Source organism: Sus scrofa, chromosome 8, assembly GCF_054392235.1.
Source record: "Sus scrofa isolate SSC_HxYL_T2T_F1_AM1 chromosome 8, Sscrofa_HxYL_maternal_Yorkshire_Landrace_v2.0, whole genome shotgun sequence".
NCBI lineage: Eukaryota > Metazoa > Chordata > Mammalia > Artiodactyla > Suidae > Sus > Sus scrofa.
The window spans coordinates 31,130,916-31,254,480 of NC_139390.1; the positions used below are offsets into that span (position 1 = coordinate 31,130,916).

Below are 123,565 nucleotides of genomic sequence, written 5' to 3' on the forward strand. Positions count from 1 at the left end.
AGCTGTAGCCACTGGCCTATGCCAGAGCCACAGCAACGAGGGATCTGAGCCACGTCTGTGACCTACACCACAGCTCACGGCAACGCCAGATCCTTAACCCACTGAGCAAGGCCAGGGATTGAACCCACAACTTCATGGTTCCTAGTCGGATTTGTTAACCACTGCACCACGACGGTAACACCAGAAAACCTACTTTGATAATTGAACTCTTTTTGTATGCCATGATCAGAAAACAACTCAACTAGCTTAGACCAAAAAGGGAGAGATTGATTATAAGAATACGGGAATGTTTTTACAAAGCTGGAGATATCATACTTCCTGATTTCAAACTATACAACGGAGTTCCCGTCGTGGCGCAGTGGTTAACGAATCCGACTAGGAACCACGAGGTTGCGGGTTCGATCCCTGCCCTTGCTCAGTGGGTTAACGATCCGGCGTTGCCGTGAGCTGTGGTGTAGGTTGCAGACGCGGCTCGGATCCCGCGTTGCTGTGGCTCTGGCGTAGGCCGGCCACTACAGCTCCGATTGGACCCCTAGCCTGGGAACCTCCATATGCCGCGGGAGCGGCCCAAGAAATAGCAACAATAACAACAACAACAACAACAACAACAAAAAGACAAAAGACAAAAAAAAACCAAAAAAAAACTATACAACGAAGCTACAGTAATCAAAAACAGTGTATCGACACTAAAATGGACACACAAATCAATGCAACAGAATAGACAAACCAGAAGTGAGCTCATACTTACTTAGATGGTCAGTTAATTTATGACAAAGGAGGCCAGAATATACAGTGGGGAAAAGACAATCTTTTCAATAAATGGTGTTGGGAAAATTGGATAGCTACGTGCAAAAGAATTAAACTGGACTGCTTTCTCACACCACATTAAAAAATCAACTCTAGGAAGTTCCTGTGTGACACAACAGGTTAATGATCTGTTGTTGCTGTAGCTGTGGTGCTGTTGCAACTGCAGCTCAGTTTTGATTCCTGGGCCAGGAACTTCCACATGCTGCAAGTGTGGCCCACCCGCCCCTCCACCCTCCCCAAAAACTCAAAATGGATTAAAAGGTGATATAGTAATGCCATTTTTTTTTCTTGGTCATGTGGAAGTTCCTGGGCCAGGGATCAAACCTGAACCACAGCAGTGACAATGCTGGATCCTTAACCCAACACACCACAAAGGAACCCCAAGAGTGAAATGTAAGACCTGAAACTATAAAACTCCCAGAAGAAAACATACATAGGCAATATGCTCTTTGACATCTGTCTTGGCGAGATTTTCTTTTTGGATCTGTCTCCCCAGTCAAGGGAAACATAAGCAAGAATAAACAAATGGAACTACATCAAACTAAAAAGGGAGTTCCCGTGGTGGCGCAGTGGTTAACGAATCCGACTAGGAACCATGAGGTTGCGGGTTCGATCCCTGCGCTTGCTCAGTGGGTTGACGATCCGGCGTTGCCGTGGGCTGTGGTGTAGGTCGCAGATGCGGCTCGGATCGTGCGTTGCTGTGGTTCTGACGTAGGCTGGTGGCTATGGCTCCGATTGGACCCCTAGCCTGGGAACCTCCATATGCCGCGAAAGTGGCCCATGAAATGGCAAAAAGACAAAAAAAAAATAAATAAAAAAATAAATAAATAAATTTGGGAGTTCCCGTCATGGCTCAGTGGTTAACGAATCTGACTAAGAACCATGAGGTTGCAGGTTCCATCCCTGGCCTTGCTCAGTGGGTTAAGGGTCCGGGTTGCCGTGAGCTGTGGTGTAGGTTGCAGACACAGCTCAGATCCCGCGAGGCTGTGGCTGTGGTGTAGGCCAGTGGCTACAGCTCCGATTCGACCCCTAGCCTGGGAACCTCCACATGCCATGGGTGCAGCCCTGGTAAAAGACAAAAAAAAAAAAACAACAACAAAAAAAAAAAACTAAAAAGGTTTTGCACAGTGAAGGGAACTATCAACAAAATGAAAAGGCCACCTACTGAATAAGAGATAATATTTGCAAACAATGTAACTGATAAGGGATTAATATCCAAAAAATACAAAGAACTCATACAAACAATATCAAAAAACAAAACAAAACAAACCAACCTGAATAGACATTTTTTTCAAAGAAGACATTCGGATGGCCAACAGGCACATGAAAAGATGTTTAATACAACTAATCATCAGGGAAATGCAATTCAAAACCATAATGCGTTATCACTTCACACCTGTCAGAATGGCTATTATCAAAAAGAGCAAATAGGAGTTCCTGTCGTGATGCAAGGGAAACGAATCCGACTAGGAACCATGAGGTGGCGGGTTTGATCCCAGGACTTGCTCAGTGGGTTAGGGGTCTGGGGTTGCTGTAGCTGTGGTTTAGGACAGCAGCTGTAGCTCCAATTAGACCCCTAGCCTGGGATGCTCCATATGCCGAGAGTGCAGCCCTCAAAAGACAAAAAACAAAACAAAACAAAACAAAAAAGAACAAATAACAAGTGTTGGCAAGAATGTGAAGGAAAGGGTTGGTGGGAATATAAATTGGTACAGCCACTATGGAAAACAGTATTGAGGTTCCTCAAAAAATTAAAAATAGAACTATTATATGATTCAGCGATTCCACTTCTCGGTATTTTTCCAAAAAAAAAAAAAATACTAATTTGAAAAGATACACACTGGGAGTTCCTGTTGTGGCTCCGCAGTAACAAACCCAACTAGGATCCATGAGGACTCGGGTTTGATCCCTGGCCTCGCTCAGTGGGTTAAGGATCCCACGTTGCTGTGAGCTGTGGTGTAGGTCAAAGACAAGCTTGGATCTGGCCTTGCTGTGGCTGTGGTGAAGGCCGGCAGCTGCAGCTCCAATTTGATCCCTAGCCTGGGAACCTCCATATGCCTCTGGTGTGGCCCTAAAAAAAAGAAAAGAAAAGAAAAGATACGCATCTCTACATTTATTACAGCATTATTCACAATAGCCAAGATTTAGAAGCAACCTAACTACCCATAGATAGATGAATGGATAAAGAAGACATAGCATATGCTGAGCTGTTTCATTCCTTTGGACAGAGTAGCCCAGGCGGGCTCTGGACCATAATCAAAATTGTTACTAAACCTAATCTGGTTCTTACCTTGCTTGGGCCCCTGGTTGTAATACTTCTTTTACTGATCTCGTTTCTTCCAGAAGCCAAGAGTTCCATCTTCAGATGATGCTCTGACAAGGTTTCCAACTCCTTTTACCAGAAAATCCATGTTCTCTGAGCCCTTTAGACCAAGAACCAAGCTCCTAAATTTACCAAACTGGCTTTTATTCCAATCTACCGGCACATAGAGGCTTTGATGGACTGTCAGTCCTAGGAAGGGCCAGTACATCGCCCCTGCTCAGCACAAAGCAGCTGCAGAAGATGAGACCTCCAATGCCAAAGATTTAGCATTGTCGATCTATCGGGGGAAATGTGGAAGCCATCTTACACACAAGCCATTCTGCGTTAACCTCCAAGTGACTTAATAAGCGGCCTGGAATGTCAGCCAACCAAAACCGCCATGTTTCAATCCCTTATTTGCATGGTGGGAACTGAGAAGATGGTTGGAAGCCAGCTCCCTCGATAAAAAGAGCCCAAACCACTGCCGCAGGGCAGATGAAGTCTCCTGCCAACGGTTTCCCTTAGCAGTGTATTCAATAAATCTCTTCCAACAACAACAACAACAAAAAGTGATATATATAAATATACAATGGAATGTTACTCAACATAAAGAAAACTGAAATCTTGTCATCTTTTGCAACATGGATGGACTTAGACAAATATTTCGCTTGTATGTGGACTCTAAAATACAAACAGGAAGTTCCTGCTGTGATACAGAGGGTTAAGAATCCAAATGTAGTGGATCCGGTCCCTGTGGAGGCCTGGGTTAAAGGATCCGGCGTTGCTGCAGCGGTAGCATAGGTCAAAGGTGTGGCTCCCCTGGCCCTGGAACTTCCAAATGCTGTGAGTGTGGCCATAAACAAAAACAAAAACAAAACAGGAATTACCTGGTGGCTCAGCAGTTGAGGACCTGGTGTTGTCACTGCTGTGGCTTCAGCTCACTGCCGTGATGTGGGTTCAGTCCCTGGCCCAGAACTTTCTCGCATGCTGTGGGATGGCCAAAAAAATTGTTAAAACAAACAAACAGAATGGAGCCGATACAGAGAACAATAGGTAATTGCCTAAGGGGAAGAGGGTGGGGGGATGAGTGAAAGGGGTGAGGGAGGATAAAAGGAACACACTTCCTGGTACAAAATAAATGAGTCACGGGGATACAATGTAAGTGTGGGGAATACAGCCAATAATAATGTAGTACCTGTGATAGACGGTAACTAGACTTACTGTGGTGAGTATTTTGGAATGTATAGAAATAACCAGGGAGTTCCCGTCGTGGCTCAGTGGTTAGCATATCCTACTAGGATCCATGAGGTTGCAGGTTTGATCCCTCGCCTGGCACAGTGGGTTAGGGATCTGGTGTTGCCGTGAGCTGTGGTGTAGGTCGCAGATGCAGCTGGGATCCCGTGTTGCTGTGGCTGTGGTGTAGGCTGGCGGCTACAGCTCTGATTGAACCCCTAGCCTGGGAACCTCCATATGTCGTGGGTGTGGCCCTAGAAAAGGCAAAAAGACAAAAAAAACCAAAAAACAGAAAAACCAATCACTATGGTGTGCATCAAGAATTAACAGCGTTGTAGGTCAATTGTACTTCAAAAAAACAAACACATAGAAAAAGATATCAGATTTGTGGTTACCAGAGGCAGGAGGTGGGGAAGGAAGAACAGGATGAAGGTGGGCAAAAGGTACAAACTTCTAGTCGTAAGATGAAAACCAGGGATGGAATGTACAACATGATTAATACAATTAGCGCTGGTGAGTGTTACATACAAAAAGATTTGCTAGAGCAAATCCTAAGACTTCTCATCACAAGGAAAAAAAATTTTTTTTTCTTTTTCCAGTATTTTATATCTATGTGAGATGATGAATGCTCATTAAACTTATTGTGGTAATCATTTCATGACGTTCCATCAAGTCCTTAGGGTGTGCACTTTATACTTATACAGTGCTATATGTCAACTGTATCTCAATAAAACTGGGAGAAAAAAGAATATAGGAGTGTTTTATTTATTTTATTAATTAATTAATTATTTGGTCTTTTTAGGGTCACACCTGCAGCATATGGAGGTTCCCAGGCTAGGGGTCGAATCAGAGCTGTAGCTGCTGGCCTACCCCACAGCCATAGCAACACCAGATCCGAGCTATGTCTGTGACCTATACCTCAGATCACGGCAATGCCAGATCCTTAACCCACTGAGTGAGGCCAGGGATCAAACCTGCGTCCTCATGGATCCTAGTCAGATTGGTTTCTGCTGAGCCATGACGCTCCTATAGGAATGTTTTAAAGAGACCAATGGGAGGGATGCAGCTGGTCCCAGGAAAGACTAGTACCAAATTGGAGTTCCCATCCTGGCTCAGTGGTTCAACTAGCATCCATGGGGACTTGGGTTCGATCCCTGGCCTCTATCAGCCGGTTAAGGATCCCACGTTGCTGTGAGCTGTGGTATAGGTCACAGATGCAGCTCAGATCCAGTGTTGCTGTGGCTGTGGTGTAGGCCAGCAGCTACAGCTTGGATTTGACCCCTAGCCTGGGAACCTCCATATGCCAAGGGTGTAGCCCTGAAAAAAGACAAAATGGCAAAAAAAAACCAAAAAACAAAAACAAAAAACCTAGTACCAAATTGTTGAAAGCCCAGACAATACTTTCTCTCCATCTCTCCAATATCTTTTCTGCTTGTCTGCTTCAGTCTTCTCTCTAGGACAGCTTCCTTTGCTCCCCAGATTTCATGCAAAATATAGTTCCCCCAGCTCCTGAGTTAACCCCATATAGGCTCATTTGCACAAAGAAACTGAATTTCTTTAGAATCCCCAATTTTTTTTTTTTTTTGTCTTTTTAGGGTTGCACCTGAGGCATATGGAGGTTCCCAGTCTGGGGTTATTTCTGCTGCGCCACAATAGGAACTCCTAGAATCCCAAATGTTTTACTCCTACTTAATTTTTTTTTTCCCGTAAATAGCAAATAGATTCTTTTGGTTCAGAAAAATATGGTGAAAAATCTCTCTAGCCTCTTTCCTCTAGCTACTCAGTTCCCTTTCTCAAGGGCAACCAATGGTACCAGTTTGTTCCATATCCTTCCAAAGAAATTTTATGACAAATCTATCTATCCCCTTCCTCCCACTGAATTACACTAATGGCAGTATACCATAAACATATTTTTTCAATGAGCAGTTTATCCTGGAGATCATACAGTATCAGCACTCAGAGAATGTCATCATTCTTTTATATAATAGGATTTCAAATTTTGGAATTTAATGCTGCATTAAAAAAACAGAGAGTATATTTGTATGGGTGTGTATAAAGTTTTAAGAGTAATTTGTATTTCTTTTTCTGTTTTTGCAGTCTTCTTTATGCTTTGTCCATTTTTCCCCCCTCTTGGGTTGTTGGTCTTTTCTTTCTCTCCCTCCCTCTCACCTTCTTTTCTTCTTTCCTGCACCTGCAGCTTATGGAGGTTCCCAGGTTAGGGGTCAAATCAGAGCTGCAGCTGCAGGCCTACACCACAGCCACAGCAACACAGGATCCAAGCTGAATCTTCAATCTACTCTGCAGCTTGTAGCAATGCTGGATCCTTAACCCACTGAGCAAGGCCCGGGATAGAAACCGCATCCTCACCGTTACCATGTTGGGTTCTTAACATGCGGAGCCGCAACGGGGAACTCCAAGTTGGTCTTTTTCTTATTGATTTCTAGGTGTTTGTATGTCAGAGGAAACCAATCCTTTGTCTCTGATATGAATTGCACTTTTTCCTTATTTATCATTTGTTTTTTCATTTTACCAGTACTACTCCCCCCTGGCCCCTGCCCCCCCACCACAAATCCTACTTTTTGACTTTGTCCTAATTCTAAAATTTCTCAGGAAGGGGCTAATTGGATTAAGACATCTACCCTTGGTTAAGTAACTGTGACCAGGTAAATGGTCCTTTTTATTATTTATTTATTTATTTATTTTTTCCTGTCTGTGCCCACGGCATGTGGAAATTCCTGGGCCAGGGATCAAACCGCACCACAGCAGCAACCCAAGCTGCTGCAGTGACAACACCAGATCCTTAACCTGTTGCATCACAAGGGGACTCCCCAGAGTCATTTTTTAATACCCTGGAGTTCACTTTATGGAGTGGGGGTGAGTAAAGCTAAAGGGAAATTGTGAGCTAGGAGGTATCCTATCCACTTCAGTGTATAGAGAATGTCTTCTAGTCACTGGGGATATATATCTCTGTCTAGGGGAAAGGAGCTCACAGTTTATTTATTTATTTTTGTTTGTTGTTTGGCGTTGCCTGTGGCATGTGAAAGTTGCGGAGATTGAAAGTGTGCCACAGCAGCAACTCAAGCTGCCGCAGTGACAAGGCCAGATCCTTAACCCACTGTGCCATGAGAACTCCAAATTCACAGTTGCACACTCTTTTATGCAACTGAATAAGAGAGATATATACAAACTGCTGTGGGCACAGCAGATGAAGCAGTTCATTATGTTTGGGCCATCTGGGAAAATTTTACAGGAGAAAGGGCATTTGAACTAGGTTTGTAAAGGACATAGCTAAGTGAAGACAAATGACTAGGTTAGCTAACGGTTCAACACCATTGGAAGCGGGATGTATTGGCAAATGTGTGATTGTCACAAATGGAAGAATAATGTCAGTTTGACAGAAAAATGTCAACTAGTATGGTTGCAGGATATGATGTTTTCTGACTGGCAAATGAAATGAAATCTTACAATTACATAAAGCTGGAGCTACCACAATATGCTTCTGGACTGAAGTATGGCTTCCTATAAAAATTGCTCGCAGAGACAGAACTGTGGTTGCTATCACATTCATAAAAGGATTATCCAGGGCACAAGGATGCTGTTTTTGCCATCTGTCCTGCAGTTTTAGTTCCCTTAGGTGCTTTTCCTTTTTGGAAAAAAGAAAAAGAAAAAAAAGAAAAACACTATCTTTTTCCAAGTCCATTTCTACTTTTTCCTGTCAAGTTTGGAGACTGCCCCATGTCTGCTCATTTAGTTATAGAGAAACTGGGTAAAGCAAAGATAAATTTCTCAAAAGCATCACTCAGTGGATCTAGGCTTGAGATCTACTTGAAGTCCTTTTCTGTAGGAGTGGCAGGGTTTGGAAACTATGCTAAAGAATTTTTTTTTTTTTGGTTGTGGTTGTGGCTGTTATATCTGCTTTTTCAACAGGAGATTGCCCCCGGCTCCCAGCTTTAGGAGATATAATTGACAATAATGTACATACTTAAAATGTATAACATGATTATTTAAGTATATATGGTAAAATGCTTACTATAATACATTCCATCACTTCTCACAGTCAGATTTTGTGCATGTGTGTGCTGAGAACACTTAAGATCTATTCTTTTTTTTTTTTTTTTTTTTTGGTCTTTTTAGGGCTGCACCTGCAGCATATGGAGATTCCCAGAATAGGGGTCTAATTCGGAGCTACAGCTGCTGGCCTACACCACAGCCACAGCAAAGCCAGATCCTTAACCCACTGAGCCAAGGCCAGGGATCGAACCTGCATCCTCATGGATACTAGTCAGGTCTGTTACCACTAAGGCACGATAAGAACTCCAAGATCTATTCTTTTAGCAAATTTTAATTCTTAGAAGTTATCTCCTCTTGGTAGATGTTCTTAGTATCCTCTTCCTTCCCTTAGGATATTTATTTCTTCATTTAAAAAAACATAAAAGCAAAAACAGCACTTTATGCAAGTCTTATAAATAATTGCACAAAAATTACTTTTCTTCCTGATTGAATTCACTAATATCTGCAAGTAGTGACTACCATTTATTGAGTCTTTACTTTTACATGCTTTTATCATTTTAATTAATTAGAAAGTAGATATAATGAATGCCATTTGAGAGATGAGAAAACTGAGTTTTAGAAGGCTTGAAGTAATATTCCCATGGCCACAGAGCTTGCAGCTCCTGTTGAGTGTGGCAAAGAAATCTTTTATAGAGATAAATCCATCCGTACTATTTACTTTAGATAATAACAATATTACCTGCTATTCAGTTTCTACCAGATATAAAATTGAGAAATACAGACGTTCTAAAATATGTTTGTCCTTACCTTCTTTTAGTAAAGTTCTTGCAAAATGTTATTCTAAGTTTAACTGGGAATGAGAACAAGTATTTATCGGCCATTATGTTAAAGAGAAAAAAAATCCCACAACAGACTTTCTTGTGATTTACCATATGCTGTGTCATAGAGGAATGTTGATTCTTTCACTCCTCAAATGTCTAAGGAGTATTTATTTTGTACAAGTTCTGAGTTTGGTAGTGAGAAATACAAGGCTGAATGGGAAATAGGACCTATCTATCTTCAATGAATTAATGATCTACTAAGAGAGATTATAAACATGTAAATAATTATAACTAAGCAGAATGCTCCAAGTCAAAATTAAAGTATAGGAATGAAAAAATAGCACAGATTATTTTTGACTGGGAAGAAATCATACTTATTGTTCTTAACATAAACCAACAAGCATGTTTAGAATTTAGTCATTAAACAGACAAAAGATGCTTTAGACAAATATTATGAAAAGATTTATTTATAATGCACTGGCCATTTTATATACAAAAACCCAAGATACAAACTTTATTATTTCCATAAAGGCCAATCTTTCATTTAAAGACATGCTAGGGGGCGTTCCCATTGTGGCTCAATGGTTAATGAATCTGATTAGGAACCATGAGGTCAAGGGTTCAATCCTTAGACTTGCTCAGTGGGTTAAGGATCTGGCGTTGCTGTGAGCTGTGGTGTAGGTCGCAGATGCGGCTCGGATCCCACATTGCTGTGGCCCTGGCTTAGGCCAGCAGCTACAGCTCCGATTCAACCCCTAGCCTGGGAACCTCCATATGCCGCGGGAGCGGCCCAAGAAATGGCAAAAAGACAAAATCAATCAATCAATCAATCTAGGTCTCTTCAGTTTAAAAATAGTGTTTAAAAAAAAAAAAAGACATGCCAGGGCTCATTGTATTTAGTGTTAAGTGGGAGCATTTTGCCATTCCTTGGATTCATCTGGCATTTTAGAGAATTAAATATTGTAACATAACCAACTGGAAGATTACAGAGAGCAGAGTATGAGCAGGAGTAGCACCTTGGCAATTAAGGTACATCAAGATACTCGATAATTCAAAGATTCTTAAATTTCCTCTTTGAAATTAAAAGATACATGAACTCAAATGAGAATGAGCCTGATAAACAATCCATTTATCCAGTGTTTTAACCTAATGCCTATGTCTCATTCTTTAAAAGATGTGTTCTTTTCCTATTGGCTTAGAATTTAAACCAATAAGGAAGAAGGAAATCTTTGTAAATATTCACAAAGGAAGGCTGGCCCTGTGAATGCTGAGTAAAGATTGCTTTGTTCTTCATTTGAGTCTAACTTTCAAAACTTTCAGATGTTTTTCTTTTATTGGCATAGTAAGCAAACATTTTTTTTCCCTTTAAATATTCAGCCTGGTTTATATCTTGCTGGCTTGAAATATATTTCCAATGTTAAGAATATTTTCTTCTTATTGTTCAGATCTAAGATGTGATTAATGGAAAAATCAACAATTTAATTGCCAGTTTTTATTATTATGGTGAACACATTTCATATGAACAAACTCAATATTAACTTGCTAGATTTGTTTGAAGTTTATAATTACTAGGGTTCTTTCATTCCTAAAGTGGCATATATCACTTTATTAGTCACTTTTAATGGTTGTTCAAAGGCAGAGATAATGTTAGGTTCTCAGCAATAGCTACTTAAATCTTGAGATTCTGAGTACTTTGTTAAAATTTTTGCTGTTTCCAAGTTACTGAAAGTATTAATAGAGATGTCTGTGTTGTAATTTCTTAACAGGGGCTCAAGGGACTTTTAAAAATACAAAAAGTTGTATGGTTGGTTTCATTAGAAAAGTTACCTTTCCTATTAAATATTTCTGATTTCTGAAAAAAACCACTACAATGTTTTCGTGAGTCGGTGTTCCAATTGGACTTATATGAAGATAAAAATTCACTTGCATTTCCCCAAATTTACACTCTGTTTAAAGCGATTACCATAGCAACATGAACAGAGATTCTTCGATGCAAAGGATTACTCTGTCAGGGGCTTATTCTTTTCTCTACGAAAAAACACTGATGGTGGAATAAAAAGTAATTGCAAAGGGAGGGAACCGAGGGAGGAAAAAACGAATAAGCGTAATCACCACCACCAGTAAGCAAGTGTGAAAAATTCGTGTACCTGAAAACACTGAACATTTCACGTCAGAACAGAGAAGAAACAAACCCAGGGAAGCAGGGTTTAGGAGGAAGAAAAAAGGAGCAGACTTGGGGCACGGTGTAATAACACAGCGATCGTAAAAGGGAGGAAAACATCTTTGCTTTTTTTGGCACCTGAAAACTGAAGCTCTAAGCAGGGCAAAGGCCAGCGCCTGCGGTTCTACGTTGCAAACATGCACTCGTTTTGTGCTTCTGCCAGCGTGTTCAGACAGCGCGTTGGCAACGCCAGCGGGGGCCGGGCAGTGCTGGTCCGGGCCGCAGCCGACCCCTTTGTCTCTCGGCTCCGAGGCGGCCGCCCGAGCGCGCAGAGGGGCAGCGGGCCGCGCTCCCGGAAACCTTCGGTGGGCAGCGTGGCGCGCGCGGGGGCGGGGTTCGCGCGCCTGCAGTCGCCGTGGCCTTGCACCTCCCGACTCAACAGTCCGGTTAGGCCACGCCGAGGCCGCCTGGCTCGTCCCGCGGTCCCTCCCAACTTGCTGCCGGGACCCGCGCGCTGGCGGGCCCGCCCCACTCTCATTTCCTCCCCCGCCTAGACCAGCGAGTACGACCTTGTGTTGCTGTTTTGCCTTTGGGGCTTGAGAGAGTGGCGAGGTTTAGAAACGGCTGTGGTCCACCGCGCCGCTTATTTCCGCAGAAATTTCGGGCCCCTTAGTGCTACGTTCACCAGCTCAAAACGGCTCCCGCCTTCCCGAAACTCCGACCCATTGAAAAGGGCTTGCTCCTCCATGTGACCCCAGGACAAGGGAAGGGGGAAAAGACGTCAGGCTTTCGGGCGAGCTTTCTTGGCGGAGGTGCGGGGTGGCGGGAAGACCGGTCCGATGCGGCAGAACCGGCCAGGCCAGGACTCGCTCGCTAGGGAGCGGGAAAGGCGGGAGCGCCGGCGGGCAGGGGTCGCCCGGGCCGGCCGAGACGCCCAAGCAGACCTCGGGGACGCACCAGAGGTCGCGGCGGGGAGCCAGCGGGGGTGGGGGAGGCGGAGGGCGGCGATCCACCTGGGCGACGTGGCAGCCATTCCCTGTTCCCCGAGACCCCTCCCCATTCGGCCGCCCACCCGCCCCCTCGCGGCTGGCTGCTGTGAGGCTGCTCTTCCCCGACCGGACGAAGAGCGGCAGTGTCTCCCCGCCCGGCACTCGCCGCGCGTCTCCCCCCCGCGGCCGTCGCTGCTCGCCAGCCCTGCACCGCGCCGGAGAGCGCAGTGGCGGCGGCGGGAAAGGGCTGCGGACCCGCGGCGCCGCGTCGCACACTCGACGACGCGGCCCCGGCCTCGACGCCCTCCGCCCGCTCCTGGAGCAGGTAAAGGCAGCGGGTGGGAGGCAGGGCCGGGGAGAGGGTCCGGGAGGGAAAGGATCCCGGGGTCCCCGAACCGGAGCGGAGGGCCTGAGGCAGCAGCGGGCGGCGCTGCGACCGAAATCTCAGTCCCCGAACGTGGGAGGCCGGCTCGGGCCGCCTCCAGTCCGGCCCGCGGGCCCGGCCGCCCGGACGGAAGGGGAGTGAGGCGTCGGCGAGAGGCGGGCCCTGGCGTGCTGCCCGAGGTCGGGCGAAGGCGGGGGCCGCGGTCGCCTCCCCTGCCTCCTAGTCCCTGGCGGGCCTCCAGGCCCTTGACACACCCCTCTCGCCCCCCGGGGGCCTCCCTGTCGATTCCCGCGGGGACTTGACCTCGCGGCCCTCCGAGCGCCGGAGCTTTTCCCAGGCGGAGCCTTATTGCAACTTCGGGCCACCCTCCCGAGCACGTAGTCCTTGCAGGGCCGTTTATTTACTCACTTCTCGAAATCCAAACACAACCTTTCACATCGCACGTTTCGATTTTGGAAACTGCTGGGAGGCATTCACGGTTCCTGGGGTCTGTGCCCTTTTGATCCTCGTTCCCCCCCCCCCTCCCCCACGGCAACTTTGATCCTCGCTTTGAGTCCTGCTGAGATCCGGACCCTCTCCGAGAGAGGTCCATTTGGAAATCCTTCGATAGAGTGAGTCATCTGACCCGGGGCAGTTTATTCCTTAAGCTCTTTTGGTTAAAACGTGTCTTTTTTTTGGGGGGGGGGGGTCCTCTCTTATAAAGAGAGCTAGAGTAATTATTTAAAAAAGTGTAGATCACGCTCAGTGTTGGCTTTAAAGAATCTTTCTTTCGGCAACAGTCTCTAGAACTAGGATCTGATATTTGTGGCACGGACAGGTTTGTACACATTCTCGCCATGCAGTGGTTGTAATGTCTCCATAGCACAGTTCTGACTTGAAGGCAGGATTGGCTGGTTTTTCTACTCGACATCTTTAAGCCAATCAAGAAGCGCTGCTTGCCTGGAGACTGGTTAACTCAGAAAAGGTGGGGATTGGTTGAGCTCAGAGAAGAAAATCCTGGAGATGAACCTGGCTTCTCAGAAAACAATGACTGATTTGCAGCTGCCTCTTTCCCTCACTTAAAAATTCTTTTCATCTCCACAGCAGCCTTTTCTTACTGTTTTTATTATTTCCATTGTTTGTCTCTGAAACACCCAGCTCTCTCGTAACTCAGCCCTCATCCTTCAATTTTCAATGAAAGAATTCTTAAACGCTTTAAGAAATGTAAACATCATGTGTTTTGATTATCAGCATGGTTCAGTTATCTTACATTGTCTGTTTTTAAAGGTTAGGAATTAAATCAATTTTTTTTCCTATGCCAGAGCCTTTATTATTCAAGTGGCTGAGTGAGGATGGGGGGCTGCAGTGGTGGTGGTGATGAAAAGAACAGGAAAGAAATGGCTGCTTTTCTACAAAGATGCTACATTTTAGTTCATGAGAAAAGACTAAGGTATAAAATAAAACCTAGGTCAAATCAGCGTTTAGTACTTATGAATGTCAATTTGTGCACCTGTTGACTTTAGTTGTTGTGAAAGGCAAAGAGGACCAAGCAGTGGACTAAATAGAAAAAAATGGGCTTAAGTTAATGGTAAAGAAATTTTTTTTCCTGTATTAAATTAGGCATCATATCTGCACACAATAGAGGCTAAATAAATATGATCAGTGTAGGTGCATGTTTTTTAAGTGCTATTGAAAATTTTTCTTCTAAAATCTCCCTTTTATTCATGATTGTCTATGGTGATGCATGTCTTTTGATATGCAAAGCAGTAACCACGTATTAGTCAACGTAAGTTTTAGAAAATAGCCACCATTTTTGCACTCCTTCCATTCAGCTTTTTATTTATTTATTTATTTTTGCTTTTTAGGGCTGCACCTGCGGAATATGGAGGTTCCCAGGCTAGGGATCTAATTGGAGCCACAGCTGCCAGCCTATGTCACAGCCATAGCAACGTGGGATCCAAGCGTGTCTGTGACCTACACCACAGCTTAAGGCAACTCCAGATCCTTAACCCACTGAGTGAGGCCCTGGATCGAACCTGAAACCTCATGGTTACTAGTTGGATTCATTTCAGCACCACAAGGGAACTCCCCCATTCAGCTTTTTATATGCAAATTCACATTGTAAATCTTGGGAAGAATCTCAAGTTTGTCAGGTGAAACATTAAACTTTAACAGATTGCATTATTAGATGGCCTTGGTAGTTTTATTGGGAATTAAAGAAGAGATTGAGCTTTCTTTCAGTATTTACCATGGAAGAAAATGAGTAAGCCAAATGTCATTAGGATTATATCAACTCTTGACTTTAAATAATAATTTTTTATCATTTGTTGGATTTTTGTGGTTGTCCCATTTAGTTGCATAATGTTGTTTCATATGATTTAGTGTTTAGTAGTTAATTTCCCCCATGTGTCTTAAACTTTTTTTTTTTTTTTTTTAAATATATCCACTCTATTCACTAAATTTGGGAGGAAGTTCCCATTTTGGCAAATCGGAAATGAACCCAACTAATATCCATGAGGGTGCAGGTTCGATCCCTGGCCTCTGGCCTTGCTCAATGGGTTAAGGATCCAGCGTTGCCGTTGAGCTGTGGTGTAGGTCACAGACGAGCCTTGGATCCTGCGTTGCTATGGCTGTGGGTAAGCTGATGGCTGCAGCTCTGATTCTCGATTCCTAGCCTGGGAACTTCCTTACGTTGTGGGTGTGGCCCTAAAAAAAGAAAATAAATAAAAGAGTTTGGGAGACTGACATGAATAATATTTAATTTCTCTGTTCTAAAGCATTTTAAAATTTTAAAATTAAAAAAATTTTTCTTTTGTCTTTGAATTTATTGTTTCTTCTGCTTATAGTGTCTTCACTATTCTCCTTGTCTTCTTCACCTTACTGCTAACCTTCTTCAAGATTTAGATGGTATTTGGTGTAGTGTTCTTTCCTTCTTTACCTCAGCAGAGATTATCACTTACTTATTTTATTACCTCTGAACCTTTAATGTAATATTTCCGTTATACTATATATATGTATATTTCTATTATACAATATGTTGCTAAATTGAGCTATCTCCTCTCTGTGGTAACTGTAAGCTTCACTGACTTTTACTCACTTTTTTTCCCCCAACACTAGTCCCAGAGCTGTAAGTTTGTAGGTATTAAATAAATATTGTCATGAACAAAGGAGATATTTTACTTTAAAAAATATTTCGCCTCGTTTCTACATGCTGATAATTCTCTTATCTCCAGCCTAAAGCTCTTTCTTGATAACTGGACTCATTATGTCAAGTATCTTCATGACTTATTCATTTGTTTTCTCCCGTAGGTACCTCAAATTGAGCAGATCCCAAACTATAGTCATTATCAACCTTCCTTCTTCCAACCTCAAAACCAAAATATGACAGGAGTTCCAGTTGTCAATTAGATTCGACTGCTACCCTGGGAACTTCTATATGCTGCGATTGTGGCCCCAAAAAGCAAAAAAAAAAAAAAAAAGAAAAAAGACACAAATTGCTTTTCCCTGTCTTCTTTATAGGGGATGATTGAATGAGATAATGCATGTGTGGTAAGAATTCAGTAAATAGTAGGCACTGCTGATAATAACTTGGCAGAAACATGGGCTATCATCTTTTCCTCTCTTTCCTTTTGTATTTTTTTTTTTTTTTTCAGGGCTGCACCCATGGCATATGGAAGTTCCCAGGTTAGGGGTCTAATCAGAGTGGTAGTCGCTGGCCTACACCACACCCCCAGCAATGCAGGATCCTAGCCACATCTTTGACCTACACCACAGCTCACCGCAATGCCGGATCCTTAACCCACTGAGCAAGGCCAGGGATCGAACTCGAAACCTCAAGTCGGATTCGTTAACCACTGCGCCATGATGGGAACTCCCCTTTTCTCTTCTTAAGGCTACCATCCTGCTCCATGGTTAGCATCATCTCTCACCTCAATTGCTGCAGTAGCCTCCTCAGTAGTTAGTTATCCCTGCTGTCAGTCTTGGCTTCCAAGCCATTTCGCCACCGCAACTAGAGTGATGTGTCTCACACCTTTAACCTGTAGCTCCTCTGCTTAAAAACTTTTTTTTGGTGGCTTTTCATTGCCTTCAGGATAAAATCAGAATTTCTTAATTTGGCTTTCAGAATCTCCATGGTGTGGCTTCTGTTTACCTCTTCATCCTCTTGTCACTTTCTCCCTTTGCTCTCAATATGCTGGTCATACTCCATTTCTTGCATTTCTCCCTCAAGATGCCAAGTCTGTTAAAGGTAGACCCGAGTACCGAAGCTTTTCTCTGTCTGGAATGCCTTCCTAGTTCCCTTTGGTTTTGTTAACTCATACTTATCTTCCAGGTGTCCATAGAGGGGATACCTTTCTAGGAAGCCAGCCTTCTGCTTGTTTCCTTTGTGCTCTATATTCTCATTGTAATTGCTTGTTGTCCTCTCACCATGTGCTGGCTAGGGTGTAACCAAAGAAAGAGGCACATCACCTATCTTAAAAAATGATGTAATTTTCACTGAGTGTATTTAAAAGGGAAATAAATAGTGATTTTGGGGTTTACCTCATACGGAAGAGAAAGACATTACATTCGATGAAAGTTTTCTAAGTAGGAAGGGCATACTCAGTAGGTCTTTTACAGCTTCAATGTAGTTTCCATCTTATTCCGTTCCTCTAGTTATTAGGACTTTTTGGATTGCAAATAACAGAGATACAGTTTGAAATAGCCTATGGATGACAAAGTTACTGATTCATAACCATTTAACAAAAATCGAATGGATAGAGATGGCCATAAGGAGTGAACGTGGGAACTTGCCCAGAGGTAGATCCTTCCTGTGCACTCTGGCACCATGTCTTCTACTGTGGATATGCTGCTTCGCATGATGGTACCTGGTTCTTGGCAGCACGGGCTTATCTACTTAGAGCCTCATGTCAAAGGCTCTGTTTAGATAGATTTCATCACATGCCTATCCCTTGACCAATTCCTGCCAGCTGAGGGGATGAGGTACTATGCCTGGTTCAGCCTAGATCATGTGATGTGCTGACTTACATGGCCAGGGGTCTGGTAGCAGAAATCAGACCCCTGGTGGAGTAGGGGAGGAGAAGGAGTCCTGGGCAGACACAAAGAATATCCATTCTAATTCTCACCCACCCTTCTGATTTTACATTTATTTTCCTAGATATTTTACTTAATGGGAAAGTGATGCCTTGTATTACGGACCTGAGTATTCCAGGTATTGACATGGTAAGTCCAATATTTTAAAGAACTAGGTTGGCTTTTTGGTTCATGCTGGCATTTAACAAATATTTATTAAGCGCTTGTTTGCTAAATAGGAACACGTTATCTGTGGGATGCCTATGGACTAGTATACAAATAAATACAAAGGTGTTTTGATAGAGGTGTATCTAGGATGCAGTGGAAGCTGTGTGTAAATCAGACTTTAGGATAGTGGGAAACTTTCCTGAAAGAAAGTTAATTAAGCTAAGAAATATGGTTTGATGGGATAGTGTAGAGGGACTTTTGGGGAGAGCACATGTGAGGCGCAAAGATGGGAAATGGCCTACTTTGTGTGGGAGATAAATAATTAGACACAGGAAGAGTGGAGAGTACTTGAGGAGAGATAGAGGAAGAGAAGGGTAAGGGTAGGTAAGGGGCCAGAGCATAGAGGTCCTTGAATGCTTTACCAAGGAGTTTGAGCCTGATCTTGAAAGCTATGGAGTCGCTGAAGCATTTTGAGCTGGAACTCTCGGGCTTAAAGTAATACCCAAGTGGATATGTCTGTTGGGCAGTTAACTCTATTGGAGTTTGGGAGAGAATTCTTGGCTAGAGCCAGAGGTATTGAAGCCATGGGTTGGGATGGACTAGAAAAAGCTAGTGGAGCAGAAGGTTGGGAACAGAACCCAAGGTAGCAGTGACACTGAAGGAGTGAGCAGAAGAAAAGGCGTCAATAAAAGAGTCTAAGAAAGAGTGGGCAGAAAAAACCCAGTAGATATGGAGGGCAGATTGTGTTGGATGAAGAAGTCAACAGAAAGTGGGAAGTTGAAACAACAGATGTAAACTATTTTTATTTTAAGAAAAAGAAACTGTCTAGGAAATAATAGGAGTTTAGATAGTCTGAGTGAAGAATTCTCTTCATTGTTATCAATTCAGGGTACATTGAGAAATCAGCTTTCAAACAGTTTTGCCAATACAGGAATTTGAACTTTTTAGAATTAGAAGTTTTTGTTTTTTGTTTTTTTTTTTGCTTCTTAGGGCTGCACATGTGGCATATGGATGTTCCCAGGCTAGGGGTCAAATCAGAGCTGCATCTGCCACCCTATGTATGCCACAGCTCACGGCAAGAGCGAGGCCAGGGATCAAACCCGTATCCTCATGGATACTAGTTGGATTCATTACCACTGAACCATAATGGGAACTTCAGAATTAAGAGGTTTTTTTTTTTTTTTTTTTTTTTTTTTGCTTTTTAGGGCCATACCTGGGGCATATGGAGGTTCCCAGGCTAGGGGTATAATTGGAGCTACAGCTGCCGGCCTATGCCACAGCCATAGCAATGCCAGATCTGAGCCACTTCTGTGACCTATACCGCAGCTCATGGCAGTGCTGGATCCTTAACCCATTGAGCAGGGCCAGGGATTGAACCTGCAACCTCATGGTTCCTAGTCGGATTTGTTTCTGCTGCGCTATGACGGGAACTCCCTAGAATTAAAGAGTTTTTAGAGAGAAGAGAGGAGAGGATGGAAGCTTTTTGTTGGGTGGTGGTTGGTAGTTGTAATTTCCTTCCCTGCGGGGAAGGAAAATGTTCACTCAAGAGAGGTGGAGTCAGAAATAGAAAAGAAAATCAAATAGAAATCCTGAGAAGTCTAAATTTAATTATAACTTCACAATCATATATCAATTCTAGGTCTCCTGATAAAATAGATTTGAATCTATGGCTCCAGAAACTATATGCAGAATACTTTACTAGGTACTCTGTATGCCCCAGTGGGACTAATTGCACATAAACCCTAGCCATCCCCTACTCAACCACTTCTTTCCTACTCAACCCCTAGGTTTAATAATTATTAATAATTTTGCTACTCTTTTTTGTTGTTGTTGCACCAGTGGCATGTGGAAGTTGCTGGGCCAGGGATAGAACCTGTGCCACAACAGTTACCTGTGCCACTGCAGTGACAATGCTGGATCCTTATCCTGCTAAGCCTCCTGCTGAGCCACATGGGAACTCCTAATTTTGCTATACTTGCTTTATGTATATGTATATTTCTATGTATGTTAAGTTTCCTAAATGATTTAAAAGTGACAAATGAAGTTTTTTTTTGTTTTTTTTTTTTTGCATACTATACATTTATGTTATAAGTGTTGTATACATTTTGGACTTTGATAAATTTCATTTAAGGATTTAGCTTGAAATTTACTATTTTAAAAATTCATAAGACACACTGTCTTTGATGTATATCTTCCAGAAAAGGATATTCTCTTATATAACCACATCATTCCTATATAATCATTATCACACCTAACAAAATTATCAGTAATTCTTTAATATATAATACTCATACTGTATTCAAATTTCTCTAGTTCTAAAAATATCTTTTATTGCATTTTTTAAAAAATATAAAAATCTAATCAAAAGCTACCCATGTCATTTGGTTATCTCTTTATAGAACTCTTACCTACCCATCCCTGTCATCACCCTACCTGCCTTTCTCCATAGTACAGATTTGTTGGCTCTGTTGAGAACATCTGACATTTTGTATGGCTAATAATTTCTTCATGGTGTAGTATAATTTCCCTCTATCATCTATATTTCCTATAAACTGGGGGTTAGATCTAAAGGTGTTTCAGATTCAGTTTAAACATTTTTTAGAAGAGTATTTCTTTTAGCAATCCTGTGTACTCATTATTGTTTCACTTAGAGGCATGTAATGTTTAGTTGTCCCACCATATGGATGCTGTATCTGATCACCAGGCCAAGGTGGTGACAACCAGGTCATCTTATTGTAGTCATGTTTGACTTTTTATATCTAGCAAATAATCTGTGGCATGGTACTTTGGCACCTTGTATATCTCTGTCATGCTTTCACCTAAAGATTTTAGCCTTCATTTATGATTGTTGATGATGTCCTTATGATTGTTGATGATTCTTGATCAGGTATTTAATTATGGTTTACAATATAGTAATTAGTTTTGGATTCTATTATATAGTTTTTTTTTTTTTTTTGGCTTTTTAGGGCTGAACCTGCTGCATATGGAAATTCTCAGGCTAGGGGTCAAATTGGAACTGCAGCTGCTGGCTTGTGCCACAGCCACAGCAACGCAGGATCCAAGCTGTGTCTGCGAGCTACATCACAGCTTATGGCAATGCTGGATCCTTAACCCACTCAGTAGGGCCAGGGATTGAACCCACATCCTTCATTACTGCTGAGCCACAACAGGAACTTCTATTACATGGTTGTCTTCAGTAAAGAAGAGGTTTCCGGGAGTTCCCGTTGTGGTGCAGTGGTTAAAGAATCCGACTAGGAACCATGAGGTTGTGGGTTCGATCCCTGGCCTTGCTCAGTGGGTTAAGGATCTGGCGTTGCCCCGTGAGCTGTGGTGTGGGTTGCAGACGTGGCTCGGATCCCGAGTTGCTGTGGCTCTGGTGTAGGCCGGTGGCTACAGCTCCAATTAGAACCCTGGCCTGGGAACCTCCATATGCCTTGGAGCGGCTCAAGAAAAGGCAAAAAAGCGGGAAAAAAAAAAAAAAAAAAAGAGGTTTCCCTCATCAATTAGGTCTGTTTTGTTACCTTGAAATAACATTCTACTTAAAAAGCAGAGTAAATGCTTAGTTCTTCCCTTTGTATATAATCATTTCCAGGGTGTAATAGTCACTTCCAATGGTGATGAATAAGGTCTGTCTTTTTTCTTTATTTTGTAGCTCTCTCTTTGGGATATGATATATACTTATAAATATTGTATGTATTTTGGACTTTGATTTTGTTTAGGATTATGGTTTGATATGAACTTGCTTTTGTTAAGTATGTATATAATACATCACTTATATATTTTTTAATAGTAAGAAGACATTATGTTGGATAATAGGAAGAGCTGTAGAGTTTGCAGGTGTCAACCGTGGCCTTAATAAGCACACTGATAGCATCAATGCCAGACAGATGGTAAGTATTATTAAAGTCATGGAATATGTATATTTTACACATAAGTTTTCAAGCTTTTTTTTTTTTTTTTTCTCTTTTCTAGGGCTGCTCCCACGGCATGTGGAGGTTCCCAGGCTAGGGGTCTAATTGGATCTGTAGCCACCGGCCTATGCCAGAGCCACAGCAACGGGGAATCTGAGCCGTGTCTGCAACCTACACCACAGCTCACAGCAATGCCAGATCCTTAACCCACTGAGCAAGGCCAGGGATCGAACCCGCAACCTCATGGTTCCTAGTCAGATTCGTTAACCACTGCACCACGAGGGGAACTCCTCAAGCTTTTTTTAATTTGTTTCTTTATTTGTTGCTTTTTAGGGCTGCACCTCCAACATGTGGAAGTTCCCAGGCTAGGTGTTGAATCAAAGCTGCATCTGCTGGCCTATACCATAGCCACAGCAATGCCAGATCCAAGCTGCGTCTATGACCTACACCGCAGCTCATGGCAATGCCGGATCCTTAACCCACTGAGCAAAGCCAGGGGTGGAACTTGAGTCCTCGTGGATGCTAGTTGAGCCACAAAGGGAACTCTCTTAAGCTTTTGTTTACATACTTGAGTCATTAAAAAAAATCTCTCATAAGAAGGAAAATATAATCACATTTTGTTACCAGGATTTCTCCAAGAGCTTGAGGTTGCATAAAATGTGTTGACCTAAGAAGTCTAAAGAACTGTATTGTGGTTTTCCCACTTAATGTGTGTTTGGTGTCTTTGTTTCTAAAGTGCCACTTCTTCATATTTTACATATTTTAGCCTGCTACAAATAATTTTTGTGCACCTATTTTAAGTATGAGACTGACTAAAGGCTAGATTGGATGGAACATGGCTAATAGAGGAAATAAACACATACAGATGAAAACATGTCAGTAAAACCAACAATATGAGATACTAAAAGAGCTAAACAAGACTCATCTGGTAGTAAGTAATGAGGATTATAGAAAATGTTGAAGAATTGTAGAGAAATACATCTTCCTGCCATTCTTTAGCTCAAAGCTATACATCATTCAGCATCTTGCCTTTCCTTTTAAGAATGTCACACAGATTTTCCTGGTTTTTAGATTCTACCTTCATTTTTCATAGCTGCATAGTATTCCAAACAATGATTTTTTTTTGTTGTTGTTGTTGTTGTTTGTTTGTTTGTTTTTTGCCCTTATTTATTTAACCGTATTTTGTCAGTAGCTGGGATGTCTTAAATTATTACTTATAATAGTTCTTATGACATATACATTTTAAGATTATTGGTTATCTTAATTTGGTTACATTTTCTGTAAATTCTTCTTTTAATGACACACCCTTTGGTACCTTGATGAGATTTGTCTTTGTCTTGATGAGAAAGTATCTACCTTTCTTGCTTATCACAACAGTACACCTTAAATCATCTTAGGAGTTCCCTTGTGCAGCTGGGTTAAGGATCTGGTGTTGTCACTGCAGTGGCTCCAGTTGCTGTTGTGGCAGAGTTTGACCTTTGGCTAGGGAACTTCCACATGCCAGGGTGGAGCCAAAAAAAAAAAAAAAAAATCATCTTGTAAGGGACTTATTTTTAAGGACTGAATGTATTGGTTCTTGGTAGCAGTTGTTTCTGAGAGAGATGTTTTCTGAGCTTGTCTGGGATTGTGCCATGTTTGAGTCTTCTGACTTTCCTGTATATTCCTCATGGAGGCATGCCTTTTGTTTTTGTTCCTTTTTTGATGGTTTTAGATAGCTAAAATATTATTTATATATGTGATTCTTAGTATCAGTTTTCTTAGGCCTGCTTTAAATATTAAATAGAATTATCTCTCTTGATTGTTTATAGAAATTTATTATTTTCTGGATATTTTTCCATAAAGGTGAGTTATTTAAAATTACTACTCCCTATAATATATGCATAAACAGATTCATTAATAAAATGATGTAGGAAATTTTTTAAGTGTTAGGATTGTGTTGATGATGTAGTTTTCAGTAGGAAGGTTTTTTTCTCTAAGTGGTATTTATTTATCCACTTTAATGGCAGTGCTGACCATTGCCATACCCCTGTTGGAGTTCATGTTCACTTTCATTACTATTTATCGATTTCGTGTTCACCCTCAATTTTTTTTAATGGTTAAAAGAACATGTATCCTTATCTGTTAAAAAGCAAACAAACAACGAGACTTGATAAGACCTATGCTTACCATGCTGAAATATTTCGATGATAATCTGTGAGCAAGTATGTATTGGTTAGGTTCTCTCAGGTTAAAATTAAATAATAGAGGTAGAAGAGATTGGAAAGTGTGTATATGAAATTTATATATTCATGGTCATTATTAATAACAAATTGTATTATTTGTTTTTAGGTTCTTCATTTGAGAACCAGTCCTTTCATATTTCTCCATAATATGTCAAACTTTCTTACCCATCCTTATTTCCCATATCCTTTTAGAATATTTAGGTCAGGTATGTATGTAAAGCTACACAACCTTGTTTAAACTAGTATCAGTAAAGCCCTCTTTATAGAAAGAGGAAGATATGTAAGATCAGGTGATAAAAGTTAAATGTGAAGAGTTCCCACTGTGGTGCACTGGGATAAGGATCCAGCATTGCTGCAGCTGTGGCATAGGTCGAAGATGCAGCTTGGATTCAGTCCCTGGGCCAGGAACTTTCATATGCTGCAGGTGTGGCTGAAAAAGGGGGAAAAAAGTTAAATGTGAATATAGCTTAAGAGAAATAACTGGGATTGAAATACACTGGATATACAAAGCAGCTGTGACATAGTGTCAGCTGTATATGTTTCTTTCCTGGAGTTCCCGTTGTGGCGCAGTGGTTAACAAATCTGACTAGGAACCATGAGGTTGTGGGTTCGGTCCCTGGCATTGCTCAGTGGGTTAAGGATCCGGTGTTGCCGAGAGCTATGGTGTAGGTTGCAGACGCGGCTCGGATCCCACATTGCTGTGGCTCTGGCGTAGTCTGGGGGCTATAGCTCCGACTGGACCCCTAGCCTGGGAACCTCCATATGCTGTGGGAGCGGCCCAAGAAATGGCAAAAAGACAAAAAAAAAAAAAAAAAAAAAAAAGAGTTTCTTCCCTGTACTAAATACTGGTTGGATACTTAAACTGCCTATATGTTTAGATCTTTTTCCATATAGGTAGACAGAGTGGAAAAAAGGGTTGCAAGCTGGAGGAAGTATATAAGGAAGTCCAAGATTCAGCTTTAATTGGTAGTAGTGATTGTTTTCTCCCCTTTAAAAAAAAGTATATATTATAGGTTATTTGGAAACTATAAAAGTAGTATATCAAAAAGTATTTAAAAAAAGCAATAGTGGGAGTTCCTGTTGTGGCTCAGCGGGTTATAAACCCAACTAGTATCATGAGGATGCAGCTTCCATCCCTGGCTTTGTTTAGTGGATTAAGGATCAGGCTTTGTGGTGAGCTGTGGTATAGGGTCGCAGACACAGCTGGGATCTGGAGTTGCTGTGACTATAGCATAGACTGGCAGTTGCAGCTCTGATTTGACCTGGGAACTTCCATATGCTGCGGGTGCGGGCCTAAAAAGCAAAAAAAAAAAAAAAAAAAAAAAAAAGAAGAAGAAGAAAAAGAAAGAAAAAAAGAAAGAAAAAAGAGTAATAGTTAAAGTTACCATTACCCAGGATTTCCTTTCCAGTCTAATATAGTCTGGTTCCATTTAGGTGTCTGTAAAAATTATATTTAGTTTTGTTAGTGTTAACAGTTTAAAAAAGAACTACAGTTAAATATTATCCAAAATATAATCTTTAACAGCTGTATAAAATTTCATCCTTTGAATCTATAGGGATTTATATTTAGTGGAGCCTAACAAACCTGGTGCAGATCACAGTTTTGCCACTTAAGAACCTTGAGCCTCATACTTACTTTTTCTAGTCCTTAGTTCTGTTATTTGCAAAATAGGCATAACATTACTTATGGTTTTAAGAATTAAGTAAAATCATGATCTTAACTTTCTGGCTGGCATATGTTAAGTATTTAATACATTATATTTACCATCACCAGAAATTATTTTATCATTCCTTTCTCATCAAGTATTTAGTTGTTTTCAAATTTTCATTGTAAAAAGTTAGGGTATTTTGAACATCTCTATATAAATACTTATGTAAATCCTCTGATTTTTCTTTTTATGATGTATTCCTAGAAGTAGAATCGTGTGTCAAAAAACATAAGTAACCTAAAGTTTCTTGGTACGTTGTGTGTGCCATTTTGCTTTTCAGAAAGGTTGTACCAGTTTATGCTCATCATAATACATGAGAATTTTTGTTTTACTATAGCTTTGTCAACACTGGGTAATATCATTAAAAATTACTTTTTACTTAACAGGCAATATTAACAATGTTTTAATTCTTTGTCCTTTAATTTGGTTTTATTAATGGGGTTAGATATTTACTGACTATTTCTGTTTCTTTTAGAATTCTGTACTTAACTGCTTTCTTCTTCTTCTTGGTTCTTTTTCCCTGCTTTAATCCTTTATTTAGCCAGCAGAAATTTATTGAGCGCTTATTATGTGGTAGACATTGTTTTAGTATTAGTATTTAATTTTGGTACTTATTATTGCTTAGATTAGTAATGGCAGCCCAGGAGTGAACAGAATTGACAAAAAAATTTGTTTTCAAAGAGTTTACTTTTCAATGTCAGGATATAGAGACATTAAACAAAATAGACACCTAAATTATAGAGTGATAATTGCTTTGTAGCCAAAAATTAGTGAAGGGGGAGATGAAGAGAACTCTGTGTGTACACATAATTTTATGCTGGTTGGTTAGAGAAAGCCTTACTACAAAAGTGCCATGAGTAAAGTCTTATAAGGAGTAAGTCAAGAAGATTTGATATCCAGTGGTGGGGGGTGTTTGTGCATTTCAGACTGCTATCCTCTCAACCTCAGCAATAGCAATTTCCAGTTGCTGAGGCCGGAAAAAAAAAAAAGTCATTTTTGCCTCTTTTCCTCACACCTCATGTCTAATCATTCAGCAGATCTTGCCTGTTCTGAGTTCAATGTATATTCAGATCATATGGTAACTTTTTGTTTTAACCTTCTGAGGAACTGCCAGACTGTTTTCCAAAGTGGCTGCATCATTTTCAATTTCCATCAGCATCGTGTGGGGCTTCCCACCTCTCTACATCCTCACCAACACCTGTTATTGTCCCTCTTTTTGACTATGGCCATCCTAATGGTATCTCATTGTGGATTTAACTTGCATTTCCCTGATAACTAATGCTGACCATGTGCTTATTGGCATTTGTATATTTTCTTTTGAAGAAATGTCAATTTGGATCCTATGCCCATTTTAAAATTTGAGGGTTACTTGTCTGTAATTTTGAGCTGTAAGAGTTCTTTATAATTCTAGGTACAAGTCCTTTATTAAATATGAAGTATTTTCTCCCATTCTTCGGGTTGTCTTTTCACTTTCTTGATGGTGTCCCTTGAAGTATTTTTCTTTTTAATCTTAATGAATTTATCTCTTTTTCCTTTTTTTTCTCTTTTGTCGCTTACACTTTTGGTGTCCTAAGAAACCCTATTGCCTAAACCAAGGTCACAAAGATAATATGCCTATGTTTTCTTCTAAGACTTTTACAGTTTTAGCTCTTACATTTAGGTCTTCGATCCATTTTTTTTTTCTTTTTCTTTTTTTTGGTCTTTTTAGGGCCACATTTGCAGCATATGGAGGTTCCCAGGCTGGGGTCAAATCGGAGCTACAGCTGCAGGCCTACGCCACAGCCATAGCAACGCAGGAGCCAAACCGTGTCTGCAACCTACACCACAACTCATGGCAACACCAGATCCTTAACCCACTGAGCAAGGCCAGGGATTGAACCTGCAACCTCATGGTTCCTAGTAGGATTTGTTTCTGCTGCACCACAATGGGAACTTCTTCAATCCATTTTGAATTAATTTTTGTAGATGGTGTGAGATAGGGGTCCAGCTTATTTCTTTTGCATGTGGATATCCAAGTTGTCCTAGCACCACTGGTTGAAAAAACTGTTTTTCCCCATTGAATGGTCTTAATGAAAATTAATGACTTTGTTGATCCTTCTTATTGCGTAGTTATTTTCTATTTTCTCTTTACTTCCTTTCTAATTTCTTTATATTTGATTTTTTTTCCCCAATTGTTGGATGCTTAGATCATTTTTTAAAGCTTTTCTTCTTTTTCTAACATGTGTATTTGTATACTTTCTATGCATGCCTTTAATTGTGTTTTACAAGTATGGATATGTAATAGTTTTATTTTGTTAAAATATTTTCTAATTAATATTAATAACTTAAAATTAATTTTAATGCAATGAGCTCTTTGTATAGATTTTTTTAAAAATTTTCAAATTGGGTTTTCTAATTATATTTTTGCTACTGATTTCTAGTATAATTCCATGTGTACTTGAAAATAAAGTGTATTCTGTGGTTATTGGGTCCAGTGTTATATAGATACTAAGTCAAGTTATACTTATTACATGGCTCAGATCTTATGTGTCCTTACTGTTTTTTCTCTCCATTTTCTTCCTCCTTCTCTGTGTTTGTTGGTGGCCTGGGGTGGGAGCTTTGTGCTAAGAGTTGACAGAGAGAAGGGTTTTATTGGTTAAATGCAAACTTAGAATTGCTGTATATTTCCTGTGGATTAGACCATTTATCTTTGACTTTTATCATTGACATGTAGGTGAGAAGTGATTTAGATAGGAGCAATTTTAGTGTAGTGGTAGAACTGGTGGATGCAAATTTCTGTTTAAGAAAGAATGGAAGGAAAAAAGTTAAAAACAGTTGCTATATGTTATACCTGTTTTACCCTAAATTTTTTTTTTTCTCTTTATGGCCACACCTGTGGCATATGGAAATTCCCAGGCTAGGGGTCAAATTGGAGTTGCAGCTGCCATCCTACACCACAGCCATAGCAACACCAGATCAAAGCTGCATTTGTGACCTACACTGCAGCTTGCAGCAACGCCAGATCCTTAACCCACTGAGCAAAAATCCAGGGATTGAACCTTCATCCTTATGGAGACTAGTTGGGTTCTTAACCTGCTAAGGAACAAAAGGAACTTCTCCCCTAAATTTTTCTTTGATATACAGGTATTTTACATTTAAATGCAGCAAGATGTGTTAGTGTTTCTTTTTCTTTATGACCTTCAATTTGTACTTTTTTGTATATAAAGCTTCTTAACTTCTTAAAATGGGATAGTCACTTGCTTCATGGAACTTCTATTCATTCTAGACTGGTCCTGTCCAATAGAACTTATTGCATTTATGAAAAAATTCACTGTTTGTGCAAAATTTAACCACGTGTATCTGTTGAGCACTTAAAATGTGACTAGTTGACTGAGGAACTGAATTTTAAATTTTACATGCTTTTTCCAGAATTAAACTTTTGAGATTGTAGATTTACATGCGGTTGTAAAGAAACATGTTTGCAAAACTGTAGTATGGTATCACAACCAGGATGTTGACATTAATACAGTCAAGCAAGGTACAGAATATTTTCATCACAAGGATCTTTCAAGTTAGTCTTTTTATAGCCACACTCACTGTTCCTCTTTATCCGTTGGCAACTCCTAATCTGTTCTCTCTATAATTTTTTAATTTAATTTAAAAAATTTTTTTAATTTTTAAAAATTAAAATTTTTTTTTGTCTTTTATCTTTTGAGGGCCACACTTGCTGCATATGGAGCTTCCCAGGCTAGGGGTCTAATTGGAGCTGTTGCTGCCGGCCTATACCCAGCCGCAGCAGTGCTGGATCTGAGCCTCATCTGTGACCTACACCACAGCTCACAGCAACGCTGGATCCCCAACCCACTGAGTGAGGCCAGGGGTCGAACCTGAAACCTCATGTTCCTATCGGATTCGTTTCCACTGTGCCATGACGGGAACTCCTCTATAATTTTATTATTTCAGGAATATTAAATGGGATCATTCAATGCATAGCTTTTGGGGATTGACTTTTTTCACTCAGTGTAATTCTCTGGAATTTCATCCAGGTCTTCTGTATCAATAGTAAGTTTCTTTTTATTGCTTTTCATGGAATGGAACTATCGTAGTTTGTTCAACTCTTTACCTATTGAAGGATATCTGAATTGTTTTCTAGTTTTTGGTTATAATGAATAAAGCAGCTATAGACATTCGTGTATAGGTTTTTGAGTGAACATAACTTTTCATTTCTTAGAGATGCTTAATTGTATGGTAGGTGTAGGTTTAGTTTAAGAAACTGTCTGACTTTTGTCTAGAGTGGCTTTACCATTTTACATTCCTATCAGCAGCTTATGAGCCTTCCAGTTTCTCTGCATCCTTCCTAGGATTTGGTGGTATCATTAGATTTTATGTTAGCCCACTTGATAGATGTGTAAGTAAATCTTGTAGTTTATGGTTTATTTATTTATTTATTTTTGGCCGCACTTAAGGCATGTGCAATTTCCCAGGCCAGGGGCCAAATCCTAGCCACAGCAGTAATCCAAGCCACAGAAGTGACAATGCCAGCTTGCTGAGTTCTTAACTGCTAGGTCACCATGGAACTCCCTTATTGTAGTTTTAAATTGCATTTACTTAATGGCTAATGATGTTGAATATCTTAGGTGCCTATTTGTCATCTGTACATCCTTTTGGTGTATTTTTGTTATTGTTGGCTGCCCATTTTCTAGTTATTTGGTTTTGTTTTTACTGTTGAGTTTTTTTTACATAATGATTTTTATTTTTTCCATCATACCTGGTTTACAGTGTTCTGTCAATTTCCTACTGTACAGCAAGGTGACCCAGTCTCATACACAAACACACACACACACACACACACACACACACACACACACACATATACATACATTCTCTTTCTCCCATTATAATGCTCCATCATAAGTGACTAGACATAGTTGCCACTGCTATACAGCAGGATATACTGTTGAGTTTTGATAAAGTTCTTTATATATTTTAGATACTAGTCTTCATCAGATACATAGCATGCAAATATTTTCTCTCAGTCTCTAAGCTTGTCTTTTCATCCTCTTAACAAGGTTCTTCATAACAGAGCAAAAGTTTTAAATTTGATGAAGTACAATTTATCAGTTTTTCATTTTATGAATCATAGCTTTGGTGGTTTTGCCTAGTGCTAGAGCCTGAAGATTTTCTTCTTTTTTTTTTTTTCCCAAAAGTTTTATGGTTTTATGGATTTAAGTCCTTGATCAATTTTGAAGGTTTTTTTTTGTTTTCTTTTAAAGTGTGAGACTTAGGTCAAGGTTTATTTTTTTAATCTGTGGATGTCTCCTTATTCCAGTTACACTTGTTGAAAAGACTGTATTTTCTCCATTGAATTGCTTTCTGACTTTTGTCAGAAGTCAGCTGGGGGAATTCCCATGTGACTAGTATCCACAAGGATGCGGGTTTTGATCCCTGGCCTTGCTTAGTGGATTAGGGATCCAGTGTTGCCGTGAGCTGTGTTAGAGGTTGCAGATTTGGCTTGGATCTGGCATTGCTGTGGCTGTGGCATAGACCAGCATCTGTAGCTCCAATTCAGCCCCTACCTTGGGGACTTCCATATACTGCAGGTACGGCTCTAAAAAAAAAAGAAAAAAAAAGGGATCAGTTGGGCATATTCATGTTGGTCTATTTTTGGGTTTTCTCTTCTAGGTCTGTAATCTTTTGTCAGAACTGTATGTCTCTTCACTGATACCATATGGAATTCATCAATGTAGCTTTATAACAAGTCTTAAAATTGAGTTGACTGATTCCTCTCTATTTTCTTTCAAAATTGTTTTAGCTATTCTATTTCCTTTCTCCCTCCATTAGATTTAAGAATAATCTTGTGCATATCCACAAATAATCTTGCTGGGGTTTTAATAGGAATTGTGTTAAATCAGTATATCAGTTTGGGGGGAATTGACATATTTACTCTGCTGAGTCCAGAGTTGACTCTGTTGAGTCCAAAAGCCCATGAATATATACTGTCTTTCCATTCATTTGCATCTTTGATATTTTTCATCGTTATTTTGTATTTTCAGTTTGTAAGTCCTGTATATAGTTTGATATATTTATACCAGAATATTTCATTTTTTTGAACATTTGTAAATCATATTGTATTTTTAATTACAGTGTCCACATATTCACTGGCAGAGTGTATAAATACAGTTGGTTCTGTGTGTTTATCTTGTATCCTGCACTTTGCTGAATTTATATGTTGGAATTTTGTCATTTCCTTGGGGCTTTTAACATAGACAACTATGTTATCTACAAATAAGGACTATTCTTTTTTCTTTTGTTTTTTTTTCTTTTTTTTTTTTTGTCTTTTGTTGTTGTTGTTGCTATTTCTTGGGCCGCTCCCGCGGCATATGGAGGTTCCCAGGCTAGGGGTTGAATTGGAGCTGTAGCCACCGGCCTACGCCAGAGCCACAGCAACGCGGGATCCGAGCCGCGTCTGCAACCTACACCACAGCTCACGGCAACGCCGGATCCTTAACCCACTGAGCAAGGGCAGGGATCGAACCCGCAACCTCATGGTTCCTAGTCGGATTGTTAACCACTGCGCCACGACGGGAACTCCCTTCTTTTTTCTTTTGAATCAGTGTGTCTTTTATTTCCTTATCTTGCTTTACTTCCCAGGTTAGAACTTCCAGCATTATGTTTATTAAGAGTGATGAGAGTGACATCCTTGCTTTGTTTTCAGTCTTAGGAGGAAAACATAGTATTTTACTATTAAATAAAATGCTATCTGTAGGGTTTTTATAGATGCTCTTAATCAAATTGAAGAAGTTCTCTTATATTTCTATTTTTCTGGTAGTTTTTATCATTAATGGGTATGAATTTTGTCATTTTTTTTTCCTTCATTCAGATATGATTGTAATTTTTCTTCATTAGCCTGTTAATATGGTGGGTTTTTACTGACTTTTGAATATTGAACCAACCTTTCATTGCTGGAATAAACCTCACTTAATCATAGTGTATAATTCTTTTTAAATAAATTGCTGAATTCTATTTGTAATATTTTATTAGGGATTTTTATGTCTGTATTACTAGGGATATTGGCTAGTAGGTTTCTGTCTGATTTTGGCTTTGATTTTGGTAAGAAGATAACAACACTAGCTTAATAAAATGAATTAGGAAGTGTTCCCCCTTCTATTTTTGGAAGAGATTATATAGAACTAGTTAATTTTTCTTAAAAATGTTTGGTGGACTTCTCCATTGAAGGTATTTGGCCTGGAATTTATTTTTTATGGGGGAATTTGAAAACTTTGAATTAAATTTCATTAAAAATCATAGGACTTTTATCTATTTTCTTTTGGGTGAGTTGTGATAATTTGCGGATTTTGAGAAATCAGTTTATGTCATATAAGATGTCAAACTTTTGCATGTATATTTGTTCATGGTATTATTATTAGTCTTTTGATGTCTGCAGGGACTGTAGTGATAACCCTTTTTTCATTCCTGATATTAGTAATTTGTTTCTTCTTTTTTCTTTGTCAGCCTTGCTAGAGGCTTGATAATTTTATTGATGTTTTCAACCAACATCAATTTGTTTCACTGATTATTATCCATTTTTTCTCTGTTTTCAGTTTTATTCATTTTTGCTCTGATTTTTGTTATTCCTTCCCTTCTATTGGCTTAGGGTTTATTTTGCTCTTGTTTTTTTTTAGTTTCTTTTGATAGGAGCTTAGATTATTGATTTGAGACTTTTCCTCTTTTCTAATGTATGCATTTAGTTATAAATTTGCTATAAATATCTGCCATTGCTGCTTTATTTGTGTCCTACAAATTTTGATATGGTATATTTTCATTTTCATTCTTTTCTGTGTGTTTTAAAATTTTCCTTGAGACTTCCTCTTGACCCATGGATTATTTAGAATATTGCTTATATCCTATTGTGATATTTGGAGATTTTCTTATTATGTTTTTGTTACTGATTTCTCATTTGATCTCAATGTGGTCAGGGAACATGCTTGGTATGATTTCAGTTCTTTAAAGTTTGTTAAGGTTTGTTTTATAGCCTAGGATATGGTCTGTTTTGGTGTATGTTCTGTGGTACTTGAAAAGAATATGTATTCTGCTGTTGTTGAGTGGGATGTTCTGTAAATGTTGATTAGATCCTTAATGGATGTTGGTATTGAGTTTTTCTGTGTCCTTGTTGATTTTCTCTCTCCTTACTCTATCATTTTTTGAGAAGGGACATTGAAGTTTCTGACTGTACTTGTGGACTTGTCTCTCCTTTCAGTTTCATCAGTTTTTGCTTCACTTATTTAGTGGCTCTGTTGTTTGGTGCATATACATTTAGGGTTATTACATCTTCTTGGTAGACTGATCCTTTATGAATTATAATGTCCTTCTCTGTCTCTGGTGGGGTTTTTTTTTTGCTCTGAACTCTACTTTATCTGATATTAATATACAAAATGTAATTTTATTTAATTTTAATTAATTTAAATTTAAATAGGCACATGTGGCTGATGGCTGCCATATTGACATTGCAGTTCTGGAAGATGGAGAGATATATGACACAATAAATTTAATTAAAAGGTAAATTTTATAGTATGTTAGAAGATGTTAAAGACAATGGGTAGTTAGCAGGAAAGGGAGATTGGGGCAGAAAAAGTGGGGGATATGATTTTAAATTGGGTAATCAAGGGAAAAAATCATTGAATATGACACTTAACAAAGATCTGAAGGCGTGAGAGGGTTAGCAATGCACATATTTTGAGGACAAGTATATCAGAGGCCAGCAGGGAGGTGGGCCATAGTAAGAACTGTAGCTTTTACTCTGAGTGACATGGAGAGCTACTTAAGGATTTAAAGCAGACCCTGATCCATTTTGACTTATCTTGTATGTAGATCATTCTCGCTGGTGTGCTGAAAATAGACTGTAGGGGACAAGGGTGGAAGCAGGGAGACCATTTAGGAGATAGGAATATAGGTGAAAGATTACAGTAGACAGACCAAATGGTTAGAGCACGTTTTAGAGAAAATATCAGACATTTGGTGTTGAATATTTTCCATTTGACTTGTTTATTAGATAGATCCAAGCAGAGAAAGCAAGTAGATTGTTAAGAGTTCTCCAGATCAATTTGTCTCTGCCCTAGTGGAGCTTACACTCCACCAGAATGTGGGTAGTAAATACAATGAATAAAACAAATGGGTAAGACATATACTATGTTAGAAGATGAGTCTTATGGAGAAAATTCAAGTAAGGAAAGAGGAATGAGTGATGTTGGGTGACTGACTTCCTGAGAAGATAACAGTTGGGTTATGATAGAAAGGTAGTGAAGAAATAAATCTTATAGATACCTGGGAGAACAATAGTTCAGGTAGAAGGGACCAAATGTAAAGATTTCAAGATGGGAGCATGGCTGGTATGAGAAGAACAAGGAGGTGAAATATGGCTGGAGTGACATGAGTGAGGGAAAGGGGATTAGCGGTGACAGCACCAAAGTGACAACTGTCTGGGTTATAGGCCTTTTTAAGGGCTCTGGCTTTTACCTTGTGTGAGAGGGGAAACTAGTGGATAGTTTAGCAGGAGAGAGGCATGGTCTGACCTGTGGTTTAACCAAGTCACTCTAGTTGTTGCGCTAAATAGACTGAGGGGCAAAGGTGAAAGCAGGGAGGTTGGTTACACTAATCCAGGTAGCAGTGGAGAGAGTGAGGAATGATCACATCCTGGATTATTTGAGGGTTAAGTTGACAAATTGGCCTAGCGATTGCAAGTGGGATGAGAAATGAGTAGCGTCAAGAATGATTCCAAGGTTTTTGACCTGAACAATTGGAAGGATAGAGTTGCAGGGGTTAAGATGGGAAAGACTACGAAGAACAGGTGTGCTAGAGGCGATCAGGAGCTCAGTTTTGGACATGTTAACTTTATGATGCCTTTTGGACATCCAAATAGGTGTTCAGTAGGCCTTTTTGTTATGAATACTGTTTTTTTTCAAGTGATTTAATTGTATTAAAGCAGTGTGCTCACTGTTCTGAAAATATATTACATTCGTTAATATCTTTAACATGTTCAATCCTGGCAAAACTTGAATATTTTGGAGAGAGAAATTGTTTGACTGCTTTTTGGCTTTGCTGCCACCAGAGTTGATGGTGTTTTCTCAAAGTTAAATAAAGATATCATTCCAATTTTAGACATAGAAATATACTGTATAGTCTGAGTGTTTCAACTTGCTTTCTATTTTAGGTCCTATTACTGCTGGATTGTGCAAGATATTTAACACTCTTTTCTTTGAGGTATGACTTAAATATCAAACATCTTAAATAAGAAAAGGGAAACATTTTAGTTGTGGAAGTCAGAATGCCAAGGAGAAGGAAAAATCTTGGGGGAAATCCTTTTCGGAAGACTGCAAACTCTAAGGAAGTTGTATCCAGTGTTGCTAGTCATGAGGAGCCAACCACTACTCTTCCTTCCATGTATGAGACAAAAGTTGATCAGGAAGAACTCTTCACCAGTATCTCAGAGATGTTTTCTGATCTGGATCCTGATGTAGTGTATTTGATGCTTTCTGAATGTGATTTCAAAGGTGAGAAAAAGTTTAGTTTGAACCCTTTACATCTTATAAGGAGATTTCAAGTACTATGCCGTGACCAGTAGTAATATAGAATATACCTTATTTCTATTTTATTCGTCATTTTTTGAGTATCTGCTATGGGCAAAGTACTAAGTTTGGTATTATGAGGGATATGAAGAAGAATAAAGCATAGTTTCTGCTTTTAAGAAATGTACAGTTCTAGATGTAAGATATATGAAGATATCATATTCTTTGTTTTATTTCTTTTTATCTTCCCTCTAGAACAGGTTGGCACTATTGACGTTTTGACCGGATAATTCTGTTGTGAGTAGCTTTCCTGTGCATTGTAGGATGTTCAACAACGTCTCTGGCGTGTACCCACTAAATGCCAGTAGCATATTCCTCCCCCTCATCCCAGTGTGACAGTTAAAAATGCCTCTGTATATCTTGTGTCCCCTGGGGGGCAAAATCATTCTCAGTTGAGAACACTTGACCTAGAAATATAAGCTCCATAATGACAGGGATTTAAAAAACTGTTTGGTTTTACTGCTGCATGTCTAGCCACCTACCCTCTCAAATAGCAAATGATCATCATAGGATCTCAGTAAATATTTGACTGAAAAGGTAATTGTAACTGTGAAAATGAGAGCCAATTAAGAGTAGAGTGGTTTCGAGTTGCTGTGGCTGTAGTGCAGGCCGGCAGCTGTAGCTCCGATTCAACCCCTAGCCTGGGAACTTCCATATACTGCAGGCACGGTCCTAAAACAACAACAACAAAAAAAAACAAAAACAAAAAAAGAGTAGATTGGTTTCAAAAATACTGGCTTTGGAGTCAAGAAAACTGAGAGTTAGTTTTCTGGCTCTGCCACTTAACCTCTCTGGGTCTCAGTTTTATTACCTGTTAGTGAGAAAAATAATAATATGCACTTCATAGGACTTTTTCAGTGAGGATTGAGGTTTTTTTGTTTTTGATAAAGTCTTCAGCATAGTAAGTTATTAATGACTTAAATTGTGTAGATGTATTTTTGCGGACAGAGGGGAAACTATCAAATTTGACTGGATGACTATAATTTAATATTGATGTTTAGTATTGCTATTAGTCATGATAGTATAAGATTAAATTATTCTATGTTTGGGGAGTTTTGGTAATGTGATAAATTTGCTTTTATTTTTATTTTTTTGCATTACCTGGTCTGTGATGTGAGTATATCTTATCTATCCTGTTATGATATGTATGCAGAAAACCAGTTTTCAGCAGTCCACATGATGCTCAGAAATGATAGTGTTTACAATTTTATATGTGACTTTGACATTTATTTCCTAATTTTGATATGCTTAAAATTTATTTGTTGCACATACACTAACATAGCAATGAAGAATTACAAAGAAAATATATTACCCTACATCCTAACAAAACAAATTCTGTTTTCTAGGATCTTCTCTACACTTTGTTCATAAATACTGATGTTTTGAGTAGTTTGAATATTAACATTGATGAAATTGTGTGTTCTGCTTTTTAAACTTAACATAAGCATTTTTTTTCAGTGTTGGCTGCAATCTTTTTAAAAATAGCTTTCTAATATTCCACTGAGTTGTGCTCTAATTTATTTAATTATAACTAAGTTTTACGTGAATAATTAATATTGCAAAGAACTTCTTGGTACAAATAACATTTTTCCATCTTTTGGCTTTTTTTTTCTCAGTCCCAAAGTTTTATTTTCTTATATCACAGGGTAGGGACAGTTTTCGGCTGTATACACTTGGGAACATACTGCTAAGTTGCCTACTAAAGAGGTGTGCCTATTTGTAATAATACCAGCCCTGTATAAGTATAGTGGTTTCACCACAGCCTTTTCAGCATTGAGTGTTATTATTTTAAGATTTTAGGAATGAAAATTTACCTTTTCTTAACTTTTTTTAACATAAAGAGGAATTTTGAACATTTTTTATGTTTACTCTTGTATTATGTGAATTGTTCATTCATGTGTTTTTCGTTGTTTTAATTTTTTTCAACACTGTTAAGAACTTTTGTGAGATACTCATCTTTTACTTAATACCGTTTTTCGTTATATACACATTACTTTTTTTGGTCAATCTTTTCTTTTGCGGTTTTTCTATCACATAGATTTTCTTCCATAGAAATACCTCATACATTTGCTTTTTTTTTCTTTCTTTTTCCTTTTTTCCATGTTTAAGGCTTCTAGGCTTTGTGGTATTGCTATAATCTTCTAACTGGTCTCTCTGCCAGGCTTGCCCCCTTCCAACCCCTCTTTGTTTTTCTTCTTAAGGGAACATTAATTGGGTGCTTACTAGGTGCCAGTCCTTGTGCACAGCCCTTTTTCATGGATTATCTCATTTAATCCTCACAACAACCCTATGAGGTAGGTACTTTGATTATCCACACATTGCAAGTGAGAAAATCAAGGCTTAGGAAAGTTAAGTAACTCGTTTAAAGTATTAATGCCAGCAAGTAGGGATTTAAATGTCGTTCTGACTCCTAACCAGAGCTGTTATCCACTGTGCTATTTCCAAATATATCTTCCTTAAAACAAAACAAGATGAAACACAAAAATAAAGCTTCATGAGTTCTCTTGTGGCACAGTCGGTTAGGGATTCAATGTTGTCATTGTGGTGGCTTAGATTGCTGCTGTGGCACAGGTTCATTTCCTGGCCCAGGAACTTCCACATGCTGTGGGTACACCCCCCCCCCTCCAAAGCCTCAAATTTCAGATCCTTAACAATTCTAATCATTTTGTATTTAATGATTAAATAATGGAAAGAGCTCACCATTGGAGTCAGACACATCAGTCCTGGCTCTGTCACTTACTATCTCTGTGACTTGCGCTAAGTTAATGTACTTTCTGAACTTCATTTTCTTCATCTATTTTCTAGGAATACTATACCTCATAGTATAATTTTAAGATTCAGTAGCTCAAATGCTGTGACAAGTAGTTTCCCTTCAAGTTCCCTTAGAAAATAAGTTGACGTTTCTTACCATGACATAGGACCCTTTCTTACCATGATATGTCACTTGATCTTCCTTTCCAGTTTTATCTCCTCTTATCCACAATACTGTGTACTTGCATTCCAGCCAACTTCTCTTAACACCTTAAACAAGCTTGGTGTTTTCAAGACTGGCTTTGCCTTTCTCTTCTGTGTCTGACAAGTTTCTTCTTAATCTTCGGTTCCCACCTCACATATCACCTAATGTGAAATCTTTCCTTACCCTCCTTACCCTTAGGCTGCTAAGGCATTTATATAATACTAAAAGTGTGCATTATTTAATCTATATGATATTATAGTGTAATTGCCTTCTGATGTAAATAACTGTAATTGCCTCCATGAGACTGCAAAATCCTTTGAGTGTAGTAAAAACTATGTCTTACTCATATTTATATAAAGCATGTCTGATATATAGTACATGCTCATACACATTTTTTTGGTATTAAGTGAAATTCATAGCATGGACTATATAAAATTAGATTTACTAGGAGAGTGCTTAAAATTCTTCATACTTAAAAGGACATGCAGTAGGTAAGTATTTGTTGAGTAAATCAACTGGTTTTAGGATCTTTATAAACAACCCTAATATATACAATTACAATATTTTTACTTTTATTCAATAAATTCATCAGAGAATATCTTTTGATGGTGTTTATTAGCCTAGTTTATTACTGTCTGAAAGTAACATTGCATGTCTTCATCATTGAAAGCTTTTACTAATGTAGATGGATGTATTAGCAAAATATTAATAAAAATGACTTGATTATTTATAAATTTTTCTATTTCAGTCAATGCAAAACCTAGTATAATTTTATGTGGATTTTAATTAAATTATATTTTACTATTTTCAATGCACATAGATATATTTTCTTGTTTTTGTTCTTGTTGTACAGTTGAAAATGCCATGGATTGTCTATTAGAATTATCTGCCACTGATGCTAAGATAGAAGAATCATCTTCTGAGAACCAAGTAAATGCAACGGCATGTGAAATAATGGAAAAGTGTCCTCCTAAAGAAGAGAGTGAAGATTCAAAAATGGATTCATTTTTGGACATGCAGCTAACTGAAGACTTAGATTCCTTAATACAGAATGCGTTTGAGAAATTGAATACTTCTCCTGATGACCAAGTATACTCGTTTTTGCCTTTGCAAGATGTTAATAGTTTTAGTGACCCGAGTGCGTTTATAAATTCAGATTCAAGTAGTACAAATCCTGTTCTTTCTACCCAAAATACGGATTTGAACAGTGAAAATTTAGAGAGTTCTGCCTCTACATTAAGTTCAGATTCCTTAACTTCACATTCAGTTTCAGATGAGCCCAAAGGTTTTACAAAGGATAACACACTGGCATCGGAAGATTCTCTTCTCAGTAGTTCTTTAAATGTAGCAAATGACACTATGGTGGATTGTAGCAGTCAAATTCAGAGAGAGCTTTTAGAATCTGAGTGTGTTGAGACCCAGTTCTCTCAAGCCCCTGTAGATTCGGATGCCAGTGAACTTCAGGCTCCTTTAAACCTTACTGTGCAAAACCCGGGGCTTGGTTTACTAGGTACAGGTGGGGATCAGAAATCCACTTCTGTCTCTGATGTTTTTGTACCTGCTGAAGAATTCACTTTCCAGCCACACAAACCTGCTGAACTGCCACCAAAGGGGAAGGATGTGAACTACTGCCCAGTACTTACCCCTCTCCCTCTATTGCTGCCTCCTCCTCCCCCTCCACCAATGTGGAATCCAATGATTCCTGCTTTTGACCTCTTCCAAGGAAACCATGGCTTTGTAGCTCCCGTTGTAACCACAGCTGCACACTGGAGACCTGTCAACTATACATTTCCATCCCCAGTTATCTCTCACACTTCCCCAACAAAGGGATGGAGGAATAAGGAGGGATCAAGTGCTTATCAAATACAAGAAGCTCCAGTTTCTCAGGTTGTAAGAAAGAAGACATCATCTTATGTTGGACTAGTTCTTGTTCTTCTCAGAGGGCTTCCGGGATCAGGAAAATCTTTTTTGGCAAGGTATGAGGTTTGATTGGGTTTAAAAAATGAGTGCAGTGCATGAATTTACACATTTACAACAGAAAGCATGAGTATGTGAAATGTTTTTCTTCATAGAGATGTTTACTAGTTTTTCCTAACTTTGTAGGTATTAGCACTGTTTTTTCTAGAAGCTTTTATTGAGTTCTTTCATCTCTGAATATCATTTTGGGAGATAGCAGAAAAAACTAAAGATGATTCCAAGATTGTGAGCTTGCGAAATCAACAGAAATAAGTTCATGTGGAAAAGAATAATTTGAATGGGAGAAAGATGAATTCAGTTTTGGTTATAGAAATAAAGGGGCCATAATTGATTTTGAATATGAGGCAGTCTTAAGATAATTCTGTAGATAGTTAGAAATTTGGAATGTTGTTAAATAAGGTTTTAGAAATGGATGATTTGAGGGAAGAGAACATAGGATGAACCACTGCAGAACTTTAAATTTTCAATGATTTATTTATTGTAAAATGCAATATCCTTACTTGTTTTACTTCATTGTTCTGTGTCCCTTTTGTAGTTAAGGTGCATTGTGCATGCCTGACTAGAGTCAGAATTAGAGGCTGCTCCATTGTGTTTTCAGTGGCACTTGTTTGCTGGTTCCAAACTTTCTCCTACACCTCCTTCTTTAAATTCCAGAATATTTACATCATTTTTTTTTTTTTTTTTTTTAATCTGTGAAACCAGAAGGGAAGAGAGTAGAAGAGGGTAGGGTGAGAAACTAAAGAAAGCAGAAAGCCTTTAAGACAGATGTTTTCAACCTCAGCTGCATGTTAAAATCACCTGGGGAATGTTTTTTTTTAAATGCCCATACCCTCCCTCACAGAGACCCCTAGTTGACTGGTTGGGTTGGGAGGCTGGCCTTGGGGCTTTTTTTTTAATAAAGCTCTCCAGGTAATTCTAGGGTGCAGTTATGGTTGGCAATCCTAATTTAGGATGAAGCCTCAGCCTGTAAAACTTTTGCTTTACTTTTCTACACTGGCAAATAGTATATGAAATAGAGGTCCGTCTCTGTAGACCAGTATCTTCATATTAAAAGTTTATTTCCTAGAAGTTCTCTTCTGGTGCAGTGGGTTAAGGATCTAGTGTCACTGCAGCTGCCTAGGTTGCTGTTGTGGCACAGGTTTGATCCCTGGCCTGGGCACTTCCATATGCTGCAGGTGAAGCCCCCCACCCCCAAAAAGTTTACTTCCTGGAGGGAAGTAAATCAGCTACTCATGTTGTCGAAACAGCCTCTGTGCACCTATGTCGAATTGAATTTTGGAGGCCGAGCTTTGGGTGAAGGAGAAAAGAAGAGCTTTATTGCCTTGCTAGGCGAAGAGGGATACAGTGGGCTAATGCCTTGAAAACCTTTGTGACCCCTAGAATATTTAGATCTTACGTAATATTTTTTATTTGCCAGTTTTTTTTTTTTTCTTTTCCTTCCAAATTTTAACTCTTTGCCCTCTTCTCAGCTGCATCTTTTCTACTTGATCATTGGTATATTTGGTCTTATATCAACCTTGGAATGTCCTTGATAAGCTCATTTTCAGGTTGTTTTTTTGTTTGTTTGTTTTAATGCTTTCTTAGTCTGGATTTATCTTCCAATAAATTTCCACGTATTCTACTCATATACTTATAAGTATACTCTTCTGTAGACACAGGCTTTCTCATTGATTTAGTGACTGCAAGAGTAAGAAACATTTTAATTTAATATTACAGATAATACAATCAGTTATGATATTGTATTTTGTGAAAGGTTGGAATGGAAGATAGTACCTTAAAAGGTAACAGAGCTATGACATAGGTTTGGAGAACTAGGTTTCAGATGCTTTAGAGCCAGAGGCAGCTACAGTTAGTGATTGAGGAGCAAAAAAGAAGTGCTTGTCTCAAAGTTGGAGCTTAGTAGTAATTTTTGAATGAGAGAAATAACTGGGAAGTACAGAGACACAGAAGCTGAGTTTTCTCAGAGAGAATGAGCCATAGTGTGCAGACCAAGGAATATGAAAGATGAAAAAAGGCTTTTGGATTTATTGGAAAGAGGTCTTTTTTTTTTCTTTTTGGGCTGCACCTGCCGCATGTGGAGGTTTCCTGGCTGGGGGTCGAATTGGAGCTGTAGCTGCCAGCCTACACCATAGCTGCAGCAACACAGGATCCAGGCTGGGTCTGCCACCTACACCACAGCTCACGGCAACACCCGATCCTTAACCCACTGAGTTGAGACCAGGGATCGAACCCACAACCTCATGGTTCCTAGTCTGATTCCTTTCTGCTGTGCCATGACGGGAACTCCGGAAAGAAGGTCATTAATGGATATCTTGAAAAACAGTTTTGTTGCGCTGGGGAGGTAGAAGACCTTACCTAAGACCTTAAAAAAAATTAATATTAAAGCAGTTAAGGAAAGAAGTTAGGTAATAATTGAAAAAGGAACCTTAGTGTGGTTAAAATGTTAAAAGATAGCTGAGAGGAATATATGTTGAAAGGGAAAAAGGGGAAGTGAAATGTCAGAGAGAGGAAAACTTCGAGATAGGAGAGAATAAACGTAGGCGTCTTAGAAAGTGGGATTAAGGAGCATTCACTAGCACGTAAGCTTCATGAGTGCCAGAATGTTCGTCTTGTCTTTTTTGTTCACCGATGTATGCTCAGTGCCTCAAACACCGCCTGACACTTAGTGGACAGTAATAGAAATTAAGTTCAAAAGGCGTATTTTAGCCTTAGAAATATTTATACATATTTTAGAAGAGGATAAAAGGTGGTGTTTTACAAACGGTTAATATGGTAGCATTGTTATGTCTCTGTGGATTTTATTTGCTCAGTTTTTGCTGTATCTCAGTTCTATGAAGGTCCATTCTGAGGTCAGGAAAGAGATGTCAGAAAACTCCCACAAAACTATCTTTGTATAATTTAACAGATTAAATTAATAAATAACTTTATATTTTTGAATGTTTTCGGCAATCACAAAATTTATAGTGATATGCAAAAAGCTTCATCTATTATTGAAGGTCTTGAATTTCCAGGGCCTTGCCCGTCTCAGTGTGACCTTGGACTTAGAGTGGGTGGGGAAGTTCGGTGACCAGATGAGGGAGATGCCTGTGACTGATAAGAGTTCTGAAGCATTTTCAGTTAGCAAGTTTTCTTGATAATTAAAAGGACTTTATAGTAAGGACAAAGGACTTTATAATATTTTTAATAAGTTTCTGAAGTAATAATTTACATAAAGCAAAGTAGACTTGCCTCAGGTCAGTTTTTTTGGGAGTTAAACTTCTTCTTAGAGAATTTCCAGTATGATTTGTTTGAATCATATTGTTTGTTTGAAATACTCTTTTAGTGGGATGGAAATCCTATAAAACTGGATTGTGATGATCATTGTACAACTATAAATGTAATAGATTCATTGAGTAATAAAAAAATATTCTTTTAAATAATAGTAGTTGAATTTTTAATTTGGATTATGACCTTGCAAAAATTAGGAGAGAAAATTTAGAAGAAAAATTGATGAAAGTAATTTTATTATTCACAGGACTTTGCAAGAAGATAATCCAAGTGGAGTCATTCTTAGTACTGATGATTATTTTTACATAAATGGACAGTACCAGTTTGATGTAAAGTACTTAGGAGAAGCCCATGAATGGAACCAGAATCGTGGTAAGAATGCACATCAGATGCTGGGTAATATTAAGATCAATATAAAGAAAAAAATCCACTTAGTGTTTGTATTTTGAGGGACATACAGCTTTTAAAAAGTTGTAATTAACTTTAATTCTATATATAAAATTATAACTGTAACAATTCATGTTACATAATAAGAGGTGAAAGAGGTAGTCTTATAGGGTTGTTATGAGGATCGAGTTAATTTTTATACAATACTTAGAATATTGTGTGGCATGTTGAAGTTTTTAGTCTGGAGATCTTTTTTTTGTCTTTTTGGGGCCGCACTCACAGACGTATGGAGGTTCCCAGGCTACGAGTTGCATCCAAGCTATAGCTGCTGGCCTACACCATAGCCACAGCAACTCAGGATCTGAGCCATGTCTTGGACCTATACCACAGCTCATGGCAACGCCAGATCCTTAACCCACAGAGCGAGGGCAGGGATCTAACCCGTATCCTCATGGATGCTAGTCGGGTTTGTTAACCACTGAGCCACAATGGAAACTCCAGTCTGGAGATCTTGTCGGAAGTGAGTCAGATTTTCTATGTTGGTCTCCAGATAGCTCAGGGTGGTTATAGTTGTTTGGCATGCTCTGGTTCCTGATTCCTAAGATGGAATTTGCATTGTTAATCACTAGTCTTCCCTAGATTGGCTTAATTTTTATAGAGGATAGTATGAGAGTAAAAATGATTCTCCTCAAACTGAATCTTTAGGGAGATCATAGGTAATACCTTTATCAGTGCAACTCTCTATTCACTGAAGATGTTTTTATCCTGAAATACTTCATAATGGATAGTTAAGTTTTTTTTTTTTTTTAAAAAGAGCTTTATTTTATTTTATTTTATTTATTTATTTTTTTTGCAGACAAACCCTTCATTTTATTTATTTATTTATTATTATTATTATTTTTTTTTTATTATTTTCCCACTGTACAGCAAGGGGGTCAGGTCATCCTTAGATGTATACATTGCAGTTACAGTTTTTTCCCCCACCTATTATTATTATTATTATTTTTTTTTTTTTTCTTTTTAGTTTTTTTTTTTTAGTTTTTTTTTAGTTTAAGTTTTATATGGGAAGTTCTTACTAAGACCTATAGACAGTATTTTACTTAGCCTTTCTTTTATGATAAATACACGGTGAAGTCTGTTCCTTTTTTTTTTATTTTCATTTTTGGCTTTTTAGGGCCACATCTGCGCCATATGGAGGTTCCCAGGCTAGGGGTCGAATCAGACCCTTAGTGGTGTGTGCCAGCCTACACCACAGCCACAGCAATGCAGGATCCAAGCTGCGTCTGCGGCCTCCACCACAGCTCATGGCAACACCAGATCCTTAACCCACTGAGTGAGGCCAGGGATCAAACCTGCAACCTCATGGTTCCTAGTTGGATTTGTTTCCGCTGCACCATGACGGGAACTCCTGAAGTCTATTCTTGAGTTGTCATCTTTAGACATTACTAAATTGTTCATATTCTTTCTTGAATTAAATATTAAATTGAAAACTCAGAAGTATGAAAATTCTAAAACATGATTAAAAATAAAGGAAGCACATTCCCTGGTGGCCTAGTGGTTAAGGATCTGGCATTGTCACTGCTGTTGCATGGATTCTATCCCTGGTCTTGGAACTTCCACATGCTAAGGGTGTGGCCAAAAAAAAGAAAAAAGACAGTATGATGTGGTGAAGAGCAGTCCTGGATTTGCCAGTTACTAGCTGTGTGATCTTAGGTAAGTTATTTATACTCTCCAGGGCCCAATATCTTCATCTGTAACATGACTTCACAATACCAAACCCTCAGGATTCTTACAAAGGTTACATGAGAATGAAAAGTGCTTAGCACTATAGTTCAGCTTGCCCTTACTGTAGCAACATAATATGAAGGTAATTGGCAGAACTCTTTTTTTAAAAAAGCTTCATGGAGATATGAAGTTTTGAATAGATATGAATAGATAAATACTTTTTAGTGTATTCAATATAATAAGGCCATCATTATAATCAATTTTAGAACATTTTTATCACCCCCAAAAGACCCCATACCGTGAGCAGTCCCTCCTCATTTCTCAGCCACTCTCTCCCAGCCCCAGGCAGCCACTACTTAATGTCCTACTTCTATAGGTTTGTCTATTCTGGACATTTTAATATGTGGTCTTTTGTGAATTGCTTTCTTTCACTTAGCATGTTTTCAAGGTTCATCCATGTTGTAGAAAGTATCAGTGCTTTATTCCTTTGTATGGCAGAATAACATTCCCTTGTATGGGTATGTCACATTTTATTTAGTTGATGGACATTTGGGTTGTTTCCACTTTTTGGCTGTTATGAATAATATTGCTATGAGCATATCTGTCTGTGTTTTAACCTTTTTAGGAACTATCAAGCTATTTTCCAAAGCAACTGCACCATTTTACATTCTCAATAGCAGTTGTGAGGGTTTCAGCTTCTCTACATCATTACCAACACTGGTTATCATCTCTCCTTTTGATTATAGCTATTCTGGTGGTTGTGAAGTGGTATCTTGTTGTGGTTTTGATTTGCGTTTTCCTGATGCCTTTTTGTGTGCTGTTGGCTACTTGTTTATCTCCTTTGGACAGCTGTCTATTCGAATCTTTTGTCATTTTAAAATTAGATTATTTGTCTTTTTATTACTGAGTTGTAAGAGAGTACATAGAACTTTTAAAACTTTCAAATAATTTCTATGTAAGGCTTTTTTACTGTGGTTCATTATCACTTTCCCAAATGGTCTAATTCCTTGAGAAAAAAGGCAGTTTTATAAGAAAATCCCTTGCACAATGGCTTATAATGGTATATAATAATTTTTTCTTTATTTTAAATCATTAGATCTTGGTTTTTTGTGTGTATGTGTGTTTGTCTATATTTTGTTTGTTTTTAAAACTTTATTTTGGAATTATTTTATTTTATTATTTATTTTTTGTCTTTTTAAGGCTGCACCTGCAGCATATGGAAGTTCCCAGGCTAGGGGTTGAATTGGGGCTGCAGCTGCTGGCCTACACCACAGCCGCAGCAACACAGAATCCAAGCTGTGTCTGTGACCTACACGGCAGCTCACAGCAAAGCTGGATCTTTAACCCACTTTACAAGGCCAGGGATTGAACCCACATCCTCATGGATCCTAGTCAGGTTTGTAACTGCTGAGCCACAACGGGAACTCCTATTTTGGAATAATTTTAGATTTATGGGAAATCTATACACTTCATCCATTTGGCCCTAATGTTACCATCTCATGTGACTGTGGTACTCTGTCAAGACTAAGAAATTAAAATTGGTGCATTATTATTAACTGACTTCTAGACTCTATTTGGATTTTAGTTTTTCTTTTCTTTCTTTCTCTTTTTTTTTTTTTTTTTTTGTCTTTTGTCCTTTTAGGGCCGAACCCGCACCATATGGAGGTTCCCAGGCTAGAGGTCTAATTGGAGCTGTAGCCGCCAGCCTACGCCAGAGCCACAGCAACACAGGATCCGAGCCGCATCTGCAACCTACACCACAGCTCACGGCAACACAGGATCCTTATCCCACTGAGCAAGGCCAGGGATCGAACCCGCAACCTCGTGGTTCCTAGTCAGATTCGTTAACCACTGAGCCATGAAAGGACCTCCTTCATGTTACAGTTTTTAATGATAGCCTTTTCCGCCATTTATGCTGTTTATGCATGTAATAACATACACATAAAACTTAGATCAGACAGTTTTTATTTAATTTCTATGATTATAATTTTGGTATTTAGTATTTATTATTCAGCATTTCCCTATACTTTAATTTTTCATATACTCAAAAGTAATATGTAGTAGTTATGTAAAATTAGTACATATCTGATTTTCAGATTATGAAAAAAATATTAGAAATATCAAGATAATCCTTAATATTGTTATTAAAAGTGATTTGTCATTTTCTGTTTGTTTTACAGCAAAAGAAGCATTTGAGAAGAAGGTGTCACCTATAATAATAGATAATACAAACCTACAGGCATGGGAAATGAAGCCATATGTTGCTTTGGTTTGTACCATTAATTGTTATAAATCTATAATAGTGGGTTTGAAATTATTGGAGGATGTTAATTACATAAATGAGTCTCAGGCACACAGTCCTCAGGCTGTATGTAACTGAGCTTTCTCTAGTCTTTTGCAAAATAAGAAAAATGGGAATAATTTTTTCATAAAACTAAATTTATTCAGTTTTCACATTTTGAAATTAAAATTTTGAATTCTGAGGTTGTTTTTGTTTTTTGATGTCTTTTATGAAAAGGTAGTGGTGTTAAATTACAGGGGTTTTTTTTTGTTTTGTTTTTTTTTTTTTTTTTTGCTTTTTTTTAAGGCCGCACCCAAGCGAGGCATATGGACGTTCCCAGGCTAGGGGTAGAATCAGAGCTACAGCTGCTAGCCTGCACCACAGCCACAGCAGTGTGGGATCTGAGCCGTGCCAGCAGTCTATGCAGCAGCTCATGGCAATGCTGGATCCTTAACCCTCTGAGTGGGACCAGGGATCGAACCCAAGTCCTCATGGATACTAGTCGGGTTCGTTAACTGCTGAGCCACAACAGGAACTCCTAAATTATAATTTTATATTTGTGTATATTTGTATATATGTATGTGTGTGTGTACATACACACACACCTTTTTTTCTTATTGCTCTGATTTGGCAGAATTAAAATTTGGTGGTCCTTTATTAGTTCCCAAATTTATTTTGAAATTTCACTACTCTGAGAAAGTCAGAATTCTGTAAACTCAGCTATTTTCAGTTCTTCAAATTTGCTGGATTTCTTTTTTTGCCCAGCTTTGATGTCACCTTTTTCAGGAAGTTAACATTCATTGACTTATAAAAAAGCTGGATTGGGTACTCTCTGCTTTCATAGCAGCCTGCCTTCTGTCATAGCATTAAGCACACTGTTTTTAATCAATAGGCCATGGTTTGGCTACCTTTTTTTCTGCAGCACAGATAGTAAATATTGTAGGTTTTGCAGGCCACAGTCTCTGTTGCATATTCGTTTTTTAACAACCCTTTTGAAGATTTTAAAAAACCAAACGATACTACCTTAAGGCTGTACAGACACTGGCTGATGGGCTGAATTTGGCTCTAGGCCTTCTGTTTTTTTTTGAGGGTAGGATCATTGTTGTATTCATCATTGAATCTCCGGAGTATAGCATGCTTGGCATGTAGTAAATATATATTCATTGAATAAGTTGATGAATGAAGCTTTCGTGAGTGTGGGTATTGTTTATTTCCTCAAGATTAGCATGCATCTGGCACATTGAAGCTCAGTTTGTTTCTTTAGTTAGTGAACATTGTACTTGCTGTGTTATGTCCTTGACACATTCAGCTTATACCCTCCTTGCTGTGCCTAGTGCACTGGTACTGTTTTTAAGATATGATTCTTTGCCTTTCTGAAAAAATTATGTGTCCTTTGAAAGCAGTGAGATTTTACTTCTGTGCAGGGCAGTAGAGGGAACAAAGACTTGATTTTAGTGCATTGAGAGCTGAAATTCAGTTTGCTTTCTGGCTTTTGGAGTTCCTAATTTCTAGACTAATGTGTTTGCTACAGGGACATGCTTCCTCCTTAACCTTACTTGTCTCCTCCGTAGGTTTTTCTTAATTTCCTGCTGTCATCTCACAAAGCACAACATTTTATTTTCCTATGTAGAAACCAAGGAGTCCTTGAATGCTGTGTTCCTGATTTTCATTGAGGCTTCAGCCTTCTATAATGTTTTCCTTTTCCTTTTTTCTTCTATAATAATTGAAAATATAAAGCGTTTTTCCAGTATTGATTCCTTGGCTCTTCCCAACTCTGCTGAGAAGTATAAAGGACTCCTGGAGTTCCCATTGTGGCGCAGTGGTTAACGAATCCAACTAGGAACCATGAGGTTTCGGGTTCGATCCCTGGCCTTGCTCAGTGGGTTAACGATCTGGTGTTGCCGTGAGCTGTGGTGTAGGTTGCAGACGTGGCTTGGATCCTGCATTGCTGTGGCTCTGGCGTAGGCCAGCGGCTACAGCTCTGATTAGACCCCTAGCCTCGGAAGCGGCCCAAAGAAATAGCAAAAAAAAAGACAAAAAAAAAAAAAAAAAAAAAAAAAAAAAAAAAAAGAAGTATAAAGGACTCCTGCTTATCATAGATGTCAAATGTTTTCCTTCATAAAGATACAGGAATACAGGAGAGGAGTTCCCATCATAGCGCAGTAGAAACGAATCCAACTAGGAACCATGAAGTTTCAGGTTTGATCCCTGGCCTCACTCAGTGGGTTAAGGATCTGGCGTTGCCATGAGCTATGGTGTAGGTCGCAGATGCAGCTCGGATCCTGAGTTGCTGTGGCTGTGGTGTAGGCCAGCAGCTGTAGGTATGGTTTGACTCCACCATATGCTGCAGGTGTGGCCCTAAAAAGCAAAAAAAAAAAAAAAAAAAAAAGGGAATTACAGGAGAGAAGGAGGGTCACTTTTTGCTTCTTTTGTAAGATAAAGAAAGCTGTCAGGGAGTGGAAGAGATGGGAGATAATAGTCCATCATCTTGACTGTCATTTACAAATGTAGCTAAAGCAGTAAGCTGGAGATAAACAGGGAGCCGTCAAGTATGCTTGGTGGCAACTGGCAAAACGTACATGTATAACAGTGAACTGGCTATCTTAGTGTATATATTTTTTTACACTCTTGCATAAGTATTTATCAGTAGCATAAATTTCTGGAAGTTTGTTGCTGGATCAAAGAGATGGTGCACCTAGTCATCAAGATAAGATAATCTTTTAGGTTCTTTCAGTTTGAACATGGTGTGAATTTGGAAAGAAGCCTGTAACTTCATGGAAGTAATTATTTTAAAATGCGTTTGTCTTTTTTGTATGTAGTCTCAAAAACATAAATATAAAGTCCTTTTCCGGGAACCGGATACATGGTGGAAATTCAAACCAAAGGAACTTGCAAGGTAAAACTTGGAGCTTATCTAACGTGTTTTTAATTTTGTGAGAGTGATGGAAATTCCATGTAGATTTTTCCCCTAATAAATAATGAATGAAACAAAATGGATTAGATTGCAGCTTTGCCAACTTAAATTTTGTATTGCCTGTAGGTTTTCTTTTTCAGTTTGTGAAGAATTTGTCATCTTTTTGTTCCTGAGATTGAGTTAATTAACAGAAAAATCCCAATTGTCTTATATAGTCACTACCTCATTACTTATTAATAATATGATGTCAGTAGCTGAAACTAGAAGAGACTCTAGAGTTTGGCTTACCTGAACCATGGCTACTGCTGGAAGGAACAAATTGTTTTAGCTGCCTAGTGACTTGAAGGCTGGAAGGAATAGTGTGGCAAATGTTCAGCTGTCTAGGTTTTTCACTGCTAGCTCTGTTTTTCCCCCAAGGATAAAAATGTTACTCTGGACATGGACATAAAATGTGTTTTGTTTTGTGCTTTACTGTATTCTCTTAGAGAGAGCCCTAAATTAACTTCAGTCAGGATATTTTCTTTTTGGTAATTTAAACTAACTTCAGTACTTACTAAGAGGCAACCTAACTTCAGGATATTCACAGTGTTGTGAGCCATCACCGCTGTCTAATAAGTAAACATTCCATCATCTCAAAAAGAAACCCTGTATCTCCCAGTTCCTCTTTCCCCTTGGTAACCACAAATCTCCTTTTCTGTCTTTGTCAATTTGCCTGTTCTAGACATTGCATATAAATGGAATCATACAGTATGTGCACTTTTGTTTCTGGCATCTTTCACTTAGTATAATCTTTTAATGGTTCACCCATGTTGTGGTACATGTAGTACCTTCATTCTTTTTTTAATATCCTTGTGATACCTTACTAGTTTTGGTTTTCTGATATTTCATTCAAGATTTTTCACATCTGTATAAAAGAGTGAGATTGACTCACAGTATTTTCTTCTTTGCCCTGCCTCGCCTGGTTTTGGTATCATGGCTTCAGGTTCATAAAATTAGTTGGGAGGTATTTCTTCTTTTTCTCCTTTCTGAGTTTGTGAGTTTGACTGATGGAATTTGCTTATGAAACTGTCTGGATCCTGTGTTTTCTTTGTGAGAAGGTTCAACTAAAAGTTATCCATTACACCCAAAGTTTTCAAATTTATTAAAACATTTTATTAAGGTAGTTGTAGTATTATCTTACCTTTTATATCTCTCCTGCATCTATGCTTAAGTTTCTCTTTTCAGGCCTAATTTATGTGTATCTTTCTTTTTTTTGTGATTACTCTTATCAGAGATCAGATTTCTTATTGGCCTTTCAAATAAACATCTTTGCTTCATTGATCTTTCTGTAAGTTTATGTTTAATTCATTTCTGTTTCCCTTTTATTCTACTCTGATTTTTAAAAAATCTATTTTACTTTGTTTATTCTGTATTTTCAAAAGGCTTTACCTGAAAGTTTAGGTCATTTTCTAAAATGAACATTTATTACTATAAATTATGTTAAGTACTGTGTGTGCTGCTCCTAGAATTTTAATATATAATACCTTCCTTTTACCATTTATTGTCTAATTTGCATTATGATTACTTTTATTCTTTAACCCTTGGGTTACTTATAACTATATTTTAAATTTCTGAATAGATGGTTTTAAAATTTATCTTTTTAAAAAGTTGGTTATCAGCTTTACTACAGTAGGTAAGATTGTGCAGTTTGTGTGATACAGTTCTGATTTTTTTTTTCTTTTTCGGCTACATCCAACCTCCTACATATGGAGGTTCCTGGGCCAGGGATTGAATCTGAGCTGCAGCTGTGACCTAGGCAGCAATGCCAGATCCTTAACCCACTGCACCGGGCTGGGGATTGAACCAGTGCTTCTCTAGAGACAAAGCTGGATCCTGCACCACAGTGGAAACTTTCATTCTCTAATTTTATTTTATTTTTTAGCACCGCACCTGCAGAATGGGGAGGTTCCCATGCTAGAGGTTGAATTGGAGCTGCAGCTGCTGCCTAGGCCACAGCCATAGCAACTGGGGAACCAAGCTGTGTCTGTGACCTATGCTACAGCTCACGGCAATGCCGGATCCATAATCCACTGAACGGGGCCAGGGATCAGACCCGAGTCCTCATGGTTATTAGTTGGGTTTGTTACTGCTGAGCCACAATGGGGACTCCTCTGATATTTTTTTAAGATGGGTTTTACTAGTTCATTGTCAATTTTTTATAAATGTTCATATTTGCTTGATAAGAATATATAATGGTTATAGTGTATTAATGTGTTATTAAATCATACTTTTTAATTCTTTTGCTTACATCTATAATTTTACTTTTTAAAAAGTTTTGCTTGATGGATTAATTAAGAGAGGGATAAGAAAAGCTACTATGATCAAAAGAAAAAAAAAAGAAAAGCTCCTATGAGAGAGGTGTTGAAATCTCTCTATTATGTTTATTATGTCAGTTTTTCCTTAAAATTCTGCCTTTTTTTTTTTTTTTTTGGTCTTTTTAGGGCCACACCTGTAGCATGTGGAAGTTCCCAGGCTAGGGGGCTAATTGGAGCTGCAGCTGCCAGTCTACATCACAACCACAGCTCACAGCAACGCTGGATCCTTAACCCACTGATGGAGGCCGGGGATCAAACACATGTCCTCATGGATACTAGTTGGGTTCGTTACCACTGAGCCATGACGGGAACTCCAGTTCTGCCTATTTTTGCTTTAAATATACTGAGGATATTTTTTCAAGTGCATATAAGCTAAGATTTTTATATCAGTCTAATGGATCTTTTTATTCTTGTTTAGTAATTTTCTTTAATATTTTTGTTATAAAATCTAGCATCTAATGTTAATAGAACTGTACCATCTTCTTTTAGTTGGTATTTGAGTGTTATTTCTTTCCTTATACTTTTCCTTTCAGCCTTTTAGTATCTTTATGTTTAGAAGTATCTCTTGTAACCAGTATGGCTGGATTTTTAAAAATTCACTGTTGGAGTTCCTTGGTTGCTCAGCAGGTTGAGGATCCAGTGTTATCACCTCTGTGATGTGGGTTTGATCCCTGGCCTGGGAATTTTCGCATGCCATAGGCTTTTAACTGAGATGCTGTCTGGCTTTTAACTGTCTGGCTTTTAACTGAGATGCTTAGTTCTTTTACAGTCTGGCTGGCTTTTAACTGTCTGTCTGGCTTTTAACTGAGATGCTTAGTTCTTTTACAGTTATTTTGGTTATTCATATAATTCATATATTGTTTTTTATAGTTTCACTTCACTTTTAATTTATCTCACCTTTTCTGTGATTTTTTTTCTCCTATCACAGAAAATTATATATTTGATTTTTTTCTTCCTAGCATGCTTAATTTTGGATTTTTTTAATTGAATGCAAATTTTCTTACTCATTTTTTCCTTCCCTACTAATTTGGAAATTATATCTATACTACTGTTAGTCTTTCAGTAGTTACATTAAAGTTTTTATTATAAAGCTTTAAAGTTAAACCATTTTCTTAGCCTTCCTTCTCACAAATACAAAGACTTTCAACCATGTTAACCCTGATACTTACCTCCCTTCCAGTTTACATGCTGTCGTTCAGAATGTACAGTGTTTTTCACTCATGTAGTTTTTGCTTTGTGCTTAATTTTTCTTTAATTATAGGCCTTTTGTCTGAGAATTTCCTTCTGCCTGACATCCATCTTTTAGGATTTTCTTTACAGTGTAGGCCTGTTTCATGTCAAACTTTCTTTCTTTTTTTTTTTTTTAAATCTAAAAATCCTTTTATTGTCCTCATTCTCGTAAGGTACTTTTGCTGGGTGTATGTATGCTAGATTGACAGTTTCTGTTATTTATGATATCATTTAACTGTCTTCTGACTTCCATTATTATTGTTGCTAAGTCAGCTATAATTCTAAGGGTCTTTGTAGATTAGTTTTTAAAATTTCTAATTGCTTTCAATATATCTATCTTTGGGGAATGATGCTTCAGTACTGTTTTTAGTTGTGGATTTCTTATTGTTTGTCTTGTTTGGGATTTGTTGGACTTGTGAGATTAGGAGATTAATGTCTTTCATCAGTTCTGGAAAATTCTCAGTCATTTTTTTCTTTAAATTACTTCTTGTCCCATGTACTCTTTTTTTTTTTTCTCTCTTTCTGGGACTTGGATTAGATGTACACTTGACCTTTTTGCTTCATCCTCTATGTCTATGTCTCTTAACTTCTCTTTCATATTTTCTATCTCTTTGCTTCTCTGTGATCTGAAACCAGACAAGATTGAGGTATGTAATTATGAAAGCCAGATTTGTCCAGGTGGCAAAAGCTAATATTAGCCACAGGATCCAGACACTAAACTTTAGATCCAGCCTGAGATAAGAGAGTTGTAACTGAGATATTTTCATTAAGACAAGACCCTTGAGGGACTAAAGCATACTGTCTTGCCTCCTGGCAGATGTAAATGCAGCTGCTGTGTGAATGAAAGTACCCCCCATTGTAAGGCCTAAGTATTCCCATATATTAGATTCAACTAAAAATGAGCTCATAAACAAAACAAAGAAATAAGCTACCATGAGTAAAAGCACAAATATAACAGACTTCATATTTGGACATCCAGAGACATAAATTATTAGGAATTTTTTTTCTTTTCTTGAACTTAAAAGGTATTAAAATGTGTGTTTGCTTCAATTCACATGGGATCCAGTTTTATTGTAATAGGAGTGCCCTTTGGGAAGTCTAGTCTGCCATACTGGCTTAAGTGGCAACCTCTATGGTGGAAATTTTTTACTCATTAGTTAATAATTAAAGCCTTGACATGATGGTCATATTCTTATGAGACTGTTTTTTTGCAGAGCTTGAGAGTAACTTCTTTTACAATTATTAAGATCTGCTGGCTTTTTCCAAATTGATAAAGGATGTTTGAAAAAGATTGTATGGAATGATTAAGAAAATGGTAATTTAGGACATCCTAAACTAAAATGAAAATTAGAATCGAGTAGTTTATATTATGTTATAATAAACCAGTTGTGATATTTTTATGTATTAGAAACATTATCACTATTTTTCTTGATATTATATGAGCTGATTTTTTTAAAATTTAATTACTGATGTTCCTTCTGTCCTTTTTCCCTGGAATTTTTAGGCGTAATATTCATGGGGTAAGCAAAGAAAAAATAACAAGAATGTTGGAACACTACCAACGTTTTGTTTCAGTGCCAATAATCATGAGTTCTTCAGTTCCAGAGAAAATTGAACGTATTGAGTTGTGTGCATATTCTTGTGAAGACAGAAGTACTAGGTAGGTTAAAGGCTCTGTGTACAAAAATACAATTTAAACTTAAGATATGATAATTTAGGGAGTTCCCATTATGGCTTGATGGGTTATGAAACCTAGTATCCAAGAGGATTCAGGTTCGATCCCTGGCCTCACTCAGTGGGTTAAGGATCCTGCGTTGCCGCCAGCTATGGTGAAGATCACAGATGTGGCTACGGTCTAGTGTTGCTGTAGCTGTGGTGTAGGCTGGTGGCTGCAGCTCTGATCAACCCCTAGCCTGGGAACTTCCATATGCTGCAGGTGTGGCTCTATAAAGAAGAAAAGAACCCGATTAGAAAAAATGTGATTTTTGGAACCTGTGAAATCACTGCCTACAGTTTTAAAAATAAGGTAGAGGTTTGTTTTTTGTAGAGTTTAGATATAGTCTTACCTGAAGCAGGATATATGTTGTTAGCAAGAGAAGTAGAAGTTTACATGAATGATGACATACATGGAAGTTTCACTGTCCTCTGGTTTACACAGGTCCATGTTTCTACTATGAATACTCCTGCCTTCTTTTTTAGCTTGCTGATGTTCCAGTGTTTATCTGTTACTTTATCGCCCCTCTATTATTATTTTGTGTATAGTCACATGACTTCTTAATTTTTTTAGATATTAATAAAAAATACTCTTAAGGGCTAGTTTGGTAAAAATTAATTATTCATGGTATACTTTTACTATGTAATACAAGTCATAGCCTTTTGAAAGTTTGCAATCCAGGGTAGTGCTGATTCTGTTAAAAACACCGAATAAATAAGTGAGTAAAGAGCCTTAAATATATATAGTGGTGTGGATTGCTCGCATTTTTTAATGGTAAGGGGTTGGGAAAAGAAAATGCATAAATGTTCTTTTATTGAGGGCAGTGTTACATAGTGGTTAAGTTTATAGACTCCTGAGCTGTATTTCCTGGATTCAAATCTCAAAACTTTGTAATCTTTGACAAATTCTAAAATATCTCTATACTTCAGCCCCTCATTTGCAAAATGGCAATAAAAATAATAACACTGCTTATAAGGCTCTCATAAGGATTATGAATTAATACCTATAAAGGATTTACAATAGCATCCAGCATATAGAAAACTGAATGTTAGGTGTGATTTCACTTTGAAAGGCTCTGTGAGAGAGTTGGGACTTTGAGGGCTCCTGCAGTAAAGAAAGGAAGATGAGTTGACGAATGAGGAAAGTGTACTGGCGTTGAAAGTGTAATTCGGCAAAAGTGCTCTGAATCTGAGATAACATCAAGGATGGTTTTAAAAAATTTAGCAAGTGACATCTCAAATGAGAGCTCTCTTCCCTTTCTCTCATTTAACTTAATTTTGTGAATCATGTTGGTTGACTCCTCGTGACTGTATAAATCAATCTTAAGCATTTTCCTCTGTAGCAAATGACAGGTGGTATAGAGGCAGACCTTGTTTCACATATATTAAGCTTAAACAGGTTGGGAAAAAGCCAAGGAGGTGTCCTCTGCTGGGAACAAATTTAGAACCTTGACTTTAATATTTAATGCATATAAACACCTTAACTGAAATTGTGATGTTAATTATTCAATTCCAGAAAAGTTTGAGTGCCTCTTATATGCCAAGCATTGTGCTAGGTGTTAAGATTACAATAAGGGATCTGTTCCTAGTGTATTAGGGAAAGAGCAAGATTAAGTGTCTTGTCTTTCAGTTAAGTGATTCTTTAATTTAAATCATAATATTAATGGCAGCATTAAGAGACTTCATTATAATACTTTAAAAAAAATCTTACAGCCCAAGAGACAATGAAGATATTACTTCTGAAAAAGAAGAAAATGTTTTATCCTCATCTTTGAAGCATCTAGAGCTAACTGAAGAGAAGAAACTTGATGTGACCAAAGAAACTGTGTTACCTGAGAATGTTCCGTGTCTCCCTAATGCAGATTTAAACAAAGGAAGAAAAGAAATAAGTGGTGTGAATCCTAACATTCAGAGTGCCTTCATTCAGGAAGCTCTAGACATGTACTTTTCTGATTCTGAAGGCAAAGTACGAGTAGCAGACAAAAGTGAAAGAGAAGAACCCGTAGAAATGCCTTCGGAAAAAGAGTGTGGTAAAACCAATGCAGATAGGTCTGTAGAGAGCGTGTCACCGACTCTTTGCTCTGGTGAAAGTAATCAAGATGACTGTGGTCTTTCAAGTACTGTGCCACTTCAAAATGAAAAATCTTCATCTGGTGAAATACTGGAAGAAAGAGCAGCAGTAAAGAAAAAAGCCTTTGGAAAGCAAAAAAGCAAATCACCTCTGGAAAAGCTCCCAAAACATGAGCTCTCTTTTGTTGGTGACTGGCCAGTTGATAAGACTATTGGTCAGAGGACGAAAAGGAACCGAAAAACTGAGAAAGCTTCATGTGTACAAGGTGACAAAAAGTATAATCGCCCTCAGTCACATAAAATATCAGATCATAGTTCATCTGTGAGTATAGATTGTATTCAACCACAGGCATCTCCACATGAAAACGTAGAGAGTGACAAGTCACAGTGTGACGATGCTTTGGAATCTTTCAATAGCTGTAAATATGATACTTATAAAAATACGGAAAAAGACTCCTTCAACATTGTGGGCGACTGGCCTTCACCTGATTCTTTAGCTCAGAGAGAGCACAGATCAAGAATGCCAAAGGCTGACCTAAATGAACCCAACCTAGAATTCGGCACTAACAACAGTATGAGTGAAGTATCCTTATACACAGCACACGAGGCCTGTTGGGGCACAAACCCTGAAGAACTAAAAACGTTGGGTAGTTCTACTCAAGGCAGGTCTGAAATGCTGCCCAGTGAGATGACCGGTGATACTAAGACTTGTCCCGGTAAAAAGATTCAAAGGCAACACACATTGTCTCTTGCCTTTACCAATAGTGTGCCAGCTCTTCTTGGAGGAATTGGCCCTCACACTTTAGCTGAAGTTCCAGAAGAAAAGCCTAAAGTCCCTGGAATAGAAGTAGGCATGTGGACCCAGACCGAACCGCAGGATTTTGCTCTCTTATGGAAATTAGAAAAGAATAAAATTAATGTTTCAGATTCTCTGAGGGTACTAACAGGAAGATTAGATGGATTTAAACCGAAAATTTTCAATATTAACACAAAATTAGATGTTCAAGAAACAATTCCATACAGGGTAATGTATGACAAAAGCACATATGTTGAAGAAAGTGAGCTTACTAGTGCTGATGAATCTGAAAATCTTAACATTCTTTGTAAACTATTTGGATCCTTTTCATTAGAAGCCCTAAAAGACTTATATGAGAGGTGTAACAAAGATATTATTTGGGCCACAAGCCTTTTACTGGATTCTGAAACTAAATTATGTGAGGATACTGAATTTGAGAATATCAAAAAATCATATGATGAGGCACAAATTGGGCCATTTTCTCTGGGACTGAATTTGAAGGAAATTATCAGCCAAAGAGGAAGCTTCGAGGATTCGAATTCTTCTGTGCCAGAATTTAGCCATGGAATTGGTATCAGTAACACCAGTGTACAGTCTGCCTGTAATTTAGAAAAGGAAAACTTAGAGCAGGGAGAGATAAATGTGATAAGTACTGAAAAGCCTGGATTACTAACAAGTATATTTCCTAACATAGATCGAAAGAATAGAAATGAAGTACTTCCTACTAATCAGGCAGAACTTTCAGGTTTATGTAACGTTAAGCAGTTTTTTCCAGCTACTCTGAAAGCTACTGCCACTAAAAATGTGAGTGAAATGGAGAAGAATCCTGAAGGCACAGAGATTGGAGACAGTATACACTCGTCTTCGAATTTGTCTGATATTTTAAACTCTGTGTCGAGCACTTCAAATCTTGAATTACAGGAAGAACCTTATTTTAGTGACTCTTCTGAAATAAATAAAACTGAAAATCTTCCAAAAGATTATGTGAAATTTCCAAACACAGAAGACTGTATCAATGAAGAGGAACAGGAAATGGAAAAAATTCTCATGGCCGGGAGTACTTTGTCAGCTGGACTTACTGAAGAAGATCAGACCGAGACGTTGAATCCCACGCCAGTGACGGCCAAATCTCTGACCATAGATTGTCTGGAATTGGCATTACCCCCTGAACTGGCTTTTCAGCTTAATGAATTATTTGGCCCTGTTGGTATTGATTCAGGTAAAGAAAAAGTAAATTACCTATGTGTGTGTTTTTGTGTGAATAGAATAGAGAGTTCTAGTTCAATTTTACAACTATTTCATATGTTCACTGAAACATAAAAGCAAGTTGTGTTGCCCACCTTGTTTTTGATACAGGGTGTCTGTGGAAGATTTTTAAGTAGCTAATTTGAAGAAGTAGAGAGAGTATTTATATGGAGTTTGTATTCATCCCATGCATATATTGAAGTTTTTTCTGATATTTACCTCATGCTTATTTGCATAAGCACATCTTTTTGCATCCTTTGGTGCTACTCTAGGTACGTTTAAGGCAAGATAATTTCTTAGAACATACTTACTGAAAAGTCTTGACTAATGGAAATGAATAAATTAAATATGTTTAGTCTAATGGACATGGTGACTTAAATATGTGAAGCACTGTATAAGTGCACCTGCCAAGACGTGTGAAAACAATGACGTGTTACATAGAAATATTCCAAGAGATTTAGAACTAGAAACATAGGTTATTAATTAAAAATACAGATTAGTTTTATGATGCATAAGGTAATTGAGTATATTTTCTGCCAATGCATAATGAGTAATGATCATATTTTCTTTTCTTTTTCCCCCCATCACAAGGGTCCTTAACAGTTGAGGATTGTGTGGTTCATATAGATCTGAATCTGGCTAAAGTGATTCATGAGAAATGGAAAGAATCTGTAATGGTTGGTAGGCTTCTTTTTATAAAGAGCTCCGTTTCCTTTTGTGTCCATTTTGTCTTCTAAAGTCTGTTCTGTTCTATAAAAGATTCTATTGAATTTTGACTTTGAGAGAGAATGAATTTTACCAGTTAACAGATTACTGATTTTTTTGGTCTTTTTCCAGTATTTTAGATTATTTCCAGACTGGCCAAATTATGTAATTCATGATGGAGCTCAATATGATTGTTAAATTTTTTTTTTTTTTAGGGAAAAATTGTAAATAGTTTTTTACTCCCTAAAGATTTGCAATACTAATTAAGTTTCATAAACAGTTGTTTAAAAAAAAAAAGCACAAGAGCTCTACAAGGAAAAAACAGATGAAATCATACCATATAACTGTATTTATCTAGTTTTATTAGATTTAGCAAGGTCGATTGATAGTTTTACAAGGGAAATGATTACTAGAGACAATATATGCTTGTTTCTAATGCACCCTCCTTTGCCAATCCTCTTTGGCCTTTGCATTTAGGAGCGACAAAGACAAGAAGAGGTATCCTGTGGCAAGTTAATGCAAGGTAAAGCACATATTTTTACTTCCAGTGTTCTTGTCTTGATGTTGAAACTTGATGTGTGTGTGTGTATGAATTTTAGCTCATTGTAAATACACTTCCACAAAATATGTTACCCAAGAATTTTGATTTGTAAATAAATGTTGAGAAATTAACATTTAATATCATTATAAAATAACACTTAAAGAAGAAAAAAAGCCCCTCTAATATTATTTAACTTTCAAGTCACACCTAACCACAAAAAAAAAGAAAAAAACTTTTCAGGAGTGCTGTGGAGCACTTAAGGTGGGCTCTGATGCATATGGTCAGGGTGTTTCCTGTTGCTGATTTTGCTCTGAATGAAAGAAAACTGTTCTGGTTGGAGAGCAATAAAATGTTCACGTGTTTGAGAGCATGACTGAAATATTACTTGGTTATTCAAAATCTTTACTGATGTTAATACTATTAGAGCACAAAAGTCAGCCTGCTTTTTTTGGGTTCATCTGCCGAATTGGAAATCTTTTATTCTAGAAGATTTCTTAGACAGCATTGTCCTAGGAGATTAGTGCAGGGTGGCAGACCTGTTGTAGGGTTCTCCTTCTGTTCATGAGTTTCTCCAGATGCCTCTCTTGTGCACTCCGTATTAGGACTCCAGGTTGGAGATTGTTACAGTGCAGTTTCTTCACTTTTGTTCATACCCATTTTGTAGCTTTAAGAGCTAAATCTGTTGGAGAGCCAGAGGTGCCCAGAGAGTATCAAGTAATTCAGATGTCAGTGTCTGCTATTTCTTCACTCTCCAGGAAAGCAAAGGAGTATATCAGAATGTGTTGCTATCTCTTAGAAAAGCTAAAATACTGTATATACATTGTCTTGTTATAATGAACATCTTAGCTTTTTTTTTTTTTTTTTTGTCTTTTTGCCATTTCTTGGGCCGCTTGGCATATGGAGGTTCCCAGGCTAGGGGTCCAATCGGAGCTGTAGCCACCGGCCTACGCCACAGCCACAGCAACGCGGGATCCGAGCCGCATCTGCAACCTACGCCACAGCTTACAGCAACGCCGGATCATTAACCCACTGAGCAAGGGCAGGGACCGAACCCGCAACCTCATGGTTCCTAGTCGGGTTCGTTAACCACTGCGCCACGAAGGGAACTCCTAATAAAACATCTTAGAATGTTCAGTTCCTTCCTTATGCTGAATGTCATTTGTTCAGTATTTATGGAGTGCCTTTCGTGGGTTACAGCTTTGTGAAAATATTCATCCTTTCAGTTGTTGGAGTGGCCAGGCAGAGCTGACCAAAGCTGCTCTAGCTGGTCACTTCTGGTTGGCTGCAACTTCCTCTGTTCACCAGTGTATGTGTACACTGTTTTCACTATGTTGATGTGATACGAAAAAGAGTGGGAAGCATTACATTGATTTACAGTGATAGCCATGGCATTGGTCATTTGAAATATTTCTATATTTATGCGTATTTCTTGCTTGCGATTATGTGAAGATGTATTTTGAAACTTTCAAGTTGTATTATAATCTATAAGTAAAAAAATCATGTTTTCTGGGTCTCTCTGAGGTAAGATAGATGGAACAGAATGAATAGTGCCTAATTTGTGCATTTATTGTGGATGATCTGATACTATTGATCTTGTTTTTGTAGATCCTTCCCTGGTTGGGCATGTTGGTCTTGACAGTCCAGAACAAAAATCATCTCAGAGAACAGGCAAAAAATTATTGAAGACTTTAGCAGCACCTGAAATGATACCCTTATTGGATCATTGGAACACTCAAACTAAAAAAGTATCACTCAGAGAAATAATGTCAGAAGAAATTGCCTTACAGGAAAAGCATGATTTGGTATAAGTATAAATATTAAGCCTTTATCACTGACTCTAGTTTGAGTGTATGTGTATTTTGTGGTTTTCATTTGATTCTGCTTTTCCTAGTCTGGAATCTATATTTTAACCTGATTGAAGTTAATGTTAAAATTGAAAAAATACTTTAAATATAGTTTGAAGTTGGAGGTTTTTGCTTCTGGGAAAATTGGTTGATATTCTATAACAGTAAACCAATTTATGTTAAGTCTGTTGCTTTAGATTTAATTTTGCAGGTGCATATTTCTTTGTCTTTTAGCGTTTACTTCAGTAATTTTTTAATTCTAGAAAAACATGAAAAAGAAATATTTCATTTGAAGATAATTTCATTCATAAGTTAGTAATAAGAAAAGGCTGTCTTGTTATTAAAGAAGTATCTGTCTTTGAAACAATTTTTTAGAGAATTAAAAAATTGTGTTCAGATAACTTTAAAGTTAACCTAAACTTTTAAGTTTTAACTTAAATGTTAAATTCTGTATAACTTTTCAATTAAACAAGTTCAAACAGAACCTTCACTTTACTTTGAACTGCATTTTTGTTCTTTATTTAGCATTATCTAATTATATGAAACCATAAGAGAATTTGGTTTCCTTTGCATTTCTTTTTCTTAATCTTTTTTGGAATTCTGAAAATTAGTATTAGAGAATTCCAAAATCAAAAGGAAAATGACCTTAGAGGTTATTTAGTCCAGTTCTCAAGGGGCAAAAATTCTTAGTTGCTGATCTTAAAACATTTTAACCTCTTTTTTACTAATTTGACTGCTCAAAGGCTCAAAGGGTGACCTTTATATTGGCTGAAATACAGAGAATTGGTGCATAGGAAGAAGAATACCTCCACCTTCATATTTATTTTGTAGGTTATCTTGTTAATGTGGAAATATACTACCATTACCTCTTTGCATGTTTATGTAATTCAAAGGACAATCCCTGCAGTAGGGCCTTATAATTTAGTATTATTTCAGATATTCTGTTCAATTTACATATGTAGTAAATTGAGGAAATGGATTTTCTTAAAAAATAGGAAAAGCCTAGAGTTTATGCTCAAATGGTGTGACATTTTTGTTGAAATGCCATTTTCCACTACTAAAACTTACCTTTATGGTTCTAACCTGCCTTTTTAATCTTAGTATAGTAATGAACAAATAAATGTCTTTGATTTCCCAACCTAATTTTTTTTTCTATTAGTGATCTTTGCTTATCTTTCTGTGGGTTTGGTAATAGAAGGTGTACTCTTTTGATCTTAAGGATGTTTCCCCTGAGGTAGATCCTCAGTAAGAGAATTTCAGGGGAAACTTCTTAGAGAATTTCCCAAAGGAGAAATGCATTTTAAATTCTTTTAAAGCAAAGAGTACAAAATAAACATTAGGCATTATGTATGAATAAGATAATTGTTTATAGGATGATTACAGTTATGAGTTTTCAGTTTATTGGTGAAACCTTTGCAGTCTAGAAACTTTGTGACCTGGCAGATGCTAGTAAATCTGATCAATGAATTTTTTAGTAAGTTTGGATTATAATGTGTGTCATAAATAAGATGTGAAATATTTAAAATTTTTGAGGTGGCTTATTTCCATCACTCTTATGATATGTGATGTGTTTAGCTTTACCAGTTATTTTTACTGGTTAGAGTGTCACCTGCTGTGGTTCTTCTTTTATTATTGTTTGGTATTATGAATTGCCAAAATATAATAGAATTCAAAACCAATAACTATTCCAGGATTGCCCTAAATTATTGTAATTTTTATATTTTCAGAGATACCTTTGAAGTTTTATAGTAAGTTATATTTTAGACATTAGGATTTTTTGAAGTAAACCAAAATATTACATAGTTAAATGATAACATCAATAATTTGTCTTAAAGTTAGAAATCACTTTAAGAATGATTACTATAATCTTCAGAATGAAAACAGCACATTTTAGGAAAGCTCTTTCGGTTTGGCGATTTAAACAGTCCAAATATGACTTTGAAAAAATAGCATTTAGTAGTAATTCTCATAGTTACTTTGGAGTAAATATGTTTGTGAAGTTTTTTTGTAATGTGAATTTTAAGACTTTCAACCTGAATTTGCAACTTATTTGTACATTGTAGTTTCTGCTCATTGAGGAGAATATGTTTTTGAGGACGTTGTTCACAGCATCACACAGTGTCCCTTTTATGAGGACCCATGGGAGAAATTTCTCTCAGGTCTCAGTACCAGAAAAAGCTGTACTTCTCCTGAGCAACTGGTTTGTTTTCATTTTATGGACACTGAGAATCTTTGTTTCCCCCTTTGCTTTGGCCAGTAAGAAGCTCAGAGCTGAATTTGTGGCCCACCTTTAGCAATTGTACAGGATTTTGTGGCATGCATTGATATACTAATTTTACTTGCTAGCTTTATCCTATATTCTTATCTTAATTTTCTCTACTCTCTGACTTCTTCATTTATTTATATCCTGTTTATATGTATGTATATATCTTCATCCTTTTTTATATAGTAAGATGGAATGTGTTGGGTGTGTATATATGAGAGTATATATACACATGTATACATACATATGTTTATGTATGATTGTGTGTGTATGTTTATTAATAAGCAGCTTCGAATATTTAGCAAAAATGGGATATAAATAAATAGTGCAAGAATACTTATATTACTAATTTCAGCCTTTACTCAGTGAAGAAAGTCCGTGATTGCTTTTAAATTGTTACTCTTTTTGCAATAAAATAACCATGCTTTTGGGTCAGCATAACTAGTACTGTAAATTCCATCTTAAGAATGATTTTTGTCTTTTTTGTTTGTTTGTTTTAGAAAAGGGAGACACTTATGTTTGAAAAAGATTGTGCCACTAAGCTAAAGGAGAAGCAGCTCTTTAAGATATTTCCAGCCATTAACCAAAATTTTCTGGTGGACATTTTCAAGGACCACAAGTGAGTGCTAGAGGATTGTCTGTAGTTTCTATTGAGATGTCATTGAAACCACACATCATACATTTTATTTTATTTATTTATTTATTTTTATATTAGTTATCATTTTTTTTTTTTTATTATTTTCCCACTGTACAGCAAGGGGGTCAGGTCATCCTTAGATGTATACATTGCAGTTACAGTTTTTTCCCCCAATTTTAATCTCTTATTTTTAATTTTCTGGTAAGAAAAATAGTATAGGTATATTATAAACTATTTAAATGCAGTAATGTAGCAAGTGAAAAGTTTCTGTCAATTGGTTCATTCTTCTCAGGTTTTTCTCACATCCATACACTAATATATGTGTACACATGTGTACCTGTTTGCTTTTGTGTATATATATGAATATATATTTCACCAAAAATAGGTTTGTTTTACATTCAGTAAGTTTGCTGTTATTTGTTTTTCTGCCCACACTTTGTTACTTATTCTTTTTAAACTCTATAGTATATTCTATAATATTCTTAAGTGATTTCTAAAGTACTGTGGTTTATTTAAATATGCTGTATTTATAGGCTTTTTTTTTTTTTTTTTTTTTTTTTTTGGTCCCTTTTGCCATTTCTTGGGCCGCTCCTGCAGCATATGGATGTTCCCAGGCTAGGGGTCTAATTGGAGCTGTAGCCACCAGCCTACACCAGAGCCACAGCAACACGGGATCCGAGCCATGTCTGCGACCTACACCACAGCTCACGGCAAGGCCGGATCGTTAACCCACTGAGCAAGGACAGGGACTGAACCCCCAACCTCATGGTTCTTAGTCGGATTCTTTAACCACTGCGCCACGATGGGAACTCCCTATAGGCTTTTTGACTGTAAGAAAAATTGGAAACCATGTTGCGCTGAACATCCTTGAACGTACATTTTTGTGTGTGTGTTGAATATTATTGTAGGCTAGTTCCTAAAAGTGAAATTGCTGTTCAGAGTGTTTGCATTAAAAATTTTTACAGCTGGAGTTCCCGTCGTGGCGCAGTGGTTAACGAATCCGATTAGGAACCATGAGGTTGCGGGTTCGGTCCCTGCCCTTGCTCAGTGGGTTAACGATCCGGCGTTGCTGTGAGCTGTGGTGTAGGTTGCAGACGCGGCTCGGATCCCGCGTTGCTGTGGCTGTGGCGTAGGCCAGTGGCTACAGCTCTGATTCGACCCCTAGCCTGGGAACCTCCATATGCCTAGGGAGCGGCCCAAGAAATAGCAACAACAACAACAAAACAAAACAAAAAAAAAATTTTTACAGCTGATGCCAGATTTCCTTTCAGAAGGGCTTTCCGTGTTCGTTACATGCACTGATAGTATAACCCATCCTGGACATTAAGAATCTTTAAAATTTTTGACAATATGGTGTGAAAAAGATTTCATTGTTGTTTACATTTTTATTTTCCTTATTATTGGTGAGGTAGAGCTTTTTTCCCATTATTTTCTTCTTCTTTTAATTGCTTACTTTTTAACCTGTCTTCCTTTTGGTTGTTTGTCTTTCTTTCTAGATTTGTGAGAGCTCTTTATGTATCATGTGTAGTTATCTTTGTTAATAGAAATTACAATAATTTTTCCTGATAAATTCTCTTTGGTTTTATATTTATATATATATACACATATTCATGCTTTATCAGAAAAATCTTTTCCTTTACTGGTTCTGAGTTTTATCTCTTTTTTAGAAAATTTGTCCTACCCCAATATTATACAAGTATTTTCTTCAGTTTTTTGGTTTTGGTTTTTGTTTTTTTCCTTTTTTGGCTGCCCCAAGGCATATGGAGTTCCTGGGCAAGGGACCAGATCCAAGCTGCAGTTGCAACCTACACTGCAGCTGCAGTTGCAGCAATGCCGGATCCTTAAACCACTGTGCTGGGCCAGGGATGGAATCTGCATCCTGGTGTTGCAGAGATGCACCAATCCCATTGTGCCGCAGTGGGAACTCCTTCAGTACTTTTAATAGTTAATTTTTAAAGATTTATCTAGCATTTTTATATGTATGTTCTGAAGTAGAGATTTAATTTATTTGTTTTTTTTCCAAATGATTAACTGGATGAATAGATCATCTTTATCCACTGATATAAAATATCATCATTAATATTTACTATATTCTCAAATATACATTTTCTTTTTAGGACCACCCCCATGGGATATGGAGGGTCCCAGGCTAGGGGTCAAATTGGAGCTGTAGCTGCCAGCCTACACCACAGCCATGGCAATGCCAGATCCTTAACCCATTGAGTGAGGCCAGGGATCGAATCAGTGTCCTCATGGTTACTAGTCGGGTTTGTTTTTATAGATTTTTGATGTGGTGATCTTTTTATAGATAATAGAGTTGTAGCTTCTCGTACATCTGGTGTCTGCCCCCCTTGTAGCTGAAGTTGGTAGGGGGCTTGCTGTAGGCTTCCTGATGGGAGGGACTGATGCCTGCCCACTGGTAGGTGGAGCTGATTCCTGTCCCTGTGGTGGTTGGGGGTGGGGGGGCTTTGTCTCTGGATGAGATTAGAGGTGGCTGTGTGCCTGGGGGGTCTTTAGGCAGCCTGTTTACTGATGGGTGGGGCTGTGGTCCCATCTGGATTGTTGTTTGGCCTGGGGCTTCTTAGCGCTGATGGGTGGGGCTAGATTTTCCCTAAATGGCCCCCTCCAGAGAAAGGCACTGCTGCTGAATATTCCCAAGAGCTTTACGTCTGATGTCCTTCACCCACAACAAGCCACATTCACCCCTGTTTTCCCAGGAGGTCCTCCAAAAACTGCAGTCATGTGTGACCCAGATTCCTATGGAGACTTTGCTTTGCCCTGGGACCCAGTGCACATGAAAGTCTGTGTGCGTCTTTTAAGAATGGGGTCTCTGTTTCCCCCAGTCCCTTGGAGCTCCTGCTCACAAGCCCCACTGGCCTCCAATGCCAGATGCTCCGGGGGCTCTTTCTCCCAGTGCCAGATCCCCGCACATGAGGGTTTGATGGCTCAGAACTCTCACTCCTGTAGATGAGTCTGTGTGAACCAGTTACTTTCCAGGGGTTGCTTATATTGCGTAATCGCCCCTCCTACCTCTTGATGTGGCCTCCTCTTTGCCTTCTGGAGTAGGATATCTTTTTGAAAGTTTCCAGTCCATTTGGTTGAAGATTGCTTAGTATTTGGTTGTAAATTTTGTTGTTTTTAGGAGAGAAGTTGAGCTCAAGTCCTTCTATTCCACTATCTTAATCCTGTCTCCTAGTTGGGTTTGTTAACTGCTGAGCTATTACAGGAACTCCTGTCATCTTTTTTTAATTATTGTGGCGTTGTAGTATGTTTTGATGTTTGTTATGTTAGGAGTGCTTCTAGTTTGAGTAATGTATGCTTTTGATCTTAATGTATCCCTTAATTTTCTATTTTAGCGAGAATTGTTTTAAATAAAAGCCTATTTAGGAGTTCCCGTAGTGGCGCAGTGGTTAACGAATCCGACTAGGAACCATGAGGTTGCGGGTTCGGTCCCTGCCCCTGCTCAGTGGGTTAAGGATCCGGTGTTGCCGTGAGCTGTGGTGTAGGTTGCAGACGCGGCTCGGATCCCGCGTTGCTGTGGCTCTGGCGTAGGCCGGTGGCTACAGCTCCGATTCAACCCCTAGCCTGGGAACCTCCATATGCCGAGGGAGCGGCCCAAGAAATAGCAACAACAACAACAACAACAAAAAAGACCAAAAAAAAAAAAAAAAGCCTATTTATTCATTGATTGATTGCTGTTTTAGGACTGCACGTGCAGAATATGGAAGTTCCTGGACTAGGGGTTGAATCAGAGCTGCGATTGACAGCCTACCTTATAACCACAGCAACATGGGATCTGAGCTGCATTTGCAACCTACATTGCAGCTCATGGCAATGCTGGATCCTTTAACCCACTGAGCAAGGCAAGGGATTGAACCCGCATCCTCATGGATACTAGTTGGGTTCATAACCTGCTGAGCCGTAATAGAAATTCCCAATAAAAGCTGTTTTAGAATCTTTTGAGAATCTAATTGAGATTTTTTTTCTTAGTTCATTATGTAATTCATGACAATCAGTAATTTCTGCAATAAAAATTATTTTCAGGCTTTCATTTTTTTCCTTTAATACAGTGCAAGAATTAATTTTAGGATTTTTGGTAACAGTAGTTAAATGAGATTATCTGTGATTTTCTGTTCCTATGTTATCTTTGTCAGATTTTGGTTTTAGGGTTTTATTTGGTGTTTGACTCAATAAAAGAACCTGGCAAGACTGCCATTTTTCTCCATGTTTTGGAAAGTTTAAATAAGTGCCTTGAGGGTCCTGGGGTTGTGCCTTTTTAGGGAGAAGGTCTATAGAACTTTTCACTATCTTTTTAAGGGTATTGCTTTATTCAGATGTTTGATTCCCCCCCCCCCCCGCCGCCATGGGTCTTTTCTGTAGTTTGTCTTCTAGAAAATCATCAGTTTTACTTTGACTTTCAGGTTTATTGTTGTTAAGTTGTATATTCAGTGATAATTAAAACCATATACTTTTTACTTTCCTTTTTTTTTTTTCTGTTTTCTTTGTTTTTGCTGTTTATCAGATTGGCCTTTTTAAAGAACAGGTTCTTGGTTTATTGATCAAAGTCGGTTTTATAATTTGATACGTTTTCAATTCTTTGGCTAGTTTGTTTCCTTTTAGCCTTCAATAACAAATATATTAAAGAGTATGTTTTTCTCATTTTAATGTTTTTGATATATATGTAGTTTTGATTTTGATATATAGTATTTCACTGTTTTTCTAAATAATCTCTAATTCAGTTTGGTTTTCTCAATTATCCAGGATTTTTTAATTTTCTAAATGGCTTGATAGTTTGTTGGGGGGGTGGTTATTGTTTATTTTATTTCGTTGTATTGGGGTGTAAGAATGCAGCCTAAAAGAGTCCTACTTTTTGGAATTTGAGATTTTCTTTGTGGTTTAATACATGCTCAGTTGTTATAAATATTATATGAAAGTGCTTTTGAAAAAGAATATTCTCTGCTGAGAATGCAGAGTTCTAAATATGTCACTTGAGTCAATTTTTCCTGGTATTATTTTAGTCCACAATTTTTCTGTTTATTTTTGCTACCTAAACAGCTGTTTACTTAGAGTTATGTGTTCAAATATCCCAAGGCACTGGGAGTTAGGAGGATGGTGGTGGCATCTGGCAGCTCTCTTCTCTGGGGACCTCGAGCAAGAAGGCCTGATGTGAAGCTACCCAAAGTTGTGGTTCCCCAGGCAAGGTTAGGGGACTGAGTGAGTCCTTCACGATGCTCAGAGTGATTGGACAGTAAGGCCCCTCAGGGTAGCTATTATGGTATTAAATGATTAAAAATTTTTCTGCCAACAGCAGGATAATTTTTTTCTCAGCAGTAGCTTCGGCCGTATCCTGGTAAAAAGGGTTAGGTTTGTTCAGTTACAGCAGTATATATGCCTGTAGTGTCATTTTCCAGAGCCATTCACCTGTAACAACGCCTGTTGTGTGGTGGAGTCTGGCTTCCAGCCCTGGGAATGGGCAAGCCAGGTGATTTTAAGGACAAGTTAGGATGGTGGAAAATTTCTGGTAGCTTCTAGTCCCTAGAAACCCTTATTTGTTGAGCATAAGTGAGGCAGCAAGATGAGAGTGCTCAAGTGGAATTGGTAGTCCCAAATGGTTCCTCTTTAAGGGTTGTCTTTAATAAATTGCAGGATAGCTTAATATCACAGTATTTTGGGTAATCACATTTCAAAAATGGGCCTTCGTGGTCAGCTCTTCATTATCTGGCCGTTGAAAGAGATCAGAGGCATCAATAGTCTGAGCAGTATGCAATCATTTATAATTTGCTTTGGAATGAGTTTCTTTAGCTAAAGGGACGTGAGTGTTTTAGATGTTTGTCAGTTTTTGTAGAATCTCATTTTCCGTGTATAATATAGTATCACTATGAAAATATGCTTGAATACTGTAGGGACAGGCGATAGGATAATGTTTACTTTTTCCCTTTCCAGCATAGAATTTCTTTGACTAGAACCCGATGGCATATGTAAACTGTGAAATTTGACAAAATAAAAATGTCAGTTTAAAGACCTATTTCTTGGAGTTCCCATTGTGTCGCAGTGGTTAAGGAATCTGACTAGGAACCATGAGGTTGCGGGTTCAATCCCTGGCCTTGCTCAGTGGGTTACCGATCCGGCGTTGCCGTGAGCTGTGGTATAGGTTGCAGACGCGGCTCGGATCCTTCATTGCTGTGGCTCTGGCGTAGGCCGGCGGCTCCAGCTCCAATTCGACCCCTAGCCTGGGAACCTCCATGTGCCACAGGTGCGGCCCTAGAAAAGGCAAAAAGATGTTTTTGATGTTTGAAGGAAACAAACCATGTGTGAATCCAGCAAGGGACATAAGTATAGGTGATAAAATGAAAGAAAGATTGGTGGAAAATCTACCTTGAATAAAAATAAGAAAACAAATTAATTATCAATTTGTTTTTGATGTTTGAAGGAAACAAACCATGTGTGAATCCAGCAAGGGACATACGTATAGGTGATAAAATGAAAGAAAGATTGGTGGAAAATCTACCTTGAATAAAAATAAGAAAACAAATTAATTATCAATTTGTTACTTTTTGGTATTCATTTCAAAAATTAGTTTTTGAGAGCCTGTAACTTGACACTTTTCCTTGGGTCCTGAAATTCTTGAGTCTTGAAATACACAATGAGCATTTAATTTTGATATTTAAAACTTAGAGGTGAGCCAGTTTTTCGTATTCTTCTAAAATGTTTGCTTATGTTAATGTTTTTACATAACTTTTTTTTAATTGACCTTATATTTGTACTTAAACTCTCTACAGCTATTCTCTAGAACACACAGTGCAATTTCTAAATTGTGTTCTTGAAGGAGACCCTGTAAAAACAGTTGTAGCGCAAGAGTTTGTTCACCAAAACGAGAATGTCACTTCTCATACTGCACAGAAGTCTAAGGAGAAAAAGGTATAGAGCTACTTATTTTTTTTTTTTTTACAATAATGGTAAATAATTGTGTATGAAAATATAATTGGTTTGTTATATAGCTTAATGATTATTTTTCACAATTTGGCATAGACTGGAAATTTAACCACCAACAGCATCTTTGGTTTAGAATATCCCATTTGCTCAAATAATTTATAACTGATTATATTTTTTTCTTCAGTGTCTTTGTGCACAATAGGCACTTGAATTTCTGTGATTTTTTCTGTGTAGATACAAGGTAGAGTTATGAGGCTTAATTGAATATCGGTAGGATGTAATATGATGGGTCTTAGGGCATAAACACATGGGTAGAAATTTTAACCATTTGAGAAACTGCAAAACATTTTCCCAAAGTTTCCAAACATTATTTTAACATTTTTATCAGCAGTGTATGAGGGTTACAATTTCTCCACATCCTTTCTGACATTTGTTATCATCTTTTTTTTAATGATTTTTATTTTTTCTATTATAGTTAGTTTAGAGTATTCTGTCAATTTCCACTGTACAACAAAGTGACCAGTCATACATATATGTCCTTTTTCTCACATTATCCTCCATCATGTTCCATCACAAGTGACTAGATATAGTTCCCTGGGCTATACAAGCAGGATCTCATTGCTTATACACTCCAAATGCAATAGTTTGCATCTATTAACCCCTGATTCCCAGTCCATCCCATTCCCTTCCCCTCCCTTGGCAACCACAAGTCTGTTCTTCAAGTCCATGAGTTTCTTTTCTGTGGAAAGGTTCATTTGTGTCATGTATTAGATTCCAGATATAAGTGATATCATATGGTATTTGGCTCTCTCTGTCTGACTTACTTCACTTACTATGAGAGTCTCTAGTTCTATCCATGTTGCTGCAACTGGCAAATATGTTTTTTATGGCTGAGTAGTATTCCATTGTGTATATATACCACATCTTAATCCATTCATCTGTCAGTGGACATTTAGGTTGTTTCCATGTCTTGGCTATTGTGAGTAGTGTTGCAATGAACATATGGGTATATATATCTTTTTAAAGGATCGTCTGTCTTTTTAATCATAGCCATCCTAGTGAGTGCGGAATTATTTTATGAGTACTTGGGATTTGTTTTATTTATTTATTTAATCTTATTTACTTTTTAATTAAAGTATAGTTGATTTACATTGTGTTAATTTCTACTGTACAGCAAAGTGATTCAGTTTTATATGTATATATATATATTTTCTATATTCTTTTCTATTATAGTTTATCACAGGGTATTGAATATAGTTCCCTGTGCTATACAGCAGGACCTTGTTGTTTATCCATTCTATACATAATAGTTTGCATCTGCTAACCCCAAATCCCAATAACCCCCTCCCCACAGGGGTGGGGTTGTTTTACTAGGGTATAGTAAGATACCCAGGCATGGAAGTGTCATGAAGGAAGTAGTTTATTAAACTCACAGATCCTTAGAAACAAGAGGCATGGCCCACCACCCAAAGCCACATGAGGAAGCGCACCACAGTCAAGGAAGCAAAGGGAGTGGGGGGGAAATGTGGGCAAGAGCCTTTTTTGTGGTTTCTGTAGGAAGGACTATGTAAGGCAGAGTAATAAGCAGATTTAGGACTGGCTAGCTTGAATAATTTCAGCAGACTCTGGGACGTAAGAACTGTCCCTGGTTTTCTGGCTTCAGTGATTAAAGCAGGTGGATGGTGGCCAGAGAGTGAGATCCCCATAAAGGAGGTGGTTGGAGGTATGGACTCTAGATTGGATGATTGCATGTATAAGGCATGCCAGAAAGCACATTGTCTCCTAGCTCTAGGAATTAGCTAACCCCAAGGTGGGGGTTGCTATGTCACTGGGGGTTATTAGCAAGGCCCCAGCAATCAGAGCATCAGAATACAGGAAAATAAAGACATGGTTAACATAGAAGTGGTATCTCACTGTGATTTTGATTTGAGTATAAGCATTTCCTGGATGACTGGTGATGTTGAGCATCTTTTTATGTGCTTATTGGCTATTTGCATATCTTCTTTGAAGAAATGTCTGTTTATATCCATTGCCCATTAAACTTTTTAAAAAAATTCTTTGGTTACATGAGTTTTGTATGTATTCTACATACAAGGCTCTTATTAGACATAAGATTTGCAAAATTTTTCCTATTCTAAAGGTTGCTTCTTTCTTTTTTGATAGTGTCCATTGAGGCACAAAAATTTGGAAAATTGATCATGTACTATTTATCTTTTTTTTTTTATTAGATGTACTTTTCTTGTCATATATAAGAAACGATTGCCTAATCCAAGGTCATGAGAATTTACACCTAAGCTTTTTTCTGAGAGTTTTATAGTTTTAGTGCTTACATTTAGATCTTTGATCTATCTATTTGGGGTTAATTTTTGTATTTGGTGTGAGATAGGGGTCTGGTTCATTTTTTTGCATGTGAATATCCAGTTGTCAGAGCACTACTTGTTGCAAAGATTATATTTCCCCACAGAATTTTCTTAGCACCCTAGTTGAAAATAAGTTGATTCTAAGTTTATCACTAGACTCTCTGTTTTATTCCATTGATCTGTATGTCTGTCATTATGCCAGTACCACACTATCTTGATTATTGTAGCTTTGTAGTAAGTTTTGAAATTGGGAAGTATGAGTTTTCAACTATGTTCTTCTTCTTTTATTCTTTTTTCAAGATTATTTTGGCTATTCTGGTCCCTTTGCATTTCCATATGAATTTTATGTCAGTTTATGCAAAGAAGTCAGTTGAAGTTTTCATGGAGATTTGTTGAGTCCATAGATCAATTTGAGGTTTACCGCCATCTTAACAGTATTGTCTTCCAGTTCATGCATATGGAATATTCAGTAGTACCTTTTGATTTATTTAGGTCTTAATTTCATTCAAGAGTGTGTTGTAGGAGTTTCCGTTGTGGTGCAGTGGTTAATGAATCTGACTAGGAACCATGAGGTTGCGGGTTCAATCCCTGGCCTTGCTCAGTGGGTCAGTGATCCAGCATTGCTGTGAGCTGTGGTGTAGGTTGCAGATGCAGCTTGGATCCTGCGTTATTGTGGCTCTGGCGTAGGCTGGTGGCTCCAGCTCCAATTCGACCCCTAGGCTGGGAACCTCCATATGTCGCGGGAGCAGCCCTAGAAAAAGCAAAAAGACAAAAAAAAAAAAAAAAAAAAAAAAAGAGTGTGTCATAGTTTTGAGTATAAGTCTTGTAGTTTTGAGTATAAGTTTTACATGCCTTTTGTTAAATTTATTTCTGAGTGTTTTATTTTATTTTATTTATTTTCTGCTTTTTAGAGCCACACCTGTGGCATATGGAAGTTCCCAGGCTAGGGGTCAAATTGGAGTTGTGCCTCAACCACAGATGCAAGCCGTATCTGTGACCTCTGCTGCAGCTTGCAGCAATGCCAGATCCGTTGACCCACTGAATGAGACAAGGGATCACATTTATGTCCTTATGGATACTGGTTGGATTCTTAACCCACTGAGTCAGTATTGGAACTCCTAAGTACTTTATTTTTTGATGCTATTCTAAATGGAATTGTTTTCTTAATTTTATTTTTGGATTGTACATTGCAAATACATAGAAATACAATTGATCTTGTATATTAATCTTGAATTAACTTTAGGCTTTTTTTTTTTAACAGTGCTCAATCATCCTGCTATTCTTATTAATAAGGCCACTCAGTGATAACTTATGTGCTCTTTTTTTCTTTGATTATTTCACCATCACTTAGCTGATATATAGGACTTATAGGACTTAGATAATTTTGGTATTCATGTGACCTGTTAGTGTCTTGTGAATGTCATGTGTGAACCAAACCTAATTTGGTTTCACACAGGAACCAAATCATACTATGGATGCTCTGTGGATAGCTGCAGTATATTACAAGATTCAGAAAGTATACGAAATGATGATGAGACCGTCAGTGCCAAAAGGGGGGTGAGGATTATTTTTTCTCCCAATAATAGAGCAAGACCTATTGATAATGTGGTGATTGAGGAAGTGATGGGGAGAAGGTGTGCTTGCTCAAAGTGGGAGATAGTTAGAAAATGTTGGAATCAGAAAAGGAGATTTTATGAGTTGTGTAAATGTTGGCCAAAATGTAAATTTGGGTAAGATATTCTTGTGATTATTCTTAGCCTTTCTCAAAAAAAAAAAAAAAAAAAGTAGGCAAGCGTCACAGCACTGATAGAAATCTTTTAAGATTTGTGAGCAGAATAATCTGTCTTTGATATCCCAGGACCCTATGGGACCAGAGGTACTACAGGGTCGTATCAGGATACCAGTAACATTTTGGTTTATCTGCTTTGTTCAAGAAACTAACATTTATTTAAAACTGTGTTTTTTAATACTACTTTTTCCCTTTAGCTTTTAATGAAATTTGCAAGTTTGTTACCATAGGAAGTGGTTTGGGTATTGTAGTATATTATGCTTTCAAGAGAATAAGTGACACTAATTAGATGAATTCTTAGGAAGCATGTGTTTCAGTTGGCCTTTGTTAATGATATTATAGTAAACCACATCACTATGGAAGGAATATAAAAGTAAGTTTTGGTTCTGTTTTATTTTCTTAATTTTTTAATTTTTTTGTCTTTTTAGGGCCGGACCCGAGGCATGTGGAAGTTCCCAGGCTAGGGGTCGAATCGGAGCTGCTGGCCTACGCCACAGCCACAGCAACACAGAATCTGAGTTGCATCTTCAACCTACACCTCAGTTCATGGCAATGCCAAGTCTTTAATCCACTGAGCAAGGCCAGGGATTGAACCCAAGTCCTCATGGATACTAGATGGGTTTACTACAGCTGAGCCACATGGGAACTCCAGTTCTGTTTTAAAAAAGAGTAGCTATTTGATAAACAGCCTCTCATTATATACTTATTTTAAAAAATAAGAAGTGAAGGGTGTCTTCCCAGAGAACCAAGAGTAATTTGCATATTGAGTATAAACACCAGCAGAGAGAGACTTGAAAGCTATGAAATATTTATGTTAGGCACTATGGGGTTTTCGAAGGTCATAGAAAGCATTTTTATTATCCCTTCCTGCAAAATCTTTGATTTTATTAGGGATGCAAGCCATATACTCATAGAATATTTAAGTATTATTATGAAAGAAGCTTGTGTTTAATTACTAGTGAGAGCAACATAAGGATGTAGGTCTTATGAGTATTCTTAGGTAAGAGAGAGCCTTGGATTTTTGTTGCAAAATTAAATCATATTAAATCTATATATTTACAGATTTTCAACTCTGGTAATGAGTTAGAAACAGGATAGTGCATTTTATTTTCTATTTGGTGGAGAGCATTGAGGCAAATTTGCATAATTATTATTTTCATTACCTTGTGTTTTAAATTAGTTTAGTCTTTTTAATTTAAGATTCCATTTTGAGGGAGTTCCCGTCGTGGCTCAGTGGTTAACAAATCCAACTAAGAACCATGAGGTTGCGGGTTTGATCCCTGGCCTTGCTCAGGGGGTTAAGGATCTGGCGTTGCCATGAGCTGTGGTGTAGGTTGCAGACGAGGCTCAGATCCCTCATTGCTGTGGCTGTGGTGTAGGCTGGCGGCTACAGCTCCGATTCGACCCCTAGCCAGGGAGCCTCCATATGCTGCGGGAGCGGCCCAAGAAATGGCAAAAAATCAAAAACAAACAAACAAAAAGATTCCATTTTGAATAACAGCTACTTAATTTTCCAGAAAGCTCAAAAAGTCAATACTACCACGGTGGCTGCTTGGTAGTCAGCTGATTGAAAACTGCCCCATAAACCTACTTAGGATTTTTACTAACTAGGCATGGTCGCTCCAGGTGCACTTCTGTTTAAAAAAGAATGTTACTCAGTTACTTTATTGATTGATTTTTAAAAATATATAAATTTAAATATGCCATTATTTCCCTCAGTGATTGGACTGACCCTTTGAATGGGTTTACAAACTAAAATTTGGGAAATAGTGCATTAAGAAAATGAACGTTTTTTCTTTGACTATATTATATTCAATCTTGCGGCCTGATTTTTTTTTTTTTTTTTAGCCACCCCACAATATATGGAGCTCCCAGGTCAGGGATCAGATCCAAGCCACAGCCCCGAACTAAGCTACAGCTGCAAACACCAGATTCTTAGCCCACTGTGCCAGGCTGGGATCGAGCCTGTGTCCCAGCACTCCAAAGATACTGCCGATCCTATTGTGCCACAGTGGGACCTCCTGGCTTGATTTTTTTTTTTTTTTTCTCTTGGCTTGATTTTTTTACCTTCACAATTTTAGAGAACTTTTTAACATCTTCTAAGATAAGAATGGTTAAAGAAAAGTACGTTATTGCATGAAACAGTTAATTATAATTGCTAAGTCCATGGCTTACTAGATAGATAGTAGGCTACATCTGAAAGAAAGATAAGGAGTTCCTGTCGTGGCGCAGTGGTTAGCGAATCCGACTAGGAACCATGAGGTTGCGGGTTCGGTCCCTGCCCTTGCTCAGTGGGTTAACGATCTGGCGTTGCTGTGGTGTAGGTTGCAGACGCGGCTCGGATCCAGTGTTGCTGTGGCTCTGGCGTAGGCTGGTGGCTACAGCTCTGATTCGACCCCTAGGCTGGGAATCTCCATATGCCGCGGGAGCGGCCCAAGAAATAGCAAAAAGACAAAAAAAAAGAAAGAAAGATAAAAATTAGGAGAGCCTAGTTTTCATATATCTTTTTTGAAGGTAAAGTTTGTATTTTCTACTTCCTTTTGTATTTTACTTATTGTGTAACATCTTACAGGTGAAAAAATTAAAAGAGACTGAAGAGACATCAAGCGAACCGTCTTTCCAGGATTTTGAGTACCCCGAGTATGATGACTACAGGGCAGAGGCTTTCTTGCACCAGCAGAAGAGGATAGAATGCTACAGCAAGGCGAAAGAAGCTTATCGGATGGGGAAGAAAAATGTGGCCACGTTTTATGCCCAGCAGGTAAAGAGGAAAACATGATACTTTCTTTGTCCCTTGCGGTGTCTGAATAATCTTGAAACCGATAATACTCATACTGTGACTAGATTTAAGTTATTCTGGGGAATGTAGATTGTATAAGTGATATAATGCATCCTAATAGTAATACATGGTTCTGAGAATTCCAACAGTCTGTATTTTCTTTTAGGTTGGAGTCTCTCATTCAGTACCAAAAATCAGATACAGATTTTTTGGAGGCAAGGCAGCAGAGTGCTAATATTGGCCATCTCGGGATGGGATTACAGAGGCCTTGTGCTTTCTATCATGCTTGAATTATTAGTCATGTATCACTTTCATAGTCAGAAAAAGAAAGTTACATTAATCTCTTTTGGGGAAGTAAAATTTCTCCGTGGGCTTATTTGACCTGGCATTACAAGAAATTTGATTAAGTTTTTGTGGTTCCGTATAGCTTACTTTTTTATGACTGAACAGAAAAAGTATCAAACAGTTATAAAGTCATGAGCAATAACAGTAAACCTTGAGGATGACCTCAGGAGCAACTATGAGGTGTTAAAAGGCATGAGACTCAGGATTATCAAAAGATAAACCAGTGAATTTCCTTCTTGAGATGGCTCATGTTTATTTAAGTTATTTTAGATTTGTTGTTCCCTTTTTCGTTCTTCCTTTATTTGGGGCACTGTTTCCTCATTGCCTACTAAGTAATAGACATCAAAAGTGACTACTGGTGATGTGTTTATAATTAAAGGGTAGTCTTCACGAGCAGAAGATGAAAGAAGCCAATCACCTTGCTGCCGTGGAGATCTTTGAGAAAGTCAATGCCTCCCTGCTGCCCCAGAATGTTTTAGACCTCCATGGGCTGCATGTGGATGAGGCTATCGAACACTTGACGACAGTTTTACAGCAGAAAACTGAAGGTAGGACCACAGTCTTGACAAGTTTTCAGTAGAAATATGTCTTTGCTTATACTGGTGTAACTTAGACATTCAAGGGAGTCTGGATGTGCAAGACTAAGGATATCTCTGCCACACTTACTGATGTTTGATCAGGATTATTCTTCAAGAGAACCTTCTTGGGAAGGAAGTCTAACTGCCACGGCCCTTTTAATTTTCCCATTTTCAGTTATGTTTGTATTCCTCTGTTGTATTTTATCAAAGAGAGAGCATGATATAGTCTGAGAATTCCCTGGACCTTTCAGGAATATTATACATCTTTGATTAATAGACGTTTACTAAAGCTAATGCCTACTTATTAGTTGCGAGTTGCTCGACAGATGTTTAATAAAATACTTAAGTAAATAAGATGATAGGACTTATATAGAGTTATCTCAAAGGCAAGATTTCTGAGTGCTTGCATTCTGAAAAGGTGGTACATCCTTCTCCCATTCTGCCTGTATTTTGTCTTTGCAGGTCAGTAGGAAAGGCTACTGCCTACCTCTTACAATCAATATCATGTATTTCTCATACATTAAAGTTTTCTTGTTGGTTTATCATTTTGTTTTCATCACCAGGTGGTAGTAAAACCTAGACTCTAATACTAGGGTGTCATCTCCTTTCACCACTGCTAGAATATTTTTGAATTCTCAACTTGACTTTCTGTTTATCTTCCATTTTATTGTGGAGGTATAGAATCCATGCCTCAGTTATTATTTTGTGGTTCCATGATACTGCCCTGTTATTTTTAGCTGTATTGTGCTGATTAATTAATTTGTATATATTTTAGAAAGTTTTATAGTGTATATTATACAGGGTTATCAGTTCAACACATATCAGTTGTAAATAAATACTTGATTAAATATAATTGATGTAAAAGGTTGAAATTCATGGAAACCATGTTGAAAAGGTTGCAGAGTAATATAATGAACATCTCTGTATCCGTGAACCCAAGTAACAAGTGATAGCATTTTAACATTATAGCTTTTTTTTTTTTTGCTCCTGCCTTTGCATTCTCCCCAATTCTTTTCCCTTTCTCCTCTTCCTTCCTGATGGAAATCAACATCCTTCAGTTTGGTCAATATTCTCCTGGCTGATTTTGAAAGAAAATACCTTTACTACATGTACGTTCATTCATCATCAGTCTATGTATTACTTTAATCAGTCATGGTATTAGGACTCTATATAGGCAACCAAACCACTTATTTTATTTTCACCCATTATGGTTTTTAAGATCTACTCATCTTGATAAATTGGGGTTTTTTACACTGTAACTGCTGCATGGTATTCTGTGACTGTATCACAATTTATTCATCCCTCTATTGATGTGACATTGAATTATAAGGTTGCAGTGAGCTTTATTTTGTGCATCAACATATGTACTCTTATCACTATCTTTTTTCCTGGCTCCCCCTCCCCTTTTTTTGGGCTGTGCCTGTAGCATATGAAAGTTCCCAGGCCAGGGATTGAACCCGTGCCACTGCAGTGACAATGCTGGCTCCTCAACTGGCTACACCACACAGGAACTCCCTTTCCTAGTTTTTATATTGAAAAATTAAAACCTACAGAGAAGTTGAAATTGCACAATACACATTCGCATATCCTTTACCTAGATTGATCAGTTGTCAGCATTTGATCATATTTGTTTATCTCTCTAAACTTGCTTTTTGCTGAACCATTTGAGAATAAGTTGCTAAACATTGTGGTGCTTTTCCTTTGAATACCTAAGCCTGTTTATCTCTTGAGAACAAATACATTCTCCTACATAATCACAATACCATTATCATTTTTAAGACACCTAACATTGTTATAATAATATTGTCTAATATACAGGCTGTATTCAGATGTTTCCAGTTGTATGGAAATGTCTTATGTTGCTGTGCCATTTTCCACTTCCAATTCAGGATCCAGTCATGCATCGCATGTTCCAGCTGATTGTCCCAAGTCTGTAGCCTCCTATAATACAGAATAGTTCCTCTGCCTGTTTTTTGTTTTCCATGTCATTAACATTTTTGAAGACTCCAAGCAGTTGTTTGGCAGATTGTCCTACAATTTTAATTTGTCTGATTGTTTCTTCATGATTAGCTTCAGTTTACAATTTTCTTGGTAAAAATACCACATAGGTGCTGTTAGATCATCCTTGGTAACCTCATCAAGAGACATATTTGGTCAGTTTGGCCCAGTATTGGTGGTGTTAAATTTGATTTCTTAACTAAGGTGGGATTCTATCAGATTTTACTTTGTAAATGTACCTTTTCTCCCCCCCTTTTTTTTTTTTTTTTTTTGTCTTTTTCCTATTTCTTGGGCTGCTCCTGCAGCATATGGAGATTCCCAGGCTGGGGGTCCAATCGGAGCTGTAGCTGCCAGCCTACGCCAGAGCCACAGCAATGCGGGATCTGAGCCCCGTCTGCAACCTACACCACAGCTCACGGCGATGCCGGATCCTTAACCCACTGAGCAAGGCCAGGGATGGAACCCGCAACCTCATGGTTCCTAGTCGGATTTGTTAACCACTGCGCCACGACGGGAACTCCTCTTTTCTCCCTTTATAATCTGTTAGTAAATTTTGGTATTTGATACTTTTTGTGAATAACTATTCTTCTATAATTTTTTGCTTAATGATTTTAGTATCCACTGATGATCCTTGTCTGCATCAATTATTATATTGGTGGTTACATAATAGTGTTTTATAATTTGTGTTCATTCTATGTTTATTAGCAGGTATTCTTTGATAAAGTAGAGGATCCTCCTCCCCTAGTTGTTTTTTAAATAGAATTTTGAAAAATCTTAGAGAGAATCTAGAAAACCACAACAAAAAAGATTAGAAAAGAGAAAATTTAAGAGCAGTTTAAATACATCATTTAATCTGGAGAAAAGAGAAACTCTTATATAGAAATATTATAAGAGAATATTCTGTCTATAGAGGATGAATAAATCATTTACCAAAATTTGATTATCTTCTGTATTCTAGACATCAAGGATAAGGCAGTGAAAAAAAACGCAATCTTTATAGAGTTTAAAGATGCAGTCCTTATGGAGTTTGCCATCTAGTAGGAGAGATGATAGTAAATAAATGGTTACATAGTTACTTTAGCATTGTGATGAGAAAGTACCAGTTGCCATGTTTCATTTAGAGCAGATTCGCAGGTCCCTTCGTAATTGTTCCTTGCCTGCCTCTGGCCTCTGCCTTCCCGTCTTGTGTTTCACTTTTCCCCCTTTTCTGTATGTTTATCTATATTATCGCTTGTCAACCGCTAGACTAGGCTCCCTATTAATAGCCTCTCATAGTGCGCCTATGTATCACTGTATTTGTAAAAAGCTTGTTTAATTGTGCATGCTACCTATAGTCGTCTATAGTCACTGAATGTCACCACCAGATGGTGGTAATATTGTTGAATGGAAATGTGTCCAGGGCAGTCTGCGGGCTCACCTTGCATTGCTTTTGGTCCAAAAAGGTGATTGTCAAAATTGGGAATGATTTTTTTTTAATTAAAAAGATATTTGACCTTTATATGTCTTCTGATTGAAGTATATGCTGCTACTACCCATGAAACTTTTTTGCCCCCAAATAACCAGAAGCAGATAGAGCCTTGAGATCTGACTGACTCTATACAGATTTATAGGGAACAGAGGAACATGTAAGATGGCACCATGGGGATACCAGCAAAATCCAGACTGCGACTATCTAGGATAAATACTGTAATTTTTCCAACAAATTATGAAAAAGGAAAAAGAAAGAAAAAAGAAAAAAAAAACTATATGGAGAGGGAGAACCTATAGATTAAAAGTTTAGAAAAATATAAACCAAATATAATGTGTGGACCTGTATCAAGCCTTATTCAGACAAATCATTGTGAAAACACTTTTTTGAGATTATTGGGGACAATTTTTAGCCATTTTTAGAAACACCTTAAGGAATTGTTTTATTTTTGGCCACCCCCATGGCTTGTGGAAGTTCCCACTCCAGGGACTGAACTTGCAACAGTGACCCAAGCCATTGCAGTGACAACACCAGATCCTTAACCTGCTGCACCACAAGGGAGTCTCCTCAATATTTTAAAATTATCTATTTGGAATCGTTTCTTAAGTTAATAATTATCTTTAACATTAAGATACAGTCTGTGCTGTAACGAGTAGATTTGCTAATGGCTATTCCTGAGGGCAATAGTCTGTAAAGCACTTGCTTTATATCCCATTTTACTGATAAGGAAGTTGTCACGGATAGGCTCAGTAACGTGTCCACGGTCCTGTCACAGAGTCATTTAGTGGCAGAGCTGCTAATCAGACCAAGGCTGCCTGGCTTCAGAGTATTTAATAGGGTTGTTATAAAGATTCCTAGTTAATAAATATAAGTCACTTGAAACAATGCCTGACTCAGTGTGTAGTAATTGTTAGGTATCATCGGTATTATTGTTGTCATTATTTCAGAGAGAAATTCTGGTAGCACATGGAAATCTTTCTCCGTACAGAAGTCCTACTTACATCTTTAGATGGATGAGTTGCTATGAGGCTTCCATACCTAAAATGTAGATGAAACATACATTTAGAAATGTTAATTTGAAGGCTTTTTAAGTAATAAATCTCTGAATCCTCATGCAAATAATTTCCACATGTGTTTAAATAAAGGTTTGTTTTCTGTGGAGAATATCAGGGAAATCAGTTTTAACTGTTGCAATTCCTGTTGTAACAGAATTTAAGCAGAATGGGGGTAAACCCTATCTTTCTGTGATTACGGGGCGAGGAAACCACAGCCAGGGAGGAGTTGCTCGCATCAAACCAGCCGTCATTAAATACCTCACAAGCCATAACTTCAGGTGAGTATAGATTTCTGTTATTGATCATGGCAGTTAGTAATGGCAGATAGTAAACACTGATAGTATGCTCAGAACCATTTGTTAAAATAAATAGTTAAATTTAACCATCTGACCTGGCCACAAATTCATGCTTAAATTATGATATGCAACATTCTTTACTGGATATATGATGTCCAGTAAACCAGAAATGAAAGGAGAATGTGTTTGTTGTTGAAGTAATCATCTGACAAAACTATTTCTATCATAAATGTAGTTCAAGAATGAAGATTTGTTGATGGATAAATTCCCTGAAGGTGTGTAATATATCATGAAGTACCCCCTTGCCTTACTTCTGTTTTCTATAATTGTTTATGCCATGTAGTAAAACATCGGCTACATCATAGAAAATGGTAGCATTAATTCTGAGTGTAAAAACAGATGACATTTCATAGGTACTTTTATAAAAGGAGTAGCTGGATCAGAACATTATCATGTTGGGATTAACAATCTATTAGAGACGAGTGTTTCTTTAAATTTTAGCCTGAGGGAGTTGAAAGCATTTCATGGCCTGATGAATCAGACTTACCTATTAGAGATTTCTTCTTGATACTAATATAATGCATAGAAACAATGTAATGGACAGCATCTGGGTCTTTCATACAGCATGCTCTTCTTCATGACGGTCAAATTTAGGCTTGAAAAAATTTAAAGATCCTAAATTGTAATAACAACTAAGTTAGGGATAACCCCCAGCCTTAGGCTTGTATTTATTTTGACAATAGATTAAAATGAACATAAGTATAGATATTAGTCATGGATTTAACTTAAAGGAGAGTACTTTGGTAGTGACTATTGTGATTAGCATAGGCACTGGATAATTGATTGCAAGATATATTTTGTAATCAGTTTGAAATTTTTATCTTTAAAATGTTTTGTCTCTTTTCATTTTTGCAGGTTCTCTGAAATTAAACCAGGGTGCTTGAAAGTCATGCTAAAGTGAAATAAACACCCTTGACTTACAAAGTGTGAACTTCGTAGGTTAAAATTAGTTTTATTTGCAGTGATTTCGTCAGTTTTACTGTAAATATGTTTTATTAGAAATAATGTCCAGTTATAAAACAGAAAAACATGTTTCAAAATTCAAGAGAAGTTTAATTTTTTACTGAATCAAATGCCAAATATGTTGTCTATTAAAAATACTGAAGAGGATTTTTACTGATCACAAGATGTCTAAGAAAATTATCAGCTACAGTTTTAAAGACTGAAATGCTCTGATTCTTTCTCAGACAGAAAATGTTACCTTTGTATTAATTGTTGTTTGACATTTAGTAAAGTCTTAAAGGCTTCTTTGAGAGGTATTTAAAATGCTTTGAGACCTAGTTCATGCCCTTCAAAGGCTTGTATTTAAGAAAGAAGAAGCATTAGTGGTGGTAGTAATGAAAGACAAAAACACTTGAGTGTTTTTTGACTTCAAAACAATACAAAAAAATCATTTTGCCCTATCCTACAGGAAGGAAGACATGCATTGTACCTTCTGCTTTGTATATGATCATTCTCTCTTACCTTTTGTTCCTTTGTTCTCTGTGTGTGCATTTTCTAGGAGTAAAATTGGGGTCTGAGATTATATTGCAGTTTTATACCTTCCATAAGCAGACAAGTTTTCAGAGAAGGAGAAATGGTTAGATATCTCCCAAGTGTTGCTGTCTTCTAGAACTGTCTAAGTGGTATTTAAGACAGTACTAAAGAGCTATATTTTGTATTTTGAGGCATGTAATTTCTAAACTGCAAGAGGTGAAAATCCTATTAAGACAGATATAGAAAACATTTTTGATATAATCATAAAAGAAATTCTTAACATTTAAAAGTTTTTTACCTTTATTTTTAAAAAGAGCCAACTTTCTGAAAGGAAACTTTCATTAACTTCTGTTTTTTGGTGAGCTAAAGAGTCCTGTTAGTATGTCAGTTAACATTTCCTTTACACAAATTTATGTGGTAAAGTGTAATTTTCCAAATGAGACACTGGCTTAAATAAATTTGACTTTGGATATGGAGACTATTTTCAACATACGTAATTTTAGCAAACAATTGTATTGCTTTTTGATAAGCTTAAAAATTATTTGGATCAGGAATTACAGTATTGCGCTATTACTGAAAGAATGCTGAATTACAGAATGGTTTCCCAAAAGAATAGACATTTTAATGAAACTGAAACTCAAAACCACATTTTTATATATCATGAAAGCATGCTTGTAAGAGAAGAGCCATATCATTGAATTTATTTCCACAAAAATAGTCATGTATGTTTATTACTTAGAAATAGTGACTAGTATTGAAGTATTATTCACATTGTTATGTTTGTAGCAATCTGTTTAAAAAAGAAAAAGTGCCAACAATTTGGCATATGTTTTTTGTGATTTGTATACATTAAAAATAAAGCAGTTCCTTTCGACAACTTATAAAATTACAACTGTTAAATATTTCTATGTATAAATTGATAAGAAATAAGAAATGTGAATAGCTACTAAAACCTAGAATTATTTGAGTGTGCAGCTGCATGCTCATTTTCTGTGTTTTTATATTTCCTCACCCAGTTTTAAAAAAATGCATCGCTTTTGAGCACTTCAGCTGTACGTATTTCAGTATTATTTATTATAATTATGATTAATATGGGAGCAGTCAAAAAGAACAAGAGGTGAGGTATTTTGCGGGCAGAAATCAAATGAAAAGAAGCTATGTTTTTTACTATATCAACTCTAATTTTATGCTTTATTTTGGTAGATCTAGGGTATTCTTAATCATCATTCATAAATATACAGGCAAATTGTGAGCATCTTAAGTGTTTTTATGAAATTGTAAACAAAGCTACCAAACTGCCTCCTACCCCGCTGTCTGGCGTAGTTTAAACAACACATAATTATGAAAGAAAATTTTATAACTGCTCCTTTCTTGTTTTGCCTGTTTCTAAACCTGCAGGCCAAAGGTAAACAAGAGTTTGGGGATTATCACATTTTTCTCTTTTGTCTATTTCTAAATCCCGTTTGTCAAAACTAAAGATAGTGTGGACCTTATCAAAGCTTTTGTGTATGTATTGGTGTATTTGTGCTAACATATGACTTATTAGAATGGCTTTTTGCACATTTTAGCAGTACAACACTTCTGTGATTTGGAAGGTTTTAGTAACAACTATCGTCTTTCAGCAGTCTCTGATGACTAGCTACCAGGGGGAAGAGAACTAATGTGAACCCACAGGGAAAGTGGGGATGGACTGAGGGGACTCTTAACACTATTTTCGATCTATTCATTGCCTTCCATCAACATGAAAAATGGAAGCATGTTGTCTTACATTCATCTCAGTAGTGTGTTCATGTTGAGGTTTCTTCAGTTTATTTGTGTTTCAGTACTACTTGCAATTCAGTGGCCTTTAAATGTAGGACACTGTTTAGTTGAAATCCTGACTTATATGCGTCTTGTGTATTGTAACACATTTTTTTAAAAAAAGCTAAATAATTCTTTTGGATTGTTTCCAGTCCTTTATTTTGGTGTTTTTCTGTTTAAATTCAAGAGTTTTGTATGCTTAGGAAAACGACATGTGTAGTAGCAAGATGGGTTATTTCTCAGCTTGAAATTGGAAACTTTGAAACTCAGGAAATTGCTCTGACAATGTTTTAACTGCTTTCAATTTAAGAAAATGACAAAATATATAAAAAAAAGACACAAAAATAACGTGTGCTCTTTTTTCCAAGTGCTTTTTCTAAGTGCTTTTTCCGTTGTGCAATTGAGGTGAAGTTTGATAATTTTTCTGTGTAGTGGTTAAATATTGCTTATTTTTATTTACATGGTAAAGAAAACAGATTTAAATGTTTGCGTGGCCAAAAAAATTTGTCATCTAAAAGGTAAAGTAAGTTTATGTAGAATGTATGTTAATGGTGCTTATTTTTAAAATGTAATTCAAGTTTACAGTGTTAATTAATGTCTCTCTGCAGAATTTATTAGAGAAATAAGGCTAGAACACATCTACATCCTGAAGAGCTTTTTATAACTTCACATTATATGATGACAAATTTTATTATTTTCCTTGAGGTTGAGCAATTGACTTTTATGGTCCAAATGATGAACCCGTTAACACATGACTGAATTAACCGTGAGACTTTGCATTAAAATGTGACATTACAGCTGTCAGTTGGGGAATATATTATAAACATTTCAGACAGTATATCAGAAACAATGCTTTCATTTGTATTATAAAGAAAATGTAATTTTGCTGTTATCGCTGTACTTTTTTATTGAAAATGTTTTATAACTTTGCTTTTAAAATTTCTTATGAAACCATTTGCAAAATACATACTTAATTTAATAAAATACTTCAGCCACTGTCCAGCGTGAGGAAATCCTTCATTTGATGTGCTAGGATTAGTGGTTTCATTATTAAAGTGTATTTTTATGTGTAGCATTGTAATTTCTTGTTTTTTTTTTTTGCCTTTTCAGGTTTTTGTTTTTATACGTTTTTTTGTATTAAAAAGAAAAGCATAATTACCACAAATTACAAAGGACCAAATAGGTCTAGACTAATGAATGAATCCCTTCAGCCTAGAAAGCAGGTACTCTTAATAACGTTAATGTTATAACACAATCCCATTCAAGTATTTTACATTGTTTTCATCCTTTTAAATGTGATATCCTAGCACATGAAAGGCTAAGTGGAGCCTTCTCCGCAAAGCCAGATGACAGGCTTTCGCCTCCGGTCAGAAATGGGCTGTACGTTCTTATCTCTGCCTCTGCTGTCAGCAGGGCTGACGGAGAGGATTGGGCTGGGGCAAATCCAGCAACTCTTCCACTCAGGAGCTACTCTGGGGTCCCATTCAGGAGGGCACCAGATAATCCAGGCTGTTCCACCCAGGGTGTTGGCAAAAAACCACCCCCACCCCCCTAGCTAGTCTTCTTCCTTGCCCCTTCTCCCCACTTTCTGAGTAGCTTTCTTTTTAACAATCAATTATCAGGAAAGGGGGAAAAAGAGCTACAATAGAACTAACCCAAAACATAACAACTTTGACATGGGCGTTCCACGCCTCGCTCTGAGCCCAGGGGGCCCAGGCCGGGGCAGCCTTCCTTGCCAGTAGTGCATTTACTCCCGGGTTCAGGAGTGAGTGAGAGAAACCTGCCCCTTAGCAGGGCTGAGGTACACAGACCTTCTGATGTTTGATGCCCAAAGGTGGTGTTAGCATGGACAAATCATGGGAGGGTACAGGATAAACAGAAGGATTTGGGCAGAACTTGCTTTGTGACTCAGATCTTGGATCCCCATGGACAATGGTGGGTGCAAAGTGGGAAGCCCTGATGGCCCTTGTTCCTCCTGGAAAGCTTGTCACAGATACATAGGTCCTACGTTCAGGTGTAAGTTTGTAATTTCAAGGGCAAAGGGTCATAAAAATTTCATCTTTGTTTAAATTTCATCTTTATTTTAGTTTAAATTATTCTGCTGGAGCAAATTGGGGTCTGCTTTTGGACCAGATAAATGGGTCAGCTAGGATTATAAGGGTCTTCATACCCTTATAACTTTTTTTTTTTTTTTTTTTTTTTGCTTTTTGAGGGCCACACCTGCAGCATATGGAGGTTCCCAGGCATGGGGTCAAAGTGGAGCTACAGCTGCCGGCCCATACCACAACTACAGCAACGAAGGATCTGAGCCGTGTCTGCGACCCACACCACAGCTCATGGCAACGCCAGATCCTTATCCCACTGAGCAAGGCCAGGGATCGAATCTGTATCCTCATGGATCCTAGTGGGGTTGGTTAACTACTGAGCCACGAAGGGAACTCCCCTTATAACTTTTGACTGATATAAAAATTAAAAATTGTGTCTCCAAAGGATTCAGGTAATATTTTAATATTAAAGGCCTTTGAACTTTATTCAACTCCAAAGCAGAATAATTTACTCATTAGCAATGGCTTAAAAATATTTATTCAACAAATATTTATTGAGCAGTTGTTCCTGGGATATAAAGTGAGACAGAGCTTCTATCCACAGGTATCTTATAATCTCATCAACTATTTTGTGTATAGTGATTTACACTGTAGAACGCCTTTCATATACATTACATTTTAAGACTAAAGAGAAATTTTTTACACAGGTGTTTTACAAAAGTTTTGACATTTGACTATTTTGTGACAGAGGTAAGACTTCAGCCTGGGTTCTCTGACTGCTAGTATAGAGCAACTGCATCTGTCATAAAAGTAGGAATAGTTACTGAAAATGAGATAATATTGTTATCCCCAACGGAGAGAGATGTGGCTCCACAGTATATGTCTATGAAAGTCTCTCATTTATAAATCTGCCTTCTTTCTTTGTCCAAGGGAAGCTGACTGGTGAGGGTTTTCCCAATGGCAAAGATAAAAGTTTATTTTTCCCTTAATTCCAGAGATAAAGAGACTGGCCTGATGGGCATGCTCTGTTCCTCAAAGTTCTCGGGGATCTAGGATTTTTAGCTCACCATCCTATCATATCCAAGCTGTGGTTCTCATGTTCCTGAAGCCGTGCGGGCGGCCACATCTCTAGTTGTCACATCTGCATTCTGTTGGAGGAAGGACAAAGAAGGGAGCAGTGGGCAAAATGCCAATGATATTTTATACAAGAATGATGCAAGCTGCCGTAGGACATTTCCACTTATATATTACTGCCTAGAACTCAGTCACATCTTGCTGCAAGAGAGGCCAGGAAGTTGGCTTTGTTTTGGACTGCCATGTGTTCAGCTAAAATGTGGGCATTCTCTTGGAGAAAAGACAATGTAAGAGGAATGAAGAGCAGTCTCTGCCACCATTTTTGATGACTGAATGCAAATAATGTGAAAATTAGTTCTTATACACGTATTCAACAGATCTTTGTTGATGACTACTATGTGCTAGGAATAATAAAAAGGAAATCACCATTGTATGTATTTTAACTCAAATATTCAAATGACGTTCGAAACCAACATGGCTGATGGAACGGGCTTCCGGTCGATGACCTAACTAATGGGATTACGTTTGATTTAATAACTCAGTTGTGGCAACTAGATTAAATGTGTAGGTTATGGAGTTCCCGTTGTGGTGCAGTGGTTAACGAATCCGACTAGGAGCCATGAGGTTGCGGGTTCGATCCCTCCCCTTGCTCAGTGGGTTAACGATCCGGCGTTGCCGTGAGCTGTGGTGTAGGTTGCAGATGCGGCTCGGATCCCGTGTTGCTGTGGCTCTGGCGTAGGCTGGCGGCTACAGCTCCGATTCAACCTCTAGCCTGGGAACCTCCGTACGCCGTGGGAGCAGTCCAAGAAATGGCAAAAAGACAAAAAAAAAAAAAAAAATGTGGAAGTTATTTCTAGTGCTACTGCTCAGTTAATATATTTCCATAGTGACTTCTGTGTTTTCTTAAACATCATTAATGTCATTTATAGGTAAAAGCTCAGTACTTGGTACAAGCGAGGTAAAGCTGAGTAGACTGGGGTAGGGAGATGTAAATATGAATATGTCTTAAGACCTAGAAGCTGCATATAAAGAATTGTGGGAGCACGGAGGAGAATAAGTTATTCTTCTCAAAGGTGGTAGTCTTGAACTTTTCTCTCTTGATTGAATGAATTTTTAAATGATTTTTTTTTTTTTTTTTTGGTCTTTGTGTCTTTTCTAGGGCTGCGCCAGCAGCACATGGAGGTTCCCAGGCTAGGGGTCTAATCAGCTGCAGCTGCCAGCCTACACCACAGCTCATGGCAATGCCAGATCCTTAACCCACTGAGCAAGACCAGGGATCAAACCTGCAACCTCATGGTTCCTAGTGGGATTTGTTGACCACTGAGCCACAATGGGAACTCCTTAAATGACTTTTGTAGGGAAAAGGTAAAACACTCTACAGATTCATGGCTTTGTACATATATAACCATATAGTTGTACCTTTCTGGAGGTTCTGGAGCCCTTCTCTGAGTAATCTTGATTTAAATTTAATTTTATGAATTTCGTCTAATGCTGCATCTATTGAGATGGCCAAAAGATTTTTGTCTTTCATTCTGACTGGTGTAAGATAGGAGTCTAGTTTCATTCTTTTGCATGTGAAATATCCAGTTTCCCCAACCCCATTTATTGAAGAGTGTATCCTTTTCCACTTGGGTATTCTTGATTTCTTTGTCAGACATTCGTGGGTTTATTTATGGGCTCTCTATTCTGTGCCATTGGTCTTTGTTTTTATGATTAGCTATAGCTTTGTAATATAGTTCGAAATCAGGAAGTGTAGTGCCTTCAGCTATGTTTTTCCTCAAGACTGCTTTGGTTGTTCAGGGTTCTCTGTGGTTCCATACAAATTGAAGGATTGTTTGTTCTGTTTCTGTGAAAAATGCCAGTGCAATTTTGATGGGGATTGTATTAAATCTATAGATGGCTATGGGTGGTAGGGACGTTTTAATGTTAACTCTTCTGATCCATGAGCATGCAATAGTCTTTCCACTTATTTATGTCTTCAATTTCTTTCGTCCACATCTTAGAGTTTTCAGCGTACATATCTTCTATTTCCTTGGTTAGATTTATTTATTTAGTTTTGCTTTTTAGGGCTGCACCCTCGGCATATAGAGGTTCCCAGGCTCGGAGTCTAAGTGGAGCTGTTGCTTCCGGCCTGTGCCATAGTCACAACAATGCCAGATCCGACACCACAGCTCACAGTAACACCGGATCCTTAACCCACTGAGCGAGGCCGGGGATCAAACCCTCAACCTCATGGTTCCTAGTTGGATTCATTTCCGCTGCACCAAGACGGGAACTCCGATAGCATCTTTAAGACAGTTTAACTTCTTCCTTTCTGATTTGGATGGCTGTTATTTCTTTTTCTTGCGTAGTTGCTCTGGCTAAGGCTTCCAGAACTGTGCTGAATAGGAGCGGTGAAAGCAGGCACATTGTGTTGCTCCTGAATAGAGGAAAAGCTCTCAGCCTTTCACCATTGAGTATGATGTCAGCTGTGAGTTTGTCATATACGGCCTTTGCTATATTGAGTTATGTTCCTTTTAAACTCACTTTGTTGAATGTTATTATCATGAAAGAATGTTGAATTTTGTCTAATGCTGCATCTATTGAGATGGCCAAAAGATTTTTGTCTTTCATTCTATTGATTTGATTTGTCACATTTATTGGTTTGGGTATGTCGAATCATCCTTGCCTCCCAGGGATAAATCCCACTTGATCATGGTGTATCTTTTTAATGTCTTGTTGAATTCAGCTTGCTAGTGTTTTGTTAGGAATTTTTCATCTATATTCATCAGGGATATTGGCCTGTAGGAATTTTTTTCTTTGTCTTTTTTCCCTTGTAGTATTATTTTCTGGCTTTGGTATCAGAGTAATAATGCTGGCCTCAAAATGAATTTGGGAGTTCCCTCCTCTTCAGGAGGTTAAATCTTAAAAATTGCTGTATGAAAAAATAATAGCACAACACTGTTTATGTAAATTAAAAATATGTGCACACAAAACAACAATGCATGTTTCACAACAGATAAAAACATTGAGAACACAGGAAAATACAGTTTGCCTGGCAGTGAGGAAAGGATATGTAAATGAGGAAGGCAGCAAAAAAAAGGATAAATCAAGAAATGTAAGGACCTTACACAGATGAAAGAGGATCGCATGCCATGAACTAGGGAGAATGACTAACTCAACCCTCTGCTCTGAAATCCACTAAGTAAAAAATGCGATGGGCCTGGCATGGAGGGAGGCCCAAGTCTGCTTGTTTCTAGAAACTGATGCTTAGACATATTTTAGTTTGGTTTGGGTTAATTTTGCCCAACTTCTGCTAAGGCTGAAACTGCATGGTAGAGCCAGTGGTTGCAGAAGTTGAGATCTCTTTCTGAAAAAAGATTCCTGGAATTGTTCTTGTTTCCTGAACTGAACACGGACTAATAATATAATGAGGTTGCTAGAATGTCTTGGCTAGATTAGTAAAATGAAATAAAATAAAGAGGAGTTTATTCAGGACCTTAAGCTATTTAAATCTTATTGGAAACATCATGCTTCCCAGAAAAAATGAAAACAGTGAAAAGTATATCCTTTAGGAGACCTGTGCTTGGCCATGGCAGTCTGCAATGAAAGCAGATTTTTGGGTGTACTTACATATGTTATAATTTTGACCAAAAAGTTATGGAAGCCTTTATCCAAAAGGCCTTTGGGAGGTTTCCTACTCTCAGCTTTATATACGCTAAAGTAAATAATCTGGGAAGTCTAAGTAGCTCAGACTTAACAATTTATCAAGAGAAAAGCAAGGTACATTTTTTTTTAATTTAAAATTTTTTTTCCAGGACTATTTGTTACTTCTCAGGGAGGAAAATAAAAGTATCAATGAGAATATTACTTACTTCTCAGGGAGGAAATAAAAGTATCAATGAGAATATTAAAGAATAAACCTGAGACAATCCCCCAAGTGGGAGACATGTGGGGACTTTCAGTGACAGAAAAAAAACAAGACACATTTTTACCTGGACTTCGTAGTGAGCTAATGAATTGGCTCCTCTTTAGGTGGGTCTTGGTGATACCACCTCTTTAGAGTATAGTTAATTAAAAAGTCAATTTGCTAATGCTGTTAGGAAAGATTTCCTGCCCTTGATGTCCAAATAATTGGTCAGTTTGTTTCTCCTAACTCCATAGTTGTGGTCCCATCTGACTGAATGCAGAACATTATGTTTTGTTTTTTGTCTTTTTCTAGGGCCACACCCTTGGCATATGGAGGTTCCCAGGCTAGGGGTCTAATTGGAGCTGAGCTGCTGGCCTACACCAGAGCCACAGCAATGCCAGATCTGAGCCCCATCTGCAACCTACACCACAGCTCACGGCGATGCCGGATCCTTAACCCACTGAGCAAGGCCAGGGATGGAACCCGCAACCTCATGGTTCCTAGTCGGATTTGTTAACCACTGAGCCATGACGGGAACTCCATGTTTTTGTTTTTGTTTTGGGTTTTTCTGGTGGCTTCTATTAGAGAGCTATCTAATACGTAGAATCAGGTCCTCAAAAATGGTAGGAAATCACCATTTCCTGCCAAAAACAAAACCAAGTTGAACCTAAATCTGACCAAGCCTGTAGATCCAACACCCAATTTATCGGAATTACAGAGGATGGAGGACTACGTTTACACCATGGAAGGCAGCCAGCAAAATACATACTACAGGAAACTCTAACAACATGGTTGTTCAAAAGTCTCAAAGGACACCCCCCACCCCGCCACTTCCCCCACAAATGAAAAGGGAATCTATAAATTAAGACTTAAGAGGCATATTGCCAGTTTCAATTTGTGACCCTTCTTTGGGTGCTGGTTCAGCAAAAAAAAAAAAAAAAAAAAAAAAAATACAAACTAAAAAAGTTTATGACAAAAACAAGACGAATCTTCCAAAGTGAAGACTGATTTGGGTACTTCATGATAGCAAAGAACTTTTTTTTTCTTTTTTTTTGGTGGGGGGGGAATGATGATACTGTGGTTGTATTAGGAAAACCCAGTCTTTCCTCTTCTATGTTTTTCTCGCCTGTCAAGGGAAAACCCCAGGCTTTCCTTCTGTGTGTTTCCTTTACCGTTCAAACAGAACACCTCACTTCTGCTCACCAAATATGTGGAGGTTTGCCCCACACCAAGCCATTGTGACACTGTTGCAGTGTGTGTGTGTGTGTGTGTGTGTGTGTGTGTGTGCGCGCGTGCGCACGCAGGGCAATGCCTGTCCAAAGGCCAACTGGCAATCAGTGGGCAACAACTTTTACCTGCAGAACCAGCACAGTCAGCTCTGACAGTCTTTTGTTTTTGGTCTTTTTCTCTTTTTAGGGCCGCACCTGCAGCATATGGAGGTTCCCACGCTAGGGGTTGAATCAGAGCTGCAGCTGCCGGCCTACACCACAGCCACAGCCATGCCAGATCCGAGCTGCATCCGCAACCTATACTGCAGCTTCCCACAACGCTGGATCCATAACCCAAAGATCAAGGCCAGGGGTCAAACCCACATCCTCAGGGACCCTATGTCAGGGTCTTAACCCACTGAGACATATAGGAACTCCTCTGACAGTCATCCTGAAATTGGTCAGATGGTGGTCAGACCAACATTTTGATTAAATGCAGTTAGTCTTCAATTCCAAGGTCAGTTTTTTCCCATTTCTTTGGGGCCAGTTCTCAGAATCGGGGCCGCTTATGTCATGGCGACAGTCTGGTCACCATGTAGTTAACTTTTTCCATGTGATGTGGGTTTCAGTATCTCTAAGACAGCTCACAGGATATGGCTCAGAATATTATCTATAGGTCCTTGAGGGGGAACGAAATGTCCCCAACTTTGCTTAATGACTAAATGATTATAACTGGGTCTCATTTGACTCTTTTCTTTTGCTCCTTATTTTCTCACTTCTCTGATTAAAATTACTCTTTGACTAATGTTTTTCTACTGACAAAATGCAGGTGGAGGACCTGGAGTAGGGGGAAGACCATAGGGTCCGGTTCCAGTTCAGCACCAGCAGGTGTTCGATAGTTCAACTCCATTCTGACACTGTCTACGCAGAGAGCGCCTCGGAGCCTACATGTTTCACTTGGACCTTCATCGGAAGCTAATGAACGGCACTGCCTTCCCTGACCGTCTCCTCAAAGCCCAGCAAGCTTTTCCAGCGGTCTCTTCAAGTCCCTTTAAATTTTCACTAATTCTTTCCTCAAGATTCTTACTGCTTCTTCCCATGACCCAGGGCTACTCTCACATTTTTAGGGTTTTGTTACAGCAGAACCCCCTTTGGCACCAAACTCTGTATGAGTTACGTATTGCTACATAAAAAATTATGCCGAAATGTAGTGGCTTACAACAACACAAAGCAGGAGTTTCCTCATGGCTCAGTGGGTTAAGGATCTGGCCTTGTCACTGTTGTGACTTGGGTTGCAGCAGTGGTGCGTGCAGGTTTGATCCCTGGCCCAGAAACTTCTGCCTGCTAAAGACACAGCTAAAAACAATCAAACAAAACACTCACAGCAATAAACATTTATTTTCCTCAGAGTTTCCCAGAATTAGTTAGCGGCCTAACTAGGGTATTCTTGGTTGGAGTCTTTCATGAAATTGCAGCCGACATGTCAGTTGGGGCATCAGTCATTCGAAGGCTTGATTGGAGCTTGGAAATCCAATTCCGAGGTGGTGCCTTGTGCATGTGGACTGTACGTTGGTGCTGGTTGTTGGTGAGGACTCAGTTTCTCCCCATGGAAGCCTCTCCACAGGCTTCGTGACTGTCCTTAGAACAGGGCAGCTTTCCCTAAAGTGGGCATCCACGTGAGCAAAATAGAAGGTGCAATGCCTTTTATGACCTAGGGCTGGAAATCTCACACCATTATTTCTGCCAAACTATTTATTAGAAGCAATTTCTTTATTAGAAGCAAACTATTAGTCACTGAGAATAGTCTACATTCAAAGGTAGGGGAATTAACGCTACCTTTTGAAGGAAAGACTGTTGAAGAATCGGTGGATGGCTTTACAAAAATATCATGTCTGGAGTTCCTGTCGTGGCTCGGCAGAAACAATCTGACTAGTATCCATGAGGATGCAGGTTCTATCCCTGGCCTCGCTCAGTGAGTCTGGGATCCAGCGTTGCCGTCAGCTGTGGTGTAGGTCGCAGACACCGCTCGAATCCCGAGTTGCTGTGGCTGAGGCCGTAGCTGGCAGCTGCAGCTCTGATTTGACCCATAGCCTGGAAACCTCTATATGCCACAGGTGTGGCCCCCAAAAGAAAAACAAACAAAAAACCCCATCCTGTCTATATGTGCCAGGCACTACTGCGTACTTTATAAATATATCCAACATAATCTTTAGAATCACCCCATCCCCGCCGGATAGGTATCATTACCTATATGGCAGAGGTTGTCAGTCTACCCAACAGCTATTTCTTTCGCATTCTGCCAACTCTTTGTTCAGGTATCGGGTGGCAGTAGGCTCAGGAAAGACTGACCCCTCTCTAGGCCAGAGGGTGAGTTATGATTGGTCAAATAGGCAATCATGGCACTCCCATTTCCTTTTGGCAGTAATTGGTTAGAGGGTGGGTATGTGGCAGAGCCAAGGCGACTGGAGAATCCTATGAGGAGATTTCTAAGAAAGGTTTCCTGGGAGTCCCTGTAGTGGCTCAGTGGTTACCGAATCCGACTAGGAACCATGAGGTTGCATGTTCAATCCCTGGCCTTGCTCAGTGGGTTAAGGATCTGGCGTTGCCGTGAGCTGTGGTGTAGGTTGCAGACTCGGCTTGGATCCCACGTTGCTGTGGCTCTGGTGTAGGCTGGTGGCTATAGCTCCGATTCGACCCCTAGCCTGGGAACCTCCATATGCCATGGAAGCGGCCCAAGAAATGGCAAACAGACAAAAAAAAAAGGAAAGAAAGAAAAAAATAAAGGTTTCCTCATTAATTTAGAAAGGCTCATGGGAGGAAGTGCCCTTCTCTTCAGCAAGACCTTCTATCTACATTCGATGCCTGGAATCGTAGTCTCCAAGTCACCGTGAAGAGACACAGCCAAGGCCCAACCCTATGAGATAAGGATGGGAGCGCATCAGGAGGAAAGATCCTTTGGTCTCGATGAAACCATTGAACCCCTGGATTAACCCTGGAACCAATTTTAGCCTCCTTGTTATGGGACACAACATAGTTTGGCAGGGTTTTCTGTTATAGCTGAAAGGATCCTGATGGATAGAACCCATTTTACAGATTAGGAAACAGATATTTAGAGCTAATAAACAGCAGCATCAGCATTTCAGACTGAGATCTGTAGATCCTCAACACGTGGTACTTGCACATTGTATCAATTACATGATTTTTTTTTCTCCAGCAATTCTCAGGAGTCAGGGAGGAGAAACAGAGACATCAGTTGGGTTAAGTAGAGTCTGTGGTTGGCAAACAGGTAAGGTGGGGGGTCAGGTGGGAAGGAAGGGAGAAGGCATTTAGGGTGCTGCCTATGTAAAGTGGAAGTAGCTGACGGTGAGAGTCAGACTAGAGAAGGAGTCAAGTGGCCCCCAGAGGGGCTGGTAGACCGGGGAAGTGGCGGTGAAGAGTGGGGGGAATGTGCAGATTCAGAACCTGTGAGGGCGCAGGAAAGCGGAAGGAGGTTGCAGGTGGGGAGAGAATTTCAGAGCACAAGGTCTTAGGGAGGCAAATATTTGTTCCCAACAGAGTTTGATTTGTGGTTGAGGATGGAGAAAGTGGTTATCAGAGTAGAGACAGTCACAGACCTGATGTCAAATTTCTGGATCATTCATTTTAAGTACCTATTGCCCAGGATGGTGACAGGCCATGGGGTTAGAGGAAGATTGAAAGCCAGTGGGCTGAAAAGATGGATGGATTAAAAAGTGTTTTCTTTATTTGCATGGTCCCCGTCCTTTACACTGATAGGATCGGACTCGGCACAGCCCCACTTTGGGGAAAGATTTATAAGGATTCTTCTGCTTTAATCTGCTCTTTTGCACCAAGTAGAGAGATGAGATGGCTCGGTCATCGGGAAGAGCTGAGAGGATCGCAGGAAATGGGCAGTTTTTCAGGTCTTTCTGAAATAATTCTCTGTGGAGGGATTTCACAGTGATGTTTGAAGTCACTTTCCTGTTCATTTACCCATCTGAATGTATGAAAAAAAGAAATATACTTTAAAAAGCACCCACTATTTCAGATTATCTCAGTTTCCTTGTATGTGTAAAAGGTTGAGAGTTAATGACACTCTCCTGAATCTTTCTGCTAGCCTCTGAAGTCAGTGGAGCTGTATAGGAAGAAGGGCTCACTGCCTTTTTAAGGTCTGGACTAAGTTTTTCTTTTCATTGTTCTGCCTTAGGTGAAATTAATTTCTTCCCTTTAAAAATAATGTCTGGCATTTGGTTTCTTCAGAATCTATTTTTAAAACACCTAGTTAATTTTTTATGACACTTGTGAAAGCAAAGTATTCTAGAATTTCTGAATATAATTCCTCCCTTGGCCTTTCTAGTTCTTGATTCCTGTCCTTGGAGTCATGTTAACAGTTTTAGGTCATGTGCCCGTGATCTCACTGTAAACAAACTCAGATCTTAGGAAGCAGGCAGGATATAAACAAACCTATACGTTTAATGGAAAAAGAAGCAAGGTTTAGAAGGGTAGTTACCGTTTTATCCCATTTGTGTTTCTTAGAAGGGATATGTGTAGATAAATCCACTTATATTTATACATCTCTTTCTATGCACACGCATCTGTGCACATGTACATGTACACACACACACACACACACACACACACACACACGAATGTAAACCACACATACAGTGAACAGAATGTATCCTGGGCCTTTAATGATGCAGCCTCAGAGGGTATCATGTACAGAAGACAGTAATTCTAGTCTTTATTTTTATTCCTCAAAGAACTTACAAGAAACATGAGTGCTTTATAGGAGCGTGTGCTGCGTTAAGTTGCATGAGCACTGCTTTAAGTCTGCATTCCCACAAAGTCTTTCTGTCTCCCACTCTCTCATACCCTGAAGACACCCCAAAGCCTCTGTCTCCATATTTCTTACACTCCCCCTTCCAGCAAAACCCTCCCCGATATCTCTGCCAGAGCCAGGCCTCATCTATCACCCGTATTTCTTTTTCTTTTTTTTCCCCATGCGGTGAATAGACCTGGACTTTTTAGTATAAATGTCCTAGCTCACCCTCTTTGGTTTTTCACTTATAAGCTCCCCATAATTAAGGCAGTGGGGGGTAGGGATACAGGAAAAGAGAAGGGGTCAGTAAGTACTTATTTACTTTTTGTTAGTAAGTAGGAAGATGGAAAGAAGCTATGAATAATCCCAGAGCAATAATTTTGTGTCTGTTACACATGAAGAATTTCTGAAAGTTTCTATAAGAAACATGAAGAGTGTCCCCCCCTCCCCCACTTCTTTTTTGGCCTCACCCATGGCATGTGGAATTTCCTAAACCAGGAATGGAACCTGCACCACAGCAGCAACCTGAACCACAGCAGTGACGATGTGGATCCTTAACCTGCTGAGCCACAAGGGAACTCCAAGTAGGTCACCTTAGGGGTAGGTCTGGGGAGTCAGAGGTAAGAGAGAGAGATTTTACTTTCACTATCTGAACAGACTTTTTAAAAAGCAGTGTGTATTGCTTTTAAAATACTATTTTTAAAAAAGACATAACAGATGAGTATTTTAAAATAGAGTGAAAATGTCATACTTGATAGAGTGAATTATCTAGGGTGTAACTTATTTGTATACTATTATATTTCGCTTTAGACTGCTGCTTTTCTGCTACCAAGTGTTATACCTAGATGATTTAGCTGATATCTGCAATGATCCAATATTATCAGGAGAAGCATTAACATACCTTTTCAAACGTTTAAATGGATGCTTTCACTGCTAGAAGAAGAGGGTGCAGATTTAGGAGAGCTAATATGTAATAGGAGCTCCAGAATGAATTGGAAAAGCCAACTTTAATAGATGCAAATTTTCCTGAGCTGAACAAAGACTTGAGTTTGCAACTGAAAGTGCACTAAGTCCTAGGTAGGACTGATGAGAAAAAGCACACATTGAAACACAGTCTGACTAAATTCCTGAATTCCAAGATTGAAGAGAGAAATCTGTCATTTCTCCAGACAGAAATAAGAAATTATTATTATTATTATTATTATTATTATGATTACGGCTGCACCCATGGCATATGGAGGTTCCCAGGCTAGGGGTCGAATTGGAGCTGTGGCTGCTGGCCTAGGCCACAGCCACAGCAATGTCAGATCCAAGCCATGTCTGTGACCTATACCACAGCTCACAGCAATGCCTGATCCTTAACTCACTGAGTGAGGCCAGGGCTTGATCCTGCATCCTCATGAATGCTAGTCAGATTCATTTTCTCCTGAGCCACGATGAGAAGTCCCAAGGAATTATTTACAAAGGGAAAGAATCAGACTGGCATCAGATGGTGGAATAATATTTATGCCTATTCAGAGAAAAGAAATGTAACCCAAGAGCTCTCTTTCCAGTTTAGTACCATTTACCTGCCAGGGCAAAAGGGATGTGGCAGTGTAAGGATACCAAGAATATATCACTCATATGCCCATCCAAGGCAACTACAGAAAGAGGACTCCAACTAAACAATAAAAAAATGGGAAGAGAGATCTCAGGAAAGGAGATGGTGATATAGAAAAAGTGGAGAGTGGAAGTTCCTTTGTGGCTCAGCGCAACGGTAACAAACCTGACTAGTATCCATAAGACACAGGTTCAATCCCTGGCCTCTCTCAGTGGGTTAAGGGTCCAGCATTGCCGTGAGCTGTGGTGTAGGTCATAGATGCAGCTTGGATCCAGCATTGCTCTGGTTGAGGCGTAGGCTACCAGCGGTAGCTCTGATTCGACCCCTAGCCAGGGAACTTCCATATGCCATGTGTGCAGCCCTAAAAATACAAAAGAAAAAATTAAAAAAAAAAAGTGGTGAGTGAGCAGTGAGCCTTGTAATATATATAGATAATGATGGATTGGCTGGAATGTATTCTGTTTATGTCAAATAGTCTTAAAATAAATGAGAGTCACCTAATGAGAGCCTGGAAGTTGCAAAATTTCTCAGCAAAACCCAGGAGGTGGGGTTAGGGGAAGGGGAGTAGAAATGAAAGGCTTTCTGAAAGTATTGTCTTATTGAGGTGGAGGCAAAGTATGAGGAAATAGACTAAACTGGTGGATAAATAGTATCTTTTCACAGGCTAGTAATAAAATACGTGTATGGTGATGCATATTAAAAAAGAAAATAATCAGTAATGGAATGGGAAAGCATTAAATCATTTTGACATTATTGCGGGGAAAAGGGAATAAATTATAACTTGATCATACTAATAAATATAAAGGAAAAAAGGGAATTAATGAAGCAAGTTCAATAGTAAGTATAAGCAAGAGAGAAGAAATAAATCAAGAGTATTAGCAATACTAGTAAATCCAAATGAGCTCAATCTTCCTATCAAAAGCCGGAGACTGCCACATTAAATTAAAAACAAACCCAGCTGTAGGTTGTCTACAAGAAACACACTTCACATAATAAAGAATTATTTTAAAATAAAGAGATTGGGCAAGCAATACCACATAAATGCAAATCAATCAACCAGAACCGGGAGAGGCAGTATTACTATCAAAGTGGAACTATTAATGCAGAGAAAAAAGAAAAACATTTTCTATATAACATATGAAGGTATGTATCAAACAATGTAATAGTGAAATATTATAAGGACATAAATGTATGGACAACTAAATATATGTAAGGACAACATCATAAAAATAAAATTAGAGTAGGTTTTTATCTATTTATTTATACCTCTTTCAGAACTGTACCCAGATCTAGTAGGGGAAAAATGAGAAAAACCATATGAAGATTAATATAATCAACATATATGTGTTAATAAATATATACAGGATCTTACATTCTTCAAGCAGAGAATGCTTATTTATATTTTCAAGTGGCCATTGGCTATATATAAAAACTGGTCATAAACTTTGTCACACAAAAAAGGTAAAATTTAAAGTAGAGATTTTTACAGGTTGTACTATTTGATGAAATTAGAAGTAAATTAATGAAATTAGAAATAATTTTTTAAAAGATAATTTAACCAATTATTTGAAATTTAAGGCTACTTTCCTATGATCACTTTACAGTATGTACAGGTGTCAAATCATTGTGTTTTACACCTGAAACTAATGTAATGTTGTACATCAATTATGCCTCAACAAACAAATACTGAAATGAAAAATTTGGGTAAAAACATCTACCCCAAAAAAGAGACTATCTCCTAAATACTCCTTGCTTCAAATTAGAAACTAAAGTTGAAATTGTAAACTAAAGTGAAAAAGGGAAATGCAACAAAACCAAACCTACAAGACCCAGTGAAATCTGTATGCAGACAAAGATTAGAAATATAAGAACTCAGGAGTGCTTTGGTAGCTTAGGTTAAGGATCCAGTGTTGTCACTGCTGTGGCTCAGGTCACTGCTGTGGTGCATGTTCGATCCCCAGCCAGGCAATTTCCACATGCCATGGGGCAGCCAAAAGAAAAAAAAATAAATACAAGGACACTGTGTTCATCTTAAAAGATTAGAAAAAGAGGAATTCCCGTTGCGGCTCTAGCATCCATGAGGACTCAGGTTCGATCCCTGGCCTTGCTCAGTGGGTTAAGGATCTGGCATTGCTGTGAGCTGTGGTGTAATTTGCAGACGCCATGTTGTAGGTTGCAGATGTGGCTCGGATCTGGCATTGCTGTGGCTGTGGCATAGGCCAGTGGTTACAGCTCCGATTCAGCCCCTAGCCTGAGAACCTCCATATGCCTCAGGTACAGCCCTAAAAAGACAAAAGACAAAAAACAAAAAATAAAAAGACAAAAGTACACTCATATCTATTTATCCGCATTCAAGTATAAGAAAGAGCTAGTAGTAGATACAAAATGTGGAGAGTGAGTTTGGCAGTGTTGGGTGTGTACGTGGATTCTGGAGACAAAATTGAGAACAGTGGAAAGGGCTGTGATATGAACCAGGTGTTGTGAACTTCACAAGTGGCATTGTTTCTATGAAGCGCTGATAATTAAGATTGGGGAATTCCCAATTTTATTGTTTTTATTAACAGAAATAGACTTGAGTCAAAGTGATTCTCCCTGTTGTCACCCGGAAAGATAGTTTTGATTTTCTTGACGTTTCTCCTGAAATTTTATATTTGCTCTGCTATTACTTTTTCTTGTGTTGGTGTCATCGCTGGCCTATGGGGACCATGTCGACGTAGTTACATCCACTTTATGGTTTCAAAATGTTGAGTCTAATTAGTGATACATGAGAGTGGAAGGATTACTTTCAGATATCTGAATGTTACAGTCCCTTTGGAGTAATCAGTATTGCTTTCTTTTTTGGAAACACTTTGGTACGTGTGAGCAAGGGATGTGGCTGTGCTTTTTAGCACTTATACATGGTCACTGATTAGCTACACCTTTCTTTCCTTGCTTTGCTTGTTTTTGGGTTTTCTCTAATCACTAATATTCTGAAGAGGTGGGGGAAAGGAAACGAATCTGAACACAAACCCAAGGACTGTTGCTTTGTCTGGAGGTCTTGGGTAAGGCTTGATTGCACGAGGCTGAAATCCACGCTGAAGTGTAAGTTGGCCAAGGAGTTCACTCACATCCCAGAACCACCTAGGGTCTGGGAGACCAGTGCCCTCCGAGACTGTGGATGACTCTCTTCCTCTTGATCCTTTAGGGATGGGCTCTCTTCCCAGTGGTAGCAATAATTCAGAATGGAGTTGTGATATATTTGAGGACCTTATTTCGACTTTACCACTAGGGGTCAGAAATTAGCCCATGAACCCGGCACGACTTCATCAAGAGTCCACTGGTAGATAAAGCTTTATGTAGCTTTCCTTTGTTTCCTACTTCTGATGAGGTACAGAATACTAATCAGATGGCTTTGAGGGATTAAAGGGAACCCTTGAATCTTTTTTTTTTTTTTTTTTTTTTTTTGTATTTTTTAGGGCTGCACCCGCGGCATATGGAGGTTCCCAGGCTAGGGGTCAAATCAGAGCTTTAGCTGCAGGCCTATACCAGAGCCACAGCAACGCCAGATCCCAGCCGCGTCTATGAACTACACCACAGCCGAAGGCAACACTGGATCCTTAGCCCATTGAGCAAGGCCAGGGATTGAACCTGCAACCTCATGGGGAACCCTTGTGTCTTTTTTTGCACCAAATTTTAGCAACTGGCTTACCTGGAGTCTTCACTCTAATCCACCCTCAATCATTAACCTTAACATTTTTTTTTCTTTTGCCTACTCACTATATTTATACACACTATCATCCCAAAGTAAGAGTTCATTGTGGTGATACATCTAAAGATTACAAATAGAACAGAAAATGAACTAGGTAGACTTCTAATAAGTGTAGACAAGTGAACTCAGCGGACCTCATGCATTTTTGTGTTTTCATTGGAAATTGTTGACCATGCATATTTTTTCAGTGTGTATTTTTGGCCAGATGCTACCAATAAGATCATTTCCTCTTCAATAGCTATGTTGAGTTATGCATTAACTTAAATGATTGAGTTAATATGTCATGGGTCATTTAAGACATTGCAACTGTATTTCAAACATCCTCATTTTGTTCAGTGATTTTTTTTTTTTTTACTTTATTTCCTCCTTGGTGTTTGGAAAGGGCTTGAAACTAGGGAAAAAGTGACATGAAATATATATTCTATATGTTTACAATTGAGAGATTTCATTTTTTTTTTTGGAACTTGAGAATTCAATTTTCATATTTCAGCAAAAGCTGATGGGCATGTTTTATTTAGTTGTGTTCAGTGTGATGAGCTTATCATTTACACTGGGTTTTGATAGAGGCATTTAGATGTGTTTGGCCATCCTACTGGGTTGCAAATTTAGAGGTCTGGGTTTCCACTTTTCTCAACCTGTCTTCTGCCCTTGGCAAAGCCCTCCAAAATGAAGAACATGCTATCCTTGTCCGTGTCTGCTGTGGGCCGATCCCTGCTGCCGGGAACTAGACAGGAAGATGGGATTTGAGCTGCAGGAGAAGGCTGCCAGCCCCCCGGGGCAGGATGGGAGTGCCATCTTGTACCTTACCTATTGCTTCTGTGAGTGGTACCCCTGTTACATTTTCTCCCAGGGATAGTGTTGGGTGATGATCTCCAGGCACCATGTCTGGTGATGTTTGGGCTTAATTTTGGATTGTCTCCTAAAATGTGACTGGGTGTTTTGTGTTGAATTTTATTCTCCCCAAATTCATATGTTGAAGTCCTAACTCCCAGTATCTACAAAATGATCTAATTTGGAGATGGTGTCTTTATAGAGACAATCAAGTTAAAATATGGTGGCTTGGGTGGTCCCTAATCCAATATACTGGTGTCCTTATAAAAAGGGAAATTTGGACAGAGATATGCATAGAGGGAATATAATGTAAAGAAACACAGGGAGGAGTTCCTGTCGTGGCTCAGTTGTTAACGAATCCAACTAGGAAACATGAGGTTGCAGGTTCAATCCCTGGCCTTGCTCAGTGGGTTAAGGATCCAGCGTTGCTGTGAGCTGTGGTGTAGGTTGCAGATGTGGCTCAGATCCCGAGTTGCTGTGGCTCTGGTGTAGGCCAGCGGCTACAGCTCCAACTCGACCCCTAGCCTGGGAACCTCCATATGCCGAGGGAGCGGCCCTAGAAAAGGCTAAAAGGCAAAAAAAAAAAAAAAAAGAAAAGAAAAGAAACAGAGAGAAGAGGGCCATCTACAACTGAGATGGGTTTGGAACAGACCCTTCCCTCATGGACTCAAAAGAAATCAACCCTGCTGGGCCTTGGATTTTTATCTTGGACTTCTAGCTTCCAGATCCATGAGATGATACATTTCTGCTGTTTTAAGCCGCCCAGTTTGTGGCACTTTGTTATGGCACTCCTAGCAAACTAATATAGTGGGTGTAGATCAATTCAACTCAGCTGTATTTAAGTCTGTGCAAGTGACCATTTCTCTACAACCTTCCTGACTATATTATAATCTCCCAATACCCCCAATGGCCCATATTCATGTTTGACGACTAAATGAATGAATGATTATATTGAATCCATCATGTTTTCTAAAAGCACCACTTAGTTTTCTCTGCAGGTGTCTTGGGGAGTAGGTCCCGTTGGCATTTCCCTGATGTTGTCTATTTGCTCCCCTAGCTCTGCATCTGTCTCCACCTGTATCTAGTTCTACTCTCACCATCAGCAGAGGGCATCCTTGCAATCAGGCCAACTTGCCCTTGAGCATTTTTTCAGAGTTTAGGAAAACTTGTCTGTAATCCCACCTCAGTTAAGTTGACTGAGGATATGTGACTTTTTTAATGAGACAAATTCTCTCATTACCTGTCCTCTGTGCCCGCGTTTGTGTCGTGTAAGATTTGGCTCTCTTTAAGGCTACCTCCAGTTATATCATTTTTTCTCCTATGACCATCAAAAAAGTCAGGTTTTTGCTGTGTGTGTGTGAGAGAGAGAGCAGGTCTTACTTTTATAAATCATATGTACCATAGATGTCTGCTGGGGTCACACTGTCTTTTAAAATTCAAGTAACATTGGAGTTTTCGCCATGGCTAAGCGGAAACCAGTCTGACTAGCATCCATGAGGATGCAGGTTTGACCTCTGGTCTCGCTCAGTGGGTTAAGGATCTGGCGTTGCTGTGAGCTGTGGTGTAGGCTGCAGGTGCGGCTCGGATCTGGTGTTGCTGTGGCCAGTTGTGTAGGCTGGTGGCTACAGCTCCGGTTCAGCCCCTACCCTGGGAACCTCCATATGCCACGGGTGCGGCCCTAGAAAAGACGCAAAGACAAAAAAAGAAAAAAAAAGAAATGGGTAGAATTGAAAACCAGTCTTTGCCTTTCTGGCACCTGTCAGTATTAATACAAATGAAATAGATAAAATCAGAAATTAATTAGAAACTAAAAATCTAGCAAGGCTTGGTAAGTAAAACCCAAAGCTGTACTTTAAGATGCATAAGGGTTATAGAGAAAATTCTGGCAAGACTCACCAACAAAAAGCAAAGAAAAAAAAATTCATTTTTAGACACAAAAAAGATACTTGCAGATATGGAAGAGATTAAGAATTACAAGAATTACAAGAACAAATGGTACCTTGTAACTTTTCGGTAGATTACAGTGATTATTAATGAAACATAGGCAAACTTTATCATTGTTCTTTGTAAAATCAATGAGAAAACTTGATCTTTATCTATAAATTGTAACAAGGATAATCAAGCTTTCCAGATAACATAAAGTTGCCCAAGACTAAATGTTTTTGAAAGGTTTGCGCAAGGTCATCCCTGAGACTTGCTCAGTGCATAAGCTAAATGTATAGGAAATGAGAGTCCTCTGAATGTTAACGGCACTTTTGCCTCATATGGGATCAGACATGTTTGTGCCGCTGCTGTCTGAGAGCCCTGTCAGGGCAAGACTCACCACTGAATCATGTCATTCCCATCTTATGCTCTTCTATTTGCTTCTAACTTGTTGAGTTTTTGCAGCCGGTACTTCTATTTGAATTGCTGCGTGGCACTCCGAACTTCTCATTTGCAATCCTCAGTTTTCTGTCTGTTTTCAGTTGCAGAGTTTCATTATTACTGCTCCAGGCAGGTGGCAGACAGGTTAAGACCATTTATAAGGATTGGATGCGTTTCTGGAGCATTATTTATGGGGCACATCGGATATGAAAATATTTTGGAAAACTACTATCATCAAGACACAGAAAAATAATAGTATTGTATTTGTTGAAACTTTCTATGTTGCAAGGAATGTTCTGAGCACCTGGTATGTACTAACGGATTTAATCCTCACAAAGCCCTATGAGGTTTGCATGCTGTTATTATCCCCACTTAACAGTCAAGGTAACCAAGGCACTTGGAAGTTGAATAGCTCTCCTGAGGTTACACAGCATAATCAGTATTTGAACTCAGGCAGGTTGGTACTAAGGATTGCACTCTTAACTATTACATTATTGCCATGTAATTTTGAAAAAAATGATAAAACATAATTATAGGAAAATATTGTTTACATTCAGGAGGGGTAAATCATCTTTCTAAGCAATCTCTGAAATTAAAAACCTGGGCATGGCAAAAGATACCATAAACAAAATTAAAAGGCAAGTGACAGATACAGAGATATTTTTGTGAAAAATATATAAATTACTGATACCTTTAATGTATAAACAATTTTTCTAAATCGATATGAAAATAATAAACAATTCAATAGAAAAAAATAGATGATATAAATATGCATTTCAGAGAAGAACACAAATAACCAGTAAATATGTGAAAAGATGTTGAATCTCACCAATTAATTAGCATGATATCACTTTTTAGCAGATAAAAACTGAAAAGATTTATAACACCTAATGTGGTGAGAGTACAAGCAAACAGGAGCTCTCACTCCTCATTGGCAGACTTCTCTGGAATGTAATTTGATATTATCTGCTACATTAAAAACATATATATCTACTGGAAACCCTGCAAAGTCTCTTCCTGTCATTTATTCCACTGGAATACTCAATTGCTCATGCACAATTGCGTTCAAATGTTACATTGCTTTGTACAAGTATGGCGCTGTTTGTGATAGCAAAAAAAACCCGAAATTACATCAATATGGACTAGTTAAATTAATTATGGTACTTTTTTTTTTTTTTGGTCTTTTTGTCTTTTTAGGGCTGCAGTTTCGGCATATGGAGGTTCCCAGGCTAGGGGTCCAATCGGAGCTGCAGCTGCCGGCCTACACCACAGCCACAGAAACGTGGGCTCTGAGCTTCATCTGCCTTCGTCCTACACCATAGCTCATGGCAACACCAGACGCTTAACCCACTGAGCAAGGCCAGGGATCGAACCCTCCTCCTCATGGATGTTAGTCAGGTGACAGGAACTCAGTTACTCCAGTTACAGTACTTCTCTATGATGGAATACTATGCTGTTATTAAAGAAGGAAGTTAATCTATTTGGAAAGATGCCCATGACATTTGGTTGGTTAAAACAAAAGAAAAATATGTGGCAAAACAGCATGTCTAGCATGTCTGTCTATTTCTGATATAAAGAAAAATGATTTGTAAAATATATGTAAACATGTTATTAAAGTACCAGTATATGCATAACATTAACTCTAAAATTCATTCCATATTGAATGGGAAATACAGCATTTCTACCCATTTAGGGGGCATTTAGGGGAGCATGTGCTTATTATAAGGTCTAACTTCTGCCTTCCACTGAATGGACAGTCTTTTGGTGTTTCAATTCTGCTGTTGTTTTACTCTACTTTGACCCCTTTTCTTTGATTTTCCAAAAAACCTGCTCTCACTAGGCTGTTGTGGATACAAATTTTTTTTTTTTTTTTTTACTGAGAATTTGATGGTAACATTAGGGAATTACATTGTAACAGAGTACATCGAGTGACTTAATTTTTAATATTAGTCATCTCCATTCTTAAAACTTCTTTAGCAAAGTCTTTGCCCCCCCTCCTCTTCCCCAGATAGTCCTTGGTGGCCCTGGCTTCTCACCATATTTCTAGCCACTCATCCACCCGTCCTCTTCAGGCTTTTGTTTGCCTTTGCGTGCCAGCTTCAAACCTCCCACTTTCTGTTCATGTCTTTTGGATAATAATTCACTGATGATGTTGTCATCCCTCTTCTAAAACCCTTTTTGTCACTAGCTTATCTCATAAATAATAAATATATCAGTTAGTACTAGGTGACATTATGTGTGACAGGAGAATCCAAACTGTAGTGGGGTGTCAACTCGGTTCTCTTCTGTGAAGATGAAACCCAGGGACCCAGCCTTCTTGATCCTCCAAGCTCAACTTGTGGCTTTCATTTCATGGTCCCAGATGGCTGCTCAAACTTAAGCATCTACGAAGGAAAGGACCAAGAAGAGAGCATCTCTTCCTATTAAGGACTTTCCTGGACATCGCCCACACCTCAATAGCCAGAACAAAACCACATGACTATGTCCAGCCGAAAGGAAGGCTAGGATACGTAGGCTTTATTCTGGGCTATAGTACACTCTGTTGAACATTATTTTCTATTATTGAAGAAAGGAATTTCGGGGAATAACCAGCAGTTTCTGCCGCAACTTGCAAGATTTATCTTGCACACCAGGAAAGGCTATTTAGGCACGAAAGTGTGTTCACTGCGGCTGGAACAGGGCATGTGGTGGGGGATGGAGTTGGAAAAGTAGGCAGGGGCCAAGTTAGGAAGGGCTTTGAAAGTCAAGCAGGGAAGTTTGAGTTTGGCAATAAGTGGCCAAACTCAAACACATTCTTTTTCTTTCTTTTCTTTTCTTTTTTTTTTTTTTTTTTTGCTTTTTAGGCCCATATCTGCAGCATATGGAAGTCCCCAGGCTAGGGCTGAATTAGAGATGTAGCTGCTGGCCTACACCACAGCCACAGTAATGCGGGATCCCAGTCGCATCTGTGACCTACTCCACAGCTCATGGCAACGTCAGATCCTTTTTTTTTTTTTTTTGCTTTTTAGGGCCATACCCCCGGTATATGGAGGTTTCCAGGCTAGGGGTCGAATTGGAGCTACAGGAGCTACAGCTGCTGGCCTCCACCACAGCCGCAGGAGTGCAGGATCTGAGCCGCAGCTGCAACCTACACCGAAGCTCACGGCAATGCTAGATCCTTAACCCACTAAGGGAGGCCTGGGTTGGAACTGCAACCTCATGGATCCTAGTCAGGTTCGTTAACTGCTGAGCCACGAAGGGAACTCTCCAAACACGTTCTTATATTAATATAAATTCTTCCAGGGATTGATACCACCCAGACCTCGGTTTACTGTACTTCATTTTATTGTGCTTTGCAGATACTGTGTGGGGTATTTTTTTGTTTTTTGTCTTTGTTTTTTTTGTTTGTTTGTTTACAAATTGAAGGTTTGTGGCAACCCTGCATCAGGCTAGTCTATCAGTGCCGCTTTGTATTCGAGCAGGACCCTATGGGGCCTTCCTGGGGGCAGGCCCTTCCCCCATATCCTCTGCTTTAACTCCTTTCTGAAGCATCTAGATAATAGTATCTGGTGCACATTTCCTGAGTTGTTTCGCAGATGCTAAAACCTTCACCAAATGGAAGAAATTAACTACTTGATAATCTGAGCATGAAGTACAGGTTCCTCGGGATTGGAAATGTGAACTCTTGTGACACGGCCCTGTTGCTGCACCATCAACCACTCAAAGGATTGTGCAAGAGATGATCACTTACCCTGCCATCCTCCTACCTCATCTTGCTTTTAAAAATACTTTACAATTTTGGTTCAGGGATCTGGGGCTTTTGGTGGGGGCACGAGGGACCCATCTCATTACATGGCCTGCAATAAATTTTTTTCTGCTTTAAACACTGACGTTTCCTTTTGTCTGGCCTCTCTGTGCATTGGGCACATGAATTTGTGCTAACAATTTTCCAACAGCATTTGCTCACTTCATGTGTCTGCGTCATATTTTGGTAAGTCTCCTAATATTGCAAACTTTTTCATTATTATTATGTTATGGTGATCTCTGAGCAGGGATCTTTGTTACTACTATGATTTGCTAAAGGTGTGAATGATAGCATTTTTAAGCAAAAGAGTATTTTTGGAGTTCTCCTGTGGTGCGGCAGGCTAGGGATCTGGCATTGTCACTGCAGCAGCCTCAGCTGCTCTGGTGGCGAGGGTTTGATCCCTTGCCTGGAAATTTTCACATGCCCCAGGTATAGCCAAAAAAAAAAAGGTATTTTTAAATTAATCTATGTACGTTATTTTTTTAGACATACTGCTATTGCATGCTTCATAGACTAGAGTATAGTGTAAACAACTTTTATATGCACTGGGAAGCCAACAAATATGTGTGACTTGCTTTATTGTGATCTTTGCTTTATCATAGTGGTCTGGAACCAAACCTGCAATATCTCCAAGGTAAGCCTGTGTTGCCTGTCTCTATGAGTTACTTTACTTTCTATTTTTGAATGTAAAGATCGTAACCTATGAAGCCCAATATTTGGAAAATGGAGACACGGATAAAAGCAATCTGCTGGCAATTCTATTCCCCTAAGACAATTCCTATTAGTGATTTGGGTTTGCTTTCTTCGCAAACTTTGAAAATACTGTTGTAATCAGAGCGCACATACAATCCGAAGTCCTGTTTTTCTTTTTTCTTTTTTCCCGTCACATCATCTTATGTCATGTGGCCTTGTGATCTTTCTGCATATTATTTTTAAATAACTGTATATCCTAGTAAAGAAATCTACCTAACCATCTCTTTTTATTTTCCAGCTTTATTGAGATATGTTTGATATATAATATTGTGTCTACCTAACCATTTCTCTATGACGTTCTGCATTGTTGGCCATTTAAGTTGAGTATTGGTTAAATTTTTTTCTTTTTGGCTAATTTTTTTTACATTTGTAAGATGTTGATGGCTTGAATTTCAAATTTTTGTTATATGTTACTTATAATGTCATTAGGATTCGGTTGCAAGTATTAGAATAACGAACAGTGGCTTAGAAAATACATGCATTTAATTTTCTCACATGATAAAAATGGAGATGTGGCGAGTAGGTTAACAATGTTCTGGCTCTGTGTCTCTGCAGTGTTCCAGGCTTTCCCACTTGTCCTGAGATGACTGACTGCTGTAGCTCTCAAAACGTTGTTGTTTTTTTTCCTTTCTTTTTTTTTGCTTTTTAGGGCCATACCTGTGGCGTATGGAAATTCCCAGGCTAGGGGTCGAACTGGAGCTGCAGCTGCAGGCTTATGCCACAGCCACAGCAACACCAGATACGAGCCTCATCTGTGACCTATACCACAGCTCACAGCAGCGCCAGATCCTTAACCCACTGAGCAAGGCCAGAGATTGAACCCACATCCTCATGGATACTAGTTGGATTCATTTCTGCTGAGCCACAGCTGGACCTCCATCGTCAGAACACTGCATTCTCATATGAAAAAGATCAAAACATGAAAGGAAGACAGGTGGGTTTTTTTTTTTTTTTTGTGACATTTCTCACTGATCTAACTGGTGAAGAACTCTTTCCCCAGGAACACCCAAGAAGAGTTTCCTGAATATTCCGTTGAGTAGAATTGGGTCACAGTTGCTACCCGTAGCTGCAAGGGAAGCTGGGAAGCCAGGAACCAGAAGCATCTCTCACGACCTTGGACTGGACATCATGATTCATTGTCCCCTGAATCAGGACACTTTGTCCATCACCAAATAGAGATTCTTTTAGCAAGGAAGAAGAAATGACTACTGGACAGGTCATCATCTAAGTTAACAGTTAAACATTAGGACTTACTATAGAGACAAAGAAAACCACAGAAATGGTTGTTCAGGTTAAGTTCTTGAAACCTGCCTTGTATTGCTACATGGGCTAGAAGAGAGAAGTAAATCTTCAAAATATGGCACTGTGATTTCACATTACTTTTTTTTTAAATTAAAACCACATATGCTTTTTTTTTTAAATAAAAAGTTCCCAGCAAACCAAAAAACTGAAATGAAACCAAATACGATAATCACGGGTGAGAATAAACCATATATTTATAGCACTTTATTAAAAATAGCTTGAAATGTTTACTTTTTTGATGAGAGTTAATCTTTACTAATTGCTGAAAATTTGCAGAGTACAAAAAAATTAGAGAAAAATGAATGAAAAAATCATCTCCAATTTCGCCATTCAGAGATACTATTATTGTTTGGTACAATCATTTTTAGTCTTTCAGACTTATGAATAACATATTTTCATATAATGTTAGGATTTTATTATACAGATACTTCATTTTTCTATCTCATTTTTTATACTACTAAATCTATGATGATTAAAAATAAACAGATTTTTTGCATGTCTCTTCAATGTGCATTTCTTATTGACTTTTAAAGACTCACTTGGGAAAAGTAATTTGTTTGCTGGTGGGGAAAATTATATTGACCTAGAGATTTCTCACTGACTGGCTGTATGACCTTATATAAATTGCTTTACCTTTTTAAGTTTCAGTTTTCTTTTCTTTCCTTTTTTTGTTTTTTGCCTTTTCTAGGGCCACTCTTGTGGCACGTGGAGCTTCCCAGGCTAGGGGTCTAATCGGAGCTACAGCTGCCAGCCTACACCACAGCCACAGCAACGTGGGATCCGAGCTGCGTCTGCAACCTACACCACAGCTCACGGGAATGCCAGATCCTTAACCCACTGAGCAAGGCCAGGGATTGAACCCACAACCTCATGGTTCTTAGTCGGATTAGTTAACCACTGAGCCACAATGGGAACTCCCAGTTTTCTTAATTATAAAATAAAGTTGCTGGGAATAATAATAATACTACTGCTTTTGCTATTTTACTGTCATCTGGTAAGGGCCAAATATGCTAATATACACAGAAGTACTTTATAAGCTGTAAATTGAATTTGAAAGATAAAAATTCAAAGCTAAAAGAAAACTTAGAAATTTAACATTTTTTCCAAAGCATTAAAAAAACTCATTATTTTATATTTAAATGATTACTTTAAAAGGAAGGAATTATAGAGCAAAAACAATCTTATTTTTTATTTTGAATAATGAACACATCCTAGAGATGTTTGTTTGAAATTGAAAACCATTTTGTTTCCGATAAACATTTGAGAACTTAAAATTTTTATTTGAAAAATATTTTAATAGAAATATTGCCTCTTTAAAGGTTTATGTGTTAAAAAAGAGAACAGACATTTATTTATAACTAAACTTGACATTGTTTGTATAATTTTAAATGTCATTTAAACAGAAAGCACTCATTAAGAAGAATTGACAAAAATACTCCTGCTTCCCCTAAATGATTTAAAAAAATGCAAAACTATAATAATTTAGGTGATAATAAGGAGAAAACAGCAGGCTTAGTTTGAAACCAAGTCTTGCAATCCTTGACTGCCTTTGTCACAAACATGTTTACCTCTAATATGCATCAAGCATTTCCCACTACCTCTTTCTTTTTGAGCTCAGACACTGAATAAATTTCCCGGAAACCTCACTCTTTAATTTCTGAGTACTCCTTTAACTTTCCCATGAGAAGATACAGCCACTAGACAGCCTAGGATCTTTCCCAGCTATGATCTCCATTTTAAGAGAAATTTAAGATAGAACTTCTAAGAGCTTTAATGCAAACACCTCTGGATTCCCTTGTTTTTGGTGTCTGTGTGGAAGTGGAATTTGCATCTGGTTGGAATCGTTTAAATGTGACCCAGTATAGGCGGAACAATGAGGAAGATGACTTTGCAAGGTTCAGCCGTGGTTCAGTGATTCTTCTCTGAGAATCAACTGCTATAAAATCACTGGTTATTGTTACGCAAAACATATTGCCACCAAAGCAGTGACAAGGGTTTATGGAGGAAACTTAGGAAGACTTGCTCAATGCAGTTAAAAAAAAACCCACAAAAAACCAGTAATTCTCTGGCTCATATAAATATTGGGAAATTTTAGGAAATACATAAAAGGTAAAATTTAGGAAATACATAAAAGGGAAAAGAAAAACAAAAATCACTGGTGTCCTGTCACCTAGAGGTTCCCTCTATTAACATTTGCATATGTGTATATAATAATGAGTTGAATTCAAATTCAAGTTCTGTGTTCTGCTTTTTTCACTTAACAGTGTAGTGTGTGTACATTTCCATGCCATTAAGTATTTTTTTGATTTATAGTGGGCTAAAATTGCCTGCCTCTTCGGACTGAGTCATCATTGGCAAAGAGATGAAATCAGTGCCTTCTGGAAGAAAGTAATTGCTTCTACTGCCTATATCTGCCTCTCTTTCATTGCACCCATAACTTTTTTTTTTTTTTTTTGCTGTGCCCTAAACATATGGAAGTTCCTGGGCCAGGGATCAAACCGGAGCCACAGTAGTGACCTGAGCCATAGCAGTACCAATGCCAGATCCTTAACCGGTAGGCCACCAGGGAACTCCACTATTTTTCTAATAAGCAATGTCAACTGTGCCAAGTCTCAGTTGGATGACATGATGTTTGGTTTGGTTTGGTTTGGTTTTTATCTAAGGGCCCAACTACAACTTATAAATACTGTGAGTACAAACTTTCACACAGATGTTTCCAGCTAGTTTTCTCCATGAAGGCTGCATCGATAACAAAGTAAATGGAATTCACAGTTCTACTTGGTTGACTCAACATTTATCATTTGAGCGAGTGGGTATTTCCAACCCAGGACTTTAAATGGTAAGGAAGAAGGGATATGCTAGTCTGAATCTGGCTTCCCAAAATTTAGGCCAAATTATTCCAGAGCTGCCAACAGGTCAAATAAAAATTTTCTATTGGAGTTCCCGTTGTGGCCCAGTGGAAACAAATCCGATTAGCAACCATGAGGTTGTGAGTTTGACCCCTGGCCTCGCTCAGTATGTTAAGGATCCAGTGTTGCCATGAGCTGTGTTGTAGGTCACAGACACAGCTACGATCTGGTGTTGCTATGGCTGTGGTGCAGGCCAGCGGCTACAGCTCTGATTCAGCCCCTAGCCTGGGAACCTCCATATGGCTCGGGTGCAGCCCTAAAAAGCAAAAAAAAAAAAAATTTTTTTTTTTTTCTGTTGAAGTAAACATTTCCTTAAGAAGTATGCTACTTTCTAGTGAGCTTAAAGAGGTCCTGAGCCGAATTTCTTAACCATTTTAAAACCGTAAACAGATTGTTTAAAAAAAAAAAAAAACCCAAACAAACAGAAAACAACTACATTCATTCAAGGCCAAAAAAATCTACACATATTCCTGGCATTTCTGCAAAAAACTTTTCGCTATATGTAATTAAAACACACTAGTCATCTCGTCTTTGACTCAGAACATACCCTGGTTTTTTCGTGTTAGTTATATGTTCCTGTAAGATGCATTTTACTCATTTAAGAGAACTACCTGTTCAAATTATAAACTGACAAGCCACATAAATTCTAGTTTTACGTGATTTTCAGAAGAGAGTGCCTCACCTCTTCTATAAATTGGTTTATATCTGAAGCAGCTTCCCAAAATTTATGCAGGAGAGCACATGAAAGCCATTTTTACACATGTCCTTCTCAGTGTCAGCACTATCCAGTAGTAGGTGCTTATTCAAATAAGCACTCTTCTTGCTTATTTGTGTAATGGCAATAGCTAATAAAAAATAGTATCTGGGATTTCCCGTTGTGGCGCAGCAGAAATGAATCTGACTAGGAAGCATGAGGTTGCAGGTTCGATCCCTGGCCTCACTCAGTGGGTTTAGGATCCTACGTTGCCATGAGCTGTGGTGTAGGTTGCAGACACAGCTCAGATCTGATGTTGCTGTGACTGTGGCATAGGCTGGCAGCTGTAGCTCTGATTTGATCCCTAGCCTGGGAACTTCCATCTGCCATGGGTGCGGGCCTGGGGGGGAAAAATGGTAGAAAAAAAGTAGCATCTAAAAACCAGAAATGTCTTGAGTCATCTTAGGAAAAAAAGACAAAAATATGGCAAGCACTATTCTTTAAAAATGCAAAGGAAAAAAACTCAATGAGAATAATGACAGCTTTTATAATTTAAAATCAATCTTCATCCATGAGCCATGTGGAATTCAGGATCAGGCAAATAGGCTTGGGACGTTAGGTGTCTCCAACTGGTGTGAGAGACCTAATAAGCACTATTTAAATGATATGGCTGTTTCCTGTAGTCAAGGGTACCAAGGATATTGGCAAAATTCAACAGGCTACCATTACAAAGAAACGCAGATGGAGTATGGAATCCAGATGTGCCATTTAGGTGCTTTGAGAGCTTGAGCAAGATACATAACATCTCTCTGCCTCAGTTTTCCCCTTTGCAAATGAAAGTAATAATGGTACCTACCTCATAATTGTTGGGATAATTAAGTAAGAAAATCCCTATATAGAGAACAGACTTGTGGTTGCCATGGGGGAGGAGGAAGGGAGTGGGATGGACTGGGAATTTGGGGTCAGTAGATGCAAATTATTATTTTTAGAATGGATAAGCAATGAGGTCCTACTGTACAGTGTAGGGAATTATATGCGGTCTCTTGGGATAGACCATGATGGAGGATAATGTAAGAAAGCAAATGTAGGAGTTCCCATTGTGGCTCAGTGGTAACTAACCTGACCGGTATCCATGAGAATGTGGGTTCGATCCCTGGCCTCGCTTAGTGGGTTAAGGATCTGGCACTGCAGTGAGCTGTGGTGTAGGTTGCAGACAGGGCTTGGATCTGGCATGGCTGTGGCTGTGGTGTAGGCTGGCGGCTGCAGCTCCGATTCAGCCCCTAGCCTGGCAACTTTCATATGCCGCCGGTGTAGCCCTGAAAAGCAATAAAAAAATAAATAAATAAGATAAAATAAAGGGAATGTATGTATATGTGTGACTGGATCACTTTGCTGTATAGCAGAAACTGGCACACCATTGTAAATCAACTACACTTTAATAAAAAAAATTGAACACAGATTATTTAAGTGAAAAAGAAAGAAAGAAAGAAAATGCCTATAAAATGCTTCATGGGCACATGTTAAAAGTGCAATACATGGCAGGCCAGCACGGCTTATTGTTATTACGACTTGGTTAAAAACAGCAAGGGAGCAGAGACTAGAGAGCTGGCAGACAAGGCAGCAGTGTGCCCCTGTGTCTTCAAAACCTCTTATGACCCTGGAACATTCTTCTAGGTACTTGGCTCTGGTCACATCTCTCTCTCTAGCTTCCGCAGTCTGTGATGAAAATGACTTCCAAGGATTCAGAGAAGAGATTCAGAAAGGACGAGACAGGCTGGGAAGTGAGCCATTCACCTGGAGGCCTGAGGCTGACAGATGAGCCCGTAGGAGCTCCTCGTCCAGTGCGGGAGGGCAGCCCCGTTGAACTGGGTGGTCCCCACATTTCTCCCAAGTCTGAGAAAAAGAGGAAGCACGCCTTCCATCAGTGAGAAGGCAAATGATCATCCAATCTAGGGATGATGCTGATGGTAGGCACCATTAAACATTGAAGTGGCTACTGGATTTTTTTTTTTTCAAAAAGGACTTCCTTCCCTCATCTTCTCACCCAGGATTTTCCTGACCACCCTATTTACATATGCGCCCCACCCAAACTTTCCATCTCTCATTCCTACTTTATTTTCTTTTTTAATAATTAGCACTCCATAACATATTACTAAAATCTCATGTCCATTGCTTTTCTTTCCAGTAGATGTAAATAATGTGATTTTTTGGAGGTGGTTATTATTCACTGCTGTCTCTCTAGCACCTAGCATGGAGCTCAATAAATATTATAGCCAGTGTTCAACGAATATTTGTTGAATGAGGAAGAAAAGGATCAATTCTCATCCATCTTAT

The 123,565-nt window shown here is 38.4% G+C and overlaps 1 protein-coding gene across 10 annotated transcripts; it reads left to right on the plus strand.

The window, feature by feature from the left end:
* The first annotated feature begins 12,466 nt into the window (after window positions 1-12,466).
* On the plus strand, window positions 12,467-91,209 carry N4BP2 (NEDD4 binding protein 2). Of its 10 annotated transcripts, none has more exons than XM_084971766.1 (18): window positions 12,467-12,649; window positions 21,717-21,816; window positions 35,955-36,294; window positions 40,179-41,301; window positions 44,817-44,941; window positions 48,862-48,950; window positions 51,782-51,858; window positions 56,965-57,120; window positions 58,887-61,258; window positions 61,876-61,961; window positions 62,467-62,512; window positions 64,136-64,332; window positions 67,138-67,256; window positions 74,054-74,192; window positions 80,929-81,117; window positions 81,860-82,028; window positions 86,734-86,857; window positions 87,791-91,209. In XM_084971766.1, exons 3-18 carry the CDS (start codon window positions 36,069-36,071, stop codon window positions 87,834-87,836), a joined length of 5,283 nt encoding a protein of 1,760 aa, XP_084827892.1. In that variant the 5' UTR covers window positions 12,467-12,649; window positions 21,717-21,816; window positions 35,955-36,068; the 3' UTR covers window positions 87,837-91,209. The 10 variants fall into 10 exon arrangements, 9 of the variants coding, with proteins under 9 accessions (XP_084827892.1, XP_084827896.1, XP_084827897.1 ...); XM_084971771.1 differs by lacking the exons at window positions 12,467-12,649; window positions 35,955-36,294 and adding exons at window positions 13,151-13,320; window positions 17,844-17,908; XR_014812336.1 differs by lacking the exons at window positions 12,467-12,649; window positions 21,717-21,816 and adding exons at window positions 34,221-34,303; window positions 66,438-66,574.
* The last annotated feature ends 32,356 nt before the right edge of the window (window positions 91,210-123,565 follow it).

Excerpts from the sequence above, each read along its gene's own strand:
- N4BP2 (XM_084971773.1), top strand. The coding sequence starts at position 36,069 with ATGCCAAGGAGAAGGAAAAATCTTGGGGGAAATCCTTTTCGGAAGACT. Across the intron at positions 62,513-64,135 it reads CTGTGGCAAGTTAATGCAAG|ATCCTTCCCTGGTTGGGCAT; the intron begins GTAAAGCACATA and ends TTGTTTTTGTAG. Across the intron at positions 81,118-81,859 it reads CCACGTTTTATGCCCAGCAG|GGTAGTCTTCACGAGCAGAA; the intron begins GTAAAGAGGAAA and ends TTATAATTAAAG.